Below are 139430 nucleotides of genomic sequence, written 5' to 3'. Positions count from 1 at the left end.
AGCTTCAGGAACACCTGAGGGCATCAGAGCACATCCCATGTAGTGCAGCTGCAAGCTATTCCCCAAATCAGCATTAAGAAGCCAGGATTGGGCCACAATGAAGGACTACAGAGGGCTGTTCTTGCTGCTGCTGAGCAGAGGTTCTCTGGCCATGCTGGTGCACAGGTCCCTGGGGAGGAGGCAGCACTGGTGTTCCTTGCTCAGCTGTTACAGTCCCAGTTAGGTCAGTACCGGTCACGCTGCTCTCGGACACAGGATAACAGCTTAAATCCATCCAGGGGAACAAGGCAATGATTTCTTCTCGGGGCAGCACATCTCCTCCACACAGCGACAGTGGCAAATACAGCAAACAGCTACAAAGCTCACAGAAAGGTAATGATTCCCTCTGATAGCAGCAAAGCACCACCTCCTATAGCCGTGTCCAGGGCAAGGAGCTGAATTCCCCTCCAGCAACAGCTTCCTGATGAAATGGGTGCCCTCAGCGTTGCTCAGCTGTGCTGAGCCCTTCCCAAAGGTGTAGTCAGAGCTTGAAGGACCTGCTGAAGACGTGCCCAAGCGCAGGATGCTCAAAGGGATAACCCCCCTCTGTTACCCCTTACCTTTGGGGACAGCCTTAGCAGAAGACCCAGGACAGAACCGGCATCTCCCTCTCCAAAAGCAAATCACAGACCCGCATCAGGGTCAGCAGTGCCCGGCTCTGCCTAGGAAGCACGGGGCACAGCAGAGGACCAGGACTTGCTCGGAGGGGTTCTGATTTCCTGCTGCTCTGCCAGGTCCCCGCACAGCCCATCACATGTGCGCGCACTGAGGTTTATTAGGGATCCATTAGCACACGCACTGCCCCGCTTCGTTAGGGCGCTGCTGCTCACCAGCACAAAGTCTGTATTTGTTTCCCTGCAGGGGTGGAAATAAAGGGGGTTTTGTATTTTCTTCCTCTTCTCTTTGCAGGCTGCAGTGAGTTTATTTGACACTCCAGCACTCTTTGTGAGCTGAGTGCCCGGGGATAAATGCTACCCTTAAGAGTTACTTGGTGTTAGACAGAGGGACCCTCTTCAGAGGAGAATGGGGGTTTGTTGGGATGGGGTGGGAGGGGGTGTGGGGAGGGGGCCTCTGAAGAGCTCCTATGCAGCCTCATAGAAGGGTCTCTGTCCTGGGCTCACAATAGAGTGAATTCTTAAAGATACCGGGAGCTGAAAGGAAGGAAGGAACTTTCCTCCTTTTAAAAAGGATTTTCGGGAACAATTGAAGAAGCTATAAAAAGGGGATCATTATTTCCCATCCAGTCTGCTGGGCTGGGAAGCCCTCCCTCCCCCTCCCAGTCCGGGGCTGGGAAGGTCTGACACATTCCTATGGGACAAACAGAAGAGGTAGGATGATGGTCAGCAGCAAAGGGAAACCGGGTGAGGGAGGTGCAAGCAGACGTCCTCCCTCCACAGACAGGTACATGAGGCACCTTCTCCCCAGGACCAGGGGCTCTGCTGCCTCCGGGTCCTCCTGCCTCAGAAGCAATGAGCTGCAGAGAAGGGAATCTCCCAGGAGCAATGTTTGACTCAAATGTGCTGGAGCAGTGGAGCAGGATGCCACCATCCTGCCAGCAATACAGGTGTGGACCCCAGAGATGCACTCCTGCACCACAGCCATGCAGACAGGCACTTCCATGGCTAACACATAGCCCGGCCACCGCTCACATGGATGGAGATGGACCAGCTGTGGGTGAGCAGCTCTTCCTCCCCAACAGCATAGTTTTATGCAGACACATCATCTTACACAGCCCAGGAAGAGGAGCTGAAGGCACAGCAGTTTGGCTGGCGAGCTCCAGCTCAGCACCAACGCAGAACCCAACCACTATCCAGAGTGACTGATACCAGCCCTTGCTACCCTCATGTCCCCTGGTAACCAAGCCTCCTTCAAAGCACAACCAAGCAGAACACTCCTGTACCAAGGGCTGCACTGCAGCATTTCTGGCATCTCAAACAGCAGCAACCATCACCCAGATCCTAATTTCCCACCCCAAAACCGAGCCCTGCTCATCCATCACGTTGCCTCCTCAGAGGTGTGCAGGTGTCTCACCAAGGACACCACCAGGCTCCCTCGTTTCCTCTTCACCTCCATCTTGCCAAGGAGATGCTGGGTCGACATGTGCAACATCAAGTCCATAGCAGAGCTCTAGCTGACAACGGAGTCCATGCACAGCCCCACCATAGCAGTCAGTGGGTCCCGTTATCCATGGTTTCAGCAGCATAGAGAAGCTCCTGTCACCTTTAACTCCCAGAGCTGACTTCCAAGCCATTTGCATCAGAGATCAGCATTTGGCCACCAGCTACAGGAGTACTCAGCCAGCCTCTTGGTGTCACTGGCATCCCAGGTGCTAGCAGCAGGTTCCTGCCCCTCCATCAGCAATACAGCCTACCTGGGCACACAGCAGTGTGAGCTCACCTGCTGAGAGCAAAGATGGGCACCTGACACAGGAGCACCCCCCTCATCCAACCTACACATCCTAAAGGATCTGCACCCCCTGACTGCCAGCGCGGAGCCCACACACCACAAAGGAGGTTCCTAACTTAGGAAAAGCTTCCTGAAGTCAGAAGCCACTCCTGAAACACACTGGCCTGGAAGCACAGCTCAAAGGACCACCAGCAGGAGCTAAAGTACACTCAGATGGCAGGAGGGAAGCCCCCATCCATCCCAGACTGGAGAGGATGCGACACTGAGGTCCCCAAGCATCCTGCATCCATCAGGCCCAGCACAGGACACATGCAAGCAGACCATGGCAGGACTTCAAAGCCAGTCTTGAAGCTCCTATACCCACCATGAGAAGACCTTTTTGCCCTTGTGACCAAGTCACGTTGCTGTCTTAGGCTGAGCTTAGAGCAGGGCCACCACTGCTCATTTCCTCCTCCAGACTATGGAAGGTGTTGCTGCAGCCATCCCCAACAGATGCCAGCTCTGACCCCCTCCTAGGGAGAAGGACCAAGACTAACACCCCAAGGAGCAAGCTTCAAAAAGAGCCTGCATAAGTAACACTTGCTCCAGATATGAAACCCATTCTGGGCTTTTCCATTGGGTTTTCTCATTGCAGGAACACTGCCCAACCACCCAGGGATCAAACACATTTGAAGGCTTAGCTTTCAGCTCTCAAACCCCATCTGTGGCTTGGCAGAAAGAGCCAGCCAATGAAAGGGAAAAATGCCACCTTCCTCAAGCATGGGTGCAGCACCACCAAGGCCTTCCCCACCTCAGCTCAGCTTGGGAGGAGAGCCTTAAGGATGAAGCAGAAGCCAGAACCATCCCAGCCACACCTATCCCAGTTTGCCCACAGGAAAGCACTGCCTGGGATTCAGATGCTGCCCACTGTGGGGGAAACCCCCACAATAAGGAAGGGGGAAGCCCTGAAGCTCTGCAACAAGGCTGCAGAGCAGGACACGAACCCGCAGCGCATGGGCTCTGTCTCCAGGGACTAATAAGGCAACGCACTGTAAACCCTAATCCTGTGTTAAGAGCTTTCATCAAAAAGGAACGGTATTTATTAGGGAGTTATAGGAGGTAATGAAAGTGGTTTCAGGCAGTATTTATACTGACATGGGAGGCTTTACGCTAGCATTTGCCCCTTCGTTTTTGTTTCAAATACATCTTTCTGATGAAATAAGCCATCCTGAACAAGGCCACCCTTTGTAAGGCAGTTATAGCTTTCTGGCCAGCCTTGGCAACTGGCAGAGCTCTGTGCTTTCCTTGCCTTCTCTTTTGTTGCTCTGCTCCTCTGCTCAAAGTTCAAACAAACCAGAAACCCCCCAGCAAGCTGCTTTGTGCTCCTGGCATTATCCCCCCATTGTCTGCCAGAGCCACAGGGAGCTGGTGTGCCCCAAACATTTCAGCTCCTAAACTTTAAGGCCCTCTCACCATTTCTTCTACAGAAGAACCCCCAGACAGAGGAGTTTGAGTCCAAAACAGGCAAGATTTGGGCCGGTTGCTACTAAAAACCACCCAGCACTAAGGAGAAGCGATGCCAGTGTATCACATGTGCTTAAAACCAAGCATGGGAGGAATGCACACCAAAATCACACCAAAATCCAGCCCTCAGAAGAGCCCAGGGCGTCCAGGTTTCACAGCCCTGCTTCATTGCAGGCAGAAGCCTTCACTTAGGAAAGAGCCAGGTCCCAACATCCCCCAAGTCCTCTCTGCACCCTACAACACACCCAGCAGGCAAGTGCAGGTGAGATGGCACCCGAGTGTGGTTTAGAGCCTACTGAAACCCTGCAATACATAGTTTAATGGATAGCTGGTCCTCAAACCGCTCACGATGCCCATTGCAAGTGGCTGTGACCAACAACTGTCCCGGTCTGCTTTAGGGCCAAGTCCAAGAGCTGTGGGGTTAAAACCATGTGGGTCATTTCCCCCATGGCACTGATTTACTGCTCCCAGAGCACTGGGCAGGAGAAGCTCCTGCAGCACCAGCATCTCCAGCCACTGTAAGCGAATCTGTTCAACACACAGCACCTGAGCCCTGCAGAGCAACCACCAGCGACCACTGCCACCACAGCCCCCATGTCACCCTGCCAGAGCTTCTGCTCTATGGCTTGGGGACACCGTGAATGGAACACTCCCAGCCCTCAGAGCGAAGTTACCTCCTCCTGCCATTGCAAGGCAAGGGTTGTATTTCTCTTCACATACATTGCCCTTGCAGAGCGCATTCACACTTCACTTAGGGACCCTCTTTGCACCAGAAAACCACTGCCATTCAACAACACCCTATGAAAGGTTATCGCCAACACATCAAAAGAAGCTTGAGGGATGCCACATCTCAGACTACCTTTCGTTTTGAGACACCTGAACAGGGAAAGCAATAAGGAAGCTGCTTTGTAGAATGAGCAAGTCCAAGCAGCTCTGGTTCTTCTCGCAGCAAAGCCTTTGAGAAAGGAGAGCACAGGATTATTGCAACACCCTTCTGCCCCATGAGGTCTCTGTCAGGGGGCTCAAACTCAGCAGACATGTGAGAGCCCAAACCTGGGGGAGGGATTGAGCTGAACCTGGGAACAGTTTTTGCCACCCATCCCTAATTTTACAGGGGAATGAGCAAGCTGATGTCCCAGAAGCATCACCTGCCTGCCAGCAGGGCAAAAAGGCTTCCTTGGGTTCCCTGCCCCAGCTTCCAAGCTGGAGTCTCCCCTTCACAGTGCCAGGCAGACCCAGATGCAGCTTCTTCCCCAGGCCTGAGTCACATCCCAGCCCTCTCCCCCCTCTTCCATCCCACCAGCTGTGCCTGTGATTGTAAAAAGATGTCTCAATTAGCAAGAGCTGAGCAATTCCTCCGGTCTCCAAACCCTTCAGAGGAAACACATTCCAAGCCAGCAAAGAGCAACACTAACAATGTCTGGGCAATAAAAGCTTCTCTTGTTTATATCAAAGTAACCTCAAACATCCTTTCCCCAAACAAGCATCCCTCACCCTCCATAGGGACCAGCAACTCACACACTGGGAGCACTGGTGTTCTCTGGGTCCTTGGGAGCAGACAGCACTCATTTCTGTGTGTGTTGCTGGTTGCAGGTCTAGACTGGTGTGGTCTTTTTGTTGTAGCGAGCAAAATAAGGGAGTCATTCATATTTTTCCAGAATCCACACAAAAGTGCTCTTGTACATCACAGATACTTTGCATCACCAACCCCGATCAAGTATTCCTTGATCCCAAGCTCATGCCAGAGAGCACCTAAGGGTGGGAGACCCTCAGATCCAGTCAGGAAGGGGAAGGGGCTGCAGCTCCCAGGGCCCATCCTCAGCATCACCTCATCTGGGCACCTGCCCCGGGTGCACCAGAGCCACTACGAGCCTTTCCAAGGAGATTTTCCAATGGAAAGAGAAGGAAAAAGTCCTGGTGTGCATGTGCCACCCCCAGTAAAATAAATAAAGTCAAGAATAAGACACCAGAAAACCTCACTTCCACACGGTTTTCTTTAGAGAAAAAGAGGAACCCTTCCTCCTCGCACCAGCCGGGACCGGGCTCTCGCCCTCTGCCCGAACAAGGAGCATCCCGGCGTGGGAGCCCCCAGCCCGGGAGGGAAACATCCAGGACCCGACAGGACACAAAGGCAAAAGGAACCAACACACGGAGCCGACACCGGGGGGACCCGCAGCCCGCTTGGTGCCCCGCCATACCGAGCAGAGAGGAACGGGACCGCGGCAGGACCGAGCGTCCGGCGGGGATGCCCCGAACCGGTCCCTCCTTGGTCCGAGCGGGCACTTACCTCCGGTGGGCAACGGCGCTTCCCCCCGCATCCTCAGGGCTCCGGGAGCGGCCCCATCATCCGCATCCTCCATATCCACCGGCGCGGAGCCGGGTACCAGCGCCGGAGCGGGCGCGCAGGTGGCCGCGGGCCGGGACCGGCGCCTCGGCGGGCAGGGATGCTCCGACTGCGGGGCCGGGCCATTCCCCCCTTATATATCCCCGCGGGAGGGCGGCGCGGCTTCACGGGACTTGTAGTTCCTCCCCCCCGGGCCGGGAGCCGCCTCCCGTCCTCCGCCCGTCCCTCCCTCCGTTGTCGGCCCGCGGGAGGGCAGCGGGCTCCGGGCGGGGATGCTCCTCCCCGCCGTGCTGGGGAAGAGCCGGCGGTTCCGCTTGGAAAAGCCCCGCGGTTCCCGGGATTCCAGGAGCCGGTCCCACGCCGAAGCGCCGGGTCAATGAATAACCCCAGGGAATGCTTAGCACGGAGAGCGATCGCTTCAATTGTCCCCTGTATTGGTTATTGTTTAGTTTAATTATTGTCCCAATTATTAATTTAACTTAATTATTAACCCATCTGTGGAATGAATGAGCAATTAACCGGGCTGTTGACTTAGGGGATAATTTAAGGCTCCTTCTTGCAAGCACGCTCGGTCCTGGCAAAGTCACCCCAATGTCCTCACTGCGCAGGACCTTGTCCCCCTCCTTACCCTGCTGCTCTGCGAACGTTTGACTCCGTCCAAGGGTTTGGAATGGGGAAATGCCCCAAAGGGAACACCAGGAGGCAGGGGGGAATGGCAGGGCCAGCACCACTGTGCCCACTGCTCTCACAGGCAGAACCGGGACAGCCAAATTTGGGGCAGTGTGCTGAAGATGCTCGGCAATGAGGGGTGCACCCCTCAGCCGGCAGGACACGAGGCTCAGCTCCCGGTGGGAAATGTCCCAACCCATCACTTGCACGGGAGCAGGGGGCCGTATCCAGCATCATCCCACCTGCCCTGGGCTGGGATTTATCCTCACACACTCAGGAGAGCGGCTGGAAGGAAACCACGGAGGTTTTCTAGGACAAGCGAGCAAGGGAGGCTGGGGAGAGAGAGGGAGAGCGAAGGGGAAGGGAAAAAGTCCCTCCTGGCAGGAGTTCAGGGCCCAAAGCCGGAGTGGAAACGCTTCCCTTCCCCTAATTGCTCCGGGACCAGATGAATTTCTTGAAGAAACCGCAAGTGCAAGGCTGCACGAATCACATTGTTGTGCTTGTGTTGGCTGCCTTGGGAAGGAGGGAAAAGGTCATCGTTTATGGTATATTAAACAGGGAAAAAAACACCATATTTTAGCGCTGTGGAGGAGGGGGTTGAGCTGCGTTCTCATCCCCATGGCCTGGAAATGAAAACCTGTTTGGCAAGCACCAGAACGCGACTCGCAGCGAAGAGCAGGGATAGGAAAACGTGGTGTTATGGGGCTCTACTGCAGCCCCTTGTGCCCTGAGCTACCCCATCCTGTGCCATCCCAATCCCTTGGCTGGCAGGGCGATGTCCATGTGCAGGAGCAGGGATCCAGGTGCTGCTCCCATGGGATTCACCATCCCATAGCGGCTGCTTGTGCCATCCCGGCTGCACCGCTGCAAGTCTCCGCAGCTTCTGCGCCTGAGAGGTGCATCACTGCCCGCCTGATGGTCCTGTGCTGGTGGGAAGTGGCAGGAAAGTCCTGACTCCCTGCTCTGAGAGCTCCACTGGTTTGGTTCCAGCACAGGATTTGGCTGCTGGGTTTCTCCCTTTTCTCATTGCTCGGTAGAATGATGGAAGCGCAGCCTGAGTGTGGATGGTTGGGCCTTCAGAAGACAAATAATCATGGTTGTAACACCATTAAGAAGCTTTGCTCCCTGTCCCAGTGGCGTTCCCTTCAGAACCACAAGCCCACAGGACACGGTGCTGTCACACATCATCCCCCAAAGTGCTGCAAGGCTCTGCCACAGCTCCACAGGCTTTTGCCAGTCACATCTGCCCAGTGCAAAGGACCATGCAAAGTCCCTGGGTGCTGGTGATGTGCACAGAGGCCCCCAGCCGGCCTCTGAGGGATGAACTGGAAAGGAAAGGTGCGCTCCTCATTCACAGAGGCGCCTGGCACTGATTTATGGGATGCTCTCCCAGCCCCGGTTGTGCAAGAGGATGACGTGATGGTAAAAGGCTGTGGAAGATGCTGAACGCTGCGGTGCCGGTGCCAGGTGAGGCAGCGGGTGAGCAGGCGCAGGGCTGAGCACACCCAGGCATGGCCTTGCGTGACTGCAGCGGGCTGGAAATACAAAGACATTGTTTTTAAGTGATAGCCACCCCCCCTTCCCCTGCTCCTTGCAGAGGACAGCATTCCTGGCTCGCATTCCTCAGCCACTGCTGGGATGGGGAGGGGAGACCTGAGCCAGAGGGAGAAAACACAGTTTTAATGAGGGGAATAGCCCGTGTGCTGGAGTGACGGTGGTGCTGGTGTGGGCAGAGTTGCCCATAAAGCAAGATAAAGTGCATGAGGATCAGGTAATAAGAGAATTATGGTGTAAGAATGTCAACCAGATGTTTCCAAGTCATGGAAAATCAGTGGTTTCCCAGCAGATCCGCTCAGAGCACGCTGGAAGCATCCTTTATCCCAACAGGGATAAAGCACCACGAGGCGAGCAGGGCCCATCTGCTCTAACCTGCAGCAGCATCAGCCTGTTCTGGGAGCGTGGAGCCAGGAAAACTGCTTCTGCTTGTAAAAGCAGTGTTAGTACCAACACCTCCTCGGTAGCCTGCTTGGGTTCACAGCCCGGGGTCCTGTTACTTTTACCACACCACTTTGTGAATGGCACCTCTATAAAGCGAATGGCACCTCTATAAAGCAAATGGCACCTCTATAAAGTTCACTGTGGACTTTGCTGTTGATTCTTACCAAAAAAAAAAGGAAGGGGGGGGGAGAAAAAAAGGTGTTTTGTGATGGGCACCAGCATTGGCAAAAGAAAGCAGGGATTTGGGAAGGGTGAGCTGGGAATGAGTTCCCACAGGACGGCTGTTCCCAGGGCCCGGCCAGCACCGTAACCTCTGGAAGTCCTCTGACCTTCAAATACCCTCCCCAAACCCGTTAAATATACATAAATATATGGAAGTATGGAAACAAAAAAGCTTTTTATTTCATGTGCTGAGAGTGCCAAGTGTCTGCGGGAGCCAATAAAGAACCATTGCTCCCAGGAGCTGCGTTCCAGGTGAAACACAAGCACCCTGAATCTTTACCCAAAACTTGACCCCAAAATTGGGAAGAAAAACCCTGATGTTTTGTAAAAGAGGAGTTAAAACCGTGGTTCAGGTTTCCAGAGTTATCCCAGCACTGGATCGCAGCCTGGACCACGAGCGGGTCCCTGGGAAGGATGGGCTGTGGGAGCGGTGGGAAACGTCCTTGGATGGAGCTGGAGCAAAGCTGTCCCAAAAGCAAACCCATCCCAGTTCAGAGCTAAGGGTCCCAGCAGCTGCAGGCTTAGAGCCCAAACAGGGAAGAGGGAACGGAGGGAATGTCCCCATCAAAACATATGGGGACCACAAAAGTGGGTGTCAGCAGCAGGTCAGTCCCAGAGGAAAGCCAGCACAGGACCATTGCATTTACCACTGGGTAATAGACAGCACAAAGGGCTGGCGAGGGCAAACTGCACCTTCCGCAGCACAGGGATCCCCAGTTCATTCCGCATCCAAGTAGTAATTCCTACGTTGAATCCTCATTCTCCCAGGCCATGCACCCTCACACATCCACAGCTGCTCCTGCAAAGCCCCTTGAGCCCATCTCAGCATCACACCCCACGAGGGGAACAGACATTTCGAGACAACCATACCCTGCTCCCATGACTTTCTGCCTGCCCACAGCATCCCACCTGCCCTTCCTAAGCTCCCCAGCTCAGTAGGAAGGGAAAAGCCATTGCAAGTATGAGAAGAGGCACATCCGTCACCTATTTGCACAGTGACAAAAGCAAAGCAGGGAAGAGAGGTTTAAATGCCATTGCCAAGGTCAGGCAGGAGCTCTGGGGCTCAGGACCTGCTGCTCTCCTCCATGGCACCATCTCCCTCCCAGCCCCTCAGCCAGGCAGTGCGGGGAAGACAAACCAGCCTTCACCCCAATGGGAAATAGCTGATAAACCCCCAAAGACCCCATGTAATGAAAGCAAAGGAAGGGAACAGGTAAAGTTACGAACCATAAAATCAAGATCTGCATTATGCTGGGATTAGGACAAAGAAAACTCACGTTCCTGTGATGCTAACCCCACGCCAGTGTACATATAGGCTGTGTGTTTTATGCTTAAGTTACTTAAAAAGACCTTTAAAGCCAAAACACTGTTAAGCAGTACATTGTGTGCTCCGCTGGGAAGATAAATTCATTATTTAAACTTGAAAAGGTGACTCATCTAGAATCCATTATAGCAAAGGCATAAAAACACACACACACGCAGCGAGATTTTCAAGGAGCCCAGTGATTTAGTGTCTCTTTCTTTCTCTCCCCACACTTCTTGCCTCCTGCACAAGGATCTATTGAGAAGCTGCAGAACAAACGTTCCCTTATGCAGCTCCAAAAAAGTCTCCGTCAGTTTGTCTGAGACAGCTGCCTCCAAGCACACTATGGTTACTCATTAACCGGGGCTCCCAGGGCAGGGGAAGAAGGAGCAAGCTTAATAGACCCTAAACCAGAGGCAAGGGAGGGGGGAAAAGAAGGAAAGCAAATAAATACATCAGGTGTCCTGGAAAACAGAGTGGAAAAACCCAGGTGGCACCATGGGCACCGCCAATGCAGAGGGTCCGGGGAAGGGCAGCTACCGGAGCTTGAGGGGACAATGACATGGGGAGTAAACGTATGGGGACAAAAGAGTGAGATTATTAAAGGGAAAGAGAAGAAAGAGTGGGGACAGAGAGGCACTTGTGTTCTGCAGTGCTTTATATGCTCGGGGTGCCGGGGGAGGATTACTTCATTGCGGACAAGTTGCCCGGCTCTGCTCCGCAATGGAGGGATTCATTCCCTCCCCCTCGCATGTTGTGCATGAGAATGAGGGGCTGCTTTGGCTGGGGAGCACTTTGCAGTGGGTCACTCTGCTCCCGAGGCCTCTGGCTGCCAGCAGAGCCGGTGGCTGCTCCAGTGTCCCACAGCAAAGCATCCCTCCGGCAGGCAATGCGGATGGGGAGGTCCCTCCTGCCACCCCATCACTCAGGTACACCCAGGTTTCCACTTCCACCTTCACAGTGATCCCTTGTTCTCATGCTGGATCTTAGTACATGAGATGCATCCCCCGGCCAAACAGTGGATGGATTCTGCCCCGTCCACGTGAGGCTGGACGCTCCCATGACCATCACTATCGCCTGGGGACAACATAGACCTCACACCGCTGTCCACAGGGCCAGCAAAACACCCACTACGAGCCAGCTCTTCCAGCTGTCCTCCCAGGAGACCCTCACAGCACGTACTGCTTCTGCTGAGGCAGCATCTCCCATCACGGAGATGCCCATTTCCCATAAGCAGGGGCCTCCAGCGGGAAGCAGATATTCCTACCCATAGGCATCCTCCAACAGAGCCATCAGAGGCTGAGCCACTGCAGAAGGGATCAGACAATGACTTTCTGATCCCTTTTGGGCAGCACCGTGACTCCAGGTCACCTTCGCTGTACCAGGTATCCAAGTGCTGTCCCAAGGGCTGGGCTCTGCTGGCTGCAGCCTGTGAAGGGGAAGGCGAGGGCTGGAAGCAGCTCCCCACCATGCAGGTCAGCCGGTGCTCCGTGAAACAGGTACCTTGTGATGAGGGGCTCTGCGAGATGTTAAACATCTGGAGCTCCGGCACAAGGCAGCCTTTGTGCAGCCCTGAATTATCGGCCATAAACCGGCACTTGTTTCGGAGAGCTTCAAGGAAAGGGGGAGGGAAGGGAAAAAGAGGAGAGAGAAGCCACCGGAGGAGGAACCGCAGAGCTCCCGCTGCTCTCGCCAGCGTTCTCCACACTGTGCGGGTCACTCGCTGCAGAACAGCAGCCCAAAGCCCTGCAGACCCCCCTTAAACCTTTGCCAAGGGGAGACAAGAGCCAAGGGGACCCCTTCCACTAGAGCAGGGTGCTCCAAGCCCCTGTGTCCAACCTGGCCTTGAGCACTGCCAGGGATGGGGCAGCCACAGGGGAGAACTTCCTAATGTCTCATCTCAGTCTCCCCTCTGGCAGGTTAAAGCCATTCCCCTGTCCTGTCCCTACAGGCCCTTGTCCAAAGCCCCTCTCCAGGTTCCCTGAGCCCCTTTAGGCACTGGGGCTGCTGTAAGGGGTCCCTGAAGCCTTCTCTCCAGACACCATCCCCTCCTGGCTCCCAGCTGTGATGTTTCCCACTGGTATTTTCAGATTAACTGATCAAACAGTAACAAAAAGAACCTGAAAGGTTGATGTCCTTCAGAAATGAACGTCCAGCCCTTGCTGCACAGGGCTTGGGAAAGCTGGAGCCTGGGGTCTCTGTGCCTGGCGGAGGCTCCCGCTCCCTCCCCAGCATCCTGAGGGAGACTGCAATGCTCCACTTTATCAGCTTGTCATCTTGTGTGAGCCAGACATCAAGAGGCGGCTGAGCTGAGGATAATTTCACGTCTTTCCTCGGCTGAAAGGCAAGGCAGCGCTTCCTTGATTCCCTCTGGGAGCTCTGAGAGGTTCAGGCACACCGCACTGGTGCTTTGGTGGGGAGCTGGACTCTGCTCACCTTCAGCAAAGCAGAGGGGAAGAAGATTTGCACAAGGCAAACAAAGTTCCTTTTACTTCTGGGCCTCTTCTGAGCCTGGGGAAGCAGCAAGAGGAAGGGCAGGGCTCAGAGGCAACAGAACACCTCAGCTAAGGTCCATTTAAGAGATGAGGCTCACTAGGGAGGGATGGGGACCTCTCCATCCACCCTGCGCAGTGGACAGGGTGAGGACAGCCCCTCTCTGGACCCCAACATCCCATCCAGCATCCCAACCCGTGCTCCTGGTGCCAGCGTGGCCGAGGCCCCCAGCAACCCATGAAGCCAAATGGGGCTGGAGCTGCTGAGACCTGAGCAGGAGGGAGGAATAATCCCCCCAAATCCCTTTGTCTCCTTTCCACCCACCAGTGCTGCCTTTACACAGCAATTACAGAGGCCTTGGGGGCTTTCACACCCAGTCACCTGGGCCTCCTAGTTCTAAACAGCTTCATTTAATGACTTGGGAGGCCCCGGGGCCCCCCTTGTTGTCTGGATTTGTTTCCCTGGTCTCCAAAAGGTTTTTCTCCACATGCAGCCACCACCCAGAACGAAGGGGTTCAGTGAAACACGCGCTTAAGACATCTCCACCCAGGTCCCGGGGGTCTCTGACTTCCAGGGACACACCAGCAACTCTGGATTCAGGAGAAAGGACCAGCCTTTGGATGGAACTTGTCCATCCACCAGGACAAGATATAGCCTGGAAAGGAAAGGGCAAACCAAAGCATGGTGTGAGATGCTGCTTCATGCTCTACATCCACCCTCCTGCCTGCCCCTGCTGCCAACCTGGGGTCGAAACACCAGGATGGCAAAACTGGGGTGTTCCCACCCTCACTGTTGTAACCTTGGGAAATAGAAAGGGTTGGGAGCGCTGGTGGTGTTTGACTGTTCTGTGCAAGAGCTGGGGCTGGGGGCCGACACAGATGGGATCCCAGAGGAGATGGGATCCCAGAGGAGATGGGATCCCAGTGGAGATGGGATCCCAGAGGAGATGGGATCCCAGTGGAGATGGGATCCCTGGGAGAAGCCCAGGGCGACGGGGAGTCCCACACCCCATCCGTTACCAGCACCTCCCTCCATTGTTTCCCAACCAGCGTTTTTCCCCATGACCTAATCTTCCCTTGGCTCTCGCTGGCAGTTTTATGGCAGGGAAGTTATGCTGCAGTAAAAGGAAAGCCGAGCCAGGCCATTCTCTTCCCTCCTGTTTTCATTTGGGGTTTCTGTTCGCTGCTCCAGGCACAGCAGAAGGATTGTAGGAGGCGAGATGGGAGCAAGCGTGTGCCGGGTCTGCTTTCCTTGTTCCTGTAAGAACACAAGAAGGCAACAGCGAGAGGGAGGTTTAGGCAGCTCCCCATGCAAACCAGCTCTGGACACGAAAGCCTTTTGGTTATCATCAGCATTTTGTCAGATTACATTAAAATCAACCTTCAGGCTCCGTTTCCTGCTCTCAAGAACCCCCCCAGGATTATAAAGCACAGGAACATTTCCCAGAAACCTCAATCAAGGATGGGTTATTTTCACTCTGTTCTCACACTAGCGGCAGCTCTCCACACTGTAGAAGCCTTAAAACAAGAGAAGAGGTGCTAAGATTGTTGCTGTGCAATATGCAGAGCTCGCAGTGTGAAGTTTTCCCTCTTTTCCCATTAGGAACAGCACCCTGGATGGAGGAATTTGCAGCAGAGTCCTTCCTGGAACAAGGACACATCACCTTGCCCTCACGTTGACCTGTCCCACTCACACAACACATAAGGAATCACATAGAAACCGTCCCTCTGAGCTGGCACAGAGGAACCTTTCTGCAGTCACCACCCTGCCACAGTCAGCTCAAAGGACGTTTAAGTAAAGCAACCAGGAGAAAGGTAACCAGGAGGCCCAGAGAAGCTGTGGCTGCCCCATCCCTGGCACTGCTCAAGGCCAGGTTGGACACAGGGGCTTGGAGCAAGCTGCTCTATGGAAGGGGTCCCTGCCCGTGGCAGGGGTTGGAGCTGGAAGAGCTTTAAGGTCCTTTCCAACACACACTACTTTTTAGGTCTATGAGCATGCGATACTAAACACAGGCACTTAGGGAGCCCAATGTACACCTAAAAAGAGACTGGCATTATATCTCTTCTAGAAACAAAACGACCCCATAACATCTGCCTTAGGAAAAGGGCACCCTGAGCCGAAATTCCCTTTCTTCCCTCCTGTCCCCCATAACCAGGCTTGCTCCTGAGGTTGGAGCATCCCCGGTGGGACTGATGAAGGCAGGGGCCAGCGCGGTGGGTTTGGGGTGCCTGAGCGAGCCCTTGGTAGCAGAGGAGCCGTTCGCTTGCTCGGAGCCTGCTGCCTGCGTGCGCGCACGAGAGCGGCTGGGTTTTAATTGCAGCCCCGTTGCCAAGTACAACAAAGCCCGCGGACAAAGAATAGGAGTCGTTTTGTCTTTGGGTTCGGATTGTTTCTTTCCTAAGGGGAGGGGCGGGAGGTGAAATCCATCCCTTTATAAGCAATGACTCAGGTGCTGCGATCTACCCAGGGCGCGCATCTCGCAAGCCCGAGTGAGGTTTGGAGCCGTGTTTTGTTTGGCGCCGCGGGCCCTGATAATGGGGTGATTGTTCGGTTGCGTGCAAAGCCCTCGCTCGGGCTTTGCCTGTCCCTGCCCAGCCCTTGCAAACCGCAGCCGCCTTCCCCTGCGCCCCGGTGAGCGCCCCGGCACCCGCCGGGACCCACCCGTCCATTCCTGCTCCCTGAGTCACGGCACGACGTGAGCCAGGTCACAGCCGTGCGGGGGCAAAGGAGAGGTTCCCCTGCCGCGGCTGCACAGCCGGAGCCATGGACCCACCGGGAGCGAGCTGAGCTGGGCAGGGAGAAGGAGCAGCAACAAAGGCGGCATCATTTGTGCCATGGTGCCAGCCTGTGTGCCGGCCACGTGCTGCTTGGCACTGCGTGGAGAAAGGTGGGATTTACCTGAAGGAAAGGGAATGGTGCTTTCTCCTTGAACTGCAGGTCCGGGTGGGATGGATCAGCTGCATCCCCAAAGGAAAGCTCAATGCTTTCTCTTACATACTCATAGCCACAAATAACCTCCTCTCCAAAGCCCTAATCCTCCGGCAAACACACGTACGGTGCCACTCACCCAAGCTATCCACAGCCTCTCCATCCACCACTTAGTCGTAAGTACAACCTGATGCTGGTTGAAGAGGAGTTTCCCCATGGACTCCTCCACTGTCTGCTCATCAGCTGCTAACGGGCCAGCTGGGCACTGAGCCCATGGCCATCCACAGGACAGCATCTCGGTGTTCAGCATCTGAAATTAAAACAAAAGCACAAGAAAAGCAGCTTCCAATACCTAAAGGGGCTGCAGGAAACCTGGAGAGGGGCCTGGGACAAGGGCCTGTAGGGACAGGCCAAGGGGAATGGCTTTAACCTGCCAGAGGGGAGACTGAGATGAGCTCTTAGGCAGAAGCTCTTCCCTGGGAGGGTGCTGAGGCGCTGGCACAGGGTGCCCAGAGAAGCTGTGGCTGCCCCATCCCTGGCAGTGCTCAAGGCCAGGTTGGACACAGGGGCTTGGAGCAAGCTGCTCTATGGAAGGGGTCCCTGCCCGTGGCAGGGGCTGGAGCTGGAGGAGCTTTAAGGTCCCTTCCAACACAAACCAGGTTGGGATTCTGTGATAAAATACACCCAGTGCTGCTTTGCTGGGCTTCTTCACAGGGCGATGCTGCAGCTCTCCAAGCACCAGCTCCATGCCCAGGGCACGTGTGCTCACACACACTTCCGAGCTTTACCCATTGCCCAAAGCAGCCACCTCAGGGCTGAGAAGAGTTGGGGGATTTTCCCCTTTCCCAGTGAAACCCTCGGTCACCATCTCCAAACCCCAAACCAGCCCCAGAAGCACCAGCACACAGGCCACAGTGGGGCTTTGGGTTAATTTTAAACCCCATTGCAAGAGCACGTATATGTGCTGTTTAGAAACAGATCTTGCTCTTTACCCTTTGGGGTCTGAGGCTTTTAGATGAAGAGCAGTCACAGTTTAAGTTGTCCTTCACCAGTGTGAGGTTTTTTCCCTTTTAAGATAAACCCCAAGAATCAAAAGCTTTTGAATTTGACTGAAGAAAGAGTAAGGGGAGAGAAATCACCAGCATTGATGCTAACAACTTAATGCTACACTTGCCAGGGGCTCAAAGGACATTTCAACCCATTGCAGTGCCCCTCCAAAGGCCAAGTGCCACCCATCAGAAGGATGGAAAGCCAGAAAACCCCTCCCTGTGTGCTCACCACGAGGGTAAGCCCTTGGGTGCTGCGGGCTGGGGGGTTCTCCCCATTTCACTTAACAGCGATGCGAAGGTGGAGTTTGGATCAAAGGCAACAGGAGCTCCCCCTTCCCATTGACAGCCGGTGTTTCCATGGGTAATTTCAGGCCTGGCCCCCAGCCAGCTTTTCAATCATACCAAGGAGCACATCTATAATTTCATCCACCTCCAGGGTACAAACAGCAACGGAGGATTTTCATACGTGCTTTCTGCATCGCCCTTCCCACTCGCTTCCTAAGGGGCCAATGCACATAATTACCTCGGCTGGCTACATCCAAGCAGGATTAAATGCTTTACATGACATTATCTCGCAGCAATCCCATTAGAAGGCTGCCTTTAAATGTATAATGTGGGGGTTTGGGTACCAACTTACTACCACATGCCAAAAATCCAATGAGAAAATTGCACCAACAGTCTGTGAGCCATTCTGACCCATGGGCACCCCTGAGGTTTCTAAGTCTCAGGTGAAGGCTTTGGGCTGAAAACAGAAGGCTAAAAGCTGTACAAAGATGCTGCTTTCCTGGTTGAGAGGCAGGACCTTTGACAAGGCAGGAATTAAGCTGGAGAAATTAAATGTAGCAGAGCAGACGGAGGAGAAGCAAAGGGAAGGGTTTATGGCCTTAAAATAAATCAGTGCAAACTCTGAATTTCCCATTTATTGAAACCAATCACAGTTAAAAGGTCAAATCCGTTGGCAAACAGTAGTTTTGTATCATCCAGAGTGACACACAAATGAAGTACAAATGAAATCCAACCCAAAACAAAAAGGAGAACCAAAGATGCATGGCTCAAGCTTAGTTTATTCGTGCCTGTTCCCTTTGGCTGCCCTTCCAGCAGCTTCTCCAGCAGGACCAAAGGGTGATCTGTGACCCCCGCCGAGAGCCCCATGGCTGTGGGGGGACTGAGATGCCAGCAGCAGCCAGGTGATCCAGTTATTCCTGCTTCAGGGTTGAATGAACCCGCTTTGACTGGAGATAGAAGCATCCTTTGCAAAGAAGGAGGTTTGGTTTCCAGCATCCTTCTAACTCATGCTCATCCCTCAAGCGTGCTCCAGGCACTGAGCCTGGACGGGACTGATCCTGCCTGGGAATGACCATTCACCAGAAGATGCTTGGAAAGCAGAGGGGGAAGAGGCACTACACACACTGCGTGTTTCTGGCTCTTCAGGGAGGATCATTAATTGCCCCTGATGAATTATTTCATCCTGGTGTTGCTCAGGAAGACGAGAGCTCCCGGCACACTCCTGATTCGGCTCCAAGCTCTTCTGTGGAGTAACAGGCCAGGAAAACGCTGCATTGGCTTTGGGGAACTTATGGACCATTGGAACCAAGAACCACAAACCAGCCATCGCTTGATAAGGCCAGACACAGTCACAGGCCCACATGGAAACGTATCCTGCTGTGCACTGGTCAGGCAGCACTTGGACAACGACAGGGATGACCACACCTTGCCTTTCAAAGAGTACATGCTAGAAAACACAATTCCCCTTTCCCGTTTGGTTTTTTCCCAGAGACACAATTCATTGGCTCAATGCCCCAGACAGGAGAGAAATTGAAGCAAAAATGACATTTCCCTTTCAGAGACATCCCAAGAAAATTCTGATTTATTTGCCTGGACTATTCGCATCCATCAAACCAAATACCCTAAAACATTCCCAAGCACCCGCAGGATACAGGAGACCTCGATCCCACAGAGTGCTCTATGTGCCCTAACGCCTTCACCTGCCTTTCAAATTAAAGGGATTCTAAGGAACGCGCTCCACTCAAATGCCTTGTTCTGACCCACAGACCAGCTTAAACACACGACAGCGAATCTCTTCTCTTCTACAGAACACAGATGATCGAAACCCAGAGCAACCTGACTCGGAGCAGCCGGCCCAGTGTGGAAGGGAAGGACAGGGTGACCTGCAGCCCAGCCAACGTGTCATCCGACAACCTCCCCAAGAGGACAAGAACATCTGGTGGCGAAAGGAAACCAGGATCTGCGAGGAACCAGCCGTACTTGTGCTTTGAAAACCACTGACATGACATTGGAGGGGAGGAAGAGATATAAAATTATAGGAAATCAACACCAAGCCAGATCCAAAAAAATATATACAAAAGAAGTCCAGAGGGAATCGTGTGTCCAGTTCCAAACGCCGCTGCACAAATGGCTCTGAAGTCTTCTCCTGGGGATTGGAGCATTGTCCTATCCAAGCCCAACATCCAAGGACATCATCACCACAAATCCCAGTATCGAGGTCCAGGATGCCAGCTTCCCGTTGCCACTGAAGAGAGAAAAGGGGGAGGTGTGAGCTCCTAGGAGCCGGGAATGACTTTTCGGATGAGGGAATCATAGAATAGTTAGGGTTGGAAAGGACCTTAAGATCATCCAGTTCCAACCCCCCTGCCATGGGCAGGGACACCTCACACTAAAGCATCTCACCCAAGGCTTCTTCCAACCTGGCCTTGAACACTGCCAGGGACAATCATGAAACCATGGAATAGTTTTTGTTGGAAGGGATCTTAAAGCTCACCCAGTTCCAACCCTTGCCATGGGGGTTTAGTCCCAGTCACCAAGGGGGTCTCACCTGGTCTGTGCCTCGGGGATGATATCATCCATCACCACATAGACCATTGCTCCAGCAGCAAAGCCCAAGGCGTAGGGGAGGAGAGGCTCTGCCACCACCACGGCGAAGGCACCGAAGATGCCAGCCAAGGGCTCCACCATCCCACTCAGCTGCCCATACCTGCAAAGGACAGAGACTAAAAAGCAACCAGGGGCAAGATGGCACAGCCCTCCATGGGCTCTGCAGCTCCCTGTCCCCATGGTCTTCCCTAATGCTACCACATCCAGGAGGAGGTCACCACCCAGCCACTCCACGCCAAGCCACATGGACTGCTTTAAACGGGCAATGAAGGTGATTTGACCTAATCTAGATGATTTTTCCAGGAAGGGAATTAAGGTATAATCCAGTTCCTTCCATTGAAAAGCTCTGAGGGATTTGGGGATCCAGCTCACAAGCAGAGATGGGTCAGGGAGGAAACACTTCCAACCAGCATCACTCAGTCCCAGACTGGCCATCTGCCCACAGCCTCAACCAGGATGAAACTGCGCTCTTCCCCCTCAGTTTTCTTTCCCCCTAGGAGTGTTTTAACAACCCGGACCACGGGAACTCCCTTCCCAGCAGCAGCAATCCCGGTGCAAGCCCCAGCATCGGCTGCACTGGAGGTGGGTGGAAGGAAAAGAAAACAAAGCTTTGGTGGGAGCCGTTTCCAAGCCCTCCTCATCCATCACCCGGCCGAGCACACGTGCATGGGCTGAGTGCTTGCAGGGTTCATGCCCTTGGCTTTTCCACCTTGGGAAAAGGGAAAAGGAAAGCCAAAGAGTGGGTTTGAAATCCAGCCCGGAGTGAAGTGAGAGAAAAATGAAACAAAATCATATGAGAAACCCCCAAAAACTCTTTAGGTCAGGATCTGGGAGCTCACCACAGGCACTCTGTGGGCAGATGAAGCGGGATGGGGTGATCACCAATGCATCCCCCAGGAGCTGGGGGCTCAGAGCTGAGCTTAGGCACTGCAGAGGGAGCAGGGTAGCACTCACCATGCCCCTCAAAGCTGGAAACCAGCAGCATTCCCAGCAGCAGCTCTTGCGATGCCAAAGGGGGACCTAGCAGGTCTGGAGCAAGCCCATCCCAAGGGCAGCTTAATGATGGAGCAACGCAGATGGATACGGAAAGAAATCTATAGGCTCATCAGGAGCTGCTGGTGGAGGGCTCTTCATGGGTGAAGAGGAGCTCAGCTTACCAGAATGCTTTCCATGTGGAAAATCCAGCACCACGCAAAGGCAGGCTGACAGCCAGGCCCTCCGGGAAGTTCTGAATCCCAATCCCGATCGCCAAGTTCCTACCCACACACAAAAGCACAAATACACATATACATTAGGTGAAAAGCACAGCCTGGGGTAAGCTGCAGGGAGCTGGATTAAAAAAGACATTATTAGAGATCTGCTTTTGAATGGAAGCACACCTAGCCCTGGGGTAGCCATGCTAATATTTAACATGAACACAGCAAACTTCATCTTCAAATAGCTCCACAGCGTTTCATCAGCTTCAGCACCAGCCCTGGGAGCAACAGAGACCAGATGGAGGAGAAGAGACTTGTCCTGGGAGAATCCATGAGGTATTTCCAGCCTGAGGCTTCCCAGGAGCAGCGGCATCCCTGGACCCGGGTGTGTGGAGCAGCCCCAGGCTCGTGGGTTTGGGGGTCTTCAGTCCCAGAGGTGGCCGGTCCCTCTCCCATCACCTGCCCTGCTCTCACCAGCACCATCCTCAGCCATAGCCTTACAGCCATGGGGAGCCTGAGTCAGGTTAAAGCCATTCCCCCTTCTCGTGTCCTCACAGGCCCTTGTCAAAAGCCCCTCTCCAGAATTCCTATAGACCCCTTTACCTATTGGAAGACTGCTCTAAGGTCTCCTTCCCCTCTGCTCCAGGTCCCTTCCAGCTCAGCTGGAGTTCTGGATTTTTGTTGAAAACCAGGAAATTGGGATATGGAATTTTCTCCTTCACCAAAGGAACAAAACCGTCACAATCACCAAATAGGGTCAGGTTTTATGCCATGTGCCCCTGAGGCTGAGCAGCATCATGAGAGCAAATAAGAACCTGTTCCATAGTTGAAGCATTTCTCCCATCCTACGTCGGTGTGTCTGGGACACTGGGGGTGTCAAAGCTGCAGCCGTGAGGTGCTGGGCTATGACCTGCCCCAGCCCACAGCTCCGACTGGCACCCCAGCACCTCTCTGCAAGGTCAGTTCCTCCTTTGCCAGCAGCTGAAAGCCGCCTTTGCTGCTTCAAACACTTGTTTCCTATTAGTAAAATAAGACCGGTGAGAAAAACCTCTCTTGGGTTGTTTAAACTTCTACCAGGGTTTACAGAGGAGGGGAGGGGAAGGGGGAGAGGCTGCGGCTTTCCCTAACCAGGACAGGCCATTACAATCAAAAACATTATTCAAGGCAAAGCGGGAGAGAGGACGAAGGGGGAAAAGCATCCCTTTGAGAAAACACTGGAGCCGCTGTCTGCGCGCGGGGCTCTGTTCCTCCTTCCCTCGCCTCCGCACAAAGCAGCTATTACTGGCCCCGACCACAACAAATTAATGGGGTGGGAGAGGGAGGTGTGAATGGAGGGTCTGTACAGGGAGGCTGGGAGCCCCTCCTTGCCCCGGTCCCACCGGGAGGAGGGAATCCCACTCTGACCCCTTGCCCTGCAGCAAGCCCCAAGGGACAGGAGGAAGGGGAACGAGAGTGCATAATGGGGATGCTCAGCATCAAACAGGACCCATGGGGCCAGGTCACCCACTTGCCCCAGCTCTCAGCAGGGAGGCAGCGATGTGTGCCCCCTCCACGTCAGGATTTTAACCTGTTTCCCCAAGAAAAAGGTGCTGGCATCATGCTGGCTGGGTGCTGGAGTCAGGCACAAGCACACAAAGCTTCGCATGCGGCATGGCAAGAAGCAAGGGCCACTGGAGACCCAGTGCCTGCCCCATGCAGCGCATCCCATTTTTTCACTCCTCCCTCGGGATATCCATGGGCAGAAAGGCCCTTCCAGGCTCAGCATCATGCTGAGAAGGTCCCCATCTCATCTCCTGGCCTCCAGTCCCCTCCCTGTCCCCACAAAGGTCTTCTGCTCACCCAGACCATGCTCCCCCATCCCTAGGACCACTCAACCCTCCCTCCCACTGCAGCTCTGCCTGAACATTTCTTGGACTTCGGGGCCTTTTGAGCCTTTCCCAGGACACTAATCCCATCAGGATGAGGATAACTCCACGACAACATGCAGGCCAGGAACACATAAGCCTTCCTATTTGCTTTGCCTCGGGTCACTGCACGAAGGGTACCTCCACTTCAACTGCCTAGAGCAGCATCTTGGGAGACATCCAGGAGCTGGAGGCAGGGGAAATTTCCCTGTGATGCCCCAAGCGTGGAACAAAACCATCCCAAGGGCTGTTCCTCTCCCCCTTCACCTCACACCTTGTCCGCAGCTCCCGTGTGGAGCCGACGGCAACGGGGCTGGTGAGAAAGCGACCGAATCAAAGCTGCATTGTGTACGAGGGAAACAAAGGCGGCCTTATTACGGAAATAGGTGGGGATTCTTGGAAGGCTTCCCCCGACTGCAAAGAAACACATTGTAAACCAGATGCACAGAGACAGACTGGAACTGCCCGGCCCAGGGGAGCCGAACCTCCGGGTGACCACGGCGAGATACGGGATACCGAGGAGGTGACAACAGGGAGGGAGGCAGAGGGACAGCCCTCAGGATGAATGTTTAGAGGCATGAGGGTCTCTAAAGGGGGAAGGTGGGGAATAACTGCTAGGGAGGTGTTAGAAGCAGATCCCATGCTGTCTGATGGGCCACCCCAGCTACAAGACATTTTGCAGGTAAGAATGATACCCTATGGCTCATCCCCAACCTATAAACATGAACTGGGCTAAAGAAAGGGCAGTCCAGGAAAAACCACACCAGACTTTGCCTGGGGATGCAGCTCTGCCACCCTGGCCAACACAGGAACGTCATTGGGCATCTCCTCCACTTGGGCATAAGGACTCAAGTGTCCTTGGAAGCATCAAGGAACAAGGAGCCAACACGCATTAGACGTGTTACCTTCCCCAGCTCTCTGCCTCAGCTTCCCCATCTGCAAACCAGCAGTGATAACAGCTGTATCCTCCACAACCTGGGAACAGAAAGGCCCCTAGCACACATACCACCTTCATGTATGCTCTGCAGCGCGCCAGCGATGCTGGGATGGGGCTGCCCTCGCATTGACTGATCCCCGTTGCAGCAGGGCCCAGTGCTGCAGTTTTAAAGAGGAGCAGGTAAAACCCTGTATCCTGGTGGAACCCCACCAGGGACAAACTCCTCCATCTCCCAGGAACACACTGGGGCCGGACCTCCTACCCCCGGCTCTCCTGCCAACCGCTATGGCACCACGCTGCGGGACTCCAAGTTCACTTTCAAACCCAAGTTGGCATCTCTGCATATTTGCAAGGTCAAGGCACAGAAAGCCTTCTATAAGCCTAAACCCTTGTTTTCAAGGGCCTATTCTTTTACAAACTGATTATGAAAGCAGGCTACATATTCTTAACAAGCCCCTTTTCACGACGGCTTTCAATTCCCTCCAGTGTATAATGTGCATGTGTATTCTTGCATGGCAGGCCCTTACATACTGTTTTGATTGTTATCGCCTTGCCATGAAAGGGCCGATTGTTTGGGGTTCCCGAGATTACATCACGGCTCCCACTCGGGCGCCCGCCGAGGTGTTTGATCAGGGCCCGCAGGTGGGAAGCGGTGAGCACGGGGCCCGCAGCCTTTCCCCGTACCTGCCCGACCTGTTCAGCACCGCTCCGAGGGCCCGGAGACTCCCGAGGCTCTCACGCGATGGGAGCTGCAGGGACAAGAGGGCTGGCAGCATCCTCTCCACCGGCCCCGATGCCAATGGACCACGGTCTCGCCCCGAGGAGCAGCCTGGTCCATCCCCGGCTCCTGGCGAGTCGTTGCTTTAGGTATTTTAAAGACTACACCATGGTTTGAGTTGGAAGAGGTCTTAAAGCTCATTCAGTTCCAACCCCCTGCCATAGGCAAGGACACCTTCCACTAGAGCAGATTGCTCCTGCAAAAGCAGGTGGAGGATGCTACTCAAGCAGATTTGCCCTTGGATAACGCAGTAACTTTCATCTCAACCTCTCAAATCCCATAAGGAAAAAAGAAATGGATGTAAACCTACTATGCCTCTTCCTCTGGGGTGCAGCCACCAGCCCCATTGCCCATGAGGACACAGAAACACGTGGAACAATGCGTGTCCCCATCAGTCAGGGGATGCAGCGTGTGCCCCAGCCAGCTCCTGGGAGCGGGGAAGCTCCTGTTGGGTCCCTGCTCGAGCCACATGTGCTAGTCACATCCTAATGTAAGCATCTGCCCTGCAGCTCTGCTCCTCAGTAGCCACTTCCATACCTCTTTCAACCTCTTCCCACTCAACCACTGGGCTCTAAGCGCTCTGCTGCCTGCTCTGTGTCACATCTGCTGGCCTGGCCCCCCGCCAGCCTCAAGCACACACTGCTCTGCATCCGCACAGGGAACACTTACAGTCTCAGGAATTTTTACCTTTAATTTATCCCAAAGGCACACAAACCAAGTTCAAAGTCATAAAACCTGCTCTCCCCTCTGACTGCAGCGACCGGGACGTGAACTTGAGCTGAGGAGCAAGGAACTCTCCAGCATTCCCAACACAAATCCATAGAAGAGGTGCTGCAGAACACCCCACAAGAGCCGCAGCGCATGTGAGGTTTGCCACACTGAGTACCAGGCTTGGATGTCCCATAGGGCTGGAATATCTCCTCCCCATCCCAGCAAAGCCGGGGGGGGGGCTCAGCCAGAAGGACATGAGCTCGGACACCCCCTTGGGCCATGCCCTGATGCCAGTGGCTGCTGCAAGAGCAAGTTCAACCCCTCAACACCAATACATGATGGGAACCACGGGTGGTTGTTCCACGAGGGCAGGCACGTATCCAGCCCCCGATCGCCTGGAGGGTCCCATCATCCAGGGACTATTTATTCCTCTGGGAGTTTAAAATCTTTATTCTTATCTTCTCGGTTATTTATGTAAGGGTTTGATTTATGAGTCAGCCTCACGCACAGGGTAAAAGTTCACATCTCCCCCGATCAGGGAAGCACAAAGACACGTTTCATGAGCTCCACACGCTCCTGCTCTCTTCTCCCTTTCTCCATGCTTCGACCCCACGGTGCAGCAGGAAAGGCTCAGGGAGCCTTGGTGCTGGCTCCTGCTCCCACAGTAAGAATGCCAATGGGACCTGTGAGCACAGGATCTGGCCAAGCCTTCCCCAGCTCAGGCTGGTATCTGCAAAACAAGGAGATATGACCCAGCTCCCAACAAAACCCCCTCTGCAGGAGATGCAATCCAGGAGGAATTGCACTTGTCCTGCTGCTTGCTCTCATAGCACCTAATATAAAGCAGGATCTTAGACTCATAGAGTCACAGACTGGTTTGGGTTGGAAGAGACCTCAAAGCTCATTGAGTTCCAACCCCCTGCTATAGGCAGGGACACCTTCCACTAGAGCAGCTTGCTCCAAGCCCCGTCCAACCACCACCCACAGATGCCATCCAACTCCAACCATCACCAGCAGGTTTTGGTTAAAACCCTCCAAATCAGAAGCACCATTTTTAAACACCTGAAGACAACCCTCATGTGAGACCTCATTAACTTGATTTTAAAGCCCATCGGGCTGCAGATCATTTCAACTTGTACATATTCCTATAGGCACACCCTTAAACAAAGCGGGATTTAACGATGTGGCCGCATTGATCTCGGGTAGAGCTGGAGCTGGAGGGAGATACAGAACCTCATAAAGGTTATTAAAATACATATATATTTAAATATAATCACAACAGAAAGTGGGTGGTCTAAAAGCAGGGCTGGGATTATGGCCCACCTATAAGAATTCCCAATAATACCTGCCAATTACTGTTTACAGCCTCACACAAACCCTCTCCTTTTCTCTATGAACCTTCAAATCACAAGCCCGTTTCCCACAGATGATTTCACATGCCATGGAAATCTCAGTGCAAATAACGTGCTGGGGCAGGGAATGGATTAGGGGGGTATTTCTTAGGGACTTTTTTGCCTTGTCCTTCCGCACACACAACCCCATTACTTACAGGAAACAAAAGCCTTGAGCTTTTAATGGAGGAAGGATGAGTGTAGTTAATAAAGACACTATTCTTCCTCCCTGCTAGGGGCTGAAAAGAACTTGAAGGGAATCAAAGCCCAGCTATAGCTATAGATAAATATATGTCTGTATTTCACTCATCCTCCCCCAGCTCCCTGCAGTGGCATCCTGGTGGAGCTCAGCACCCCATTTGTGCCCATCGAAGGGCTCACAAACAATTCCCTCCTATCCACGTTTGTGTCCTGATGGGGATCATTAGCCAAGAGCAAAATTAAAAGCCCCAAAATAGTTTCTCCCCTTCCCTCTCCTGCAGCATCGCTGTTCAAACACGCTGAGGGAGAGCGTGAAAGCACCGGAGCGGCTCCTTTATGCAGCCTGAAAACCTGGAACTAAACAATTTACTAACAGCTGTAGCTATAAAAGGCCCTATTATTGCTCCGTGTACACTAACAATGTCTTCATTCAAATTGCTTCCCCTCCTCGGAGGGTTTATTTTTAAACCTGCTAAAGAGAGGAACAGGCCACCAGGGCCACAAAGACCAAGCTGGTGTTCAAAGTGAGCTTTGTTTGGCACTATCTTGATGAGATAAACAGGGATAATGGCTTTTTCTGTCTCCGCTCTTTTCTCTTTGCCTTCTTTCTCTTATTTTAAGGTGAACAGGAACTGAACGGGTGCATTTTGCAGATCAAAGCTTGCCAACATAGGGCCACCACAGGGTGCTGGACCACTGCAGCACCCAGCCATAGCTTAGCCAGAAACCATCCAGCTGGCCAACAGCACACCCAGGGAAGGAGGTGGGTCTCCCTCTCAGGCAGGTGAGAAGCCAAAGGGCTCCATGTGGGAGCTGCTCTTGGTGTTCCCCGTCCTTCAGGTTGTACAGACAGATGCAGTGACCACCGTAAAAAGAGAAGGAAGCAACCACTACACAGACTTTCCCCAGAGCCAGATGCTGTTTGGGAGGCTGGCTCTCTCTCCTTAGTAGTATAAATCAAACCCAAAACCCTCCTCGGTCCAGACACTTGAGCAAGGGATAAGGAAGAAGTGGGAGAGAAGAGGAGGGGAAGCTATACAGTGATGTAAATCACTGCAAACAGCCAGTGAGGGATTCACAGCCAGCAGCCCGGCTCCCAGCCAGGCTTTGAAGACCTCCCTGCTGACATGGGAGGTCTTCTCCTCCTCCAGCCTGGGGCAATAAACCCAGGCTGCAGCACCCATCCACCCCCTGGAGCTGGGGTGCAGCAGAGGCCAGGCTGACACGGGCTTTCAACCCATCCATTTTGGACAAGCAATGCTCAAGTTATGAAGTGTTGCCACCAAACTGCCAGCACCAACGTGCTCCAGCAGCATCACCAGCCAAAAGCGGCTACCTCTGGCAGCCTCGGAAAGAGCAGCTGCCCCCAGAAACACAGCCCTGCAATGGAAAACCAGCCCCAACCAGCCAAGCACCCGTTTGTGAGACTCAAAGAGCAAGCAAAGCATCCTCCAAAAAGCATTTTCCCCTCACCAGAGCACAGGGATGGGGGGGGGGGGGGGGAAATGGACCACCCTGACCTCCCCATCCTGGCAGGAGGCAGGACCAGCATCACGAGGCCAAGGTAAACCAATTCAAGACGTGGTTTGCTGCCAAGAGCTACGGCTGGAACCTTGCCTGATCTGAAACGGGTTCCCTTTGCCAGGGGGCTTGGCAGGGCTCCCCCTGCATCTGCTCGATGGTGGGACACAAGCATCCCACCACCCATCCATCACCCAGGGGACCCGCGGTGCTACAGGCAAGCAAGGATCCTTGCTGGGATCCAGAGACCCGATTTACATCAGGGAAGTCTCCCCCACTGATTTAAATTCACCCTGAACCCAGTCTCAGCAACCCAGATTGCTGTGACCAAACCAAGCTACCACGTTTCTTAAGGACCAGGAAAACTGTTGTGCTCTGCCCCTGGAAAACAAGGTCTCTGCTCTCTGCCTGCATCTCCCTGCATCAGGTACCGAGCAGCAAAGCACCATAAAACCCCAGATTAACTCCCCAGCGCCACACCAGGATGGGAAGCAGGTCTGGCTGCAGGACAACAGACTACCCAGGCACTGCAGGAGCACAAATGTTTTCCTAGTGAGGAAAACACGTGGCAGCTTTGAAGGCAGCTCAATAAAAGCACTGCAGGCCACACAGCTTCCTCACCACGCTTTGCTTTGCCCGTCCTGCACACACGGCCATGCAGGATGACGGAGCCATCGGTAGCTGTGAAGCTGCTCTGGGTGAGGATGCGGCCGCTGCTGTGTTTGGTGTCATGCTGAGTTCGTTATTGGAGCAGTAATGAGTTTTGTGGGAGCAGGAGGAAGCGGAGACACCGTGGTCAGTCTGCCTTCTGCCTGTCGGTGGTGTAGGTTTGTTTAGTAGGATAAGGAAGGGAGGTTACACCGCTCCACAGGACACGGCCATCGTCCCTTCAGCCCTGCACCATGTCTGCTGGGTGAGATCTCACCTATGCCACACACCAAGCACAACAAACCAGACCTGCAGCATCAGCTGAGGCTTCAAACAGGCACCGGGGAGCTCCATCCAAGGCGACAGAGATGCTGCAAAGGCCTCGGGAGGGGGATTCGCTGCCTGATATTGCACAGCCCTGCAAACATCTCCATTGGTGACGCACTTCAAGCTCACCTTGCTTCCCAGCTTCCTTCTGATGGCCAAGAAGAGCCCCACCATTCACAAAAGAAAAGCCCTCCAGAAACCTACCCCACTCATCATTAATGTACATCTACCTTCAGGAGAGCTAATTAGAAGCTGTTTAATAAGCACCTTCCAACTGTGTGGTTGTGGGCTTTGTTCTGCACCCGGCCAGGAGCAGCGTTCTCCTGGGATCCCAGGAAACATGGAAATCCCCGAGCAGCCCCACCTTGCCTCCCATCCAGAAGTGCTTTTTCCATTGGGTGTTTCTGTGCACAGCCTTGATGTGATAAAGAACTTGGGATTCAACCCCACGTTTTGATCTCCCTCAGCTCCACTGTGGATCCATTCAGAAGCAAGAGGCAGAGATTGCGGACGAGAGAAACACCCAGCGTGTCTTCTGCTGTCTCTCAGACCACAATGATCTCCATTCATTCGGAGGGAACACAGTATAAAGTTTTTGCCTGGTTTCAATCTCCCTACATTAATCAAGCCTATTTTCCCTTTTCCAGCCTGAGAGACACAGCGTGGGAGGCACAGGCTGTCCCATGAAATAATATTTTCCAAGCCATAGTCAAAGTCTGCCTGTCAACTCGAAGCCTCTTTTCTGTCTGTTTTACCAAAGCTGGACAGGAAACAATCTGTGGGCACAACAGATCAAAACAAGGCCAGCATTCCCAGCAACAGGGCTGATGAATGGGAAGCATTGTGCTGCAGTGGAGGAAACATCACCATCATCATCAGAGCAGGGAGAGGGGGGGGGGATAAAATATATCTGTTTACATCGCTTCCACAAGCACAACCCACTCCCCAGCTGCCCTAAATAGGAGCTTTCATTCAGGAGCTAACCAGGCAGGTGGGATGTGGTAGGAGATGCAATGGTCCATCAGTCCAGAGTCCGTGATGGGGAAGGGCAAGCCTCAGTCAGACACCGTACCCACAAAACCATGCACTCTTCCCCTTCCTTACATCCATGGTGACCAGGGATCAGACCCCGGACAAGGCCTGACCTGCACCTTGCAGAAGGGACTGCTGAAGGGGATCCACATGAACCCCAAGAACAGGGAAAGCTGCCACGAACAAGCCTCCCCAGATGCCCCTGCTTTAAACCAGAGGCAGCAGCTGACACCCAGTGGGCTCTCACTCCTACACGAGCTCAGCTTCATCCTAATTTGCCTACATCCTTTTTAACCTCTCTAAATTATTTGCGTCCATGGTATCCTATGAGAATCCGGTGCCCAGACCACCCATGACTTTTAGTCATATATATATATATAAAATCATAGAATCATAGAAATATATATATATATAATCATAGAATCATAGAGTAGTTAGGGTTGGAAAGGACCTTAAGATCATCCAGTTCCAACCCCCCTGCCATGGGCAGGGACACCTCCTACTAAACCATGGCACCCAAGGCTCTGTCCAACCTGGCCTTGAACACTGCCAGGGATGGAGCATTCACAACCTCCCTGGACAACCCATATATACATATACATATATATATATATGTATGTATGTCATCTGCTCAAAGTACTTCGTGGCATTTAACTCGATATTGGTTTCACTCATTAAACATTCTCTCCCATTGGAATGAGCAGCCCTTTGCCAGGGAAAAAGCCACATTTGGGAGTCCCATCAGCTCCAGGGTCTGTCCTCCAGCGGTGCAAGACCATGCACCAGCCCCATATCCACCGAGAAGAGGCTGATAGGAACATGGATGTTACCACCTAGCGTCAGGCAGGAGAGGAGCAGCAACCTGGAATGAAGAGGATGGGGATGAGGACCTGGCCGAGGATGACTCTTGCTTTGTAAGTGTCGGACTGCAAATCCAGAGCCTGCGGATCATCCCGGACACCTCCGCTTCCCTGGCCAGCAGCATGAACATGAGTTTTCTACCCCTCCAACTGGGATGGGTTTGAGAATAACAATGCACAATACACTTCTGGGGAGGAAGAGTGCCGAAAGAGTCCCTCTGTGCTTTGCTCTGTCTCCAGCCCAAGACTTGCAGATAATTCTTTCCTGCCATTATACATTTAGAATTCAATTTATAAATTAAACGCTCCATCTGTCAAACTGAAAGCACTCTGCTTACCCAGGCCCTGGAAACACAACCACTGTTGAAATGCTGTGCCCCATGGCAGGGAGGAAGCCTGAACTGAACTGCAAAGGGCCGTGAGATGGGTGGGGAGAGCAGAGGAGCAGGAGAGGGGAGAGGAAAGGGCACATGGAAGGGTCTGTTCCTACACCCAGCCCTGGGGAAGCCATGGACAAAGCACACCAGCATTGGCCAGCCCAGCCTGCACGCCCAGAGCAGCACACATTGAGCCTGTCCTGGTCTCAGCAGCCCATCTGGTTCCTGTTAAATCAGCCACACAAGGTGGAGAGGGTTTCCTCCCCCCGCCTTACAGCGTGCAAAGAGGGGGAGGCAAAACAGCTTTTTTAAGGCATGGCTGCCCTTCTCTTTACCTTCCTGCCTGGAAGGCAGCCAGGAGCAGCTCCTGCCTCCCTGCTCACATCTGGAGGGAACCTTCCCCTCGCTGGGCTGACTGCACCAAGCACTGCTCCTCTGTACAGGCGTTGCTCCTGCACCCCGGGCACACGCTCACCCCGGGTCTCACTCCCGTCACCACAACAGCATCGTCCTGAGCCACTATTTCCAGCCTGCGGGGCTTCCCAATGCTTTCATCCTTGCAAGGAACCAAGCAGATGAATCAGGTTTGCAGCAGGCAGGGATGCTCTGGAGCGAGGAGGGATGCTCCTGCCTGAGGATGAGCAGGGGCTCAGCCCTCGTGGGAAACACCCCCAAAGCAGACATTAGGTCATCCTAAACCCCATATAAACCACCATAAACCCCACAGCACCTTCCCAAAAAAGGCTTGAGTGTGCCACCCAGCCAAAGGAGCACGACATCACCTGCACACAAAAGCCAAGAGCCGAGAGCTCAACTTGCTTGGGCACAGGACCGCACTTCACTCGCATCCCCCCACACTGCAAACCCATCCATGAACCAACCCACAAGGCGAGGGGCTGAGTCCCAGGGTGAGCGCTGGCATTGGTGGGGAGGAGAACAGAGGAGCCAGATAGCAGGAACGGAGCCTGCACACCCGGTGGCAGCAAAGAAACACGGACGAGCACAGGCAGGAGACTGGCAGGCAGCACCGAGAGCATCCGGGGAGATGAATGGACGGGGGGAACCCAGAGGGATGGATCCTGCAAGCCAGAGGTAAGGGGCAGGACCTTCCCAAAGGCCAGAGAGTCAGGGGATGGCAGAGGCAATGTCAGCACATGCAAAGCACCGGGTGAGGATCCCACCCTGCTTCCTCATCATCCTGGTTTTGGTTTTTAACCAAACCCCAAAGCACTTCCATGAAAGAGGAGAGATTTGGATTCGACATTAGGAAGAGGGTTTTCCCTGGGAGGGTGCTGAGGCGCTGGCACAGGGTGCCCAGAGAAGCTGTGGCTGCCCCATCCCTGGCAGTGCTCAAGGCCAGGCTGGACACAGGGGCTTGGAGCAAGCTGCTCTATGGAAGGGATCCCTGCCCGTGGCAGGGGTTGGAGCTGGAGGAGCTTTAAGCTCCCTTCCAACACAACCAGGCTGGGATTCTCTGATTCTATAACTCGATGCAAACAGCCCTTCAGGACACATCACGATCACGTCTCACCAAGGCTGCAATGGATTCAGGCTCCTGCCGAGATTTCACCCCTTTGGGAGCAACGGAACCAGGCAGCGGCTCCTTGGGCAAGCCACAAGTCAGTGGTCAGGTCCTCTGATGAGCGTGGCACATCCCAGCCAAGCCTGGGAACATCTCCCCGCCGCTGCAAACATCCCCAGGCATCCTGCTCGCATGCACCAGAGCGCTCACAGCCGCTTCTGCACGATCCAAGGTTGGAAGGAATGAGCCTCCCAGAGCCGGCTCAGCTCGGTGCTAACGCGGTTACTCACACCCAGGGGAGAGCAGGAGCAGGATGGAGGAGGTGAACCGAGGTGAACACAGCTCCTTCATTACAACCCTGGGTCAAAGGAATGGACACAAGGGGGATCACGGCTGTCGTGGCCCCAAAGAGGCTGGCCAAGGAGCGATTTCCCCTTCAGCTGTGTCAGAAGAGGTGGTTCTGTTCCTCACATTGGCGCACAACAAGTATAATCCCACTGGTTTTTAAGCCTCCATAACACAAATCAGCCTCCTAATATTTTACTCTTGGACACTTCCCAAATGGCTTCATGGCAAAGCAGCTACACGGAGTGATTCAGGGGCTGCCCGCAGCTGACAGTGACAGCCAGATTGATGGCAACCAAGTTATTTTGTCTCCTTTTGCAGCTGACTACATTTGCATTGGTATGTTCATGGTGCAGACTCCACCTTTCATCTAACTTGATTAATTCTGTTGTAAATACAGAGAAAGAACCAGCTGCTTCTGGCTTTTTAGCTTCGACCGAGCAGCTGATGAAAACAACTCCTTTTGTTCAAGCATCTCCAGAGCCTCTGCAGACTTTATGAAGAGCCTTTTATTCTAAAAGGTTAGAGAAACTCCGTGTTTGGAGCTGGTGCATCCTGCTGGCCTCCCCACAGAGCTGGATGGTACCTGCTGCAATCAAAGTGCCTGGGGCAGCACACCCGGTGCTGTCCGGTTGGGTCCCCCATCAGCCAGGGATGTAACAGGGCATCAAAGAGAGAAGGCTTTGCTTGTGTCCTTGCAGGGTTCCCATAAGCACGGCTCCTGCCTGGTCAAGGGAGCCTGGAGGGCTCCAAAACCAGCCCAGGGACCCACAGATCCTGTGGCAGGAACAAGGCAGCCAAGATAAAACAGCGTTTCCATCCATAAACCGTAAGGGCTGGGCAGGTTGTTCACTGACCAAACACACTGCACGTCCTCAGCCACACAGACCGCAGCGTGGGGCTGGTAAAGGAAGGGTGAAGAGAACACGGTGTGCTAAGAGGCTGGGGTGTCAAACAGAAAGGAAAGAGTCTGGTAACAGAGCACGGAGGAGCCTGGCCAGGAGATGCCGTTTGTGAACCAGCCACTAAGAGGTGTCAGCAGCTCTCCCGGAGCCCCGGCAGCTCCTCCAGCTCCCACTTCCCACCAGATTCCTCCTTTTCCCCATTTCTTTAGCAATGCCCAGTCCCAGCTCTGCCAGGGGCAGCCACTGACCCCGTACACCCGGGGTTTGCTCCCAGCTGGGGTGAAAATGTACCCAAAGCCCAAACCCTGACCCCAGGCAGTTTGGAGGAGCTGAACTACCCCCGTGTGCTCCCAGCAGTCCTGAGAGAAGCACAAAAGGGTTTGCCTTGTAGCATGGGGACAAGGCTGGCTGGGGCAAGGATGCCAGGAGCAGGGATGCCGGGGAGCAGGGATGCGGGGCAGCAGGGATGCCGGGAGCAGGGATGCGGGGCAGCAGGGATGCCGGGAGCAGGGATGCGGGGCAGCAGGGATGCCGGGAGCAGGGATGCGGGGCAGCAGGGATGCCGGGAGCAGGGATGCGGGGCAGCAGGGATGCGGGGAGCAGGGATGGCGGGGAGCAGGGATGCGGGGCAGCAGGGATGCGGGCAGCAGGGATGCGGGGCAGCAGGGATGCGGGGCAGCAGGGATGCGGGGCAGCAGGGATGCGGGGCAGCAGGGATGCGGGGCAGCAGGGATGCCAGGGAGCAGGGATGCGGGGAGCAGGGATGCCGGGCAGCAGGGATGCCGGGCAGCAGGGATGCCGGGCAGCAGGGATGCCGGGCAGCAGGGATGCAGGGCAGCAGGGATGTTGAGGAGCAGGGATGCAGGGCAGCAGGGATGCAGGGCAGCAGGGATGCAGGGCAGCAGGAATGCCGGGCAGCAGGAATGCAGGGGAGCAGGGATGCCGGGGAGCAGGGATGCCGGGCAGCAGGGATGCCGGGCAGCAGGGATGCCGGGCAGCAGGGATGCCGGGCAGCAGGGATGTTGAGGAGCAGGGATGCGGGGAGCAGGGATGCCGGGGAGCAGGGATGCAGGGCAGCAGGGATGCGGGGCAGCAGGGATGCGGGGCAGCAGGGATGCGGGGCAGCAGGGATGCAGGGATGCCGGGGAGCAGGGATGCCGGGGAGCAGGGATGCAGGGCAGCAGGGATGCCGGGCAGCAGGATCTTACCTGGCACTTTGGAAGGTCGCAGATGCAGATTTTCCAATAGCCCCAAATCCAACTCCCACCGCCAGACCCTCTGAAACAGGAAGGAAGAAATCAGTGAGGTCAAACCCTACCACTGCCCTGAGATCTCCCCTCCTCCTGCGCATCCATGGAGCACAGAGCGGTGTGAGCAGGAACACAGGACCCCAGGCCTGGTCATTGCCATAATCTAAGTGTGTTTAACTGGACCTTAAAGCAGAGCCTGCCCAGGGAGCTTCCCCTCTGTGAACCCAACCAGGAGTTTCATAGGAAGTCAATGCAGAGATTTCTGTATTTGGTGGATTGAGATGAGCTCTTTGCTGTGAAGGTGCTGAGGCACTGGATTCCTCTTTTCTAACATTCCTGTAGGCTGTTATTCAAGGCCAGATTGGACACAGGGGCTTGGAGCAAGCTGCTCCAGTGGAAGGTGCCCCTGCCCGTGGCAGGGGTTGGAGCTGGATGAGCTTTTAGGTTCCTTCAACCCAAACCAGTTTGTGGTTCTATGAGTGCACAGGAGGGGACAAGGTGACAACCCTCGTCAGCTGAAAGGCTTTTAATAAGGAGCAATGCAGTGCAAAACACCAAAGTCTGTTAAATAATACTCAAGGTCATCAAATATCCCTGCATCGCGGCGTCTCTGCAAGGCGCAGATGGGACTGGTGCTGCAGATGGGACTGGTGCCACAGATGGGACTGGTGCCACAGATGGGACTGGTGCCGCAGCTGGAACTGCAGAGGAACCAAACACCAACTTCTCCCATGACGTCCTCAGAAGCACTGCTAAGCCAGGACCAGGCTGCCAGCAGTGCCACCTCCCTGGGCCCAAATCCCAGCACTACACCGAACAGTCTCCGAGGCAGAAGGGAACCCAACCTCCATGAGGGATCTCCCACCGTGAGGATGATTTCAGATTCTAGCTCACCCCAAATCCCACAGAAACCAGCCAAGGAGCATTCCCAGGAGGGCAGCGGGGGCGGGAGACCCACGACCCACCACTGCCTCCTCCATCATGCTTCATCCTTCCCACTCCCCTCTGTCCCTCTCTCGAACTTCCCTTCCCACCACGGGCACAGCTCCCTCAACCCTCCCAGGAATCAGAAATACCTCATTTTTAGCAGGCATCAAACCACTGCTGCTTGGTTTTCCACTCTTCAAAATCCCCCGTTTTGTTTTGGCAGCCTCAGGGGGGGGGATCAGCAAGGAAGGAAAGAACATTTAAAGAACAAAAGCTAAACCTGTTTGTGGAGCTGCCTGAGTTTTACAGCCTTGGAAGGAGGCAATTACCCGCTCCAGCTGCTGGCAGCCACGGGAAGGGACAGTGGGGACTATTGAGATGAGCATTCAAGCAGGTTGGAGATGTCACTGAGGGTGTTTACCTGCGCCCTGGAGGATGAGGTCTGGGAAGAAGAGGACCATGTGTGTGGTTCTGGTCTTCTGAATCTCCCGTTGCCTTGGAAACACACCATAAAAAGCAGCACTAACTCTGCTAATCACAGCATTTGCATCCTTGAGTCCAGGCGGAGCGGGGAGAACTGAAACACTCGGCAGCTCCTCAGAGCCTGGATCCACAGCTTGTGCCAAGGCATGGGATGGAGACAGGGAAAACAACAGCAGCAATCCCTGAGTGCAGGGTTCTGGGGTAAGGAGACTCCCAATTGTCCCTAAAATACCAGATTTGGGGGAACCTGGCCTTGAACACTGCCAGGGATGGAGCAGCCACAGCTTCTCTGGGCACCCTGTGCCAGCGCCTCAGCACCCTCACAGGGAAGAGCTTGCCCAGGAAGCCAGGTTGGATGGGGCTTGGAGTGGAAGGTGTCCTTGTAATTCAGTCTGTGATTCAATGGAAGCAACATTCAAAGGACAGAAGCGCTTGTTTGTGTGAATCACAAAAATAGCTTTGACAGAGGGGAAAAACCACAACGATTTCCCCGCTGCAAAACAAGCCTCATGGAATAAGAACCTCAGCAGCACAATTAATGAGAGTGCAAATCACAGCTACGTGGAAACAAACCATGGGGAATGAAAATCAACAGATGGCGTGTAGAGAACTGCTTGCTTGGAGAGGCAGAAGCAGCCCAGGGTGGAAGCTGCAGCACGGTGGGAGATGCTCCCCAGTGCAGAAGGAAGGTGACACAGCAGCCCCTGGCCGTTGGCTTGGCCAGGTCCCCTCATCCCCCCAGAGGACACAAGAGCTGGGGCAGGATGGAACAAACATGAACTGGCCAATGGGTTGCTAAGCCCGGAGCATCCGATGGGAACTCACCACCAAGTATCTGATGTCACATGTGGTCCAGAAAGCAGGGACCATCCCAGCACACCCCACGGTCACTACCAATGCTCAGGAAGCCTCTAACTCGATGTATCAGATACCGTGTGATGCACTCCAAGTATTTCTGTCAGACAAGACCACAGAACCACCTCACTGCTTCAGCGACACACATTCAGCCTCTTGCAAAGATGTCAAACCTCCAACTGACTCTGCTGTGCAGGTAAGGAAGCAGATACACAAAGCTTCACATGGAAAACAAGCAGAAAGAGCTTGCTGCTGGCTTGCCCATGCTCAAAGCTCAATGCTTGCTCAGCCCTCCGGTTGCAGCTCCTCTCCCATGTATTGTGCACATCACCCTCAAATTATAAATAGCTCGAGTGGCTTCTTCAGGTAGGAAAAGACACAGAAAGAGAAAGGTTAATGTTTCTATGTCAACCACTTACGGATACGCTGCGCTGAAGGCTCTGCAAATGGATGACTAAGACACCAGGTCACCGACAATGGGAACGGGAGAACAGCTCTTACCTGCTGAAGGCTCAGGCATCAGCTTGAAACAAAGAGCCCAGCGTGATTTCTGGTTCTCAGCATCGCTGTGAGCAGAGGAGCACAGTCCTGGGCAGCCCTCATCAACTGAAGGATCTCCCATGGGCCACCCCTCTGCAGAGGACAAGGCAAAAGCCCCACAGCTTGGGATGGAACAGAGGGTGGAAAGAAGCCGTGCATGTCCCATAGGAAACATCTCCATGTCAAGACAGGGGTTTTCCCAGGATCTCAGTTGTCAGCCCCTCCTGCAAGCAGTGATGGAGTGGGAAGAGCCAGAGGCCCCATGCACTCTGGTTAGCTGGAGGGCCCCCACGGTGACAGCACCAGGCTGAGATGCTCATTCAGCATCCTTGTGCTGAGTTGCACAACAAAGGAAGAAGAATATGACCAACCTAAGCCACTGCCAAGGAAATGAGTCTATTTAGCCTAAACAGAGGGATTCTGCCTCTCTTGGGCTTCCTTGGCTTTACCATTCAAGACACTTTATCCTGATAAAGCGTTACCCAGGGATCAGACTAAGCCTATGCTAACTTAAGGATCAGCTCGGTCAGCAGTGCTCATTGCAAAGATGTGCTTCCTCTTCTTCTTTTCTGAGGAAGAGAAAGGAAAAGCTTTGAAACCTCCAACTGAAAAGCAATAACCATGCTGGAGCATCACTACAGAGACTCCTGTTAATAATAGCTAGGGATAGGTTAAGCTGCCTGCCGATCGTGGTGGCGAGGGCAAAAAGCATGATACCCATAAGTGCCCTTACATACTACATCTGAAACACAGACCTGATCTAAAGCAGTGAAAGCAAATCAAGCAAGCTGTGATTTTAAACCCCATTGAGGGCAGTGTAAGCAGCCAGGCAGGGATCCCAGCCCTGCATCTCAACCAGCAGCCAGGAAAACCCAGGGTGTGGGTTTGTGGGGCTCCTCAAGATCCTGCCATTGCCAGCTCTAGTTCCGAGCATGAAATGAGCTTCCCAGCCACTACGGGAAGCCACGTGGGATCCTCAGGAGGCATGTTCACAACAGCAACTGAAAAGAAAAGCCCTTGAAACTCCTCAGAGAGCCAAAGCAGTAAATTGGAAGCATCGCTCACAGGGCCCTGATAAATTAGAGGCGAGCAAATTAACCCCAGTTATGAAGTTACTGTTACACAGCACAAAAAGCAAGAACATAGGCAGTGGATAGAGGACAATACTATAGAATCCCAGACTGGTTTAAGGTTGGAAGAGACCTTAAAGCTCCTCCAGCTCCAACCCCTGCCACGGGCAGGGACCCCTTCCACTAGAGCAGTAGAGCAGCTTGCTCCAAGCCCCTGTGTCCAACCTGGCCTTGAATAACAGCCTACAGGAATGTTAGAAAAGAAGAATCCACTGACCACCCCCCCTTTTCTCCCATATCAGTTTGCCAGCACATAGGCAGGATTTCAGTGACGTTGCAGCATCCCAGAGCCTTTTTCCAGGCAGTAATGCCCTCCGAGTCTCACCTCATGTACAAACGTGGTACCAGGATGCCACAGGCAGAGCTGACCCTGCTCCTGTGGAGCAGCATCAGGCACAGATCTGTTCATTGCCCTTTAGTTTATCCCATGCTTCCTGCTCTCTGCGAGGATGCAGCAGCACAGCCCACCCATGGGGGTCTTTGCCTACAAAATACCCCTGCAGGAAACTGCTGTGGGGATGCCGCACAGCCCAACCGGGCAGGAGGAGAATCCACCAGGACAATGAAACAAGAGTAACTCACACATCCCACAGTGTGAGCAGAGGCAAAATCCTGGCCTTGGAGGGAGGGCAAAGAGCAGGGGAAAAGCAGGTTTGTAAATAGCTTCTACCTAGAGCAGAAATCCCACAGCTCTGCCGGCCAGGCCATGGGATCTGTGGGGCAGACGAGGGGAGCGCGGCTCAGCAGAGGTTTGTGCCTGCAGGGCTTTGAGAGAAATGGAAAGAATTATGGACTGAAGAGCAGTAAATGCCTTTGTGAGCAAAGGAAAGAGCCCTGTCTCACGTGCAACTGCTGAGAACTCCCTTTGCATGAGCTACCGCATCCCTGCCACAACACAGGACCGCGGGTGCCAACATGGACATGGACCAGAGCCACGCTCACGGGGTTCGTGGCAAAAGCATCCCCTGATTAAGCAGAGCAAACACTGCCAGGCTCATCAACCCTCTCCTCTGTAATCCCAAAAGCTGGATGTACCTCAGTGTTTAACACCCCCCGACCCACGGTCAGCAGCAAGGCTGGGAGCCCGCATCCCTCCCCAGCACATCAAGCCTGGCAGCAGCATCCATAGAGCCAGGAGTGACATGATCTCCTTCAGCGAGGAGTTCTGAAGCTAATTCTCCTGGGTCAGCACACGAACACGCTTCCTTTAGGAAGCTACTACGGATGCCAACGTGTCATCAATTATTCATCCTGCTCTTGGAAGAACTGTTAAGCTCCTGGTGGGAAATTAATCTTGCTATAATGAGGTTTGTGTTTCTAGGAGAGCTTAAGCATGTCCCTGTCGCCACTATTCAAACTCGTTTTCCCCCAAGACTGAATTCCAGCTCCCTCCAGGTAACATCATTTTGCCATTACTGCACCAGGAAGTGCAGAGATTATCAGATTTCAGCAATTCCCATGTTTCTGGAGGTTAAAGTCATTTTAGAAAGGCTTTTTTTTTTGCTATTTTAACTAAAACAAGCCTTAAAGCAGTGGAAACACAAAGCCCACCGTGGCTCCAGAGGCAGCCCTGCTTGGCCGTCATCCACACACACACACACACAGCAGTACATCCCACTGGCTCTGGTGCTGGGAAGCAGCTTTCCCCCCCTCTCAGAGGCCCCCAGGCAGCCCTGGCACAAGACCAGAGGTCCTGGCATGGCAGTGTGAGTGCCTTTACTCTTGACCTACCATTCTCCACATCGGGTTTCGCTTCCACATCCATAACCACAGCTCTTCCAAGCAAAAAGCTCTTCCAGATCCTGGCACAACTTGCCCATAAGAAGCTGCTTGGCCAGATTTCCACCTCCCTGTGCAGTGCAGGAGTGCCAGGACACCATTTACCTCCTGCTTCAGCCCAGGAAGCTCCTCTGAATGCCAGCAGCACCGTCCCCGCTTCCTAAGACTTCCAGCAAAAAGCATTAGTGCAAGAGCACGGTGATGCCAACCCCCCCAAAACCCCACATCCCCGGCTCCCCAGTTCCCTCAAAGCAGTAAGAACAAAGGTGCCTTTTACACACCCATCAGCACGTGTAAGGTTTTCCATTCCCAGGCTAGAAACCCCTCCTGGTTCCACGCTGATGGCACCCATCACGGCTGCTGCCTGACTTCATGGAATCAAAGCGTGCCACAGCTGATGGTAACAGACTGCTGCTCGCTGGAGCTTCACTTCAGCTCACCCGGGTGGGATGCAGGCTTGCCCCAGAGCTGGACACAGCACTGCAGAGGGGTCTCACCAGCAGGGAGTAATCCTTGTCCTCTAAAGGGGCATGGGAAGGGGGATCCAGGGAGCAGCAGTGATTTCCACTTGTTTGATGCAGAAGCAGCAGCTAAGGAGGCCAGAGCACTCCTAATCATTACCCTAACCCAAAATCCTTTCACCAGAACACAAAGAGAGAATCTAAATTATTAATTTCCATTGTATAGCAGCATGTCTTATTATTTGTGGTATGAATTATTCACTCATTCCCTCTCCTCCCCTGGGCTCCCGATGAGCAACAGCTTGTGTTTGAGGAGCGTATGTTGGGATGGGGAAGTGGCCGGGTCCCTTCTCCCTGCGGATCCACAGCGCTCACATCCTGACCCTGCCAACAGACAGTGACAGGACAGAGAGCACAAAACCCAAGGCACCAGCTGGATTGATCTGCTCAGACAAAGCAGTCCTGGGCAATCATTATTCTCACCACTACTTGCAGCCACGGGCAGATGCAGGCAGTGAACAGGCAGAGCTGTGAAGCCCCATTGATCCCAACCCTCCGAAATGCTGCTGTGGAATAAGGAATGGGAGAAATGAACCTGTTTTGGTGCTTTCCTACACTGTAACATCCTAGAAGGAGCAAACAAAGGTGTGAGCATGGCTGGACAAATCACACAGAGCTGCGTGCTCCGGCACAGCCGGTCCTGAGGGATGCCCTGTGGTGCCTAACTTGGGTAATCCTATATTTATGGGGGAAATAAAGGTGTGTTGGGAAAATCCAATCAAGGCTTGTGTGGACGGCAGCAGCAGGGAAGCACAGCAAAGCCAGGCAGCTGGAAAACAGTGGGAAATTGCCTTTTTGGGTAGGGAACTACAGTGAAGCCACCCCAGAGCTGCTTCAGCATCGCACATCAGCTCAGTTCCTCTCTCCTGCTGCAGGCAGAGCCCTATAAACCCCTCTGGAACCTACCCATTAGAGGCATTACTTACTAAAGCACCGACTCAGCAGTGGTTGAGGCCCATGACGTGCACACGTGAAGCTGACAGAGGTGAAACACCTCAAAAGCCTCCAGCGTGCCCACACAGCTCAACTGCACCGCTCTGATTCCCAGAGAGAGGGAAGTAACGGTGCAGCGCAGCCCAGGGATTCACAGATGGGTCCCATCAAGGTTGTGCAAGAGCTGATGACAAACAGAGATGATGACAGGGTCCACGTGGCCATCCCCTGCAAAAGCAAACAGCCCAAATGCCCAGCTCACCCATGCTTAACAGCAGGATGGACAAAGCAAAGCAAACCATATTGCTGCGTGTGACGCCATGGACTTAAAATAACATTAAAAGGGGATTTTAAGCCCCCAAATGCCTTATCCTGGGGGGAGTTCCAAGGAATTTCATAGGAGCTTTGACTGAAAGCAGCCTCCAGAACTGGGTGCTTGCACTCAGCAATCAGAGAGCTGAAGGGGTTTGCTTGGGATTGAAACGAGGGCACCAAAGAGCCCACATTGCTCAGAGCAAACCTTTTAGGGTACGTCACAAAGTGACTCTGGGCAACTCACGGCAAGGGATACAGGGAGAAACGAGCCCAAGAGAAGCCTCGCTCAAGGATTTGTGTCCATTAAACAAAGCGGAATTTGGGTAGCACAAGGCAATTCCCCTAACGCCACCTCCTGGTTTAACCTGCAGGAGCCAGACCATCTCCATCCCGTCCTGTTCCGCTTTCCCCCAAAGCACGACGTGGAACGAATCATTGCAACCCATCAAGCTGCAGCGGCCAAAAAGGAGCTGATGGGGCAGCACAGGGCCACTGCTTACACCAGAGGTACCCGGTTTAAAGAATCAGAGTAACTGCCCAGCATCCCAAAGCTGCTCCATCACAGGAACCCTTCTCTGGAAGAAGAAAACTCTCCCAAATTAACCAACCAGAGCAACCCTCAAAGCAGGGACCGACCCATGCTGGAAACAGGCTCTTCCCCACCCCACACAACCCGAACCCATCCCAAGTATTTAATGTTTCATTTCCAGCACAAGATGATTTCTCAGGCCACTGCTCACCAAAGACCTGGGAGATCTGGTGGGGATAAGAAGGACAAGCAGGCTCCACATGCATATTTCAGCAGGCTTTCATTCCAGCTGGTGAAAATACTGTCTTTAATTGGCTTTTGTCACCTCGGCGGCTGTTACCACTTATAAAACAACCCATCCCCAACTCGAAACGATGCCTCAGAGATAAATGAACATTATCAGCTCCCCGCTGGCTTTCACAGGTGTCTGGGCACATATTAGTTTTTGAAATACGAGCTGCTGTCAGTGGGGTATCACAGACCCCGCAGCTTTCATCCCCCTGCCCGTGTTCCCCCCCTCCTTTAACAGTGCCAGTGTAATGGGCTGCAGAGGGAAACTTCCCACCGTGCCCACGTAACACGTGGAATTACACTTACATCAGGCTGTTATTCACACACAGGGCACCCCAAAGATCTGTTCTGCCCAGGAGGAGCAAAGGGAAGATCCAAGGCAGCCGAGCTGGTGGCCATGGAGCCACGAGCAGCCCAGAGCCAGGGCACTTCCCATTGATGTACACCTCCACTCTATGTGCACTGGCATCTTGCACACCAGGTAATGATCCTGCTTTCCAGGCCTTGGATGCACAGAGGACAGGGAAATGGCGATGCACGGCATGCCCAGGCACCCAGGAGAGCCCGGTTGTGACCATGGGAGGATTTCTCTTTACTTTCTACATTCACAGGATGAGGTTTTTGCTGGTGGCATCTCTCCTTGGCTGGCTGAGAGCATCACCTGTGGCTGAGAGCATCACCTGCGGCTGAAGCTGCTGCCTGCATCCTCCTCCTGGCAGCATCACCCTGCTGCCTCCCCACACTTCCCACCCCTCAGCACAAGAGCTTAACAACTTTGAGCAAGTGATTTCAATCCATTGAGGGGCTTAATAGGTGAAAATGTCAAAATACGTGCTGATAAGGCGACAGTTAATGGGAGGTTGAACGAAAGGTTAAAGCCACCTTTCCCCAAGCACATGTGGATCCCACATGAGTCACCGCTGTGTGAAACCCCCCGATGAGCCCCCAGCTCTGCTTTCCATGGCCTGCATCCGAGCTGACCTTTCTCCTCTGCCGCTTCACAGGGCCATCACAGCACGGCACCATCGCAAACAACAGCCACGCGATCCCTGACGCATCCATGCCCAAGGGTCCCTCTGGAAAGCAAACCGGAGATGCGCTGGGCAGCAGCCCCACGAAGCCACGGCCCAGGCTGCATCTTCTCCCCAGAGCAGAAAGTGCTGTGAGAAACTCATGACTGCTCAAACACACGTCTCCGCATCCTCCCGAGCTGTGAGCGCAGGCTGAGCCGGTCCCTCTGCTCCCCTCGACCCTCTGCAGCACTTCAGCTCCATCAAATCACTGCACAACCTACTCAACCTTCATCCACGTCTTCTTTTTCACCCTCGTCTCAAACACAAAGTGCAGCGAAATCTCCTTTCTCTTACTCAAAATAACACCTCCTGGAAACCAAAGGTGCTCCAAGAGTGCCCGAGAGCAGCCATCACAAGCAGAGCAACCCGCAGAAGGGATGGTGGAAGGAGGTCTGCTGTAATTTCAGAGGGAGGCATCACACAGATTAATCAGCGCAGCTAAACAGCTCCTGTTCTCACGCTCTGCTGAGCCCCAGTGGGTGCCAAGCGCTTATTAAAGTCAACAGTGGTGAAATAGTCTCAGTTTCAGCAGATCAATATAAAAAGCCCATCATTCAAAGTGAATGTTACCAGCCTTTAATGGGGCTCTGAGAATATTCATAGAAATAATCACTTTGCTTTATAATTGAGATGCAATATCGCACTCGCAGCCCCAGCTATCTCTCGGGAGGCTGAGTGCATGGGAGCGCCTGGCCCAGGAGAATTAATTCAATCAGGTTTTGCTAATGACAAAGGAACCAGCCTGGAAATCACCCCCTCCCAAGGAACACCCATCTGGCAGCACAGCGTGCAACTGCTGTGCTGCTCCAGCCATCCACAAACCTCTCTCTGCATCCCCTCCTCCTCAACATCCTCAAGCTCACCATCATCTGAGGACCAGCTCCACCATAGAAGACACCAGCTTAGGTTTGGGTCTGATGGACAAGCTCTGTCTGAACTTTGTTTAAGGCTTAAAGAGCTGCATTCTGCAGCATCCCATCTCGCACCCACTGGTGGATCACACCGAACCTGGACCTGGCTTGGGAGATGTCAAACCACCCCACAGTTCAGGTACACACCTTACTGGGAAGCTCCCTTTCTCACTGGTGGGAAGATATCCTTTTGCTTTAGACACAGCTCCACCAGTTGACAACCAAGCAGCACACTGCACGCCTACATCATGCACCCACAGCCCTCAATGCATGGAGCTGGTTTTGACAGGCCAGCCAAAGAGCGACGGATGGGACTAAATCCCTGTCCACCACTGGAGATGTCCACAGCAGGGGACAATGCTGGGATCCCCACAAGCTTTGTCCACCTGGCTGGATCCCCATCAATGGTGTGCAGTGATGGAGCTCAGGGATGCAGCTCCTATTTCCAGCATTAGGTGCCTGCCCAAAAACGCCCATCAGCCGACAACCAGAGCCAAACCTCACCGTCTGGTCCTCTCCCCCAGACAGTCATAAAACTGGAGACACAAGCGGACATTAAAACTGGGCAGAGCTGTAAGAAGCCATAAAGAAAAGCAGCATCCAGGCAGCCCCCATCCCCAGGCAGGCAGAGCCCCCTCCTGGGGCCATCCTCAACCCCAGGGTGCAGAGGGCAGCAGGCAGGTCTCACGCTATCCAGGCTAAGGGCACTCAACTGAACCATTCTCCTTCACAGGCGAAGCTGCAAACAAGCGTGCTTCAAATCAATGTGACATTTACCATCCTTTGGTGCAGACTTCCCTTCTACCCCCGCTTCCTGGGGATGGAACAAAGCAGCAGCAGCAGCACTGGCTGCCAGACTCTGCTCCCTCCTTAGGGATGGAGAAGTGCCGCAGAGCTGCTGCAGGGACGCGCAGGACGTGCTGAAGTCAATCACCAACACGAGGAACTGCTGCTGTAAGGACCTGGTCGTGCCTCGATGATGGGGGACATAAGCAGGGTGGCAGGGCTGTAAACCCTGCACCCTCTCCTTTGCACTGGGCTATACCTTTCCCCCACAGCATTGGCCAGAATGTGACCTACAAGTTTTGGGGCTAAATCTCTTCTAAGAAGAAGGAGGGTCCCCAAAACACTGTAACACACCAAAGCACAGTGCCAGTGTCAAACCTCAGTGCAGCCAGCTGCCTCTTGCTGCCATCTCCAAGCATGGTCCCAAAGGGGATGAATTTAGATGCTGTCACCTAAGGATGCAGGGACTTTCCCCCCGATCCAGGACACGCATTCATCCTCCCCATAGATGTCACCACCTGTAAGTTTCTCCATGTACATTCTTCCCTCCTGCCCACAGCAATATCTCACCATCCCTCCCTCCTCACCAGCACCTTTGCCACCAAGGCTGAATTTGTTCTGTATTTAGCTCACACACACTGTTCTGCTCCTTGCTTTGTTCTTTCTTATTAAAAGAAAATAGACTCCAGCTTGTTTCTGGCCATGGGAACTGAAGATAAAGCCTCAGGTGAAGCCACGTGAGCTTTGGGGGTGAGCAGGGGATGGCAGTGCTCTGTGCATGCTGCAGCACCACTGACATGTCCCATTTACTCCCTCCCAGACACCTCCACTGAATGGTGGCACTTGAGGCAGAAACACTGCAGAAACTGAAGCAGGGACAAACACAGGGTGATAGAACTGAAAACAGACAAGCGAGATTTGCTCCTGCAGGAAGGAAAGGGCTGGAGCAGAGGGGATGGCTCCAGCTCTGTGTACAGCTCCTGGGGATGTTTATGGCATGTGGTATTCCTTGGCAACATCAAGGCTTCCTTGGCAACATCAGGGGGGCTGGAAGCATCACCTTGTGCCTGTGACAATGGGGATGAGCTCCGTTGCCTCCCCAGGAGCAAGAGCAGAAGGGGGTACATCAGTGGGGATGCTCCTCGGGGTGACCAGGGATGCAGCATCGTGCTCCTCAGAGAAGCACAGACCCCACAACACCCCTGTGAGCACCACGATGCCAATAAGAGCCCCAAGGCACAAAGACTGTTGCAGAGCATGGCCTTGGTCCTGTTCTCCATCTCGCCTAGAGCAGCACAAGCACTCAGGGCTCCTGCAGCATCTCCCCACCAGAGGAACCCCCAGTCTCACGCAGCCTGGAGACCACCACGGCTGGGCTCAGAGCAAAGCAGACCCCACCAGAAGCTCCCCATGGAGCCAGGGGCTGCCCCAGGAGCTCCATCCCACCGGGCTCTCCTCCTCCCTTCTCAACAAGCACAAAGAGAAAGGCGGCTCCACTCGCACCTCGCTAATTGTTATTTGTGATACACCAGTAACATTTTAATTAATCTGAAGTCTTCAGCATAACAACCACCCGAGGTACAAAGATAAAGCAGAATCAACAGGGCTTGATTAAATGCATAATTAATGTTTCGCTAAACCCAGCATATATGAATATTAATTACCAGCAATAGTCTGTGGTTTGGCATCTCCTGTCATCATCAATTTATTCCTTCCATTGCCATTCCCGGCCCTGGAACAAATGAACCAACCTCTGGCTTGCCAGCAGAGCCCACTAAATACAACTGAATGCAAGAGGCTTGTCTTTACATGCCACTATGTCACCCGCACATTAACTGCTTTCCAGCATGGTTGCCTGAAGAGAGATGCATTGCCAAGGCTGAAGTGTGCTCATCCCAAAATGGGACTCAATGTAAAGAAAACTGTTGTCTGCTGGCAATAGAAGAAGACCAATCCCCACACCAGTGAGAGAGGAGAACAGGGATGGACCTGGTCCTGTTGAAGGTTTTAGAGTCATAGAATCCCAGCCTGGTTTGGGTTGAAGGGAGCTTAAAGCTTCTCCAGCTCCAACCCCTGCTATGGGCAGGGACCCCTTCCACTAGAGCAGCTTGCTCCAAGCCCCTGTGTCCAACCTGGCCTTGAACACTGCCAGGGATGGGGCAGCCACAGCTTCTCTGGGCACCCTGTGCCAGCGCCTCAGCACCCTCACAGGGAAGAGCTTCTGCCTAAGAGCTCATCTCAGTCTCCCCTTGGGCAGGTTAAAGCCATTCCCCTTGGCCTGTCCCTACAGGCCCTTGTCCAAAGTTTTAACCACCAAAGGGACTTCAGGCAGAGTCTGGGCTCAGATGTGCCACAGCACAGGATCCAGAGGAGCAAAACCACCTCCTGCCCATCACAGCCCCTGGGCAGAGCCCGGATCCAGCGAGGTGAGCGCGGACAGAAGCAGCCACCCATGGGCTGCATCCTCCTTGCTGCGGCAAGCAGAGCATCGCACAGTGGCACGGAGCATCCCTGTGCACCTCCCCAGCACAGGCGCTGCCGCCCCACGCGCTCCCCGAGGTGTCATTACTCTGCAGGAGCCCGCACTAATTACAGTGTCAGCCTCGTGCTGCAGGGCTGCTAATTGAGGTAGAGCATTACAGTGTTTCCAAACCCCGAGCTGCAGGCAGGGGCCGCAGCAGATCCGAGCAGCGCTGCTGGTGCTCTTGGGAAAGCAGAAGGACTTCAGGGAAAGCCTGTCCTGCTGCTCACCGAGAGCTGGACCAGCATCTGCTTCATGCAACACAGACCAGAGCCCCTTAATGAGCAGGGCAGGCTGTGGTTTAATCACAATCTGAATTATTTATTAGGGTGAAATCAGTGCTGGCATCCCATGACCTGCAGGCAGGGCTCTGGGGAACACAACGGCAGATGCAGGCTCAAGTCCCAACTTCTCTGATGTGAAAACATCTGGATGACTTGGGGCAAAGCCCCACTGAAAGGAGGATGTTGGCACAGGGTTTTGCCATCGGTGAGTGGCCCCACAGAGCACAAACAGGCATTGACACCCACAGCATCGCTAAGGACTGCTGGAAGGGCAAGCACCAGGTAGAATAGAGCAGGAGAAGGAATGTGGGACAGGGCTTGGCAGGGTCGGACACCGCCATGGTGAGCCAGAGACCCCACTGAGCTGAGCCAAGCCCCAGGACAGGGGCTGAGCACAGACCTTCTGCAGGCCACGGTCATGCTCCTCTCTTGTTATTAAGCTTTAATATTGTGACCTTTAAGATGCAAGAGAGAATTCCTGAGCCTCTGTAACTGTCCAAGGGAGGCTTTGTGCTCTTGGACAAGCAACGAAAGGTTAGAGCAACGCCTCCGCAGCAGCCAGGGCCGTGTTCCCATTAACCTATTGCTACAGGTGACACTTGGTTCACTCCTCTACAGAACCTCCTCTGTTTCCTTGCTGAATGATGGCAATCCTCAGACAAGAGCCCAAGGCACCGAGGTGCACACAGCACCTGGCTCCCTGACACTGCGTTTGAAGGATGAAATCCAATTACTGCTCCCTTAGTGCAAAACCCTTCCCCTTTTAGCGTGTCCCCACGACAGGCTGGCAACAGCGAGCGAGGCTGCAGATGTTCCAGGTCCCTCCCAGTCCCTCTCTCCGCGAGGGGTTTGGCTGCCAAGACCTGACACGGCTCAGCCGTACCAAGAGAGCAAGACCTGATGCGAGAGAACTCATCACAAGGCACCCAGGCACCCATGTGGGGATCTCGCACCCATCTGCGAGCAGCAAGGGACAGAAGAAGGGAGAGAAGGTGGCAGCAGCCGTGTGTGACCCTCCTGGGATGGCCTCGGGAAGGGGCTGCCCGTGAGCAGGGCCGGAGGGGCAGGACCTACCTGGGATGTTGTGGATGGTGATAGCGAGGATCATGAGCATAATCCGCCTCCAGCTGCTGCTGCTGGCCGCGGGGGCCCCATCCCTGGCCACGGGGAACGCTGGGGGGGGGTCCGGCAGGGTGGCCCCTGCACCCTTCCTCCTCTGGTAGGGCTCCCCGTTCTCACCTTTGTCTGCAGGGACAGAAAGACAGACAGGTGAGAAGAGAGGGGGACAGAGCGGGGCACCTCCCGCCTCCCCTCCCAGAGGGAAAGAGCAGGGAGAAGGACTAACACTGACCAGAGCAGGGCTGAAGGTGCATGTGTTGCTCCCTTCGTTCCAGGGTAGAGGTTTCCCCTCAGGCAAACTGCAGAGTCCATGGGCTAGGGAGTCTCTGAGTCAAAGCACAAGCTCATCTTCTGCCTCCTCTTCCTCCCCTGGGGACCCAAACAGCTCCCCAGCATCACCCACCCCTTCAAAGTCCCAGTGTGGTGGGGACAAGCACTGGGGATGATGGCTGGTGAGGATGATGAGCAGCAGGGACCCATGGTACGTCCATTCCCCCCACCCCCCCAGCCCCAAACTTTGCAGGTCTGCAGTTCCATTGCCATCACCGGTACAGGAAAGCCCATTAACACTCACCCCAGTCACAAAACAAGTGCATTGAGCTGTATTTAGTGACTGTTCTGCCACCAAAAGATTTGCCACTGCCATTTGCTAAGACATCACCAGGTAACTCCAGGCTCTCCCAGACCTCTGCTCCCAGCAGGACCATTACCATCAGCTTCACTGCAATCAGTTATCTAAAACCATGCCACTACAACCTCAGGCCCAATTAGGGCTGTGAACCAGCACCAGGCAGCACCATAATAAAGCCCACGCACACTGAGAGCTCCAGCATGAAAAGGTGAAGGGATGCCAAGACGAGGAGCACAGATTCCTCCACCCCGCACAGCTATGGCTCAGTATTAAAGACTTGACATTTAGACAATATAATTCTCTCCCCTTGGATTTACAGAATTCTCCCTGCTGTCCCTTGAGCCACGCTCTCCCTGGTTTTGTTCACAGACGCAGTGTAAGGAGCCATCCGAAGCTGTTCTGATGGAATTCCAATTGCTTCCCCTGCTATTTGGAGGCAGGATGGTACCCGGCCATCACATCACACACCACACAGCATGTGTTTCAGCACCAATTAAGAACCTTGGGATAAGAGGGCTCATGCAAATTGACACAGGAGGTCACCTTGGGAAAGCAGCAGCACATCTGGCCATCTGCAACACAAACACGGACACCCAAAGGCATCCCAAAACGGTCCTCAGCAATGCAGACGACACACACACCAATTTCATAGCGTTTGGTAGCAAAAGAGCAGCTCAAAGACTAAAACCCCACTTGAGAGCAGTGGGAGCAGGCACCTCCTGCCACCTCCCATGCACAGGAGCATCCCTGGACGGTGTCACCAGGGCTGCAAATCACAACGCTCGTGCTTTCCACCGCACAGCAAGATGCTGCACTGCTAAACAGTGTCATTAGCCATATGGAGCCAGCCACTTTGTCCCCGAATCCCAGCCCAGTCAATAGCACGCAGTCACATTTGATGGCAGAGCTCCCTCCCAGCCCATGGGGCCAAAGATAAATATGGTTTTAAGCAACAGCAAGGGCAATTAGATGCAGCGGAGCAGCTTGTCCAATTCACTGCAGGAACGCTGGCGTGGTTTGGCTGGCAAAGGGGCAGCCAAGGCTAAAGCCACTTACAGATGACATCCCCTCCTTCTGCCAGACCACTGCGGTACTTTAATTGCTTGGCACGCACCCCCCTGGTCCCCCAAACAGAGTTATCCTCAGCTGATGCTGACCCACAGGGCTGCACCCAGTGCTGCCGCAGCCCCATCACCGCAGGGTGATGTGAGGATGCAGAAAGGTGCAGGAATCCCCCTCTGCCATTGAGGGCTTCTCAGGGAGGAGGAAAAACACCATGTAAACCATTTTGAGAAGAGCACTTACATTCAAGTGACAAAACACCAGCGCTTCTCCCTTTATAGAGAGCAACAAGTGTTCCATAGAAGCAGGAGTGATTGCAACGCAAGCGTAAACTCTTGAAGTGGTTTTTGCGAGGCACAAATGCAGGATGGGTGCTGGAAGTGGGGGTTTGGGGGGTCTGGGGAAGCTCTGCACTTTGCAGGCTTCGGGGGAACGCAGGATGTGAGATCAGGGATTTGGTTTTGATTCCATCAGGCCAGAAAAGCTGCTGCTGACAGTGCAGCAGCACCTCCACCTCGCTCTCATCGCTCGCAGCACCAGCTGAGAACAGTGGCACTGACACCAGGCAGGGTGCTCCATCACTGTTTAATTCTCACCAACCCCACAGTGAACAATTTCTTCCTCCTGTCTAATCTGAATTCACTCTGCCAATTTAAAGCCATTCCCCCTTGCCCTGTCACTACGTGCCCTTGTAAAAAGGGAACCCGGCTGTCTCAGTTGTAACCCCACGGTTTAGGCAGAATGAGCCCAAGAACCCAACCCCTCCCAAGCCGCTTTCCGCTTGGCACTGACAGAACTGATCGACCAAATGGCAGCAGCCTTTCCAAAAACCTGACTTTCTGGCTCTGAACAAAACAACTCTGCCTCGACATCTGCTCTGCTCGCAGAGACGTTCACTTGTGCCACCCCCGTGATGCTCCCATCTATCTCCCTTTCGGCTATTGCTCAGGCCCCATTCCCAGGGGATCACAGGGACTGTGGCAGGGAGGGGACCATGTGGTGGCACCATGCTCACGGTCCCCTCGGGACACACACGGAGCCTTCAGGAAGGGGAGAGCTGCTCCAGCTCCAGCTCAACCCAGCCATCCAAACCGCTCACAATACACTCATTGCACGTTAACCCCCAGTGCTTTGAGCTGATGGTTCATTGGGCTTTGCATGCCTCATCCCAGTTGTACTTTCTCCCCATTTCCCTTGTCCCTGGGTTTAAGGGGTTCGCTCTGGGTCTGCACCGTACCCCAGGACTCCTGCAGCAAGGCACAGTGAGGCTTTTGCTGGTGTTTAACCATCAAAGCAAATCCTTCCCAGCTCCCTGCTCCAGGTTTCGATCTCAGCTCCCCCAGCTCCTGCCTGCAGGTGAATTTTGGCTGAGAAAAAGCCTGCTCTATTGAATGCACAGCCACCAGCATGGGAGAAAGCCCCAGAAAGGAGCTGCAACCACCACAGAGGGGCCCAGCTGCACTTTGGGGCCACCCATGCCTGCAGATATCAGATATCTGAGAGCATCAGACAGGTACATCCACACACCCCCCATGCTCATAAGCATCCTCTGTGAAGAAGCACAGCAAGGGATTCAATGGCCAACGCTCGTCTCACGTCTGTAACAGGGGAAGCTTCAGCTTTCCCCATTCTGAAGAAAATTACCCCCCTCTCCCCATCATCAGATTACCAGGAAAGATCCATCTCACGGCTCTCATGAACAAAAGGCAATGCTCAGACCACTTCCATTGCTTAACACGAGCCTGCCACCCACAAAGGTATCACCCAGCCCCAACACACTCCTACCACTTCTATTAGATCCCTTTTTTGTTAATTATTACTATATTTTACCTACAAGTAGTCTGCTTCTTACTCCTGACAAAACTGTTGATGCACATTCGACACTCTACAAGCAGATCTGAAGCACCTTCGAGGACAACGGTGACAAAGGATAGGGAGATGCCACAGCCCTCTGCAAATGTGGGAAATAAAGAGGATAGATGCAGCTTTTACCAGGGAAGTGCTGCGGGTGGTGTGCCTGGGCAATCTGAACACCAAATTGCCTCTCCTACACATTATCAGTGCATTAGCAGAGGATAAAGGCAGCAAGACCAAACGGAGGGAGACAACCCCAGCATCATTTTCCCAGTAGTGCCACATCTAACAGCGAGCCTACAGAGCGCACACGGGTCAAGCAATGGGGTTTACTGCCAATTGGTGCTGGAAACGATTAAAAAACCAGGGGAAAAAAGGGATAATTACAGTGGAGGGGTGATCCCAGCACAGCACCGGACACGGCACGGGAGGGGATGCGTGCGGCTGTCACACAAAGCACAGCACCCAGAGCGCTCCCAGCCTGAAACGCTGCCTCTCACCCAGGCTAAGGGGAACAAAACAATAATTACAGCAAAACACGGATTTGGCTGGAAGTCAGGAAAGCCTCAATAGCAAATTGGAGTGGTGATAAGAGGAGAACAAGGGAGGGGGCTCTTAAAGAATAGCTGACACAATCAGACGAGGGTGCTCGCGAGAAGGCTGCCAAGACAATTATGTGGCAAATAATTATCTGCACCACATACATTATTTTAAGTCTTGTTCACAGAACGTGCTCCATACATTCTACTCCATTTAGCATTATTGGATTTCTTAGCAAAGCTGCAGGGCAAAGATTCTGCCAAAAGTTTAATTACATATGTGCAGCCTGCTGCATTTTTCATATCCTCTGCAGCCAGCCCTGGAAAAAGATAAATGGCTTTGAGTATGGCTTAAACTGCTGGTGAAATATAAAAACCAACTGGCTCCTTATCAGCATGTGAAATGGCTTTTTATTTCTGATTATTTCTTAATGAAAACTGTTTGCATTAGCCGTGAGCTCAGCTTTACTGCGCTCGCAAGCGCTACACAAACAGACGAAGATGCTATTTACCCTGGGCTCAAAGAAACCCTCATGACTGCACTGCTTCAGCTCCCACATTCAAACCAAAGCCTATGGAGCTCTCTAGCTTTTCACATCCGCTTTAGAGCCCTTCTCCTTCTCTCCACTTAGGCCTGGCTTTAGCCCTGCCTCTCCTCCTACAGCTCTCAAATGCTTGAAATTAAATGTGCTCAACCAGGCTGCTGATCAGGGCTGGGGCTCTTCAAATCCCTGTTGGAGAAGTGTGTGAGGAGCCCGTGCAACCCCTTTTAGGTGGCCTAAGAGCCACTTTAGGCTCGATTTGGCTCCAATCCTCCGCCTCCAGCCCAGTCCCATGGCACTGGTGAGCTTCAGTACACTGTAGGAGCCGGTACCCTGTGGTGAGCACACTTTCTCCCGAGCAGCACCCCAGCATCTCCTTCTTTCCCCATTCCAGAGCAAACACACTCATGGCAATTTGGATCCTCCCTTCAGATGCTTGAAAAATCAAGCTCCAAAAACCCTCCTTCATCTTTTCCCCACTGATTTCCCCATCAAATTCGTGCAACAAGACTTTGCCTCACTGAGGAGGGGCATGGAGCTGAAAGCAGCTGAGGGAGGGACCTCCGGGCTCTCAGAGCAACACAAATCCCTTACTACGGGCTCCATCATTCTTTCCTTCAGCTTAAACTGACAAGGGATGAATTAGCACCCTCATCTGTAAACCTTTGTCAGCTCCCGTCTCGAAAGTGTGGGAGAAGGGAGGCAGAGATGGATGCACAAAACACTTGTTAAAATCCATGATGAACTGCTGCTCGCCGGCTATTTGTAATACTGTTTGGTGTTGATGCACACGGGAACAAGGCAAAGGAAGGAAAGCATCAAATACTCTTATTTCTAAAGCCCCCACTCAGCAATGTCTCTATCTCTCACCTGCTCCTATGATATCCATTATAACTGCACCCACAGGGAACAGCGGAGCATCGGGATGGAGCAGGGAAGCAGCAGCCACACACAGAGCCAGCGGCCGGCCCGGCTCCAGCAGAGCTGCTGCCAAGTTCCCTTGGGCTCCTCGGAGCCCCACACCACTCAGCACACTCCTCACTGCCAGCACCTGCTTGCGTGCAGCTGGAAACGTGCTTTATGCGTTATAGCTGCTCAAGAAAAGGCTGAGCAAGCCGGTTGTGAGCCTTTAGCTGGGGATGGGGTAGGGAATGAAGGAAGGATTTGCTAAAGAAAACAATAACTCAAGTCACTGCCATCCTGTCCCGAGGTACAGAACATAATTGCATGTTAAATTGTCCCCCCTCGTGCCTGAGATAAATCAAAGTTACTCAAAATACGTCTAACATTCCCCAAGGCTCAATAGTCAAACCCAGCCCCTGACAGAAAGGCTCTCCTCCACTGCAAGCGTGATGCTACGAACATCTTCACTCTACAAACCCAAGCCCATTCCCTGCTCCGCTCACCTCCATAAACCCTCAATGCTCCATTAGCTCTGAGCAGATGTAACAACCGCTCCGTGGCAGTTGGGCTTCATCCCTATCAGCACACAGGTCCCAGCAGCACTTCTGGTCTGCAAATTCCATCCTGGACTCCACCTCTTGCTGGAACACCACAGGCATCACTGCTCAGTCAGTGCCATCAGCCAGAGCCAGGCAGGGACCTGGGCAGAGGGAGGACCACTCCGGTGATGAGCATCCCTCCTTCATGTGAAGGCTGCAGTAGGGCAGGCAGCACCATTCCCCAGCTCACCCCTTCACACGCCATTCCCTTCTCTCCAGCCTCTCATTTTCCATCATTTTTTGACCATAAGGAAGCCCCAGCAGTAAAACTGCATCAAAATCAACAGCCCTCAGGAAGTGGAGCCAGACACATGCACACTCCTGGCAGCAACCATGCATTGTAATGCAGAACAGCAACAGCTCTGCCTTCTGAGGACACCACCGTTATCTCTCTTCATATTCTCCATTCTTGAAAGGCTCTTTTCAAGGATTACTGGCACCACTGGAGTCTGAAACCACTAATCCCCTGAGTGCCCAACCCATAGTGCAGACAAGCAACCAAAGTTATTCCTTGCACACATAGAGATGGGAGCTTAAAGCTCATCCAGCTCCAACCCCTGCCACGGGCAGGGCCACCTTCCACTAGAGCAGCTTGCTCCAAGCCCCATCCAACCCGGCCTGGCCCTAAACTCCTCCACATCCCTCCTTTTGCCACTGTGGCAGGAATTCCAGAGAGCACAAAAGGGCCTCGATGCTAAAAAGCAGATGGGTGCTAGCGAGCATCTGCTCCCTGCTGCCATGCAGGCACGCTGCTCTTACCCACCACCTCCATAAGAGGTTTAATTACTGTAGGTAATTAAGCACAGCACCTCTGGTGGGATAACTGTTATCCCCTCCACAGACAGGTACGGGGAGAGGCAGCGAGTGCCGCAGGCTCCGAGCTGGGCAAAGGGAAGCAGGCAGGAATCCCGGGTTGCACTCATCAGCTCTGATCAGCTCTGACAGCACAGATCACGTCGGAGCTGGAAATAAAACCACCAAGGGAAAAGGTTCTTTTTTTAAAGGAATGAGTCCCCGAAGTGGGGGGAATACAGCTGCTGGAATGTCTGCACACACACAGAACAAAGCTGCCGAAAAAGGAGCTCCTTGGACTTGCCCAACTATGGTCAAAATAAGGATTTACTTTTAAAAATAGCAATTTATTTACTGCTAGAAGAGCACTGGCGAGGCTCCGGGTGCCCCACACAGCCCAGTGCCACTGATCCCACCCCTGGGTGCTGGTGGCAGGGAGGGAAGCAGGACACCCGTGCCACCCCTTTGCACGCGATGGTGACTGCAGCCCCAGCCTGTTGGCACGAGCTCACCCCACAGCCCCCCGTACGTAACAAATTCGGTTTCCAACGTTTCTGGCAGATACAAGAGGTCCCTGCATCTGCTCAGGCTTTCAGCAAGGAAGATAAATAGAGTGTCATGACTCACTGTCTATTAGGCGCCTTCATTTATCCGAGCGTGCACAGGAGCTTTCATAAAAGGTTGTTTAATTCAGCATGACTGACTACCACTTGCTCTCAGACACGCGATTATTGCTGGGATCTGTCTCAAGTTTGGAGCCAGGAGGACACTGGAGCGCGCCAGCCTGACCCGTGCGTCCCCAAAGAGAGCATCAGCTACCAAGCGAGTGGAGCCTGATGCCCAAAGCCCAGCTCAAACAGCACACCAGTAACAACCTGGCCTGAAAAGAGACCCAGCACGTCTTCAGCACTCCCCCGCTGCTCCCTTGGGACCCTGGGTACCTCCTTGTGACGCCCCCAGCAATTGCCCCAGAGCATCCTTGCTGATCCTGCATCACTTGGCTCCCTTCTCAGCCTCCCCCCACTTTCAAGCATCACCGTTGTCCCTCCAAACCTTGATCCTAATTCACGAACTTCTCCCCTGCTGCTCCAGTGATCCATCGAGTACCACATGAAATCACTGCTCCAGCCCTCCGCATGCCATCGTCTAACCCCAGCAGCCCAAGAAACCAGGTAATTCCTGGGATTCACCAGGAATGTAACAGGACATTTCCCTGGGAAAGCACTCATCATTACAAATTGCTGCTAGCGTGCATTTGGGGGCACTTTTGTATGGGAAAACGAATCCTTAACGCAGCTCTTCATGCAAAGGGAAAGCGCTGGAGGAATGAGATGAAGGAAAGGAACAGCACGCGTTGGCCAGAGTTGGCCCAGACAAACCAACCCTCTGGAAATCTCATCTGGATCCATTAACCCAGCACCCTATTCCTCCAGAGCCACAGGGATTCATCCTCAAACACCCAGCTCCCTGATGGCAGCAACATCAATGCCAGGGCAGCCGCTTCCATGGGGATGAGGAGGACGATGACCGCGACAGAGGTGACGGGACACAAGCCAGGCACATGGTGGGAAGCCGCAGTAACCACAAGGCCAAGGTGCTGCTCCTTGAGCGGCACAGACTGCTTCCTGGCAGCAGGAATGCCAGAACCCTCCCTGCTTCACGTCTGCCATGTTTAAAGATTAATTTCTTGGGCGAGAGCGACAGCGCGATGCTCAGCGTAATTACATGCACCAGGTCCTCTTAAGCACACCAATTCACACCAACTTCCAAGATCTCCTTACAGAGCTCCCAGTAGATGAAGCGCGTTGCTGAATCATTTTCTGCTGGAATCTTACACATCCGAGTTAATTTAATCATTTCATTTCAGAGGGTTGAGCTATGTTCGGCTCTCGGATCCTTGGCAGGCGACAGCTCCTGATCTGAGTGAGAGGAGAGGCAGCGAATCTCGGAAGGAAGAACAAGATCAGAACCACAATCTCATTACAACCTCAGAAAGAGAACGGATTTTGATGAAGAGCTATTAAGGGACCAGGCAGCTCTCCTGCACTGGAAGGATGGGGCCCACAGCCCCAAGGCAGCCCAGTGCAGAGGTCGTGACCACGGGCTCAGCGCTGTCACTGCAAGGTCCCACCAACATCCCAGCGCATCAGGACCACATCTGCAACCAACCAACCCTGCCTCCAGGCCAGGGGTGCTCTGGCATCATCCTCACTTGGCACACACCTGCATATCATAGGATCATGGGATGGTTTGGGTTGAAAGGGACCTTAGAGCTCATCCAGTTCTAATCCCCTTCCACGGACATAGTGAGGAGAAATTCCCAAGCAGCACCTAAACCTGGGGGTGCAGAGCCCAGCTGCAGCCTCTGTAATGGGCCATGCACCAGATCCTGCCCTTCCCACCAGTAACCCGCAGCCGGCGATGCTTCCCCAGCACACACCAGCTCCTCACAAGCCAGTTCCTAGAGAGAGTTTCCCACTCCCAGGCTGAATCTGCTGTTCAGCAGCTTCACATGTGCTCTGGAATAGGGACTCATCTGGGATTCCCATCCTTATCGCCCACAAGACACAGCCCGGAGGGAGGGAAAGGCAGCGATCCCACTGGATCGGTCACTGCCACGCACGGGCAGACCCAACACAAGGGAAAAGGGGCTATTTCCACAGTCTGAAAAGTAAAATGAATAAATAATGGCTTTCAGAGGAAAATAAAAGTGCTCTTTTGTTCTCAACCCTCCAATGTACAAAATCAATCCCAGCTCCCCCCCAAAGGGACAAGCAGATTGGATTCCTGCCTGCTCTCCTGGCAAAGCCACACCATCAGGCTGCTTCCAGGAGCACAATCCATCATCCCACGCTCGCCGTTCCGGCGTGTGATATCCCGATGGTATCGCACACACAAACTACCCCCTCGATCCACAGAAACTAATTCCACCCCTACAGCAGTGCCTGTGCAAACAAAGCAGGTTTCAAACCCGGCTGCTGCAGCAAGGGAAGGAAACGGACAGAAGAGCAGGAGATGCCTTCCCACGTTAAGGAAAGGATCCCAGGCTTTTCCTTCTGTCTGACAGCACTTTGTAGCCTACTACTAAACACTTCAATTCTCCTATTTTGGGTAGTCTTTGGGGTAAAACCAGAAAAGCAAACCCAGGGCTCAACCTGCAGCATTACTTTGCGAAAGGGAGGATTCATCCTCAGCAGCAACAAGGGTCTGGGCTTTTTTCCTTCAACAAATTCCGATTTATGGATCTGGGATGATTGTCTCAGGAATGAAAACTCATGTCTTGAGCAGAAACACGCTGCTCCTCACTGCAGCCGCTGGGGATGCAGCGGAGAGGATGCTCCTGGCCCTCAACATTTAGGAGATCCACAGGAGCCCGTGTGCTGCAGGCTGCCCTTGGCTGGGCAAAGACCTGGATAAGGGGGAAGGCAGCAAATACCTCTCAAGAATCAATGTCAAGGAGCTGGGCTCCTTTTTTCTCCCTTGAACCCGAAGCCAATCGATCTCTCTCAGCCCAGGGTGGGATGACTCAGCCGCAGAACGCGCTAAGCTCTCCTCCCGTGGGAATTCAGCACACACATACATGGAAAAAACACCCATTTCTTACCTTTTCTGCTAGTATTCCAAGAAAGGATTATTTTACACATCCCTTATCCGCCTTTTCAATGGAGAGCCGCAGCACTGAGCCTCCCACAAACTCCTGCTTTCAGCTGAAGGCATTTCCGACCCGCACACAGCGAGACTCCGATGTCTAACACAGAGGCACTGTCCTGGGGCCACTCCTGCTTTCCCCAAGGACCAACCCCAGAACCAAACCAGCAAAACCCTGACCAAATGCAGGAAGTGATGGATGCTCCACAGGGCTCTCGCACCCAGCAATGAGGCTCCTTCCACGGGCAGGGACCCCTTCCACTAGAGCAGGATGCTCCAAGCCCTTGTGTCCAACCTGGCCTTGAACACTGCCAGGGATGGGGCAGCCACAGCTTCTCTGGGCACCCTGTGCCAGCACCTCAGCACCCTCACAGGGAAGAGCTGCTGCCTAAGAGCTCATCTGAATCAGCCATTCTCCAGGCTTTGGGAATGCTGCCGAGCTCCCCTTGGAAAACAACACACAACTTCAAAAACCCCCCTCTACTAACTGCACTCCCTGGGATGGGATACCAGGGCACAGCCCCATCTGCGCACTGGAGAAGGACTCCTGGGTGGAAAAAGCCTAACAAACACTTTACTGCTTATTTTAAAGCTGAACATTGCTTATGGATGCTGTGAAATCCCATCACCTGCTCGCAAGCAAGCACCACGCCATGGCCAGAGCCCCCTCTACAAAGAGGACAGCCACGACCGGTAGGAAAACAAATAAATAAGCAAGCACTGCTTTCATTCTATGTAATTGGGAATTCAGTGCTATTTCATACTGACTTTAAGGCGGTTCGCACCATCTGCTGCCACAGATACATCTCGGGGCTTTGAAGAGAATCAATCTCAGCTTTGCTTCCTCTCTCCAGATGCCCCTGAGGCCAGGGTTCTCATTGAGCAGCATGTACCACGGGAGGCATCACCCGCTCAGCTCGCACCGGGAGGGCAAAAGTAGGGCCTGGGGCAAGCACTCTGCTGCTAGGTAGAGACACACAGATGGCAGTGAATATGCTTGAGCTTTAGGACTTGCAGATAACCCAGTTTAGAAAATAGAGACTTAGTTTAAGCTTATAACAAATACAGATGAGGCAGCGCCAGGTCTTTATAAAGGAAAAACAAAGGCCTTGTTTGTGGAGCGCCCAAGATGCCAAGTACCAAACCTGGCTGCTGCCTCAGCTGCAATGGTTCACACCCAGCAGTGGGTCCTGCCCCGCTGCCTTTGGTCCCCCCCCACCCCAGCCCATCCCAGGCAATGGGGATGCTGGGGGAGCACGTTCCCATCACACCTCCCTCGCAGGCAGCTGCCAGGCTTGGCTCCTGCTCTGGGTGCTGGGGCTGTTCCAGTCCCACCAACCCTCCTGCTTCCACCGCCTACGAGGAAAATAAGGGAGGAAAAGCACAATCTGAGCTCTCTGCTCATACGCTGCAGTTATTCTGCATCCAAAGCCAGATGAAGTAACTCCCTATGCAGCCTCCAAATGGGAGGACAGCACCTCTTCACTGCTTCCCTGGATCCCACTCCAGAGCCAGGAGCAGCCTATTTCTGTGCTGAGTAGCAAGGCAAGGGAAAAACAACCACGAGCCCAACAATAACCCACCCAGCCAGGCTGAACGCTGTTCGCCTCTGGATTGGGATGAAATAAAGCCTCATTGACAACAGCCCACCGAGAGGGACGTTATGTGATGGACAGGATGTCTAAGCAGCTAACCCATTACACGGGCACAGCTTGAAACCAAAAGTCATTTCACTTCAGTGGTGCCTGTGTGAAAGGCAGAAAGATATTCCCTAATTGGGGTTATTTATCCAGCAGCTCTCCCAGCAGCCACACAGACTGGGATCACTGGTGTGTGGACAAGCCCGGGCCTGTGTGAGGGTCTCCCACATCTCCCATGCTCGCATCCCCCTCCCTGCATCCCAGTCACAAAGCACATTTCAACCAAGTCCCCTGGGCATCGCTGGGTGGACTTGGGATGCAGCAGGCAGCAGCAGGCAGATTGGAGGCAGGGGATGCAGCTGCTTCAAAGCTGTTCTCCCGTTCAAGGAGGCAGGCAGATGAAGGGGGGGGTGTTCTGCAGTTCATGTTCCCTTCTCGGGAACAGCACCAGCAGGAGCCCCCTCTCTTTAAATCCTGAAAAGTTCATATTAAATAGAGCCATTGGAAAACTCCAGGCACTGACAAAGCTTCAATCACAGCTTCTGTCTTATTAGGCAGCAGGGACTCGGAGCGAGGCAGGAGCTGCAGGAGCGCAGCCCTCATTACCTCTGCCCCTCGCAGAGCTTTCTCCTTCCAGTATGTAAAATCCCTCTGTTGCCACACAGCATCTCCTGCTCCAACCCTGGGCACCACCTCTGCAGACAGCCTGGCCTGGGGGGCCCCAGCACTGTTCCCCACGCAGCAGCTTGAACCCACAGTCACCAGTGTTGGGAGCGATGGGGCAGATCCCGGTGCCCCTGAGTCACGGATGGGAAGCCCTAATTCCTTCCTGCATCAGACACTCTATGGCTCAACACCACCATCCCACACGGCTGTGGGCAGGATCCATCCTCCTGTATCCCCAGGGATTGGGACAGAGCAGGCACCCACCGGCCCAGTGCCACTTCCAGGTACAGGGACCCCGGGAAGGTGCTGTGGAGCATCACCAGCTGTTTGCCATTTCCCATCGCACTGTATCCCTGCTGCCAAGCTGTCCCCTCAGGAGCCTGTTGGCATGCACTGAAAACACCATGGAAAGTACCATTAGTGCTGGAGCCACCCCGGAGGTGATGCTGTACCACAGCACCTCCCGGTTCCAGGTAACCCGGCCAACAGCAGAGATTCTTTCAAAGCATTACCCATGCCCTTCAGATGACCACTGCTCGGTGTGTTTCTCATCATCTTTGCTCAGGGACCAGCTCCATCCCACGGCATCCCCCCAGCACCCACCACCACACTGGTTTAAGGAGCAACTAGAGTGTAAACCCACCCGCCCCACCGATTTAAAGAGCAATTAGAGTGTAAAGAGGGCTTTTATCTGCACAATCAATATGAGTATCTGGGAAAGCTTCCTGGTGGGAGGTAGAATATAAAACATCGATTTTTAGTGAAAAGGCATATTCCATCATCCTGTGCCATATACCATGTGGAAAAGGATAAAAGAGAGGCCCAGACATGAACGTGTCTCAGGACACAGCAAACTGGAACAAAAATGTGTTGCAATTGAAATCAGATGGGAAAGAAATCAAAAGCACAAATCACATCCGAGCAGCGCTTAGGGAGAGAACCTGCTGCCTTCAGAAGGAAAAAAAGCCTCCTCCAGCAGCAGCGGTGCAGGAAACCTCACCAAGAGCTCCAGCCCCAAACCCACCACCTCCGAATCACACACATGACCAAAGCCTTCATTCACCCAGCTTTCCAGAGCACAGGCTGAGCATCACAAATGCCTTTGAGCACCCGAAGAGCGGGCGCTGCCGAACTTCTGCCACCTCTGAGCAGCTCCGGAACCATTGGTGCAAAGACAGAAAACTCTGCACAAGAGCTTCATGGTTTTAGGGGATAAAATGCAGTTTATGGTGCCCCCCCCCGTGCCCCCCTATGCACGCAGAGAATAGCTGCAGCTTTGCTGAGGAGGTTTGTGCTTGCTCAGAGGTGGCTCAAAGCAGAAGCAGAGTTGGGATGCTCCCAGCACGCCCCAAGCACCACCAGGCACCAGTTAAAAACCCCAAAGCGGCCAGGCTGCTACCTGAATAGATCCCAATCTGTCTCCATAACGTGGTCAAGCTGCTCTGAACAGACACACTGGAGCTGAGGATAACTTCATTGCCCTCCCCAGCTCCATCTGGGGACTCTCCAAGCCCTGGCCCATCCATCACAAACACCTTTCCACTCTTGAAGCCCAAAGACACAGCTGGGCTACAGCTTTTTACACACTTCATTATCCTTAAAACACTTGTTTCAGTTTGAATGTGGGGAATAGCCCTGGTTTTATCTTTTAATGGAGTTTATTCCCTTTCCTTCAAAGCAATGGTGACGGCCTTCCTTCGCTTCATGCTACGTGCCCTGGCATTGCTCCTCACCTAATACTGCTGTCGTAATGCAGAGTGACTGCTAGAGCTCCAGATTTTCATTTCACTCCTCCAAAACATCCTCAGGGTGACTAAAACTGATTCCCATCCCCATTCAACTAAAGAACCATAGCTAGGAAATAAATGAATTACTGTGCTTATTGAATGAGGCCAGAACAACCTCCACCCGAGAGGCAATGATACTGATTGTTAGTTCAGTTTAATAAACCTTGGAATTTAAGGCTTTGCTGAACGCAGCTGCATCAGGGTGGTGTTTCTCCCAAGTTTCACTCGTGCTAACCCCCTTCCAGCCTGGAGCTGGGCTCAGAGAGGATTTCAAGCCTCCAGCCAGTCCCCAAGCCACAGGACAAGCACACCAAGCCATGGGTTTGATGCAACGCAGGTCCCCAGAGATGCTCCGTTAAAGCAGATGTTTTAATGCCCTATTACCTCGCTGTGTCAGGAAAGTTACTTCTAGAGGACTAACTCCCCTTGCACACACGTGTGCACACACTGGCGTGACCCCTGCCCCATGGCACCGAGCCCAGCAGTGCATCCACAGGCTGAGGCTGGAAATGAGCCCCTGAGGAGCCTGTTTTATACAGCTGCAGAATTAAAAAGACTTAACAGCTTGTCAGGTGTAGCCAGGAAATTAAAGCTCCTTGATAATATTGCACCGAGTTAACGAAGCTCAATTGGGGAAATGACTCCCCTGATTAATGGCCCAGGCAGCACCGAAAGCCTCCCGGCAGCTTCCCCGCTTACTGATAGACCTGATTTCAGAGCGTGGGTCCCAACCAGCACGTCACTCAACAGACTTTAATAAGCCTCATCATAGATTAACAAATTACCCTGAAATAAAAGGAGCACAGAGCGGAGCAGCCGGTGCATGTACCAATGATGCTACCTGCATCCCTGCTCCCCAGCATCCATGGGTGATGCTGAGAAGTCCCCCCAAGAGCTGGTCCTCCTGCACCAGCAGGCATGAAGACACTGCTCATCTGCCACCAAGCACTTCAGATGAGGAACCTTACACCCACCCAGCCTTCTTTGCTTGCTAACTTCATCTTTATAGGCAAGAGACCCGAGCAGACCCTACAGCAAACAGCAGAGCAGGAAAACCACATCCTCATGCTGTTAAATCTGTGCCTGTGTGGATTCAGGCAGGATTAAGAGGCTTACAGGAAAAGCCACCTCAAAGACCAAAGCTCTTCCAGCACGAGGCATTGCTGCAGAGCGCATCCTCCACCGCAGTGCCTGCAGGGCACAACTTGATCCTCCAACAACGCCACCACCACTGGTGTACACCAAACCCACAGCAAGCTGCTGGCCTCTTCCACCCACACCAGCTCCCTTGGAAAGCTGAAATGCCACCCACAGGTCCCCCTGAAGGGACATCTTGAAACGACAGTGATGGGAATGAGGCTGTGACTCCTCTGGAGCTCTAACAGCTCAACAGAATTCAAGAGAGAAGCCTGTGGCTAAGCCCTTCTGGTGTTTCATTCAGGAGGACCCGCTGGATGAAGCCCAGGAAAGACAGACCCGTTAATGAGAAGCCATGAAAGAGAACACTTGCAGGAAGCAGACCGAGATGCCAAGAGCACATTTGAGATGTCATCTGCAGAGGGGACATTGTCTCCCTGTCCAAGTGGTCGTGAAAGCAGCAAGTGTGGAGGCAGCTCCTGTCTCTGCAGGCAGATAAAGCAGCAGCTCTCACACTCGTCATAGCACTGTTCAACTGAGAACAAAGCAAAGGATAAAGGAACCAAATGTGCCAGGCTCAGTCCAAGGGGCTCCACCACTGTCATCCTTCCAGCTCAAGGCTTCTCTTTGAAGGGTCTGACAACCCTGCTTTGAAAGTTACTCCCAACTCGAACTCAGGAGCTCTCCTCCTCTTCAAAGGGCAGCTGAACTCTTTGTAGACCCACTGCTAACTCAAGAGAACCTTGAAATCAAACCCAGCCAAGGCACTCGGAAGTTGTTTTGCTGGTGCTGCTGCAGCCCGGTTCTCCTCCTCCTCCTCCCTATTAGCAATCATGTAAGCACCACAACGTGTGAAAAGAGGCTCTGCTCCCCCAGCTAGGTGGAAATGAGCAATGGAAAACAGATGGGACACGCAACACACAGATCCCCATCTCGAGAGCCTTGGGAGATGGAGAAGGTCAGCACTGGCACGGCGTGGGTCACACTAAGGCAGGGCTCTCTCCTCGTGGGTCAGGCTGACATTTCCTGAGGGATCAGGCTGGTCAGAGCATGAAATCTTCATGACTTATACCCATTGGAACCTGCTGAACTGGGTGGGTTATTTACTGCAGGCCGTGTAAGTAAGTGTAGGAGTGCAGCAGAGTCCTGCAAAGATAACCAGGATAACTCTTGGAAAGCAGAAGAAAGAAACATCTACTCCCAGTGACAACCCCAACCAAGAGCAAAGCAGAACAAACCACCGGGCTCCATTGAGCCCTGTAAAGTCAAAATGGCTCCTCCAAGGAGTAAAGCTGTGATCAGAATAAGGGGGGTACAGCCCTACCTGTGAACAAGGGATTTCATCAGCTGATGAGGGATTATGTGCTCCAGTTTTATTATTCCTGAAGCTCTGTGTATATAAATCCCCATTTAGTTGTGACTATAAAACCCAAGCACAGAACCCAGCCTGACAAGATGGTCAATAACCATTTGAAACACTCCAGAAAGGGGCATTAGGATGTTTTAAATCAAGACAGACATTGCCAGAGGTGTTCATCATTGAGGCTGGCTATTAAAACTCAAAATGAATTGGTGTCTTTTGAAAGCAGCAGTTTTCTGGACCAAGCATGTTGTGAACGTGTCAATGTTATAACAAATACAGCTGGAACCATCTGAACCTGATGAACATCCCATTTTGCAGAAGCAGCCTCTTGTTACAGGAGGTGCAATGACTTAATGAACCTTCTGGATGCACACGCAAGGCTCCAGATGAACTACCCTCATGAATCATGATGGGTTTCATGGCTGGAGAGGTTTTATGCATCATCCCTCCTTCACAACATCTGCTTCTGCCCAGGGAAGGAGGGAACAAGGAGAAAATCCATAGGGCAAGCATCAGCAAACCACTCATGCTCTTATGATGGGAGCCGGCCATTCCTATGGAGCTTTTTCTTTGGCACAGTGGGACGGACACGGATCAGGGCAGCCTGAAAAGCTGGGACAAAGCTGGACTTTCTGGAAGCAGCCAATATACCAGCAGTAACAGGGCAAAAGGTGAATTTCCTGGCTGCAGGAACACAACCAGAGACAGAAGCAAACCATACGCAGCATCAGTACCAATCCTACAGCCCAGCTCACAGCCTCTCTTTGTACCAGTCCCTAAGGGGTTTGGCTTCTTATCTCCCCAGCTCCCTTTCTCCCTTTCATCAGGGGTTTACTACAGGACTTGAACTGCCTGGGCGCTGATGAAAGAGATGCTACGTGAGCAGGGTCTGCTTCTCCCTGCGTGCAGTCTGCTCCAGCAGCCCTGGTGCACGATAACTGCCTTGGAAGGGGAACATAAAGCAAAAATGGGGGAAAATATTATGACAGCCTCTGGAAGGAGGGAGAAAAATAGAGCAGAGCCTGGGTGGTGCCGCTGAGATGGGCCCAGCAGGTCCTGGGGAGTGCTGCAGGAGTCCCCAACCCACCACCTCCTGCTCCAGGGCTTACCCAGCCAAAACACTGCCTAAAACCTCTGCAGCCGATTTGATGAAGCAGCTCAAATTGAAGGGAAAAAGTACTAATTGAATACAATGAGCTTTCTCTACAGTGCCCCCAAACCCCAGGGCTCGCTTAACAAAAGAAATGAAATTTCCTTTCTTAAAAGGACACTACTTCAAACGCCTCTTTCCAATTAGTAAATCCATCTGGATTTACTGACAGAACATCCACGCAGGAATGCCAGGGTACCACTTCCTAAATCACAGCCCACCAAAAGTCAATCAAGTCATTAAAGCGAGCCCCGATTCCCTCTAACAAAGTTAGGGAGTTAAGAGCATCGGCAGCACGATGTCAGAAGCTGATCGCATCCCCTCGGCACAGACATCCGTGTGTCTGGCATGGACAACGAGCGAGCAGAGATGCTGCTGGTTAACCAGGTACTTCAATAGACATTTATTTGCTCTTTGGGTCAGCAGCCAGCTCAGATTCTATTGCTTTTAACCCCCCAAGACCAGAACTGTGCTGACCATCGAGGATGCTCCCAGCTGGGTACCAAAATGATACTTGGTACTTTACAGCCACGTTGCTGTGAGCCCCTCTGCCCCGGCACACCTAGAAAGCATCTCCTTGAACACAAGATCTCCCACCTGCAGTAGAGGGGTGAGGATGTTAAAGAGAGTGGAGGAGGCTGCTGGGGAATATCACTGCCCTCCCACTCCGCTCCATGATCTGATTTGGAGCGACGTGAATCACTTGGCACCAGGACACGATAAAGAATCAACATGCCTCGCTGTTCAATACACAGCTCCTGGGAGCGTGAGTCACAGCTCAGGTTTCAAGGTGGGATGTTGAATGTAAATCCTTTCTGAGAACTACCCGAGAACACCACGCACGGAGCTATGATCTAAGGGGTCAAACCTGGCCTCCCAGTCCCGCAGCCTGCGGTGACCCTGACAAAGCCATTTCCCCTGGGTTTAGTGCCTCAGGCTCCAGGAGGATGAGCTGCTCCGAGCCATGGGCTGCAGTGGGGAGGTCTAGGGAGCAGGAGAGCCCGCCAGCTCCCTCCAGAGCATGAGAAAGGGCTTCACCTGCACCCAGAGGGATGAACAAACCCTCCTTAGCTTTATCCCAACCTGCTCCAAGGGAGGCAGAGAAACACAGCTTACATCCCTTTCCTACTCAGACGTACTAGAGACAAGGCTGGATTCTCTTTCGTTTGTAGTAATTAAAGCCTAGTGATTATTCCACTTGTCAAATACCAAGTCTAGACACAGCCTTTTCACTGCAATTCATACCAAATCCACCCATGCTCCAGTTCACATGGATACACGTGCCTTACACGAGGCAGCCAGCTACTACTGCATGTCCCCCATCTCCTTTGCCACAGGTCTAAAAGCAATCTCCTCCCTTGCTTAGCGCGGCTACATGGATCCCACCACACACGTGAACACCTCATCATTTCTGCTCCCAGCCTCTCCTATAGCCACGTTAACCCAGTGTTTGCACCTCAGACACACAGGGCCCTGGAGAGATGCACGCTTTCCCACTCCCAGCCATCTCCATCCCAGCTCCTCGCCACCATCCCCAGACAATGCAAGCCGAGGCAGCGGCGCGCTCTGGGAGGGATCTCTCTTTTCCCAGCTTTAGTGGTTTTAAAACCTCGAGATGCGAGGGAAGGGTCAATGATTCAGCTGTGATTAAGTCTGCAACATTCCACTTCCCACCCGTTAGACTTTGCAAACACCCGTTTTGCTCCCAGAGCACAGCCAAGCAGCCCCAGCGCTGGGGCAAGCTGCTTGCTTGGAAGGCTTTGAGGTGGCTTTGTGAAAGCACCCAGTTCATTTGCAGTGAGCAACAAAACGATAGCAAGAGGCAATAAAAGAATCTCTGTATTGTGGATCCTTAATAGCACTGCCCCAGAGAGAGGGAAAACAACCAAGTCTGATGGAGATTCCCTATTCTCAAAACCATTTGCACTGTTATTGTCTGCACCTAAGAGCAGATGAAAACAGAAAGCCCAGCAGCTGACGTCCCTGACAAGCGCAGGGCTGCCTGCTTCTGAGCTTGATCTTGAAGAACAAAATTGAACTGTACCTGGGACGGAAAGTTTCCACCTTACAAAACCACCACAAACCTTACAACAGCCTTAGAGCCTGCAGGGCTGGAGCAGCCTTTGAGCTTGCACTTGCCCCAGGAGCTCAAAGACTCCAAGGATGCAAAGCCCACTGAGTCCAGCACAAAACTTTCTTCCATCCCATTGGAAAAATCCAAGCTGGTATTTAAAATCCTGAAAAATCCCATGGATTTGGAACACTTCATGAGATGTGCAATTAAGCAACGTGGTTAAATTACAACCTGATTTAAGAGGGCAGCAAAAAGAAGGATCGGTTCTTCATCTTGATCTGCTCCCAGCTGCACTCAAGATACCGTAAACCACTATTTCACTTTCCAACCAAGATAAAGCAATAGGACTAATTCACTCAATTACATTTGTCAGCTGAAAAGCTGCTGTTAAACAAGAGGAAAAGAAAGTTGTGGTGCCTCAGAGGATGTATCCTCACGCAGGCAGGATGGCCACCACCGTCCCACATACACGCCAGGGGCCGGAGGAGCCAGATGAGGTTCCATGACTTTGACTCAGAAGTTCCTTCCTTAAAGGATGGAACGGCTGCCAACGAGACAATTTCTTCCACACTTCAGCAGCTACAATTCCATTAACCTCCAAACCAAGGAGTGACAGCACGAATGCCAGCCCCAGCCTGTAATTAGGGAGGGCCACCAAGGGTCACTGCCATGGGGCACCTTCAACGCGGTGTAATTTGGCGAGGGCAGGCGGCTAGCACTAGCTGCACCCACGCTGGAAATCCACTTCTCTCCAGCTAAGCTGATGAGTTCCTTTCCCCAGTGGATGAGACAGCTAATTATCAATAATTCATGGGCACAGACAGACGTGCAAGTGGTTTTGAGAACTGAAGGAGAAACAGAAGTAATGATTCTTGGAATCGGAGCCAGCAGAGAGATCCAGAGAGGGAAGAGAAGGTGCGCTCTGCATGCACATGTCAGACCCAATCTCATTTCAATCACATACGTGACAGCCTAGGTGCCAGTGTAACCGGGGTGTTTCCCCCGTACGCTCTGCAGCTGGTATATGACAGGATGCTTGCCTGGATGGAGCCCAGCTCTACCTATCCGGATGGACAACTCGCTCTCGTAGGCCGGCTGACGGGCAGGTTCATGCTCATACTTTTCCTTCATCACTCGCTGGTCGAAGCTCATGGCAAACGCTGCGTGTGGAGGCCCGCTGAAACCCTGCAAGGCAAGAGAGAAGGTCAAGGGTTTCCCCACGTATCCCCATCAACCTTTTCCCAGCACCATCCTCAGGAACTGCTCTGGCATCCGTGTACTGGGAAGCCAATCAGGGCACGTGGCACAGCTGCACGGAGAGGGGGCTTTGGGGTCCCCTCTTTCTATCCAAATTGTTAGCTCAATGTTCATTTCCAGCAGAAGCATCAAGAACAGGGTTAGGAGGAGCCAAGAAGTACAGGGCTAAAGAGAGAAAGCCAAAATTCACGTGCATTAACAACAAGAAATGCAATTCCATGAACGCAACTCCAAAGTCAACACGAAGGAGACCAGCAGGCAAGGAGAGACATTCACGAGCAGCTCGGAGGGTTGAGCTGCTGGGCTGACCTCTGCCAAAGTTGAGTTTGCAGCAGGGTACCTGTTACTTCAGCTTGGATGGAGTTCTCCAGGGAAAAGGTTTGTTCAAAACTGAACCCATCTGAGCATCAGCTGAGACACCACGTTCATAACCACCCAGTGTGAGTGCAGTGGGACTCATCCAGACGGCCTGATGAAACTTCAGGCTCGCTTGGAACCTATTTCTACACCATTTATAGGCTCCAGAAAGCAGAGAAGGACAGCCAAAACCAACAGCGTCCTGCTCTGCATGAAGTCTGCAGGGAATTCAAGCAGACACCCTGTGGCAAACAGACCGCATTGTACCCATGAGTGATTCCTGCCAACCTGGATGTGGCTCGTGAAAACCAGTCACAACACAAGGATGTGCCAGAGACTTTATCTGCATCAGCCAAAGAAAGCCTGGCAGATACCATGGCCTTTTCCCCATGGTGCTGGACACGCAGAGGAAGGTCGAATGTCCTTGCGGACACCCCAAGGCTGCTCCATCCCACCCAGAGAGAGCTATAAAACTGGTAGGAAATAGAGACATAACCACACAGCTAAGAGAAGGAAGTGTGTCCATGGAGGTGGCTGTACAACCTGGCCAAAACACAGGGAGCAGGTCCTCAAGTCCCTGTGTCCTCATAGGACTGGGACCCATCCCTTGTGAGCATCCCCAGGGAAGGATGTCCAGGCTGCACAGGAACACAGGCTTAGCTGGTGGACTGATGGCAGCAGAATAAATGAACATACATGGAACAGGCAGAGACAGTAATGAGAGACTTGATGGGTAAGGTCACATTAAACAAAAGTAAAGGTTAAAGATGAATAACTAAATCTTCTACTCTCCCCTCATTTGCATAATATAGGCTGACCGGTACTATTAATACTCATCACATATTTGCTATCTGCTCTCTATTGCAGTTTAATCAGGTGCTTTCACCTCCCTTCACCCAGCAATTACAAGGTGCACGGGTGAGGTGCTCGGTTCAAACCCCTCTGGGAGGGGGGAGACCCACACGGCCCCACTGTGCCAGCTCATAGCAGACACCAGCAGCTCCGCACCTTCCATCCCCAGCAGCAGCTGGAGGAGCAGGCAGTTTTCCAGCAAAAGCTGGATGACACAGAGAGCAAAGAGGGGAACTTCAGCATCGTGACCTGACTTTAATAAAGCAGGAAGAGACTGAGAATGGAAACTGATTTGCAAGCATTGCATGGGGCTCTCCAGCCCTGCTCTCGCAGCTGGCTGCCTCCTGCTTGCCATCGCTCTCACCTCAGAGATGGGAAACACCAGGTTTCATGGAGCAGAAGGCTCCTTCCCCATGGCCCTTGTTAAAGGAGCTACAATCACTGCAACAGCAGCTTTGCAGGCTTTATCACCACCAGACCTACAGCTTTTCCCCAGCCCAAAGACTCAAATGGGTCTTGTCAGGCAGAGAAGCAAGCCCAGAGCACAGCCAGAGCCCGCAGGACTCTGGAAGTTACAATAACTCAACCAAAGGGGAAAGAAATCCCTTGTACAAGCAGGAGCAGGCAGGTAACTTTCCATTCAGCATCCAATCTCCATTGCCATCTCCATAGATGCAAACAAGCAAGGTCCCTAAAGAGGTCAAGGCCACTTCCCTTGAGGTCTGCAGCCCTGATGAGGAGCCTCCCGTGGCTGTTTGCTGTGCCACCATTCCCAGCACATCCAGTACCTATGGATGCGGTACCCACAAATCTGCTTGCAGTGAAACGGAGGCAAACTTGAAGACATTTCAGATGCTTAATGTAAGGTCAGGTCACCTCCTGTTGCAGGCAGGGATATACACCACCAGGAATATGGGGAAATATTGGTGACCTTCAGTAAAGCACACGCTTCAATCCAACTGTGATTGCTCTGACTCATTCCAGCCCAGCCGCTGCATGAGGCCCCTAATTGGAATGTGGCAGTGGGTTAAAGAAGCATTAGGAAGAGAAGAGGAAAGTCAACCCACGTTAATTAGTTCATGCCAGTAATTAGCATTAACTGAAATAACCACAAGGGCTTCAAAAAGCGAGCTGCAATGAGAGGCTCGGACGGGAAGATCTGGGAGGAAACCCATTCTGGGATGCGGGAGTCCCCACTGCACTCGCCTCCGCTCGCGGAGCTACAAGGGAAAGGTCATTAGATTGTCACAGCCCCGTGTGTGAAAACAGACAAGGAAACAGAGGAAATCTCTGCAGAGAGCCTGATCCTGCTTTTGTTACCCAAAAGCTGCAGCAGTCCCGAGCTAATCCGTGTGGAAACACGTCCCTCTCCAAGCAATGTGGCCATCACCCTGGTATCGACAGTAGCACCCTGGTATTGCAGGGCAAAGGGGTCAGACAGCTGCTTGGTTTCAGATTAAGCAAGGATTTGGGGTTGCATCCTGCCCCTCGCACAAGTTGCTAAGAAAGAAATGAAGAGTGAGTGAGGCCTTTGAGAAACAATCTGTTCTTCCCCACCTGACCAGGGATGGGGAATAATTTAATTAATAGAGGTGACAAAAGTTGCTGGTCTGATTTTGGGTAGATCACTTGGTACCAAATCTGGAGGTGCTGCTTGTCTGGGATGGTTGGTGATGCTGCTCTACCCATGCAATATCATACTGGCTCTAACCCAGCAATCAGGCTCCACATAGCCCAAGGAAACAAAGACCATAATGCATCAATTAACGGCAGAAAGCACCTCGACAGGGAAGAGAAATGGAATAAATCCAACTACCTTATTAAAAAAGAAATAGCAAATGTTCCTAACTTGTCCAGGAGCTAACACGGAGACAATAACAGGCAATAACAAGTTGTGCTCGGATGGTGCCCAGCGGCTCCCATTTCACACTTCCTGAAGGAGACACAGTGATAACAGATCAGACACCAGAAAGCAGTGAGACAAAGAGCAGGGTGCGGAGGGCAGGGAGGGGAAGGGGAGATGCTACAGGTCCCCAGCCCACAGGGATGGACCCAGCAGGTCTCTGCAGCCCCCTATACCCTGGGGAGCTGTGCATCAGCTCCACTGCTTCTGCACATCTACAGAGCCCAGGGTCTCTGGGGATGGAGGCAAAGGCTGGGCAGCAACAAAGCAGCGAGTCCCTGGCTCTTCTGAAGCAGAAAACCAGGTTTATGTTCCAAATGTGACATAGGAAGGGAGCTCCCTTAGAAAGCACTGTTATCAGAGAGCCCACTTGCATGTAAAGCAGCAGGCTGGTATTTGGTTATGTGAAGCAATATATCAAAGGCTGGATGCTCCCAAGCGAAGCTCCGTGCTGGTTCCATATCCCCGTGCCTGCAGCACTTGTTTGTAACCCCCTGAGAGCTGAGGAAGGAGCAAGCGATGGTGAGGCACCCCATGCTCCCTCGGTACCCCTTGGTGTCATCTCTTGAGACCTCAGCTCCCAAAGTCCCTGGAGCACAGAGCTGGGCAGGTGAGGATGTGACCGGGATGGGGTTTAAAGGCCACAGTGAGGGGTGCTGCAAGAATCCAGGATGCCACAGAGCATCCCACCATGCTCCCAGCACAGCATCCCTGAGAACTGCCCCATCCCTGGCAGTGTCAGCTTGGAGCAAGCTGCTCTAGTGGAAGGTGTCCCTGCCCATGGCAGGGGTTGGAGCTGGAGGAGCTTTAAGGTCCCTTCCAACCCAACCCAAACCAGGTTGGGATTCTAAACCAATGCATCTCCCAGGCTCTTCTGGGATAAAACCAGCACGACTTTGGTCAATATTGACCTGGCACATATTGATGGGTTAAGGGAAGGATTCAGCAGGACTTGAATGGCAGCTCCTCTCAAAGCCATGATCACGGACATCCCCCCACTCAAAACACTAAGATCAACAGCTCAAGTGCAACCTTAAATACTCCACACAATAAAAATGAGCTCTTCTCACCACTGAAGTGGGTGCAGTCATATTTATGATGAGTTGCATCTGATGCACAGCTCTGGGACACAGCAAATCTCCCTTGTTTTAGCCCCAAGCCCAGTCTACAACTGGGTCTCACCAGCAGCACCCAGACCCCTTTGATCCAACAAAAGGCATCCCTATAAATTGGGAATAAAGCTGGGGACACCCAGCACAGCCTGGACCACAACAGCTCCAGCTGCCAGAGTAACCCCAACCCCACAAACGGAAAAGATGAGCACGGTACTGCTGGTGGACATCAGCAGCTCCTGGGGTCTGTGAGCCTAAACCAAGCCCCCATCCCAACAGCCAGATCCCAAATACATCCTTGTCCCACCACGACATCAACAGCTCCAGAGGTGTCAGGTTGGGATTGAAGTGAGGGGGCTGGATAGGAATTGCTCCTCGACTGGAATTCCAGCAGCACCAGCTTGCTCAGCCCCAGGCAGGAGCAGAACAACCCTAAGCAGAGGCAAATGATTGATGCAGCAGACACTTAATGCAACAGCATCCTCATGGAACTCAGTTTCCCAAGGAGGAACACACTCCAAAGGCTTGATCCTGCATCACACCAGCACCACAGCCCTCCCCGCCTGCACTGGGAACACCAACATCTTCCAAGAGCTACAGGGGGGAAGCCCGAGGGCTTCCTGCTTCCCACATTGAGCATCTTCCATCTGGCTGCTCCAGCCCCACATCCTCCCCCCTGCCCCACACGCAGCCCTGCCTGCAGCAGGCAGGATGCTCATAGCTATGGCAGCGCTGCCGCGGGAATGGGGAAGGAAAGGTTCATGCAGAGACCCCAAACTGCAGCGTTTTCATGGCAAACCTGCTCCGGCAGCATCCTGTGCGCAGAGCACATCAGGCTGGGAGGCCCTTCTCATCCCGTGGCACCAGAGCCTGCCCCGATAACTGCACAGGGAAGCTTCAGTGAGTATTAAGGCAGGCTGGTATCGCTTTATCTGTAACTAATGTAATATTGCTGCGAGTACATTTTATTCACTGCTAATTACCAGCCACTTTGATAACTCACAATTCCTGACAACTGCAAACAGCAGCTTTAATCACCAGCCTCTGCAGACAGGCTGCGAGGGCACGAGGAGCAAGTCACCCCCCTTCGTACCACCAGGGGCATGGGGACAGAATGGGTGTCCCATGGGGTGACCCTGGAGCAAGCCCAGCACCAGAGGCTCCCATGGGAGCTGCCTCATCTGACAGCAGCGGATGGGAGACACTTGGTAGTGCCACAAGCAGCAGCACCAAAGCACATCCAGAACCACCACCCAAGGGAGGGAAATTTATCAAACCCCACCTCAAATCCCCACATAAACCAGATTTGGCCCCCCAATGGCAACAAGAGGAAAGCATCCCGCAGCCCTTCTCATCCAGGGATGCGGCGGTACCCACTCAAAGCTGGAACACAGCAGGGCCAAGACCCCACGAGCATCACTGCCAGGGAGCTGACCCATACTACCAATACCCCACCAAGAGGAGCTCCAGGGGGAGATGGGCAACGGCCAATCCAGCTTTTTGGCCAAAGCAACATTCCTATTAAAAACAAGCATACGGATTTCTCTCCTTGGCACACTTGGGGCTTCGGCCTTTCCAGGAGGGAGGGAAAACACAGCAGGAATGTCGCTGGCATCGGCTCTGGGAAGGCAGCAGCTCCGATAGCACGGGGCTGGGGGAGCACTGCCCGGGAGGAGGGAATGCACGAGTGATCCCCAGGGAATCAGAGGGTTCGTTACCAAAGGGGGTGTTTCGCAAGCGCGCTGGTTTCCACGGCGCAGAGCAGGCTGCTGTCCTAACCTTTGCCACGGCACAAACAAGGGCGCAGGAATGCGCTTGCTGCTTTTGCCACAGGACATAGCAAAAAAACCAAGCTGTTAGATGAGCAGAACCCACCTCTGCACCAGCAGGACATGGGCTTCATGGCACCAGCCTCCTGCCTGCAGGTGCCGGTCATCGGGAAGCTCAGACAAAGCTCGAAACACAGCCACTAAATCTGTTTGTGAATGGACCACCGAAAGCAGTCAGGATGTGCATCCACTTCCAGCTCTTTGCTGGGAGGAAACTTGGCTGTTACAGCCACAGCCAGATCCTATAGGGTGTATAAGGGATATCCTAAGGGTGCTGAGGCGCCTGCACAGGGTGCCCAGAGAAGCTGTGGCTGTCCCATCCCTGGCAGTGTTCAAGGCCAGGCTGGATGGGGCTTGGAGCACCCTGCTCTAGTGGAAGGTGTCCCTGCCCGTGGCAGGGGGTTGAATCCCAATAAGCTTTAAGGTCCCTTCCAACCCAAACCATTCCTTGACTCCATTATTTCCCCAAGGGATATCTCCCTCAGGACACATATCACCACCACCCAGATGCCAGCAGCTTGCTCAGCAGGACACTGCAGAGAGGTTTGTGGCATCAAGTCAGCACTACAATATGAGAGTTTAATTGTGAGCAATAAACCTCTAAGCCTCGGATGGGATTAACAAGAGCTTTTTCTCCACATGCTTATTAAAGTCTAATGGAGACCAGCTTTGCCTCTTTTCTCTCTCCCTGCCCCCTTCCCACCTTGTATATTTGTAGCGTGGCAACATGTATTTTTACAGCCCTTTTATTATGCAAGGCTTTTTGCAAGGGTAAGAGAAAAAGCAAACAAAACTTCAATTAACAGCTCATTTTTACACAATATACCCCTCAGTAATGATTTGCTATCAGTGCAGACTGAATTTATGGCAAAAGGGAGAGCAAAGCGGGTGGCTGCTGCGGCAGGGTGGGATGTTGGGAGCCCCCGGAGGGCTGGTGGGATGCAGAAGGCCCAGCTAGTGATCCATCACCCCTCAAATGAAGAGCCACGCCACGCCAGTGCTGCCTAATGACATTATGGGAACACACAACTTCCTTCAGACCCACAATTAGCAATGTGGACGTGCACAAGCCCCAGGCAAAGGGATGGAGAAGCAGCGGTGCTGGGGTGCAGCCCCTTCTCCCTGCATCCCCCTAGCATCACAGCCAGGTATCCAGCCACAGCCAGCTCATTCCCAAGGACACTTCCTTGCTTTCTGCTCCTTTTCCCCACATCTTGCACATCCCATAATGACCAAAACAGCACCAAGAGAGGCACTGACTCCTCTGCTTGTCTGCAGGAGCCGTGGCAGAGGCAAGGGAGCATCAACCACCTTCCTGAAGCTCAGCCCAATAAACGCACAGGAGGAGCCATTGATTCTCTTCAGCTACTGCAAATAATTTGTTAATTCCTTACTGAAGAGAGGAGCAATAAGGGACAAGGCACTTCCTCATCACCACTAACAAGAACCTCGGGACTGTCCCATGGGCACTGCTGAATTTTGGGCTGGTTCCCCCCCAAGCAGGGCTCGTCCTTGCCTGTCACAGGCAACTCCTTTGGGCACTGAACTCCAACCGAGACAACCTAAAACCCAGGAAACGAGCTCCAAAATCAACCCTCATAGCACTCATTTCTATGTGTACCTTGGTTTTAAGGTCTTGAGAGGCCTAAAACCAACACATGCAAGGTGTAAGCCAAGAGCAAGCTGCCTTCCCAAGCCTGCAAACACCCTGAAACAGAGAGGAGACTCACCCAGCCACTTGATCAGTTCACATTAGCTCCAAAGCCTGCAGACAGCAGATTACAGTCACATCACTTCCAGCACCTCACTGACAATTGGAGCATGATGGGGGGAGACAGGAAAACACCATGGGTTTGGAGCGAGGCCAGGGGAGGCTATGGGGATGCTGCGAGGGCTGGAGCAGCTCTGCTCTGGAGCCAGGCTGGGTCAGCCTGGAGAAGAGAAGGCTCCTTAAGGGGGGACCTCAGAGCAGCTCCAGTGCCTAAAGGGGCTCCAGGAAACCTGGAGAGGGGCTTGGGACAAGGGGAACGGCTTTACCCTGCCGGAGGACACAGACAAACCACTCCACAGCGTCGAGTGGGTGCCAACAGAGACACCCACTGGGTCCAAACCCCAGCAGAGGAGCCTCATCCAGGCTGAGCAGCAAGGACCAAACCAGCCTGGTTTTCCCCCAGTCCTGTGCTCCTTTCCTGTAGGTTGTCAGAGGCAGTGTTCCACTGGATTAAGATCAATGGTCTGCTTGACACCATCCACAGCTGTTTGCATGGAAAGGCGACCACTGAGCATCACAAGGAGCGACCTACCCATCCTCCTGCAACCACTGGTGCCAAGGGGGCTTGCGGGTGCCCTCTCTGGGGACAGGCACACACAAGAGGCACAGACCCGACTCTTTACAGCACATCCTCTCAGCAGACAGCAGTGTCAAGTCAGTCTGGGTGAGTCAGAGTTTACCCTGAGAGCAAGCTGGCTTTGTGCTGCAGTTACAGAGCTCTGCGTTTGTATCTTCCCATGATCTCCATGCAAGCAGCCTTCCTCTTCCAACTGCCACTTCACTCGCTGCTTCTCTGTCACTTTAATGGCAGGTTTACCTTCCACAGCGGAGGCATTAATTTGGGGTTATGCTGTGAGAGAATTCAAAGGCAGGTTTTGAGATCGGAGCACACGCACCGAACCAGCCCTGGCACTCGGTGATGCACAGCTATGAGCAGTGGGTCAGCAGCACCCACACCCTGCTCTCCCCTGGGAGCATGCTCTTTAGGCCTGCTTATTCCAGGACTAAAGCTTAACCTAACAGAAAGGGTGCTCAGCAAAAGGCTCAGACACTGTCCAGGACCCAGCAGAACCCCTCAAAACACTGCATCCCTCCCCGTGGTGACAGCCAGGCTCTTTCAGCAGGTACAGGGAGCTCTGGCATTCCAGCAGGTTCTTCCTTTCGGGAAATTCATCTTTAACAATTCTGAGCCAAGCCTCAGAGTAATTGAAATTCCATCAGCAAAGGCTGAGCCACGGAGGTAAGAGCAGCCCCATGTTACATTACCAGCCTCATCAGCCCATAATACCCACTCGAGGTGAGCAGGAAGGAGCAAGGTCCTTTATGGTGGGCACAGGTATGTAACAGAGAAGGGAACGGTGGAGAAACACTTATCCAATGCAGGAGCTCCCTGAATGAGGAATTCAGCCACGTTTTATCTGTCCCTGCTGCTTTACAAAGGGAGTTTTCCACCTCCTTGTTCCCAGTGCAACCCCGCAGAGCCACAAACCACCCCGGGTCTCATTTGCTGTTGGTGACTGTCCCCATACACCTAAACAAGGGTGGGAAGGGAGTTCAACCCCTACCTGGATTCAGCGCATCTCTGCTCTTCAGCTCTGGCTTTGGGGCTTCAAATGCTTTTTGAAATGCTTAATGCATAATGAGAGCAAATGATAATGAAGAGCAGCTGACAAATTACACTCTGGAAGTAAATAATCCTTTACCTCCATTAATACAACAAAATGCTGCTCTCCAAATTAGTGTAATTACAACTTTGTGCCTTGGTTTTTGCAAATCATTTCACCCTGTGTAGCAACAACTGGATTTCAGTCACTGGAACCACTGCATGGGGCAGGGAAGGGAAGGGGTTTGGGCAAACAGATCATCATGAAACCTTTAGGGGTTCCTGGGTGCTGACCTGGAGAAGCAGGACTCTAACAAGAGACTTCCAGAGGATCCCATGGGTGGGTTTTGTGGCCAGCACCAGGGATCGTGTTGGAAAACCCGCCCTGGGACAGGACAGAGGGGAGCCGGTCTCAGGCATCAGTCCTGCATGGATCCAGAGCTGGGTTGGCTCTACCTGATAAATGAACAAACCCATGCCCAGGTACTCCTACTCCTGTAGAGCTGGAAGGGAAGGACCTTTCCCAATAGCAGGCTTTGCTACGTTCCCTTATGAGGCTCCCACAAATGCTTCCCTTCCCCAGTCAAGCCGGATCCTTCCTTCCTTCCAGAGCCAGTGGGAAAGGGCCAGAATGCCACAAAAGAAAACAAACAGAAGGGTTATTTTCCCCCTAAGGAAAGGAAATCCGAGCAAACCAGGCATGCATGAGTCGAGCTGCAGCTCACGCAAGCCCGGAGCAACCAAATCCCTCTGGTCCATCCAGCCTCATCCCCCCCCACGAGGCAAAGGCACAGAAACAGGCAGAGTCACTTTGCATGCCCCAAACCACCAAACCCACCTCCTTTACTTGGTCATTTCACCAAGATGATGTAGCCCAAGACCCAGCTGGTCCCTGGGCTGCTCTGGACACTGCTTCAGTCCCACTCACAAACGCATTACACCAGGAACTGCACCAGCCCCACACACGGGCAGGACCCTTGGTTAACACTGGAACCCCCAAAGCCTCCATGTAGGATGGCAACGAGGATGTGCAGCTAATTAACTTCCTAGGAGTCACAGATGAACAGGAAGAAGCACATTAAGAATGGGAACTTGTGACGGGCACGTCCCGGAGGGATTAGCAAATTGCATAAGAGGAACCTTTATTCCGATTATAAATTAACACCAGCGACAAGCCCCTGCACATTTTTACTGCCTCGTGAAATAATTAACCCGTCACATCCAGCTCCATGCAAATCAGGAGGGAGGGAAGTATTAAAAGCTCTCCATCTTCCCCGGCTGGAAGCACAGAGCGGGAGCATCACCAGCATCCTCAAACTGCACCCACGGCACTGGCGACTGCCCTGACTCATTACACCAGTGCACCCAGAACACGCCAGGAACCACTGCCTAGCGAACCCCGCACTAAAAGGATGCTTCCCATGATCTAACCCAGCTGTGGTTGAGCCCTGAGAATGAAACTGCAGCTTTAAATCTGCATCCAGACCCGCAGCGGGTGCGATGGTCCCTGCGCCCCCTCGTGCAGCATCCCCCTCCCAGCACCAGCCTCAGCTTTCGCCCAGTAAGTGACCTGCATGGATTTAGAAAGCAAAATAGGCATCCTGGAGGCACATGGTGAACCAAACACCAGGAACCCTTGGATGTCAGTTTATCGAGTTCCCAAAGTCTTCCCGAGGGGACCTGCCAAAAATAGCTTCAAATTTGCTGGACCAAGTGCCCTGTCCCAGAGGATATTCCAAAAACCTCACATAGCAAAAATAGGAAAGGGAAGGAGCACAACACAGTCACATTTAGAGGGGGTTAATGGGATCCAGCCTCCTACTATGAGCATCCACACCCACCCCACGGGAAGATCTGCAGCCTGCTCCCGAAAACCATTAAACAGCTACAAACAGCCCCAAAGGGTCTCAAAACGGGTACGAAACACAAGCCCCAGACCCCAGGCAGGGGTTTTGGCCATGCTGGTCCTGCCTGCAGCACAAGGGGCCCCACAGAGCACACACCAACCCAGGCAAAAGGCTTTTAAAGGGCACTTTAGTTGCTGTTTGTTTTTAATCTCAGGGATGGCTCACCCATCACATGCAGCTTTATTGATTTACCTTGTACTCAGGGGGGAAAAAACAACAGACCCTGTGTCTAAGTGACAAGGGAAAAACCACATCCAATTGAGATGGTATTTCCAGGGCGGAATTACAGCCCTGCCTCCCCATCCTTCCATCCCCAACCACCTTTTCCACATCCCTGACCATCTTTTACACGAGAAGTATTGGCAGGCTCCTCGTTAGAGCTGAGTAATGGCCCATGGGCTCTCTCCCCGGATTATACATTAACTCCCGGTGCTCCTGCAGCATCCTCCCTCCTCTCCCTTCCCCTCGACCACCCAGCAGCTCTTCAAGGGAGACCCCGAGCCCCAGAGCATCCAGCCAGGTCCTGGATCGAGCTTGGCTCTGGCTGCAGACCTGCACCCACCACACTGGGAGTGACAGAGCTGCTGTCAGTGCACGGACAGATGTTTCCGAGCAAAATGAAGCCTGGAGGTAGAGGAGATGGAGCTGATTAAACCTCATTATCCTATTTAGTGTAATGATCAGAGCTGAGGGGACGTCATGCAGCTGGGAGTGGAAGGAATAACACGCTTAATAAGTGCCTATGTTATGGCAGGTAGAGCCGAGCTGATGTGCAGCCCACAAGGGGTTCATCACCTCGCACCACGGCCAGCTTGTTTTCTCCTCTCCCTTGCCTATGCCTCATCTCCAATCCACCCGCATCACGTCTGTGAATTCCCACTTGCCCAGAGGAGAACTTAAGGGCACTGATGTGGAAAAGGCAGCTTCAACACAAGCAACCCCCTGGGCCCAGACCCAGCATCCCACCCCAGGCTCCACTGGAATACCCATGGGAGCTCCAGCAGCAGCACCGCTGGGATCCAACAGCTTAAAGACAAAAGCAACACAGACCCATGGGGAAACCGAGGAGGAAAAGCAGCCAGGGACTGCCTGAAAGCCAGAGTCAGGGCTGGATGCATCCTCTGGACTCCTGTGGGATTCCTCTGGGAAGAAGGAGAACAGAGCAGGAAACCCATCCTGGAAGCCCAATAAAACCTGAGACTGAGCAAACCCCAGCCAAGTCAGCAGAGCTGCAAGACAGATTTGAAGGATGAGAATAATAATACTTAATCTCAGCATTCTTATGCGTTCCAGTAGACCCAAAATAGCTACTCAGTGAGCAGGGACCTCCTGTGCTGAGCAGTACTGTCAAGTAAACCCTCCCTCCGAGGCTTTGGGTCTTGGCATCAGAGACCCTCAGCCCCAACCCTTTTTAGTAAAGGCAATAGCATCTCCTTCACCCTCCCCATCACCTGCCCCTCTCCATGCAGGAACTGCCTCAATACCAGTCAGAAGCCAAGCTCTTGTTTAAAGCATAGCAGTAAGGTTAAATGAGAGCAAAGGAAGAGAGAAACCTGCTGGGGCCTCACCAGGGCCAGGCTGGGAAGAGGCAAATGGACTGTTCCTCAGTGGTTTAAGATATGCCAGAAACTCCACCATCCTGCTGCAGAACCAGCTCTGCTGCCACGTCCCCAGCACTGAACCCGGTCCTGCTGGTGAGCACATGCTTTGGCTCAACACACACATACAGACTGTTGCCAAAATAAGGGTGAGCCTCTTATTTAGAGCCCTTGAGGTCTGTTCCTGCAATGGTCTCACCCTCCAAGCCCTCCCATTGTAGTTTGTTGTCCTCCACCACCAGCATCTCCTCCTCCATAAGCTCAGCTAAAGGAGAACACATTCAAGGCTTCACAGAGGGAAACGGCAAAGGATAAAGATGCAATAGATTGGATTTGACTTTCCTAAGGAATTCCATGACTACAGTTGTTGGGCATCATTAAACCAGTTTCTCTCAGAGGTTTAACCCTCCTGCTGGCCCCAGCTCTGCCATTGAGCCCACACTTGGGTACCACCAGAGCTCCTGGTGGGGCTGCAGCAGGAGCAAAACCTTTCTTCCTCCCCAGGGAGCAGGGCTGCAGTGATAAGGACTCATTAAAAGCTTTTACTACCTGCTGTTATCCAGCAAACTGATTCTGGAGGAGTGCCAGGTACAGCGAGAGCTCTCTGCATAAAGAGCAACAGGCTAAAAAGGGATCCCTCGTCCTGCCCTGCAGGGACAGTGAGCCCCATGCTCTCACCAGCATCCCTTCCCTGCCTGACTTAAAGCGCAGGGAAAAAAACACCCACACCAGCCAACTCAGATTTTAACTGGTTTAGAAAGAAGTGACACTTGTTGGAAGTGAAGTGCAATGGTTTAACCTTTGTCTGAACAGCTCCCGAGAGAGATGTCTGGGCTCCAAGTGAAGGGAGATGCACCTTGAGCCAAATTCCCCTGCCAGCACAGCCCCAAGGATGGCTCCAGACTGACCAGACACTGATTCTTCATTTCAACACATTCAGCTTTAACCTCTACCTGTGCTCCTTCCACATCATCCCTCATAATTTCACCAAGTCTCTGGGTACCCTAAAGCATCCCCGGTCCCATCCCCTGCCCGCTGCAGAGCATCTGACCAGCCCAGGAGCTGTCACCGCTGCCTCTGGGCAGGGAGTGCAGGAGGCCTGAGCTACCCGAGGGGCATTTTGCATTTGCACAAGCTCTGACAAGGTGGGTCCTGCCCATAGCCCCGCACAGGGACACCCCCTTTTCCATTCCACCCTTGCCACCAGCCCATCCTGCTCTGGGCAGTGCAAGAATCTTCCCCTTCCACAAGCTCTCATTTTCAAACACAGCAGAGAAGAACAGCAGCCACCAGGAAGAAGTGGGGTTTGTGGTACAACTGTTTACCCTGTTGGGAAACAGCAGCTTCAGGCAGCTGATCAAATACATCTTGAGCCCCATTCAGCTCCTTCTGACAAGGGCAATCACTGCAATGGCCAATGCAGGCAAGAGACAGGCAACCGAGAGCAATAGGAAAAAGCAGGGTTTGATGGCAATCAGCTTCCAAGCGCTCTGGCAGCCAGAGAGCAGCTCCTGGCCCCTCACTGCATCCTGCAAAGGGTTCAGGACCTGTTCCAAGAGGCTCAAAAAGCGAGGGAGCAGGGAAAGCTGATGCCACAGGCTCTTCTGGATACCGGCTAAGCGGGAAGCCTCACGTTCCTTACTCAGAGCCACAAATAATCTCCCCTTCCACTCAAATAAATAGAGTTTAAAAAGCTCTTTGGAAGTTGTTGGAAACACCCTGACGAAGCCACGCTTGTGTTTCCAGCTGTAAAAGCCCAACAGCTCCGGATTTATTTGGTTTTGCAATAACACTCTTCAGCACCAGGATGGCTCATTCCATTCGGAAGTGCTTAAAGGGTTGGCAGCTCTGCAAATTAAACCCCTGGGCTGAAGCAGAAGGTCACACCTGAGCTGTTTGCAAAGCGCTGCCGGTGAAAAGAACAAAAGCAGTGGCATGAAGGGGAGAAAAACCAAGAGTGCAGAGAGCCTGAAGCTGCAGCAGCATCGGCAGAGCCGCCCAGCACACACGGGTTTATTAAAGCTGAAGGAGGAGCCCAGGAGCATCCTCGCTGTGAGGATGCTGAGGCGCTGGCACAGGGTGCCCAGAGAAGCTGTGGCTGCCCCATCCCTGGCAGTGTTCAAGGACACAGGGGCTTGGAGCAAGCTGCTCTATGGAAGGGGTCCCTGCCCGTGGCAGGGGTTGGTGCTGGAGGAGCTTTAAGGTCCCTTCCATCCCAACCCAGGCTGGGGTTCCGTGACCCCACTTACCAGAGCCGGGATGAGCAGGTCGGCCAAGTACACGAAAGCTGCTCCCAGAGCAAAGCCCAGGGCCACCGGGAAGAAGGCGAAGGCTCCGAAGCTGCCGGACTCCTCGGCCATGTCGATAGCTGGGGCCAGGAGGGACCAGTAGGAAGCAGCCAGCATGACCTGGGAGACAAGGGGACCATTGAGAACCATGGAGACCCCAGTGCCACAAGGGTCTGACCCCAGATGCCCACCCTCCAGCCAGGGAAACCCCTGCGCTTCACACCTACCCACCCATTGCAGAGCCATCAGAACCTGCTTCCCAATGGAACAACCACCACAGGATGGAGAAGTGTTTCCCCATGAGTGCTTCCCTTGGCTCGGAAGTGCAAGGCAGCAAATAACTGACACGAGCTCTTTAGGGTGACTTCCTATGGAACTGGCACAGCCACAGCAGCCCTTCATCATGAGCCCACCTCTGCAGGCAGCAACCCCAAAGTCCCGCTTGCAGGATGCTCAGGAGAGATGCTGCTCCACCTGCTCCCACAGCACGAGTGCTCACCCACAGGAGTACGTAAGAAACCATTACATTTTAACTCGCTTCTAATGAAGGAGCGAGATGCCTATTGCTGGAGACACCAGTCCCTGAGGGACTGTGCAGATCTCAGCTCTCTGTGAGTAAGAAGAAAGCAGGCTGTCATGTCAGCCCTAACCACGGCTGTCAAACTTGATTTCAAATGCCACCTCCTTTAAAAAACAACCACACACCCCAACATGGAAACACAAGCAACAGGGAAAGGCTTTGCAGAATTATGTTGTCATCTTCCTTAAGATATCAGTTCCCTATGGAACACAGAGGCATGACACGGCTCAGCCTCCAGATCCCATCACCCCCGAAGGCAGGAGCAGAGCTCCCACCAGCTCTGCTGTGCACAGGCCCTGGGGGAAGGTGATGACAGTGCCTGAAGTCACCCCAACCTCAGCAGCTGAGGGAAGGAGCTGTGGGGCTTCACAACCACCTTCAACTGCTTGGGGGGGGGGGAAAGACACTGATTCCTACAGCCTTTCCTGCAGAGTTTGGCAGTTTTAGAGAGTCCATGAGATCCCCCTCTGGCTCAGCAGCATCCCTTATATCAGGAGATGCTCCTGAACTAAACAGGGTGAGGATTTCTGCCTGATTTAAGTAACAAAGAAATCACCATCTATTTCAAACCTGTATAAAGTCCCCAGCCAGGGAGAGAGGAACCCAAATGCCACCGACCTCCCTGAGCAAACTGGTGACCAAGGCAGGAATCAAAGGGGAAAATCCTGCCTGGGATGGCTCAGATCAATGAAACACTTCCTGCACAAAGCCTCCCCCTCACACCAGCCCCTCTAAGACAGGGAGCAGGGGACCCACATCCCACCAGCTCCGGGACACGCAGCTCCTGCCACTGTGGATTTGGGCATTTCTAGAAGGAGACTTCATGCTCCCCAGCCAAGATGCAACAATGCCATAAACCCACCTGCCCCTGACAAAGCTGTGGCTGAGAGGGGAGGAGGAAGCACGCAGAAGGCAGCCATGGATCTACAGCATCCCCAGGCTGTGCGGAGCCCAGAACCTTCCCTGGGATATATCAGCACAAGCAGAGGCTCAAACCCCAACTGCCTCAAGCCCCACAGCTTCAGAGCTGCACAGGTTTGTCCCTGCAAACACAGGAGAAAGAGGGCAATGATCCTCATCTGCAACCGCTGGTCCTGCTGGACCCAAGGGCAAAGGGAGGGGGCCTGCACTGATCCAAGCCTGCCATCACACCACTGAATTAAAGCCCTCATCTGCTGCAGGCAGCCACATCTCATCACACTCCTGCGTGGCCACCCAGATGAGAGCAGTGGCTCCAAGGGAAGCAGCCACATTAACAGGCAGACAACCCCAGGTGCTTACAAGGGAAAGGCTTTCCCTGGGCAGGAGGGGAAGGAAAATGGGAAGGTGAGAGCCCGGCAGGACGTTTTCCCTGCCAAGCTTTTTAGCCTGACTTCATTACAGTTGGATTCAATGACCTTAAAGGTCTGCTCTAACCTAAATGATTGTAAGGCTCCGAGAACAGGGAGCAGCCTCAGCAGACCTGTGTAAATTACTGATGCTGTTTAAAGCAGCACTGAAAGGGAATATTCAATAGGAGACGTGCCTGGTGCGGTTTAAAGAGCACGTCCTCACCATTTGCTGCTTCACGTGGGACAGGAGAAATCAAGCTAAGAGACAGGAATAGGCAGGAGAGGCTGCAGGGAGGGAGCACTGCAAGCGTTTATGATGTCTGAGAGCACAGCACCGCCGGGATAACACCGAGATAACGGAGAGCATCTACAACATAAAGGTCTTAGTTAAGAATATCAAGATTTAAGAGAAAAGCCAGGATTTCACATCAGATGCCCAAGCAAGCAAAGCCTTGTCTCTATGGAAACACATCACCTCGGAGGCTTTCACATACAAAGGCCTCTATTATCCCTGATTTCCAGAGGGGGAACTGAGGCAGAGAGGAGCTAAATGCTCAGAGACCCAAGCACTGGTACTGGGCTGGAGGAAGCCGAGCTCCTCCATCACACAGTGACCAGCCACACTGGTTCCCTTTGACACATCAGACACAACAGGACACATATGACACATCAGACAACAGCAAAGAGGAGTGTTTCATCAGTGATCCTGGGCCTGGAGAGGATGCCCATGTCCCCTGGAGCCCAGAGGAGCATCAGGGATCCTGAGCTAAGCACCAAACAGCAAAGGCAGCAGCAATACCTGCTCTGAACGCACAGCCCTGCGGGTTTGCCACCTCTGACAGAGAGCAAGGGAAGTTCAATTAAACCCAGCAGCCCAGGCTGGAGAACAGAGATAAAGAGGAAGCTCAGTGCTTCCTGTCTCTGCCCCAGTGCCCTGAGAAACAGCCCATCTGTATCTGCAAGAGATCTGCATCAAAGCCACCGTGTCTCAAACACAAATCCCTTACAGCAAGAGCAGCAGCCCATGAGCAGAGCAGCGCTGCTGCCTGAAGAGATGCTCTTAAAGAGGAGGAAGAAAACCACACAAACAGGTTTCGAACCTGGCTGCCCCACATCCTGCTTTTTGTCCTTCATGGAGCCAGCAGAGAGCCCCCAACACTGCGTCTGCAGCACCAGCCTGGATGAGGCTGGAACAGCCCCTTTATGCCAGCCAGGCAGGACTCCACAGCCTGCCTGGGTTCCCTCTCCAGGCACAGCCAGCCACAGACACACAACCAGCTTCATTCCAGCATCACATCCCACCTAAACCTAAGAGTCAGCTACAGTCCTTCCTGCCAAAGGGCTGGGTCAGGACGTGGTTCCTCTTCCAGCTTCTCCATGGACCCCGTACAACTGCCAAACGCACACATGGAATGGTTTGGGTTGGAAGGGACCTTAAAGCCCATCCAGCTCCAACCCTACCACGGGCAGGGACCCCTTCCACTAGAGCAGCTTGCTCCAAGCCCCTGTATCCAACCTGGCCTTGAACACTGTGGATCTCTGATATCTTCCTCCAGAAAAGCTGGTCCTGGCTGGGCTGCAGTGACCCTGTGTGGCACAAACACCTCGCCCCATCCAGCACCAGCTGCAGCAGCTCAGGCCCATAACCACGACGTGGAAACCTTCACAAACTGCAGCTCGTGGGTGGCAGCACCTTCTTCAACAGGACCTGCCAGCGCTGACGCCCCCCTCCAGACCCCACAGCATCCCTGGACAACAATTCCCCTCTCCCGCTCCCAGCCCAGCACATCGGAAGGAGCTGAGGGAAAAGGGAATGTTTGCAGGAGTTCTGCTTCCCCGGCTGAGCCACACCTCTGCCACGCAGCACTGACAGCTCCTGGCAGGGTGACACAGCAGCCACGACAAGGCCAGCATCACGCTGTGCCCTGCCAGCACCGAGCCAGCCCCACGCTGTGCCCTGCCAGCACCGAGCCAGCCCCACGCTGTCCCCAGCACCACAAAGTGGCTCCAAGTTGGCTTGGCAGGGACAAGGTTGTGCCTTCCATAGAAAAACAGCTCCGGAAACGACCACAGAGGAAAGCTCCAGAGCCAGAGATTCATCTATAAATGATGGCCCCAGCGTTACAACAGATGAGTTCAATTATTCACACCAGCAGCAGGCGCAGGCACATAGCAGGGAAGCTCGGCAGGGAGCAAACTGAGCTTCATGGTGTTTCCTGTCACCCACCGTGGCACTTCAGACCGCCAAGACAATGAGAGGAGTTTAAGTCCAGAGCCCCAAATCCAGGGTGGGCAGCTCAGCATCCTCACGCCCCTCCTCGTGCCACCCCCCTGCTCACAAAGGAGGCACTGAGACATGAGGCAACCACAGCTGCACCACGCTCCTCCTGCCCCACCTGCACCTCAGGCCATTATCCAGGAGACACTAACATGAGCAGGCAACCAAACGGAGCACGGCCGGGCTGTGGAGGTGTCCTCAGGAGAACAGAGACAAGCAGCAGCAGGATGCTGTACTTACCCCCGCGGCGAAGCCTAAGCTCCCATCCAGGATCCGCCTCTGGAAACCAAGCACAAAACACACCACTGACTCCCAGCAGAAGCAGTGGGATAACGTCCTTCTCCCCATTCCTGCAACCCAAGCAATGCCCGTGCTTTGGGGCAAAAACCATGCCACTCATGCAAAGGAGCCCACTGTGCTAGGGCGACGGAACCCCACTAGCACCAAGAGCCCACAGCGCATCCCAGCTCCCTCGGCCCATCCCATAATCATTCTAAAGCTAAACCAGGCACTCCCCCATTGCATTCCCCCACCTTGAAGACTTTGAGGCCTCTAAGAAGAGGCTGCTATAAACAAAGCCATTCCTCTCCCAGCAACCCAGCACCTATCCTGCCCGCTCCGCTCCCAGGGCAGTCTTCCCTCTTTAGCCCATGCCCTCCCCTAGGAAGGAAACCAACGTGTGCCTGCAAAGGGAGCCTCACTGCGCACAGGCTCCTGAATAAATCATCACAAGAGAAGGGCATAAATAATAAATCCATGCGGGCAACTTTGAAGACAGGAGCAAGAGGGGCCTCTAATTTTGGAACACAACACGAGTTAAAGATCAGCGCTTTGCTTGTTCTGACCCGAATCCCGGGCTGGGGATGCGGCAGCAAAAAGCAGATTCCAGAAGGGAAACCTGCTACTCCAAACACGGAGCCCTGCCTGCGGTTCTGCCCTGTCTCCCCAGCGCTGGGAGCCGTGGTACTGCACATACCACTGCCTGGGGTCAGGAATTTGATTGCCTTCTCTTCTGTGTGGATAAACAGGATGGAAACGAGCTGGATTCTTCTGCTCCTGCCCCCCAGGCCCAATGCTGAGCAGCTCACGCTTGGGACGGGGCAGCCCTCACCTGGACCCCACGGATGTGCCCAGCACCCACCTGCCCACTGGAGAACACGAACACCAGCGCGGAGCCGGCCGCCGTCAGCCCCCACGTGAGGAACGTGCCCAGCACCGCCTGCAGCACCGGCCCGTGCCCCGGGATCATGCTGACCTGGGGGGAACAACACGGTCAGGAGAAGCACTTGGTGTGTAAAGAGAGAATAATCCCCATACCCACCCTGGTTAATGTGGGAGCCCCAAACCCCTCCTCAGCAAAGGGGGCAGAGTGAGCTTAACCATCCCAATGCCTCTCCAAGCTTCTCTTTTCCCCTTAAGGCTTAATCTGAGCTCAGAGGAGCAGGAGGGCCCAAGGAGGGATGGCTGGGATGCATCACATCCCATCTGGTGCAGAACCCCAGGCTGATTTTGGGCTCAGCTCCCTGAGCAGCATCAGAGCGCAAAGAAAAGCACAAACAGTGCTCAAACCTCACAGAGCAAGGGGAGGCTGCATCCTGAATCCCACATCCCCAGGCCATTCACCCCGCTGCTGGAGGGCACTTATTTGTGCCCAAAACCAGGTTTCCTGGCACTGAAGGCAAATACCCCTGTGAGACCCAGCTCCCAACACTGCTGAGCCCCAGGACCAAGGAAACGTGGGAACGATACCTCAAAAACCCAGCTCGGGGGGGGTCATTGGGCACATTGTGCTCTGGGAACAGGCCGGGAGCTGCGCTGCTGCGGAACCACACGCGTGTGCAGGAACAGGCACAAATACCTAAACCCACACGGATTCAGATTCACGCGCCAGCGAACCAAAACACCCCGCACTCATACACCTATAGGGGTACATAAGGAACACACGCACCGGTGCTTCCTTCCTCCTCCTCCTCCTCAGGCCCTCCCCAGCCGCGGCCTAAACCCTTTGGGGAGGGTGCCTGGGTCAGGACCCCCCCAGCAACCCGGGTCAGACCCCGAGCCCACAAAGCCCCGCACAGCCCGCGGCCCCCCCCCGGGCTCCGGGACCCCAGCACCCGACCGGGCCCTGCCGCGGGGCTCCCAGTGCCGGCACCGGCACCCCAAGGACCCTCCGGCTGCCAAGGCCGAGGCCGGGCCCGGGACCCACCCGGAGCCCCCGGCCCCGCTCACCGGCCGCCGCCGCCGCCGCTTCCTGGTGCCGCACACGTGTCGCCGCCGTCGCCCCGCCCACCACCGCGGCCTCGGCCAATGGGAGCGCGGCAAAGGAGGGCCGCCCGCGGATCTTGTGTTTCGGGAGGGAGAGGCCGCGGGAAAATGAGGCGGGCGGGCGGCGCGGGCGGGCGCGGCACGGAGCTGTCGTTGTCACTGCTATCACTGTTATCATCACTGTTTCATCACTGTTGTCACTGTCACCGCCGGTCACGGCTCGGCTCCCCCCGCTGCACGGTGACCCCAGGGCTGGGCTGCTCAAATCCCGGTCTCTGGACTGGGGTAGGCTGGCACCTCCGTGGAGTTTGTTAGCGCTATCCCGCGGGGGGCTGTGCCCGCTCAGCGCAATTAGCAGCGCTCATTAGAGACCGGCCGCTGCACATTAATGAGCAGCCTGCAACACCCAGCAGGAGCAAACACCTCCCATACCCATCAGTGCCGGCAGCCAGCCCCGTCAGCCTTTGGAGGGTGCATGCAGCACCCCCGTCCTCTCCCACTCATTGAGGTCCCCCAAAGCATCATCACAAGGGACACGGTGGCCAAGCCCCTGCACCACATGGAGCTGGAGAAGCTCCAGCACTGACTCCTTCCCCATTAGCTGAGCCTGAGCAGCAGGAGCCAGGCCGGGCTCGCTGGTGCCTCCAGCTTGTGCCACAGCAGAAGGCTCAGGGGGTGGCAGAAGGACACATCCAGCTCTTTTGCAACATAACCCGTCTTTATTAGAGTGTTTATCTTCTAACAGCCTTTGATCAGCCTCCCCTGCCACAGCTGGGAAAGGTCAAGGCCATTTGAAACCTCCGTGATTTAGGATTTAATCAATCTCCCCCTGTAATTGCCTCATCCTTCATTAGCTCCCACAAGGAGCAGATGCAGCGTGAGGTACCAGCTGGGAGGGATGCAGGGACAGAGCAAACAGAGCTCTGGGGTTCCCTGGGTAGCTGTGATGGAGCACGGGGACACTGCTGAAACAGGAGCCTGCCATGGTCTGGGGGAGGCTGATGGGGATGTTCCTGCCTAGGGATGTGTGGGCAGCTCCAGGCAATGGGGCCAATGCGGCAGCACATGGCTCTGTGCAGCTGCAGCAGCAGAATCAACTCACGTTCCCCTTCCCCAGCGTCATCCCTGTGTGCAGGGACACCTCTGGGTCACCTCCCCAATGATAACAGACCTGCAAGGTCCTGCCTGGCCTCTGCACCCCAGCCCCATCCCCACGCTGTGCAGTTTCCCATCCCTCTGCATCCCAGGGCACACAGGCAAAGGCAGTACCAGGGAGGGCTGGCAGCTCCTGCAGGACCCCTGCCCAGAGCAGCACCAGGAAGGATGAGTCCCACAGTAGCAACCATGCATTACCTGGAGTCCTGAAATGCATTTTAAACCACAAAAGGGGCACAAGTTCTTGTGCAATCTCATGTATGTGGGATGCTGCAAGGGGCAGCACCGTAGCCACGGGCAGCCAGGACGCAAATCCCTTTGGATTTTTGCAGTAAAAACTCCTTAGTGATGTCTGGGGAAGCCGTGGCAGAGGCACAACCCAGCACCAGGGCACCGCAGGCTGAGATGCATTTGGACATGCCCCAGACGTGCTTCTCACCAGGCATTGCGAATGGGGTATCTCTGCATCCCCTTTGCCCAGGCTGGGCTCATGGCCAGGCTCTTTCCCAACCCAAACCCATCCGTGCCAGGCCAGAGCAGTGGATGGAGCCAGCCTGGACGTGCACCAAGGCGGCTGCAGTGCACAGGGAACGCGGGCATCCAGACACGTGCCAGAGGACAGGGTGCGGGAGCAGCTCCATGCCAGGCTAATGTCACCTCTTAGTCACAGCCCAGTGGCAGCTTCGGGCTCCCCAAGGGGGACAGGATGGAGCCGGTGCAGGGCTGGGGGAGGGCAGAGTCCTGCCAGCACCGGGCTGCTTCCAACAGGAGGGCACAGGGACACGATCACAGGCGATTGGCGTGCGCTGGCACTGACCCTGACAGGCCAAGCTGGTGCAGAGCCCGGCTGCCAAGAGCAGGGTGCTGCTGAGTCCCCATTGAAGGCTCGGGACCCTCCAACAAGCTGGACACAGCGGGGAGAGGACCGGCAGGAGCAGAGATTACAGCCCATGGTTGCCAAAGGCTCATTAGCACCAGGGCTTCAGTGATGTGATCCATGGGGAATGTGCAGCTCCCATCACAGCCCAGTCCTGGTGCCCTCAGAGAGATCAGTGACTGATTACAGAGGGAAATAGGGCAGGGAATGGATGTGAGAGGCAGGAATAGGAGGAAGCAGCATCTGCTGGGAGGTCTGGTGGGAGCAGGAGGCAGCCCTCAGCAAGGGGCTGTATGTGGATGGTGCGATGCTCCTCTGGGAATGCCTCCAACCCACTGGTGCTGCATCCCACGGGGGCTGGATGCTGTGGGGCATGCGGGATGCCGCCGGTCACCCTCACCTCTCCCTCCCCATCCATCATCCTCTCCCTCCTCATCAATCACTGCTGCAGACGCTGCCAGATTAGATCTGGCAGCAACCAGCTTGGTTGTGCCCTGCCTGGGGGCACGAGGAGCTGGTCCAAGCTTGTTTGTCTGGATAATCAGCAGAAAGCAAAGCAAAGCAAAGCCTCCCGAATCCCAGGCAGCCCTGACACGGAGCCAGGGCATCAGCAGAGCCACCAGCCCTGCTCCTGGCTGCTGGGCTGGAGATGGGCAGGGAAAGGACAGGGAAAGGACAAGGGAAAGGACAGGGAAAGGACAAGGGAAAGGACAGGGAAAGGACAAAGGAAAGGACAGGGAAAGGGCAATGCCACCTAAAACACACCCGGGAAACACCGTGGTCATCTCTGCCTGTACTGGCATCCACTTGGAACCTGTAAGTGCTTCCCAGCTCCCCTTCAGCAGACCCACTAATCCAACAGAGCCTTATTCCTGCACTATTCCAGAGCTCTCGTTGCCTCCCATGCACGTATCAGGGAGAAAGGCCGGCTCACCCTACCCCTCTGTTGGCAACCAAAGCCCCGGCTCCTTACAACACATTTCCAGGACAGGGGTCGAAAGCGCTCTTTTCCATAGGGAATCTTGCAGAACAGCTGGGAATGGATGGCAGCAAACTTGGAAGGGCTTCAAAAAGGGCTCTGTGGTCACGTAATCCCCATGCCCCTCTCCCATGGGCTCTGTCGGCCCCCGAAGCCGTGTGGGAAGAGGCTGTGCGCTTCTCCTCTACCCAGCCCTGCCAGTAAATGGCTTTTCAGCACTGGATGCTTCCCAGGCTAAAGGACAAAGAGGGGTTTATCTGCCAGCACCAAACCAGCTGCTGGGGTACAATGTCTCTGCGAAGCAGGGACCACCCAGAGGTAGGGATCAGGCTTGAATTCAACCCCAAATCGAAGCAGAATGAAAGGAAAAGCTTCCAAAGGCTCAGGCTCTCCCATTCCGCAGCAGGGCTGCGCTCCTCGCTGGGTGGATATCAGCGAGGATCAGCCCTCAGCACATCGGCTCGCCAGGTGTGCGGGTTTATAATGAAGATTAGATCTGCGTTTAGCCAAGGAGCTAAAGCCCACACAGCTCCCAGCCCCTGCATCCAACACTGGCTTCCTATGGAGGTGAAGGGCAGAGGGTGGCTGAAGATGTGATGCTCAGCACCACACTGGGAGAAACCAGTATGAACTGGGGCTGCTCAAGGTGCCGGGGTGAGGAGGACCGCAGCATCCTGACCCACAGGGACTCAAGGGGGGGATGTGGCAGCATCATCTGTTCAGGGGAGAAATTCAAGGAGGCAGCACTGGAAATGGGCACAAGGAGGATTTGCACTCCCCTTCCCACTGCCAATGTGGCTTTGAGGGCAGGGCACCCTTAGGACATCCCTGCTGGGCACAGGAAGCACGGGGAGAGGATAAAACAACAGGGAAGAAGCTCAGAGGGGCTGCAAGCACGCTGCACTCCCTCCTCCCAAACCACCTCCTTCCCCATCCTCCCTCCTCACACACCTTTACTGGGATATTAACTACCAGAAGCAGCTTTCTGCAGCCTCCTGGCTATTTATGGGGCTCACAATGATCCTCCCGCATGCTCCAGGAGCTGGTGCCTTCAGGTCCACCTTGGGAAATGGATGGCCAAGTGCAAGCGAGAACCTCCCAGCCCCTCTTACCACAATCGGTCCCCTCGCTCTGGGCTCTTTGTTCCAAGTCACTTAATTTCCTGCTCTCTATTGTCTCTTTGATAAGTGATGGAAAGGGGAGGAGAGGAACAGCTATTATTTAATTGCTTTCAAGCTCTCAAACAAACCAGGGTTATCTCCCCCACACCTCTGGGGTTTGGCCTTCCTCCTCCAGTCATCGTCACTGGCTAACTGCAGAGGCTGGGGCAGAAGCCACCCTTATTGTGCAAGTCCCCAGAGACCCCAAAGCTGTAGCAATCACAGCATCACCTTCCCACCTCTCCAAGGGCTGTGCCAAGCCAGCAAGGACCTGCTCTGCCTTGATTTGGTGGCAAGGTGCAAAATCCCCTGGCCAAGGAGCTCCCAGCTTCCTGGGAGACATTGGGACTCTCAGACACCTCTTGGGGCTCTCCGGCTCCATGGTCACAGCGTGGCCATCACGCTGCCATCACCCTGCCCCGTCCCTCCCTCGTGGTGGCCCTGGGGACATCAGGAGAAGCTGAGCCCTTTGCACCATCCCCGGGACCAAGATGTTGCTTCTGCAGCCGGAGCCAGGTGACAAAGCCAAGGTCGTGGGAGAAGGAGGAGAGAGCTGAGGGATGCGTTTTCTGCTGGAAGCCCCATGGAACCGGGCAGGTCCTGCCACGCTCTGGGGGGATCAGGATCCCTACACCCAGAGTGGGCAGAAAAGGGCAGAGCAGGGCGGGCAGCGCATGGAGGGCAGAGGAGGGTGGGCAGCAGAGGCAGGGCAAGCAGGGCTGGCAGTGCGGGCAGCACAGGCAGTGCGGGCAGGGCTGTCCCCGCCCCGGCCCCGCAGAGCCGCCCCGTGCGGGGCGGAGCGCAGCAGCCGGTGCTGGGTCCAGCGGCGGAGCCGAACGGAGCGGCTCGGAGCGGAGCTGCGGGCGCTGCCGGTGCCGGTCCCCGCCGGCGGGCGCAGGTGAGCGGCGGGGGCAGCACCGCGCCGGTGCCCCTCGGGGAGCAGAGGGATGGGGCGGGGGGGAGAGCGGAGCCGCCCGGGGAGCCCCGTCGGGGCCGGCGCCCCGCTGAAGGGCGAGGCACGGGGCGAGGTTTCCCCCAGCACCCGGTGCTGCGGGCATCGGTAGCACCCGGCGGGGACTCAGGGTTGGATGCGGAGAGTCCCGGTGCCACCGGAGCCAGGAGGAGCTGCGGCGTGTCCAGGGCAGAGCGCGGCGGTCCCGAGCTCGGGAGAGGCGGTGCGGGGGGAGCCCCTGCAGGGAGCAGCTCTGCCACCACCGGGCTCGCTGCAGGACGGGCAAATCCCCCCCCGAATCCCTTCATTTCGCTTTATTCTCCCATTTCTAGAATCTTCTCATCTGTCCCCAGAGCGAGGGACGATGACATCCCGGCTCCTCTGAACGGGCAGCACCCAGGGACCAGCAGAGCCATGGAGCTGGAATACGAGCTGCCCAATGCCACCGCCTTCTGGTTCTCCCCATCTTCCCCCTTTGACAACTTCTCGGTGGAGGCGCCCACCAACACGTCGCAGAACGCCACAGGGCACCACTTCGACCTGACCAGCAACGCCATCCTTACCTTCATCTACTTCGTGGTCTGCATCATCGGGCTGTGCGGCAACACGCTGGTGATATACGTCATCCTTCGTTATGCCAAGATGAAGACCATCACCAACATCTACATCCTCAACCTGGCCATCGCGGACGAGCTCTTCATGCTCGGGCTGCCCTTCCTGGCCATGCAGGTGGCCCTGGTGCACTGGCCCTTTGGCAAAGCCCTCTGCAGAATTGTCATGACAGTGGATGGGATCAACCAGTTCACCAGTATCTTCTGCTTGACGGTTATGAGCATTGACCGGTACCTGGCTGTCGTCCATCCCATTAAATCTGCCAAGTGGAGGCGGCCCAGGACAGCCAAAATGATCAACATGGCCGTTTGGGGCATCTCCCTCTTGGTGATCATGCCCATCATGATTTATGCTGGCGTGCAGCACAACCACGGCAGGAGTAGCTGCACCATCATCTGGCCAGGAGAGTCGGGTGCCTGGTACACAGGCTTCATCATCTACGCCTTCATCCTGGGCTTCCTGGTGCCTCTCACCATTATCTGCCTTTGCTACTTGTTCATCATTATCAAAGTCAAGTCCTCGGGCATCAGAGTGGGCTCGTCCAAGAGGAAAAAGTCCGAGAAGAAGGTGACCAGGATGGTGTCCATCGTGGTCGCTGTCTTCATCTTCTGCTGGCTCCCCTTCTACATCTTCAACGTCTCCTCCGTCTCCGTGCTGATCGTGCCCACGCCTGTCCTCAAGGGCATGTTTGACTTCGTGGTGGTCCTCAGTTACGCCAACAGCTGCGCCAACCCCATCCTTTACGCCTTCTTGTCCGACAACTTCAAGAAGAGCTTCCAGAACGTCCTCTGCCTGGTGAAGGTCAGCGGCATGGACGAGGCGGACCGCAGCGACAGCAAGCAGGACAAATCCAGGCTCAACGAGACCACGGAAACCCAGAGGACCCTGCTCAACGGTGACCTGCAGACAAGCATCTGAGGGGGCAGCGGCGTGGTCCTTCCTTCGCTCCGCTCTCGCCCGCTGCAGCAGGGTGGCGGCACGTACGGAGTCAGGGCAGCAGCGCCGGCTTAGGGATGGCAGCACGCACCGATGGCCGTCGGGGCTCCCCACTGGGGCTCCTCCTGAGCTGCTGCTGGTTGGGGAAGGAAACGGTTCGAGAGGAGCTGCCTCACCAGGGAAACAAAGACCCCTTGTAGCGCTGCAGCGTTTCAACACCAAAGTGCCACCATGGGGCTCCGCTGGCTCCCCCGGTGGTACCCCCGGGGCCGGTTGGCTCTGGGTGCTCTGCCCCAGAATGGGTGCTCACGTGTGGACGCACACACACGCAGCGGGGTGACCTCAGGAGCAGCCGAGGCCACGGGTGCGTGCCGACAGCGTCTTATAGCAAAGACCTGATGGGAGCTCCCCGGAGAGCCACCCTCCTCCGGGAGACAAGGATATTTGGGGTTGTGTTTTACCCGGCTTCTAAGTTCCTCCATGGCCTCCCCTGCAGGTCCCTGCTGCTGTTTGACTGCGTCGTCTGCAACAGCCGCCCTGCCCGGCGGTGACAGACCAGGACAGAGGGGGCTGCCCTATGAGAAGCAGCTCTGCCACCCCGGCAGCCCCCCTGGTCCCACCATGCTCCTACCCCGCATCCTCCATCCCTGCTGCAGGAGAATCCCTTCCCTCTCCTGCCCTGACGTCACCTGCCCGCAGGTTTTCTCTTCGGATGGAGGAATTCCCCCTTCTCCCTCCGCGGCAGCATCAGCCCCACACCGGCAGCCGAGCTCCGCTCTTCCCACTGGATGAGCACGCTGGCACCATCACCTGCACCGGTCCCTGCTGGGGAATCCTTGGAAGCGGCGCACCACGGGTTTGGAGCACCCTGACAAGGGCTGTGGGTGAGATCTGGGCTTGTCCTGCCCCAGCCACGGCTCTGAGGATCCCTGGGGCTGCCGGACACTTGGAATGTGGTGAGCGGCTGCCCTGCTCCTGCCAGGCAAGTCACGCTGGAGGAAGGGGAGATGGAGAGGATGGGGACAGGAGGTTGGGGGGTGCTGGGGACTTGGTCCTGACCCTTGTCTGAGCAGGAGGGATAGGGCAGGGAAGAGGACAGAGCTTCCAGCACTGAGGCATGACATGGAGCAGCATGTGTCCAGACCCCATCCCTCTCCTGTATCACAGTGTGGGAAAAGGGGGGGACACAGGGTGCAGCACACAGCATGAGGGGAAAGGGGTCTGGCTGAGCTCCCACTGCATTCAGCTTCTCGAGACCATCCTGGAGCACTCGGCTCTGTCCCTGCCCTCCCGTCCAGCTCAGTGCAAAGCCGCCCTCCTTGTCCAGCGCAGCAGGAGCAGAGGGAAAGCCCAGGGGAGCAGGACAAGAGCTGGATCCTGTGCCAGAGGCCAGGCTCTGTTCACAGGCTCCTGCTCCAGAGCCGAGCCATGGGAACACAGGGTTTAGGTGAGGGAATCAGCCTGGTCTCACTCACCCCCCCTTTTCCCATCCCTCCCTGGAGCCCCCACAGCAGCCCCAGAGCCTTCACCCCACACTACAAGGATGAGCATTGCCCATGAGGTGCTGCCCACTTTGGGGTGCCACCTTGCACCACCCCCAGGTGATGCTCTGAGGGCATCAGCTCTGGGAGATGATTTTCCATGGCTCTACCTGGCTCCTGCAGCAAGTTCCAGCCCAGGGCATCACTCATCCTGCTGTGCCCCCCAAAAGAGCTCAGTGCCAGGCCCAGTGCCTGCTCCCCGGCACAAGGGACACCAGGGACACGGCTCAGGGACTTTCTGCAGGGCAAAGCAGAGCATTGTCAGCACTGATTTGCTTTTAACTCCTTAGTGCTCCTCTGAGGAACAGGGTGTCTGCATCCGAGCACCCAGAGGCACTGCTTGGGCTCAGCCCTGGGCGGGCACCTGCTGTTGCTCGCTGCCTGTGCTAAGGGAGGGAAAGCCAAAGCCGAGCTCTGAGGCAGCAGGAGCTGCCCTGCTGGTGCTGCAGGATTAAACCACGAGCAGCACGTTGCACTACAGTGAGGCACTGGATGGTGATGGACAGGCCTGGTGCAGCCAGAGCCCTCTGCTAGGAGGTTTCCGTGTTGGAGCTGCAGCAATGCGTCAGCCGGGCTGTGGGTATTTCATGTTTGGTGGGTGGGGAAGGAGGGATCTGTGTGGAAAACAGGGAGGTGATGGGAAGGGATCACCGAGTCCCCTGCCCCTCATGGGGGCTGATGTTCACACCCCCAGCACTCACCTGCAATGGCCAGCTTTGCCCTATGCAAGCTCTGTCACCACCGCCCCAACTGATGGCAGAGGGAGTCTCCAGCAGGAGCATCTCCTCTCTGTGCTGCTTTAATGAGGGGAATACGGAAAGCCTGGCTTCCCAGCCCTGGGAAGGACCCTGCCCAGCACAGCGTGTGCCTGGATCAGCTCTGTCCTGGCAGAACCCCCAGACAATGACATTTCTGGCAGCTCAGAGCTCTGCAAGGGGACTGAGATCAGAAATACCCCATTCCCCCCCTTCGCACCCAGGGGATCTCTTGTGCTGGGGATAAAGGAGTGCAGGTGAGGAGCGAGGAGCACAGGGGCTGCCACCGACATCCCACAGGCCACCGAGGTGGGATGCTGCAGGGAACGAGCACGAGGTGGCTTTGGGGGGGGGGGGGGGGCTGCCAGAGCCCCCCCCGGCCACCCTGCCCCAGCTCACCCCAGGGGAAGGACAGGAGAAGGAGCGAGCAGCGGGAGCGCAGCGCTCGCAGCAAACCAAGGCGAATGAGCCCCGCTGCTGGCTCCTTGCTGACTAATAAAGAGCAGCCCCGCTGCCGCTGCGGGCGAGTGACAGAGTTTGCCTTCGCAGCCGCTTGATTTCAGTGGGAACTTGACCTCAGCTTGGCTCCGCTCCTCGGGGCGCTCGCAGTGACCGCGCTGAGCCGGCGGGCGCTGGAGCGGCTCCGCTGCCGCCCCGCACACACGCACGCACCGGCTCCGGGCAGCCCAGGCTCGTTCCAGCGCCCGGAGCACGGCTCGGAGCGCGCAGGGAGCACGGACCCGGGGCCGCCGCTTTGCTGTGGGTGCGATGGGGCTGTCACCGGGCGGGGGTTGCTGTGGGTCTGCCACCGGGCGGGGGTTGCTGTGGGTCTGCCAGAGCCGGCACCTGCCTGGTCCCCCCATAGCTCATGAGGAGCTAATTCCCCTTCCTAGCCCCAACACGGGACAGGCAAAGAGCCCCAAAGAGCAAAGCCAAGGGGCTCTACAAGCCCCCCTGGATTGCCCTGCATGGAGCCATCCTCGCTGTCTCCTCTTCCTCAGCCCTCAGAGATGTGAAGCCTGGTGCTGTGGCTGGGCTGAGCATAACCTCAGGCAAAGCTTCCAAGCGTGCCCGCCTTCCCGCTGCTCAATAACCAAACCCCGCTCTGCTGGGCAGGGTTTGGACTCGGAGCCTCCCTGTTGCATCTCTCAGCTCCTCACATCAGCACTAAAGCCACGCTGGAGTTCTTTACACCAATGACCTCCTAATGAACCGTGCTGCCGTTCTCTGGAGGGGTTCCCAAGCCTTTGTCCTGACGGGAAGAGCCTTCTCTTTGATGGAGACTCCATGGGGAGGTTCCTTCCCTCCCAGACCTGCACTGACTGCACTGAACAGGCAGCGGTGCAGCCCCTGCCAGCTCCATCCCCTGCAACGAGAGCTCTGGATCCGTGACGCTGCTTTAGAGCAGGGACTGACTTCTCCCATTTCGGGGGGGTTCTTTCAGCCCTTGCTGTGAACAAGCTGACCCCAAACTGCTCAGGGAGCCTCCATCCGCTGTGCTGGAGCTGCTCACCTTGCCCAGGGCTGCTCAAAGCAGGAATCAGTCACCACCAAGGCACAAACAAAGGGCACAGATCCACAAACCAACCTTCCTGCTTCCCAGTCTGAAACCAGAGCTGCCGCTTCCCAACGCAAGGATACCTCTGCCTTCCCCTGCCAGCTTCTGCCTCCCCCCAGCCTCACTCCCATGTATCCTGCTGGAGTTCAGCCCTCTCCTGCTCGCTCCATGCAAAAAAAAAAAAGCCAGGACAGGAGGGCTGAGATTTGGAACCTGCTTCAAGCCACATCCTGACCAGGAGACAAGGAGGGATGCGAAGCGTGGGCACTGCAGCCACCCCACCCCGCCCGGCCAGGAGGAGCGGAGGGGGGGCTCTTGTACATACCTGTATATACCGGCCGTGCCAGCACACGGCTTTGTTACCCTGACGTTGTACAGACACTCGGCTGCCCCTGCTCCTCTGGTCTTTCACCTCAACAGGCGGCTTGTGCAAGGCAAGGGAAGGTGAGGTTTACCCTGTCCTAAGCACAGGAGCCCTTCCCTGCCGAGCCAGCTCAGCCGCAGCTCCGTGCTGCACCCCCTGTACATAGCCCCCCCTCTCCGTGCCTGTCGCTGTGCTCCGTGTTGTGTGTGTGGGTCTGCTGTACACACCGGGGGGTCTCTGCTTCCCGTCTTGCTTCCCTCCGCAGCGGCTGTGTCCCGGTGTGGAACCGAGCCGCGGTTTGTGCCACAGGGAGGGAGCTGGGGACGGGCTGCGAGGGAAATAAACCGGTTTTCCTACAGCTTCTGGCTCTGTGTGTGTGTGTGTGGGAGGGCCGGGGGGAGCAGTGGGGTAAGAACCCAGGCTTGGGCACTGCCCTGGGGGAGGAAGAGGCACCAGACCTGGAGCCGCACTAAAGGACAACAAGGGAGGACCACTTCTTCCCCACATCCATCACCCCATGGGGTGGTCTCTGCTTTGTGGGCTCCATGCAGCAAGAGAGCTGTGATTACCCCCAAAGCCCCACAGGATCATTCCCTGGGCAGCATAAACTCAGGGCACCGAGCTACAGGCACATCTGTGCCAGCATCACCCCTATCCTGGATGGGCACAGCTGAAGCACGACCACAAGCAGCTCTCTGAGGTAAGGGGCTGCAGCAGCTCTGAACAACCGGGTGGGAGAAGGAAGCTTCTCCTGCCCTTGGGGCTGGTTGTGATGAGATCAAGGGCAGGTAAAGCGCTGCAGGTTGAATGTGGTGGTGAAATCAGCAGCGGGAGGGACGCGCACACACGGGGGTGCTTGCAGGAGGGGAACACTGATGGGGAGAACTGAAGCTTGGCTCCGACAGGCTTTGCCATCAACAGCTTCCACGCCACAACCCCCTCATTCCAAAACATCTTCCTGTTCCCCCCCTAAATTTACAACGCAGTCAACAGGGGTTTATGGGATGTGAATACAACCCCTGCCAACCTGGTTCCACCGCATCCCGCAGGGAGCAGGATGCTGCCCGGCAGCTCTGCCCCCCACATCCGCCTCGTTGGGGCAGCGGAGGTAGCGGGGCAGGAGCTTCCTGCAGGACCAAGGCAGGGAAACAGCGCACTGGATGCTGTGCTGTGCTGCAGCTGAGGCAGCACGAGGTGCTGAGCCGGTGCCTGCGCTGCGGGGAGCTCTCCTGGCTGGGTCTGTATCGCTGTATGGGACCACAGCAGGACCTGCACATGGAGGGGCTCTGGTTTCTGCCAGGAAACATCAACGCTGATGGGAGGAAGGCAGCAACTGCGCGGGGGAGATTCAGCAAAGAAAACCCAGAGCGCTGTGATTTCCCTCTGCCTCCACAGCCTGAAACACGCGAGGTGATGCGGGGGGGCTCCGAGAGACCTCGGAGCGTAAAGGGGCTGCAGGAAACCTGGAGAGGGGCTTGGGACAAGGGGCCAGGGCAAGGGGAATGGCTTTAACCTGCCCGAGGGGAGACTGAGATGAGCTCTTAGGCAGAAGCTCTTCCCTGTGAGGGTGCTGAGGCGCTGGCACAGGGTGCCCAGAGAAGCTGTGGCTGCCCCATCCCTGGCAGTGTTCAAGGCCAGGTTGGACACAGGGGCTTGGAGCAAGCTGCTCTATGGAAGGGGTCCCTGTTGTGGCAGGGGTTGGAGCTGGAGATGCTTTAAGCTCCCTCCAACCCAAGCCGCCTGCGGCTCTGTCAGGCACAGACCCCGGCGAGGTCCCGCCGGGCGGGGGCGCGATGCTCGGTCCAGCCCCGCTGCCTCCCTCTAGCGCTGCCCGCCCGCTGCGGGCGCAGAGGCCCCGGCGGGAGGCTCCGGGACCGGCCCGTTCCCGGTAACCGGGCTCTAGGGCGGGATCCGCGCCATGAATCCCGATGGAATCCGCGCTTCCCCCGGCCCCGGGTCGCCACGGCAACGGCGCGGCTCTGCCCTGCCCTGCCCTGCTCAAAGATGGCGGCGCCCCGCCCCTTTCCCGTCCCCAAGATGGCGCCGCCCACGTCAGCCCGGTTCCGGGCGGCGCGGCCATGGCGGCTCGGGGCGCGGAGGCCGAGGCGCTGTTCGAGGCGCACACGGCGGCCGAGCTGCGGGCGGTGGAGCGGCGGCTCCGCGCCGACATCGAGCAGAAGCGGGAGGAGCTGCGGCAGATGGTGGGCGAGCGGTACCGAGACCTCATCGAGGCGGCCGACACCATCGCCGAGATGCGCCTCAGCGCCGAGCGCCTCCTGGGCGCCGTGCGGGGCCTGCAGCGAGGCGGCGGCGGCGGCGAGGCCCGGCCCGGCCCCGCGGCTCCGGTGAGGGGATGGCGGCGAGGGGCGCGGTGGGGCGGGCTCGGAGCTTCCCCCTTTGACCTCTCGTCCCTCCTGCAGGCCCGGCCGCCGGCGCAGGAGAGCTTCTACCGGGCGGCGGCGCAGCTGAAGCTGCTGCTGGACGTGCCCGAGAAGGTGTGGGGGGCGGTGGAGGGCGGCCGGTACCTGCCCGCGGCCCGGCTCCATCTGCTCGGAGCCCACCTCCGCCGCCAGCTCCAGCTCGATGCGCCCCGGGCCCGCAGCAGCCCGGTCCTTGCTCGCTTCCCCATCCTGCTGCGGCAGGTGGCTGCCGCCAGCCACCTCAGGTGGGCTCCGGGGGGATGCTGGAGGGATCGCCCAAGGGGTGCCCGATCCCTGGCAGTGCTCAAGGCCACTTGGAGCAAGCTGCTCTATGGAAGGGGTCCCTGCCCGTGGCAGGGCTTGGAGCTGAATGCACTCCCTTCCAACCCAAACCATGCCATGACCCCAGAACGTGGGGCTCTCAGACCTCTCCCAGCCCCATAACCGCACTCGAACCTCTGGCTCCAGCCCCTGAGCGTTCACTGTGCACCTCTTTCCCTTCCAGATCCACCATCCTGCAGGAGAGCAAGGCCCTGCTGAAGAGCCGCACCGTGTCGGACCAGGCGGTGGCCGAAGCCCTGTGTGCCATCATGCTGCTGGAGGACAGCTCGCCGCGCCAGGCCCTCGCTGACTTCCTCCTGGCCAGGAAGCTGGCCATCCAGCAGCTCCTCAACCAGCCCCACCACGGTCAGTACCCCTTCGCCTCCTCTCTTTCCCCAGCAGTAGCAGGTGGGTTAGCCCTGTGAAGCTCACTACGGTAGCCATGGCATGGCACTGTGGTGATGGGGCTGACAGCGGTCCAGCACCAAATGCCAACCAAATTAACAGTGCTGAGGGCCTCAAGCTAAGCTCATCTCTAAAGAAATGAGTCTTTTGCCCTCCAGCCCTTCCCTGAAGGTCTCACAGTAAGCACAGGGCTCTGTGGAGGGGCTGCCTCAACTGAAAGGCATTGCTCTGCAGGCGCAGGTATAAAAGCTCAGGTGTGCTCGCTGATGGAGCTGTTAACCACGACCCTGTACCAGGCCCATGCTCTCTTCTACACCGTGCCCGAAGGGATGCTGCCGGATCCAGCCCTGCCCTGTGGTTTGCTCTTCTCCACCCTGGAGAGCGCCACAGGCCAGCAACCAGCAGGTGAGGGCACAGGCAGCTCTGTTTGCAGGCAGGAGGTTACCCCCGTGCTGGGCTGATGCCCTCCCTGTCTGCTTGCAGGAAAAGGAGGGGTTCTGGAGGAGGAGCTGAAGCTGAGCAGCTGGTTCCGGTACCTCCCGGAGTCCGTGGTGGAATTCCAGCCGGCCCTGCGGACCCTGGCCCATCCCATCAGCCAGGAGCACCTCAGAGAGACGCTGCAGAAGTGGATCACCATGTGAGTGCAACAACACCCACCTTGCAGGGCTCTCCCAGGCACCACACAGCACAGCACAAAGCAAACCCAAGCTCATTTACATCCTCCTTCATTCCAGGCAGGCTGCTTGCCCAGCTTTCCTTTTTCCCTGCAGTTTAACAGCCAGAGGCAGCACAGCCCCATCCTAACAGCCAGGCTGTAGCACCAACATAACAAACCACCTGGGCCTCACAAAGAGATGTGTCTAGAGCTGCTTTACTTCTGCTATAGCCACCAGCAAGCAAGCACAGAGTAAATGAGAAGGAAATCTCTTACCTGGCTCACTTGGCCCTTGATCCAGCACCTCCTTTCTCCTCACTGCCTTTCCCTAGACTGGAGGAGGGAACCAGCCACCCTTTATAGGGCTGCCAGCTCCACCCCAGCATGCCTTGCCCTCCACCTACAGCCCTGCCTGCCCCTTACAGCCTCATTAGCAGCCTCGTTAGTCCTGTGTCATTATCTGATGGAGCCAGCTGGTCCCTGCTCCAGCTGCAGCCCCCCTCCCCATGTGTTTGCTGGCCATGGGATGTGTCCCCTGCAATGCTTCCCAGAGCCCCACCAGCCCTCCCTGCTGCCAGGGTTCCTGGGGCACCATGCTCCCAGTTTGTGTGTTCCTGGGATCTGGGGTGCAGCTGCCTCCCCTGGAGGCACCCTGAGCCCCATAAGTGATTCTACAGGCAAAGCCTTTTCAGGTTAAGGAGCCCATGTTCCCTCCTGCCTTCCCCGGGGCGGTGCCAGAGCAAGTCAGTGAAGCCAAACGTGTCCTTCAGGTGCAGTGAGGACATCAGGGCGGGGGTCAGCAACCTGCTGGTGTACGTGAAGAGCATGAAAGGCCTCGCAGGGATTCGCGATGCCGTGTGGGAGCTGCTCACGAGCGAGCCCGTGAGCCACAACTGGGATGCGCTCTGCCATCGCCTCCTGGACAAGCCTGCTTCCCTCTGGGAGGATCTGCTGCAGCAGCTCTTCCTGGACAGGCTGGAGGTGGGTGGCAGTTCAGGGGAGCCTTGCTCTGTGCTCCCCCTTGTTCACCGCTCGTGTTAGCGTGTGGTTTAAGTGCTATAAGCGGCAGGAGGCACATTGTAAAAGTGCTTTTGGGTTTCTGTTCCAGGCACTGACCAAAGAAGCGTTTGACTCCATCTCTAGCAGCTCCGGACAGCTTCTCACCGTCGCCTTGCAGGAACTTGAAGTCCACCCCAGCACCTCTGCCCCGAGCAAGCACGTCCAGTTTGAACACAACGTGGCCCTGTTCCTGTGGTCAGAGAGCTCCAGCGACCTGCCCTGCGACGCCGCCTGGGTCAGCGTGGCAAACCGCGGCCCCTTCGCCAAGAGCGGCTTGGCCATGAAGGCGCAGGCGCTGACGCCGTGCGTGCAGAGCTTCTGCTCGGCTCTGGACTCCAAGCTGAAGGCCAGGCTGGATGATCTCCTCTCCTACCTCCCCGTGGACCCCTCGGCCAAGGAGGCTGCTCCCGCCGTGCAGCCGCGCTCTGCCTTTGACCGCTACTCTGATGCCGGCACAGTGGAGGGGCTGCTCCGTGACCGCTGCGTCGCCTGCATCCACCATGTACTGGGCTGTGTGCGTGAAGAGCTCCAGAGCACGCAGAGCCTGCTGGGGGGGCAGGCGGATGCTCCCAGTGATGCCAGACTCAACGCTGTCCTCTTCATGGCCAGGCTCTGCCAGTCCCTGAGCGAGCTCTGCCCTCACCTGAAGCAGTGTGTCCTGGGCCGGTCGGGCAGCTCGGAGATGGTGCTGAAGGAAACCCGGTCCACCAAGAAGCTGGGGAAGGGGAAAGCGCAGGAAGTGAGCCCCGTGCAGACCAAGTGGCAGGGGGTGAAGGCAGAGCTCCTGCAGCAGAGCCTCTTTGCTTACCGGATCTGGAGCTCGGCTGTCACCAAAGTAAGGAGCTGTTTCTCCCCTCACCACTGCTTCCTGCATGGGTTGTACTCACTCAGCTCCCTGCGGTCAGCGTTGCTGCTCCTTAGCTGGCTGCTGAGAGCTCACTGTGCTGCTTCCATGCTGCACCTGGGGAGAGGAGGTGGCATCTAGTGGGATGGTCTCTGTACAACTGACTTTGGGAGGCAAGGGGGGCTGTGGGAGATCAACCTCTCTGCAGGCAGGAACAGGCTGCCTGTCCTCTGACTGCGTGCTTTGTTTTTTGTGCTGTTAGGGGCTGGTCGAGTGCTTTACCCGCACGTTGCTGCTGGACACGGCTGGCTCTGTCCTGGCCACAGCCACCAGCTGGGATGAAACTGAAATTCAGGAGGAGACCGAGTCTGGAACCACCGTAACGTCCAAGATCCGCCTGCCCATGCAGGTACGAGGTGCATCCCCGTGGTAAACACACAGAAACAGCCTGCTGGGAGGAGAAGCCTCCAGAGCCAGCACTTTGGCCTGCTGTGGAGTTTGCTTGGTATTATGAGCACAGCAAAATGCTCCCCAGTGCTTTTACTTGCTCTTTGAGATACCTCCTAAGGATGAAGAACATTGGCTCAGATGCTGTAAAGCTGAACTGAAGGACTTAGGCCTGGTTTATACACAGAAGTAGGAAGCTGCTAAAGTTAATGTAGCTTACAGACCATGTTAAACTAACAGGGTTTTCCTCCACAGCCCTCCTGGTGTGTGCAGTGCCTCCTCTTCAGCCTGTGCCAAGAGGTGAACCGGGTCGGTGGCCACACTCTTCCCAAAGTCACCTTGCAGGAGCTGCTGAGGGGTTGCATGGCACAAGTGCTTGCTGCCTATGAAAAGCTTATGGAGGAGAAGCAGGAGAAGGTACGTGAGCAGGATGATCCCTCAGCATGGAAAGTGTCTGCCTGTGAGCGTTGGAAAGGGTGAGAACAGTCTTCCCCTGCCTGCCCCAGAAATGAGGCAGTAAGGGATCAGACACCAGACTGTTCAGAACGGTTGTTAGGTTGGATGGTGCTCGATGCTGGTGTTTCTAAGCATTTCTCTGAAGCAGTCCTTTGACACCTTCTGCGTGAGTGAAGAACCTTGTTCCCTGTTTGCAGAAAGCAGGCACCTTCCCCATGACCCAGAACAGAGCTCTGCAGCTACTCTATGACCTGCGGTACCTGAGCATCATCTTGACAGCGAAGAGTGAGGAAACAAAACCCAGCAGGATCAAGCACGACTCCAGGTGCGATGCAGTTGTGGGGTTCAGATACCAGCAGGAGCTTCTGGGGTCCTAAAATGGTTTAAACCAGCAGCTTTATCAGTCCCAGGAGGACGCTCATCCTCAAAATATAGGAGGTGGGGGGGAATTCTGGAGCCGAGCGCTCGGAGATGGTGGCCTGCCATATACAGCGTGTCTATAGAGTTAAAACTTTGTGTATGTTCCAGTCTTGACAACTGAGGCATCTCTCTCTGGGATGTACCACAGGGAGGAGGTTCCTCTGAGCAGCAGACGTTGTAGGTTGTGGAATAGCTGGAAACTTCAGCTGTTCTGCTGAGTAATTCCCGTTTTTGCTGTCACCTCATTGTGAAACCGCTCTGTTGGCCTTGGCAACCGGTGCTGGGATGTAACCCCTGATAGGGCTCCTCTGCTCTGCTCCTAGGATGGAGAAGGTGATAGACTTCCTGGAGGGACACATAGATCCGTTTGACTTGGATGTTTTCACTCCACACTTGAACAGCAACCTGAATCGCCTGGTTCAGCGAACCTCCGTGAGTTCAAGGCACAGGGAGGGAGCAGGAAGCAAAACGTGTTCTGAAGGGCAGCTTCATAAACTGCTTAATGCCTAAAGATAACTGCAGGCACTTAGGCAGAAACGGGAAGAGTATTTAATGCCAGCTGAAGATAAGAGGAGTTGGCTGAACTTTACCTAATGGGCTTCACTGGAGCCTGTGCAGCTCTAATCGGGTTAAGTAGTGCTGAAACAGGCCTAAAACTAACCTACCGTGATAAAAAGCAGTGCCAATTAAAAGCAAGAGTTAGAGGGGGAAGGGAGACACTGTGTTCAAACTTAAACCCCATCCAAGCAGCGTGCTCACCAGTGTACGGTGCACTCAGCTGCTCCCAAATGCAGACAGCCCCTTCGTGCCTCCTAGGTTCTCTTCGGCTTGCTGACCGGGACGGAGAACCAGTACACGAGCAGGAGCGGCACGCTCAGCTCCCAGGAGCAACACAACATCTTGCCGTTAGCATCCAGCCAGATCAGGTGAGGCATTCCTGTGTTCTCTGGGGAAGCACAATGCCTGGAATCGCTGCCTCCCTCTGACTGGCCACATTTTTGTCTTCCATCTCTTGCAAGATTTGGACTTCTGCCGCTGAGTATGTCGAGCTCGCGGAAGACCAAGTCTGCTTCTAGGAGCACAGACAGAGTTCAGGTCAGTGAATGGGGCTGTACTGACTTCCTGGCAGTACTCATTCTGCCGCCAACACTAGGGCTTGTAGGGAAAGAACAAAGCAGCCAAGCAGTTCATGTTTAACCTCATCTTTATTTTCGGTAAAACCAGAGAACCATTGCAGCAACACAGCACAGGATGGGTTTCCCCTTGACCCTCAACAAACCAACTGATGGCCCCTGGATTTTGGGGGCTCTCTGCTCTGTGGTAAAACATAAGCAATAACCACCATAAAAACGCAGGGATGAGGCATTCTGAGGTCATTGCATAGAAGACAATTCATTTAAAGATGGCTGCAAGAACTCTTGAAGGATACAAGCTAATTATCTGAACTCCTTTCCAGTGGGATGCGGACCTCTAACTCCTGACGAAGCCTGGCTTGGGTATTGAAGCCTGTGTGAGCAGAGTGGTTTGCTTCTCTTGCAAAGGCTTTGTGTTGTCCTGTTTCTGAGTTTTAGAAGTAGACAACTTACGTTGCTACATTTAAAACATCCACTTAGATGGAGTTCTCTGTGCTGAGGCTTGAGAGCCAAGGAATACCTCACTGCTACAGGAAGCAGTAATTAGTAATCTCTTTCCTTTAGCTATTATTAACACAATAATCCATCTGTGGTTATGTCCCTTCAATGGGGACAGAAAAGGTCTGAGTGTTACCTGAGATGCTGATGCAGTTTACTCTGCAACTCTTGTTCTCCATTACTCGTGGTCTGAGGCCAGACCAGACGTAGTATGAGGGCTGTTTGAAAGCCCAAAGCTTCACACTAAGGGTATTGTTTACCTCTTACACCTCAGCTGGAGTAGAAGTGTGCAGTGGTGTGTGGCTCGCTCCTACCACTCCCCTCGCCTGCTGTGGTGGCACATGTGTGTTCAGTGCTAGCCACACTTCTGTCAACACCTGACAGATGCTTGCTCCTTCTTTTATGCTCAAATGGTTCTGGAGAGGTTAAAGTCTGCTTTGAATGACATCAAAAGAGTCACCTGCTGCTAACAACAGCCAGATGCTGTGCTGCTGCTGCTCAGAACAGTCTGTCACTCACCGCCTGGAGTGGCGCTGCTTCGGTTGTGGTTCAAGCTCCCGTTGCCTGGGAAGAGCTGTTCTGTAGCCTACGCCTCCTTGCAGTGGCTGTAGTTGAGGGCAGGGAGAATTCAGAGGTATGCTCGAATAGTTACAGATGGTTTTGTTATATGAACTAACAGGTTCCACCTCCTGTACTCACAAGAGCAGAAGACGAGGCGTCGCGCCCTGGCTCTTTGTTCAGGCAGCTTGTAACCGAGGAGGAAGACACAGCAGCACCTTCTCTCTTCAAGCTGGGCTGGCTTTCTGGCATGACCAAGTGACCCAGTAAAAACTGAAACATCTGGCTGTGTGTCTGTCTTCACTGAGGTCGTTCTCCCCCCTCGGCAGGGACCGGGTCACCTCTGCTGGTGCGGTCGGAAGAGGAGTGTTGTCTGTCCTTAGCCAGGTCACAGTGCGCCACGTGAACCAGGCGCGGGTCAGGGATGTCCGTGCCCTCTGGCTGCAGCTACTTTTTCCCCTCTTGTTCCTTAGAAGTTGCTAGCCTTAAAATCAAATTAAAGAAAAAAAAACCAAAACAACCTACACACTAACAGAAAATATTTCACAGCTAGAAACGGGCACTGGAGCAACATCAGACTCCTCTTGCCATCAGGTACCACCAGTCTGCTCCAGTATGAACCCAGCGGGCGCCTGGCACTGCAGCTCCAGCTGCCTGAACCTTCCTGCTTCTAGTTTCACATTTCAGTACTGCAGCAGTAAAGCTCCATCCAGATAAAGCTCACCCTGCACTGAGCTAGGTGGGAAGTTTGCCACTGGAGCAGTCCTAAGGGATTCCAGTGGTAGCACCTATTCTCCCTGTCTCAGTGACTCTCAATGCTCAAAGGAATTATGTTGCCAAATAAATTTTTTACTATTTTATTGAAATTAAAAAAGACTTATAAAACTGAAGATGAACGCTGGAAAGAACTTTACAGAAAGCAATAAACTGCTAACAAACAGATTAGGCGGTCAATTGGAATTGGACATTTTGCAATCCTATAACACAAATGTGGATTCCTCAAGTCTCCTCCTGACAAGTACTTTAAAACCACCCCAAAAATGAATCCTATAAAAATTGCTTAAAAGCCCCTTTTGCATTGCAATAGTGCAGCAAACCACAAGTAAACAATTCCCTGTTAACCTGTTATTTCAAATATAGACTGAAAAGGCAACAGGCATTTTGTGCAATTCCATGTTTAACAAACTTTTGAGTTGAAATATCAAATCTACACAGTGCTGTCCCTTCACAGAAGGCAGGGAGCTGCTGGTTCATCATGTGGGAAGGCGTCCCCGGCTCTGTAGGCTGTGAAAGTGTGCCTCCTTCAGGATCTGGTTGATGTGGAAGTAAGGACCTTGGCTTAGTGCAGACTGCTCATGGAAGGACTGAGAGGAGACAGGGCTGGATCCCGCAATGACGGGGTTTAGGCTGGTTTCTGCACTGCACGCTCTGTCAGGGCTGTTGATGCTACTGCTACTACAGCTGCTGCTGCTGCTGCCGCTATCACTGCTGGAAGACTGAGACAAAGAGAAGGTTAATGGCAAAATCACACTGTTTTCTCTCCTGTCTGTAGCAGGAGACACCTTAGATAAGCAAATCATCTTTACAGTAAGTCCCTCCCTTTCATATTTCAGGCTCACATTCAGCCTGATGGAGTGACATAAATCCACCAAGTGCTTTCTTGGCATTCATCGCTTCCGATACCGCCAACCCCTGGAAAGCTCTGCAGAGCTGAAGGGATGAGCAAACTTTCACCTGGAGGTTTGCTGACCTCTGGTGCATTGGGTTTCATCTTTCAGTGTTAAACCCACCAGCTCTGCCCCCACGACCCATGTTAGCACTAGTGAAGTTTGCTGAGTTCATCCGAGAACTGGGAAATAAAGCACATTCCTGCTGAGCTGCAGGTGGCAGTGAAGGCAGACAGGGCAAGGGAGAGCTGTGCTCTTCTCTTCTAGCAGACACTTTAGGTAAGCACCATGCAAAGCAGTTTCCTACAAGTCAATCTTTCTAAAATGAGATCTGAAGCATCCAAAGCAAGAGGTTGTTAAAAGCAGCACAATTCCCATTTTAAGTCTTTGAACACCTTGACATACACACAGCTTTTCCCAGTTAAGCACTGGGACAGCAGTGTAGTCCCAGTAGTCTTCCATAATGATTTACTTGATAGGACAGCAGAAGAGCATCAAAAACTTCCACATGCAGAAAAGTCATGATTTAGCTCACAGAGAGGACAGGGCTCATTTGCCAGCATTACACTTCATGGTAATGACTGGAAGAGCCCTAACCATCATTTTCAGCGTTTCAAAGACATAAAACTCTTTGGCTTACACTGTTTTAAGGGCTGCTAATGAAAGGTTCCATTAGTTACAGCTGAAATGTTTCATTACTGTGCGACAGGTTGTTCAAGACAACACTGGAAATATTTAGGTGCTTAAGAAGGAGAGAATGGCTACACCACCATCCCAGGAGAAGTAAATTCATAAAAGCAGCCAGCAGAAGTGACAGCAGCTAAATAACACACACCCCCCCCCATATTTTAAGTATTAAACTAAAACCACAGAAGTCAAAGCTCGGTGGCCACAGCAGAAGACCAATTTGAAGAAGTCTAGTCATTTAAGAGTCAGCACCACATCCAGGAGGCCTCACTGCGAATGTATCTGAAGGACGGTGCAAACAGTCCTTCAATGAGCAGTGATAACTGCCTAGGAAGGCAGTGAATGAGGATTTGGGGTGGACCACACCTCAGTGCCACTGGAAACCCCAGGGCACTGATTCCACATGACAATCCAACCTTCTAAATGTCCTTGTTTTGTTAAGCACCAAAAATGCTTCAGTTCTGTGGCAGTGCAGCAAGCAAGACAACGGCACCCAGGCTTGCTTCAGCAAGGAGATGACAGCAACACATGGGTGAAGTCATCCCTGAGGAAGCAGCAGCTCCTCTTCCTAACCCTGCTAACACTAGAGAGGGAGAGAACCCCAGGAGGACAGAGAGGAGGCAGGACATGGTGCTGGCTACACCATCCCGTTTTGCATAGAAGCACAGGTACTGAATGCAATGCTGTTACGCTGGACAAGCCACAGCAGCCTTGGAGAGAAACCCACCGCACAGGACACTTTGTTGCCTTTTAGTCTCTGTTCCTTACTGTTTTTCGTTACAGCCACCTTCTGCAAATCAAGGTAAAAATCGAAATGAGAACCTGGTATTACTGACTGCTGAAGTTTCACATCTCAACAAACATTTTAGAGCAGTTAGCGATGATTATTTTATGCATCTCTCATCTTTTTAAAGCCGAAATTGTGTCCTGGGACGTGCTTCCTGCACCTAAGGCTGTTGACAGATCTGCTTTGTCAGACCCTCTTTATTTCCATTTCTCTAATGCAAAAGTTCACTAGCACAGTGAAGCCCATTTATTGCCCAAACCATGTCAGGGACCTACCATTTCCCCAGGCTGTGGTGCACATTCTGTAACGCATTTGGACTACAATTAGACAAAAAAAGAATCCTTATAGTCATCATGTCAGCAATGACAGGCATCTACACAATGAAACAAAGCAAAAGGGCAAAGGAAAGGAGCCCAATGAAGGTTTATAAGTACTTCAAGTATCAAAAGGCATCTTTGAGGTTTACCTGACTCATGAGCACCTCTTAACATCACACTGAGGAGCTAGGGGAGTTTTAAATCACTTCCAAACAAAAGTCCTGTTAAATCTATTAACGTGATCTGTGACGAAGCATCTCACTGTGACAGGAACTTTAACAGTCATTGAGACCCTGCTGCTCTCCAGATCGTTCAAGATGAGTTTAACAGAGGTGTTATCTGGCTTCAGTTTGAATTCAAGACCTCAACCGTGTCACACCGTGGAGCGGCGGAGACAAATCCTGTGACGTGGGAGCAGCGGCGCTGCTGTGCGTCAGCGACCTCCACCCGTAACACAGCGGTGGTGCTGAGCACTGGGGAATCCTGTCATGGGTCAGCACAACAAAGAGGAACCACAAGAAATCAGGTTTTACAGCAGTTATGCAGGAAGGGAGACTCCCTTCCTTCCCAGGGAAAATCAGAGCAAAGGGCTTTGCAGTGGTGATTCCCTGGGTTCTCCCGTGGCAGCCCCTCAGAGGATCCACTACAACTGCCTGACCTGACTTACACCCAGCAAGGAAGAAGTGCTTTTGTTGCATATATACCCAAGCAGCAGGGACCACAGCAGAGCTGACCTCCTGGTAAAAGGGACAGGCTGAGCAGGAAGCAAAATGCGGTGGCAAAGGCTCTGCCTCGCTAATGTTTAACGTCTGCTTGAGTTCTAGTGCAGTGTTTCATCATGTGCCAGCTGCAGAGCAGAGGTCTGCTATTATCCTCGGGGTGGCTGTCACTCAGGGGTGGTTTGTTGCGGGAGATGCACTTCATTACCGCAATGGGCCAAGAGCAGTATTGATTGAGATGGAAGAGAACCTCAATCTCCCTCCTGTAAAAGGCAGAGTGAAGGATCCCATCTCCCCTGGGTGAGAGCCTAGTGGGACAAACCAGCCATGTCCTTTTGCATTGAACCCAGCTCATGTGAGACCCAGGGCTCAAAGGGAGGGACTGAGGGATAACACCACACAACAGCCCGTTTGAACTGCCATGAAGAAAAATACCTCCCTTCATCCTATACATACTGCTGTCAGTAAAAATAAAATGGGAAGAGGTCCTGACAAAATCCAAGTGCAGTTCCAGTACCACATTGCCTCCTTTCATACTGAGCTTTATGTTCTCAGTAAACCACACTGTAGAACAGTGAATTTCCAACCCAAGGGAGGCAAAAGGAATCGGTACTTCAGCTCATGTTTCGCAATAGCGGGTGTGGGTATGCCCTCAGATGAAAAGCACTTATCTGCTCTTCCCTTTGAAGTTACACACACGTTCCCTCCTAGCTCAATATCCCAAAGCCTGTGATGATTTTTAATCACAAAGAGCTGTCTTTCCTAATGGCAAACTATCAGGCAACTGAATGAAAGTATTACAAATGGCCTAGAATTCCAAAGTGCCATCAATCGGAAGCACTTGTGCGCTGTAAGCACATGAATGCTTCTATTTGGCACAGGAAGTCCTTTAAGAGACATTCAACTAAACCTGATTTAATCTCCTGGCTTGAATGTCTGGGCATGCTCAGTGTGCTGATCCTACGGTGCAAAACAAGCCGAAATAAAACAAGCTCTATTCATCAGCAGCAACACTGTGAGTTTTGCTCCCTGGAGAGAGGGCACACTGAAACCTGCGTTCAATGTCAATAGAGCTTCTCCTTGCCTGCACATGGGGGTTTAATGTGTTAAAAACAGACTTCCACAAGGCAAGTGCATGCAGGAAGCAGGAGCCTGGTGTTAGCCTGGGCACTGACCTTGGGGTGGTGGGGCAGACGGGCCATGCCCATGCTGTTTGCTGCAGACACCCAAACAAAGCAGCCGTTCAGGACACAGTTAAGGTCACCCATTCCTGCGGGGCTACTACAAGGCTATTTATTGACAGTTCTGCATTTCAATGGCTTTGCCCAGTCAAACGCCAAGTGTTTACATGACAAGCAAAGGTGCTTCTGCCACTCACCATGAAAGGCTTTTCCTGATTGTCTTAATTTCATTACTCCTACTCCAATCCCTTGTTCCACACTAAATTCTTCCTCCTCCCGCCACAAAGCCATTAACTACTCTACACACGGAGGGGTGTTTAACCTGTTGGACAAGTGAGTCAGTGTCAGATGGCAAAGCAGCTATGGATGGTTCTACCCGTTATACCCGAGAAGCAAAAACGACCTCATCCCAGCAAGTTCTACCGCTGCCTAAACAACAATACAGGAACCAGGAACAGTTTTCAGCACAACAAATTCCTTCCTGATGAATATCTCAGCTCTTGGAGCATTTTCCATACAGTGCCAGGGACTGTCCCATCAACTGCTTGTAAAGGTGTATGGGTTAAGTCTCCCTCAAAAAAAAGCAACGGTGGGCTACAGAGCTCTTGTCATTTTAAATGTGAATATACATTTGAAACCATTTTTCTATGATAAAAGATATGTTGCTCAAAGGCATATAGCTATTTCCATTATACATACACTATTTTGTGCATAGTATAGTTAATAGTTCAATGTAAGTGCAACAGTTCATGATGACTCGTTACAGGCAATCTGCAGTGAAAAGGCTGTACAAAAATCTACAAGAATGTTTCAAAAGCCTTGCAAGAAATCAATTCTGTTAACACAAAGCAGGAGGGAGCCTCTGCCCCACACTCTCCTTCATAAGCATTTTGCAACAGAACCACGTTGCTAATGAGAAATGCACACAGTGAAGTTTCGGATGATTAATACAGACACCAACTCAGGGAATCTGGCAGCAGTTTGGAAATCAGCATTTTATATAAAAAGAAATCTCATAAATAGCAAATGCACCATCCCAGAACACCTGACATGAGAGCAGCGAGAGAAAAAGAGACAATTTATCCCACCTCCAGCAAAGGATCACAGCAAACACAAGCAGAAACCCAACAGTTTGAATGGTTTAGCTGTGAACAATCAAGTCCTGCTTGAACTGCTGAGCTCCAGCAGAGCATTTTTTAACCATCAGATAAGAATTACTGCAACCAGCACGACTTGGATGCTTTTTGACCTTGTACCACAAATAATCACGTTACTGTGTGTAACTGCATAGCTGTAAGAGTAGATGGCCAGGCCAAGTAACCACACACAGTCATCCACCCCAGCCACTTCCTTGGTGCTGGAGACATCACACCTCATTTCAGAGAGCAAAACCAGAAGTGGCAGCAAATGCTTTTCTTGTATCTTCACTTGGGTGCTATGAATCAGTGTCTGAAACACAGTAACAGTGATATTCAGGCCCCAGGTAACCAGATTCCCTAGAAAACGCTGATTTCCAAACCACGCTTCACAGATTTCAGCCTCTGAAGTCAGTAACAGAGTTGAGCCTCATGAGCTGACATACACAAAGCTCACATTCTCCATGAATACAATTTCACAGACTATTCCACCTGTTATTTAACTTCAGCATCAAAGGGAACTGACTGTGCCCGAGAAGGCTCTCACCTCAGTGTCCCAAGAGTCCTGAAGGACAGTACTCCTGGTACTACGCTTTGTCTGGGGAATGTGACCATCATCTTCACTGCCATTCCGCCTCCTCTTCCTGAAGAATGTGCAGGGGGAAAGGAGAAAAGAAAAAAAAAGCATTAGCAGCTTATTTATAAACCTTCTGCTTTGTTCTCTAAAGGCAACTCAAAACTAAGGGTAAAACCTGATAAATTGATGCTGTATCTAAACCTCTGACGTGCTGTGGACACAGTCTCTTCTTAGCTGCTGTCTCCAGAACAGAGAAGAAATGATCATGCTTCTCTCAAAGCAGCCAGGCTGATGTTTCTATCAGGACTCACACCTGCCACTAAACCCAGTGCTGAGCAGCTTCCTAAATAAACCCATTTGACAACCCTCAGCCTTGCAACTGCTCTCAATACTCAGTCACATCTAAAAATAAGCCTGAGACTCTGAATGACATCTGACAGGCTGAGAACAGCACCTGGAAGAGCAGCAGTGACCACGCTGTCCATGAACACCCAATTACATTCACCTTGCTTGCATGAGCCTGCAGTTAGTGCCTGGGGTGAGTTAAGTCTCTCTGTTCTAACAGCATCTGAAGTCAAGTTGCAACAGTTTTCCATGTGGAAAGGAAGCTTTGTCAGAAAACACCTCAGAGAAGACAAATCCTTCCTCACACCCCATGGATTTGCCATCCTCCCATAACATCCTTGCTGCTTCACGGCAGCTGATTCAAAACAGTGACCCAGAATCCTGCAAAGCAACGTCCCTCAGTGCCCACAGTATTTCAGTACTAATATCAGATGATGCTTCCCACTCTACAAACATCACGTCAACCAGGACCTCGGCACGCTGGGCACTAACCAAAATATAAGATAGAGCAGTTTCAGTGCCCAAAATGGAATACACACTCAAATGAATCAAAACAGCCTCAAGTGAGGTATTTATAACCACATCTTCTCTTACAGACAAGCTCCCGCAGCAGACTCAGCTGTCAGTGTTTGCTCCACGCCTACAGAGCAGGAGCTGCCTCCTCACTCCCCAGCCCTGGGTGCCCACAGCCCCCTCAGCCGCTGCCCACCCATCGGTCTCTCCCTCTCCTAGGAAGAGACCTTCCCCCCTTGCATCGCCTCCAGATCCCTCCTTCTCTTCACACCTCCATCCCCCTCGGCCAGCACTGCCACAGGGGGCCCAGTTCCTACGTGCTCCACAGTCCCTCCTGCTTCTCCCCCCCCCCTCCCCTTCCCCACCAACACACACCTCGAGGGCCCCCCCATACCCTCCGCATTCTCTCTGACCTCCCAGGCGCATCCAACCCCGACCCGCGGCTTCCCCCTTCAGCATTCACCACCACATCCCAGCTCCCGTTCAGCCCCTGCTGCAGCGCAGGAGGCCGCTCCCCTCCTCTCCCCCCATCCCCTTCGCAGCTCCCCCCTTGCTCAATGCACCGCAGCGGCAGCACGGGCCACAGCCCCCCGCAGGCCGCGCTCCCCCGCCTCACCTCTGCCGCGCTCCCCGCTCGCTCGGCTGCCGGCAGCTCATGGCGGGCCGGGCCGGGCTGTGCTGGGCTGTGCGAGGAGGGACGCGACGGGACGGGAATGTCGGGGCGCGGCTCGGTCCCCGCTCGGTGCGGCCTGGCTCCGGCCTGGCCCCTGCCCGCCGCCCACCGCTGAGGCGAGGCGTCCCCCGCCCGGCTCCAACCGCCGCTTCCGGCGTCCGCCGCCTCCTGCGCATGCGCAGCGCCCTCCCCGGGCCGTGGCCACGCCCCCATCCCGGTAGCGTCACAGCTTGCGCGCGGAGCGCGGACCAGGCCCCCGCGGGGGTGGCGGCGGCGGCGCCTGAACGGGGCCGGGACCCCCGGTAACGGGGCTGGGGGGGGGGGAGGGCACCGCCGCCATGTCCGCGGCCCCGCCGGGGCAGGAGTGCTGCCCGCACTGCCGCAAGCCCTTCAAGCGGCTCCGCTCACACCTCCCGCACTGCAAGGCCGCGCCGAACGGGACCACGGACCGAGCCGCTAAGAGCGGCAAGAGCCCGCCGAGCCCCGGTGAAGGGAAGGGGCTGCCCGGCAAGGGGAAGAAGAAGGCGGCGGCGGCGGCAGAGCGTTGCGGAGGGCCCGTCCCCGGCGCGGTGCGGGAGGTGGCCAGGGCGCTGGATTTGCCCCCCGAGGAGGTGAAGGACGTGCCCCGAGCGCTGAGGAACGGCGCGGAAATCGTGATCGAGAAGCACCGCGCCCGCCTGGTGCGGGGCAAGAGCGGGGCCGGCGGCAGGGGAGCCCCCTGCGGCCCGCGGGAGGCAGTGACCGGTGCCCGGGGGACGGAGACGGAGGGGCCTGGAGCTGCGGGGAAGGAGCCTGCGAGCTCAGAGCGGGGAAAGGGCCGCTTAAAGGCAACGGAACCGCCCGTACTTGGAGCTGCCCCCGGGGCCAGCGGCAGCAGCGGCGCCGGTGACCTTGTGCTGCAGGCGGGAACGGGCAAAAGCGGGGTGGAAGAGAAGCGGGGGCACCCGGAGGCTGCTGTGGGGCACAAAGCCCCTGTTCCTGCTCTGCACAGCAAGAACCTCCATCTGTCCGTGACGGAAGCTCCCGGAGGTCAGAGCGAAGGGACATCCAAAACTTACCTAAGCAGCACACAGGAGCTTAGTGAGAGCGCGCAGCAGATGGTGTCTGAGCCCATCCTGAGCGCAAGGAGGGATGCTGAGCTGGCCCTGCACCAGCCCGTGCTCCGCGCTTCCCAAAGCCATCCCATCTGCTTGCCCCGGGCTCCTGGCAGGAGCACGCAGGCAGGGGCCCTGGGCTTGGAGTGGTTTCCAGACTTACATCCTAATTATGATGGGCTGAGGATTTTTCCAGGGAAGCCTTTCCATGGGGATGTGGGGATCGCAATGAAGACACCAATGGGCAGTTTCTCCGAGGGGCAGCAAGGTAATGTAGGAAACACAAGCTGATTCCCTGCACTGCCAGGCTCAACTGGCTGATGTGACTGGGAGAGGAGGGGTGGGAAACACTGGGCTTATCTGGAAAGGGATCCAGGAATGGTCTGTGGAGGTTCAGGTGTCCAGCCCTGCAGCCTGCAAACCCAAAGGGTTCCACTTGTATTCAGTTTGAGTCAGGCTTTTGCGTGCTTGTACTGGTGAAGCCAGCTCCCTTTGTGGGAGAGACGATTCCTTCTCCCTTCCCGAGTCCCTCATTCCCTGCCTCTGACCACTCTCCTTGCACAGGTCCGCTCCTGGAAGGGCGGCTGATGGACGTGAGGCTGGGGGAGCTGCCCCTGTGGGTGACGACCAGAGACTTCTCCCCTCGGGCGCTGCTTGGAGGAGCACAGAGAGGTGAGGCTGAATTCCTGCCCCTGGGGCAGAGCTATCCCATTTACCCACTACAGCCTGGTCCAAGTGAGCAGAGCCTGGATGGATCTTTATAGAAGTAAATAACCAAACCCAACCATTTGGCTTTGGGAAGTGATGGGGAAACCAGTGTACTCATAAGACCTGCACGTGATCTGACCCTCACATTTCTGTTCCAACAGCCTGGAACAGCTACTACAACAAATACATCAATGTGAAGAAGGGTGGACCAGCCGGAGTCTCCATGCTGCTGGCTGGGTACTGCCTCCTCAGCTATGCCTGGAACTATCAGCACATCAGTAAGATTCCTTTCTTGGTACCAGTCTTGTTTCAGGACTTCTCACTTTTGCAGCAGCAGAAAAGTATTTGCCATTCATGTTAATTCAGGCTCTGAAATAATTACTTCACAGTTAAGATTAATATCAGAGCTCAGAGAGCAATATCCTGACCTGGCTTAGGTGGGCAGAGGAATTAGCTAATAAAGGTGGTGAAACCAGTTCCTGATTCACAGCTTCTCCCTGGACAGCTCCAGGAACCATCAGGAGCACTTTTAAACCCTGCACATAGCAGAAGGGGTGCTCCAACACTTCAACACCCATTCCCTGGTTTTACTCATAACTGAGGAGGGATTCACTGGGCTGTGTTCATAGTTTCCCCTACAGGACTTGCACTCCTGCAGTCCCAGAGCACTGTGCTGACGCTGTCCTCTCGTGTTCTCCCTTTCTTGTGTTTCCAGAGCGTTATCGCTGGCGTAAATACCACTGAAGCAGCTGGAACAGCACCCAAGGAACGGTCAGGAATCTCTGCTGGGAGCCAGCAGAAGAGCTCAGAACCAGTGTGCCAGCAGGGACTCAAATCAGCAGAGGTCAGAGTTGGGTTCTTCCATTGCAGAGGGGCTGCTTTGCAGTTACCTCCTTGTAGGCAGAGGGAGGACGCTGACAGCCTGCAGTCACTGCTCTGAGGCTCAGGCAGCTTTTAGTACTGAAAGAAGAAAGCAGCAGAGCCACCCTGGGCAGTCAGGGTGCAGCAGAGCTCCTGTAGTCTGCAAAAGCCTAAATCTTGCTTTGGGACACCAGGCACAGGACAATTCCTGCACTGCTGCTATAGATTAATGGACCTGTACGTTGTAGTCGGGGTGATGTAAGGTTTGTGATGGGCTATGGCCAGAGTAACCGTTCCCTTTAAGTCAGAGCCCATCTTTTACTTACCTTGATGGGGTTTAACAGGAGAAAGGGGGTTCTTTCCTTCCACAAAGACCCCCCAGCCCTCTTCACTGTCAGCACAGCACTGGTGCAACTGCCAGGCTCCGAGGTGAAGCCATGAGAGCAGCAGCACTCGGACCACAGCGCCCTATTTCTGGAGGAAGGGAAGGAAAAAATTCCATTGGATGAGCTGTTGTGCCCAAAGGGCAAACCCGTGTCTGCATCAGACTGATGAGCACAGTTAGCACAGTGCTGGTTGTAGCCTGCTGTTGCCAAACATGTCTGGGAAAGGGTTGCTCATGCTACAGGCATGAAGGGCTTAAAACAGAAGCCAAGTGAGAAAGATCCAACCTCTTTATTCAGAGTGGGGCAGTTGTGTCAGCTGTGTCAGGGGGGTTCACCACTAACTCCCTCCCTCTCAGCAGCAGTAAAAGCTTGTGTGGCTTTGCCTTGCCTGCTTGGTCCTGTGTGTTCTCAAACGTGGTGCTTTTGCCCCCTTCCCAGGGGTTGGCATCCCCACACCCCCATCTGCCAGGGCCCCACTCCCATCAAACCTGTGGCTGCCTGTGCAGGAGGGCATGGGGCAGCTGTGAAGAGCCCAGGTTTAGTTGCATTAAGGAAGCTGTGATTTCTCTGCTGCTTGTGGGAGCTGGTGCTGGGCAAAACCAAGCCCAACTGGCTTTTCTAGTCCAGCAGCTGCCTCGCTGGCTCCATCCTGCTCTGCTGTATCCTTCCATGTCCGTGCTGAAGCACTCGAGTCACTTCCCCAGCAGGATTTCCAGCTGTGTCTTCCCACAGTTACTGGAGCTGTGACCTTTCTGCCTGCACTGGGATGACAGGGAGAGGCAGGCACCAGGTTTGTGCTGGATCAGTCCAGTGCCCCGTTACATGTGTATATTCTCACATCCTTTCCCTTCACCCTTCCTCCAAGGTGAACCATTGCTCCCAGTCCCAACACCACTCGCCTTTAAGCCAGTGCCTTGTTCGGGCAGGGTCTGTGTGCCCGGGGAGCAGCTCTTGGTGTCCCATGGCTGGGTGCTGGGTAGCTCCAGTGCCTGGTAGAGGGGGTTCCATGGGCAGCTCATCCTTGTGTCCAGTCTCCTTGGTGGCAGCCAGGTCCAGCTGTACCAGCCCCCAAGGACAGCCAGCTCCCTGGAGGGAATGGGGCAGTTGTAGGAGCTTGTGGGGCAGAGGCAGCTCTGCATCGCCCTGATGGGCAGAGGTACGGGAGAAAAGGACATCTCTGCATCACCTTGGATGGGTCTGTGCTTCTCATCATCAGCCCGGCCTTGAGGCTGCAGAGGGATAGAGCAGGCAGTTACTCCTTGGGACATAGTAAGTGGTACCCCCACATTCCTCTGTGGCTTCCCATAGGGACTGGGGTATCCCCTGCCCACCCGCTGCAAACCATGCAGTCACCAGCTCAGGATGGACACGGGGAGAGACCAGAGGGGCTCCGTTAGTTCAGATAAAGACCCAAAACACCACTGTCCTTGACCCAGACACTGCAGGGACCACGGCCACCTCTGCAGCCCCACACGGGTGGGTTTTTCCCCCCAGCCTGCCCAGTACTTACTGCATGAATGTGCAGTTGGGTCCTTCTGGGCAGAAGCCCAGGGACCTGCCATGCAAAGGAGAGGTTCCTATTTAGGTAAGTAGGGGACATAGGCAGCCCCCAGCACCCATCCTAGCAGCTCACCCTGCCTGCAGAAGCCAGGGTCATACCAGGGGCAATCAGCATGCAGGAAGGGGCAGTCCTTGTTGCTGCACTCACCTGCAGGAGCAAAGAGCAGGACAACCCTCAACCGAATGCAATGGAAATCACTCTGGGATGGGGAGGAACCGGGATGCCCCAGGAGCACCCAGGCTTTGGGGCATTTCTCCCAGCAGACAGGAGGTGGCATCAAGCGCTTGCTGGAGGCCAGGCCTGCGGGACTCGGGTGCTGGAGGTGGGAGAGGCTCCTGCACCTACTGAACGTGGGGCAGAAACAGCACTCGGGCATCCTGCTCTGGTCGCACTCAGGCAGGAAGCAGCAGCCGCTGCCCTTGGTGCAGAGCCCTCACACCAGGGTCCTCACCCCACCGGCGGGCTGGAAGGGGCAGCACACACCAGGCCACCCCATGCACCCGCTGTCACACCTCCCTGTGCCCCACAGCACCCATTGCGGCCATCCTGCCTGCACCCCGGATCCCCCATCCTGCGCCTCCCAGCTTGGGGCATCCCAGGAGGAGCTTTCCCATGGGGAGGGGATGTGCAGCACCCACTGGGTGCACAGGGCTTGGTCCACAAGGAACTGACAAGGTCTGGTTGCCCTGGAGGGGCTCGAGCCCTCCCCAGTGCCAAAGGGGTGGGAGCACCCATCCCAAGGGCTGGGAGGGTGATGGGCTCTGAGCAGTGCTAGCATTTGGGGCAAACACTGCCAACGCACTGGTTGTAAGGCCATGGAGAAACCTGCCATGGGCATGGGCTGGAGGGAAAAGGGGCCCATCCTGGTGTCCCCAGGGTCTTGCAGGGTGATGCTGGTCCCATCCCTCCCCAGCACTCACCCTTGGTGCACAGCCCTTGGTGGAAGAAGGTGCAGATGGCTGCCCCCAGCTCTGTAGGGAAAGCAGAGCAGGGAGAGCTTCACCCACCAGCCTCAGTGCTGGTGCCATCGAGGGCAGGAGCATCTCAGCCCCCTCAGCACTGTGCTGGATGCATCCCTAAGGAAGCAATGCCCAGAGCGAGCCTGGCCTCGGCAGGAGCCCAAGCAGGACAAGCAGCAAGGAGGAGAACCCCAACACCCCCCAAGGATGCTGCAGGGCCCTGGCCCAGACTTACTGTCCATACCCAGGAAGGGCAGGGGCTGAGCTCCTCGCTGCTGCTCCACACCAGCCTCCAAGTCAACCCACACCAGCCACCAGCTCCTGCATCACCCCTGCTCTGGCAAGGGGCACCCCCAGGCCTGCAGAGGGGCTGGTACTGAGGCTACCCAAAGAAAGGATCGATATCCCAGGGCTATCACCACACTCTGCAAGTCACTGCAGCCAGCCGGGGCCCCAGCAGCACTGAGAACCCCTCCTCCTCCCCAAGCCAGAGCAAACCCAACCCCTGCCGCAGCCCCGGGCGCTGCTTTAGAGGGAGAAGCTGCCCACATCTGATGTCAATTTGCACCGGGATTGGTGGTGCAGGGAGCTCAGCCCCGGCCCCAGCGCATCCCTGTAATTGCCTCCGCACCGACATCTGCTTCTCCTCCAGCCCCAGCGCCGGGGCAGAGCAGCTGCTCCGCATCTCCCCAGGAGCACCAGGGGCTGCGTTAACCCCCTCCCACCGGGAATGCTGCTCGGCATCCAGCAGAGCCAGACACGGCCCCAGTGCTGGAACCGAATGCACCGTGAAAGATGGATCCTGTGTCTGAGCATCGCTGGGTGCACAGCAGCACTGTCCCCAGGGCCACTCTCCAGTGCCTGCAGAGCAGCCCCACATCACCATCTGTACCCTAGGGACAAACAGGTCACCTTCGGTCCCCATTGCCAGGCTGCAGCAGCACCTGCTGGGCATGACCATGGTGCTGCACCGCTTCTTGGTGCCAGCCAGAAAGGACCCCGCAGCCCCCAGGTTTAACCTAATGCTCCGTCCCTTCTCCATCCCGCAGCCATGAGCATCCCGACACACGCCCGGAGTGCCATGGCCTGACACATCGGGGATGGAGACCTGCTCCCATTCTGTCAGTAGCTATAAATGCACTGGAGCAGCGCTGCCGGGGGGCCTGTGCACCGACCCGCACCGAGCAGCCACGGCTCACGCACGCCCCGGGTCCCGTGCTGAGGTGTCCACCCTGTGCTGTAGGATGGAGGGGCTGCGGGTGCTGCTGGCACTGTAACCAGGACCCAGGACCCATGGCATTGTCCCCATTGAGTGCAGCTGTGGCATAGAATCAGAGTGGTTTGGGATGGAAGGGACCTTAAAGCTCCTCCAGCTCCAACCACGGGCAGGGACCCCTTCCATAGAGCAGCTTGCTCCAAGCCCCTGTGTCCAACCCGGCCTTGAACACTGCCAGGGATGGGGCAGCCACAGCTTCTCTGGGCACCCTGTGCCAGCGCCTCAGCACCCTCACAGGAAGGAGCCCATTCCTGGGGTAACCTCAATCCCACAGAGGGCTCTTTCTGCCCCGTCGGCTCGCGGCAGCGCGGTGCTGCCGAGCGGGAGGCTGGAGCTGACAGTTGTCACAGAGATCACCATTGCCAAGTGACAGTCGCAGGCGGCCGGTGCTGGGTCACCCGAGGGCCTCTCCCCTCCCTGCACCAGCAGGGAGCACGGGGTTCAAACCCCAGTGACCTACCCTGCCCCATTGCTTTGCATGAGAGCATCAGTAAAGGACCAGAGCCAGGTGTCCCCCCGCCAGCAGCCTGGTGGCCTCGCAGATGCAGGGACCAGCACCATCAGCTCAGGGCAGGGGATGCTGGCACAGGACACTGGGGCTGTGCTGCAGTGGCCGGGGTAGAGGCAGCCCGGTGAGCTCAGAGCAGCTGCTGTTGTTCTCCCATCCCAGACAATAGCCCAATGTCCCACACCACGGGGCATTGCATCGGCCCTGGCACACGCACAGGACCCTATTGTGTCCCCACTGCGGCACAGCACTCACCCGCTCCCACCGGCCTCACCAGGGGAGAGCCCACCGGGAGCACTGGGGCATCCAGGGCAGGATCCATCCTCCCCACCCGCCTCTAGTGAGGGAATCCTGTTTGCCGCAGGGGCAGAGCCATGGGATGGGAGCAGCCGGGACAGCCGGTCCTGCTCAGCCATCGCTCCCTGGCTGGCAGGGAATGGGGCTGCAGGAGCAGAGCAGCATCTTGGCAGAGCCATCCCTTGGCAGGATCCAGCCTGGCCGGAGGGTCCCAGCCCAGAGCCAGATCCGGTCAGTGGGAGCTCACCCGCTTCCTCCCACCACAGGGCAGATAAAGCACAGCCTCTGTAGGGGCCACAGCACTGGCCAGGGGCAATCTGCCAGGCAGGATCCAGGCAGGGATGGTGGGAGCAGCAGGACAGGGGCTGGGGACGGTGACAGCACAAAGCCAGGTCCCTGCATGCAGCAGGGTCCAACATATCCCCCCCCACCACCACCACCCAGGAACTCAGGGCACTGCAGTCACTACCGGTTCCTTTTATTCTTTGCATTTGTACATACATGGTATAAAACCTGCTCTTGAAGCACCTGCACCAGGCCCGTGTCAGCACAGCCCAGGCAGAGCAATGCCACAACAGGGGCTGCCCAGCAGGGACACCTCAGGGCTCAGCCTGGCTCACAGGGGACAGACCCACACTCCCATCAGCATCCCTGGGAGCAGTCGGCGGCAGGGATGGCCAGGAGCATCCCCCATTTGTAGTGTCAAGCATCCGGGATGGATCCATCCTTCCATCCTTCCATCCATCCATCCATCGGAGGGATGTGGAGTGAGCCCCCATCACAGCACAGGGCTGGAGGCTCTTGGTCTGTTGAAAGTCCCCCGGAAGCCCAGGGAGTCGGAGCCTCATCCGAGCTCCCGAGCCAAGTCCTTCCTCATGGGAAACCTCCCCTCCATTAAAACCAAAACCGAGAGTAAGGAAAAGTACAAATCAGAGAGCAGTAAAAACGGTACGGTGGAAAAAAATATATTACTAAAGGGGCTAAAACTCGGAAGCCTCGCCTTGGCCGGCCCTATATTGCTTTACATGGGCAAGAGGGGGCAGAAGAAAAGCTAATATCCAAAGTCCAACAGAAAGAACTGAAACAGAGTCTGCTTTCCCCTCCCGGGACGTGCCGCAGCTCCCCAGGGGTGTCGGTGTCCCCATTCCCAGGAGCTGAGCACTGTCCTGCTGGGATGGGGAGAGGGAAGGAGGCATGAGTCAAGTCCCCCCAGTGCCACCCGGGGACACTCAGCCCCGTGTCCAACCACCGCGGATGAGAACCAAAGCCCTCAGCGCCCGCCTCTTATACTCTGATCTCATCATCATCTTCATCAGCGAATGAGAACTCCTTGTCGGGGCGTTTTGGGGGCCCCCCCCGCTGGCTCAGGGGCACAGGGACGGGGCTGCGCTCCTCTGGCCCTGAACTGCTGTCCCTGGGGGGGCAGCGAACACCGCGGGACGGGCTCTGGCTCATTGGGAATGCTGCCGGGGAGCCAGGCAGGGTGGCGGCATCCTCCTCCTCCTCCTCGCGGCTCTCCTCCGCCTCAGGGTCTTCATCCTGCTCCCACTGCTCCTTATCCATGATGCTCAGGACGTCGCCGAGCATGGAGGGCCCCAGGTCGATGTGGAAGGACATGATGGACTCGGCGTGCTTCATGCCCGCCCCGCTCTTGGCCACCACCACGGGCAGCTCCGTGATGTCCCCGAAGTCGCGCTCGTCCAAGCCGGGGCTCAGCGGCCCCGCGGCCGCCCCGTTCGGACGCTGCTGCTCTTCGGGACTCCCCTCCTCGGGCAGCTTCTTGACGGGGCTGGAGGAGAGGCTCTTGGGGAGCTGCCCCGCGCTCGGGTCCACGTCCTTCTCGTTGAGCTGGGGCAGGGACACCGCGTTCTTGACGAAGAGCGCCGAGTCCCGCAGCGAGCCCAGCATGTCCCGGCGGTCCCCTCGCGTCACCGACTGCGAGCGCTTGCTGCTGCGGAAGCGGCGGGACAGGAGGCTGGGCTTGGAGGCTCCCGGCTCCTCGCCCATCTCCATCCCCGGCTCCCCGGCCTTGCTGGTGAGGAAGGAGGTGTCCCCAAAGGCGTCCCCTGCCCTCCCCACGTGCATGGTGTGGCGGAAGTCGCCCAGCGGCGCGCTGATCATCTCGGCCGTCAGGTCCGCCCGGGAGCGCCGCTTGGAGTGGGCAGAGTTGGACACGAGTTGCTTGAGGATCGGCATCGCCGCGGTGGGACGGGGGCTGCGCCGGGGCGGCCGAGACGGAGCCGGGCGGTGCTCACAGGGATGCGCTGCGCTTGGGATCCCGCCGGCCTCACAAGGGGTCACTCCTAAGGGACAGCAGAGAGGGGCATGGTCAGGCTTGGAGGACATGAATGGGTACAGCCCTGACGGCACCAGTCCCATGACCCCGTGCATGACATCCGCTCTGCTCCCTTGGGAATAGCATCCATATGTGGAATCGTTCACGGGGACGTGTCCTCAGACACCCCCAGCTCCCCACACCCTCTGATCGAGTGGGTCCCAAACCCGATCAGTGGAGCAGACAGGAAGGGTCACAAGAGAAAGACCTGGGCGCAGGGATGTTGCAGGATGATCCCCAACCCTCTGCCCCGCATGAATGGGCACCAAAAGGGATGTGGGGCACCGCAGGCACCCACCATCCCCTCCCGCACAGCCCCAGCTCACCGGAGCCTCCGGGAGCCGCGCGCTGAGAAGATGCCTGGGATATTTTTTCCCCCCTTTTTTAATTGGAAGCAAGCAGGGAGGAGCAAACGCCAGGAGGAATTGGAAACAGACGGCAGGAAGTGTGTGAGGAGGGCGTAGAGCCCCTGGGAGGCACCGCCAGGCAAGCAGCGTGCTGGGGGGGCCAGGATGGGGACGGGCAGGCACCCCACGGGTACCATTCACACCGGGCAGGATGGGGATATGGGGACACAGCCTTTGAGCACCCCAAACCCCTCCATGCTGTGGCCGTAGCCCGGCCACCTCACCGTCCCCGCTGTGACTCAGGGGTGGCAGCAGAGATGACGGTGGCTGAGCAGGATGTGGGAAGAGCCTTGTTTCTCCTTCCCACGGCCACCTCAGTGTCACCAGTGGTCCTGCCCGCACAGAAGGGGACAGGGACTACGTCACCGCATCCCTGGCGCCGGGCAGCCCCAGGTGGTGCCGGGGGAGGCTGATGGGGAGGAAGGGCTCAGCCACACGCTTCCTCCCTTCGGGCACAGCCGGCGACACCGCGGCCCCGTGACACGCACCGGGAAGGGGCTGATGTCAATGCTCGGTGTGAGCCTTGGGGGGGACCCCATCCCCAGCATTGCCCATCCAGCCCCACGGTGCAGCTGAGTGGCTTTGCAGGGCAGCGATCACAGCACCACCCGCTCCTGGACCTGCTCACTGGACACTGCAGGGGACCACAGCATCAGCCCCGAGCTCCTGGCACAGCCAGGGGAGGGTTTCTGCCCCACATCCCACCCCAAACCTGCCCTGTGGCATCCGTCTGCCCCCCCCCCTAAAGCAGCAGGAGCTCATGCAGGCTGCAGAAGGAGGGACTCTGACCCCATACGTGGGGGCAAAGTCCCAGTGCCTAGCCTTTCCATGCAGCACTTCCGCACAGAGCCAGCCAGGGTGGGCCTGCGGAACGTGGGGAGCATCCAGTTCATCCTTAGCAGTTGTGGGAACAAACACAACCACTCTGCCTTCTCCACACCCTCAAAGCAAGAGCCAGGATCTCACCCGTGTGCACGGCACAGCCGCTCTCCCCTTGCCGATCTGCTTCCAGGCCGGCATTCCTGCAGCCTTTGGTTTTACATAAAACAAACACTCCCGGCGAGCTCCCCGGCTGGGCCAGGCAACCGTGCTGCTGATTTAGGCCATCTGGGGACTGTCCTGCCCTCCTATTTGGATTTCGAGGCCAACTCCAGCATTTGCGAGATACTTCGCAAGCCTTGGCTTGGGGGCCAGCAGGAGGTTGGAGCATCCCCAGCGCGCTGCAGCAGCCTCCCCGGCCAGCAGCTCTCCATCACCCTCACAGCTCCAAACCAGCTGCCAAGGCCCCCCTTGATGCTCCTGCCCACGAAGCCTTTTTGTAGTGGGTAAAGTCTCCCCCATCCCTCAACTCTCTGCTCCCCATTCACCCCAAGAGGTGATGGTGGAGCAATGGGATGCTGCTGCCTGGCTGCCAGCCCCGTCCTGCCCAGGGGAGCTGGACACAGAGCTCTGTTCTCCTCCTCTTCCTCAGGGAGAGCGGATCCTGTGACATTCCCACTGTGGTGCTTTCACAAAGGAAACCAGGCCAGGCCAGCCTCGCTGCTGCTGCCTCTCAAGCTACCTACCAGGGAAAGCAGCTCTGTAACCCGAGAGACTGCGCAGGCAGGCAGGCTGGCAGCGCTGCCATCCTGGAGGGAGCCCAGAGCACAGCCAAGTCCCTGCAGGACTTCGGGAAAGGGGAGGAATGAGACCTGCAAGTCTGGCTTGAGGACAAGAGGGATGAAGTGTATTGACAGAACATGCGCTTCTTCCCACATTTCAGCCCTTTGGAACCACAGGCTTCAAGGAGCGAGAGCTTCAGGTCCCCATGGGCATGATTTCACCCTGCTTGCAGGACAGCGGACCCTGCAGCCAGTGTGGAGGGCGGGACAGCGAGCCCTGATGGTTCAGGCTTCCCACAAGACCCCTACATCCTCCCCCTCTCACCCTGCTCAGCACCAGGCACCCACTGAGGCACAAGCAGCTTAAAGGACCCCCGTGAATGAGTGCACACAAGGGGGGATATGTGGGTCCAGCCGCGCTCCCACACATCCTGCCCCCGGCTCATCCCGCTCACAGGCTGGGAGAGGGAAAGCATCCCAGCCAGCCCGGCCGGCTCCAAACGAGCTCTGCCGTGCACAGCACCCCAGGCAGCACCCTCCAGCCCAGAGATCAGAGGATGCTCTCCCCACCCTGCTGGGCGCTGGGGCAGGGGCTGCGCTGGACCGGTCGGGGATCCGGATCTGGCTCATGTGGCCCTTTGATGTTGCTGCCTGGCAGACAGGGCACGGATCACACCCTGCCACCGCCGGCTCCGGGAGGGGACCAGCCCCTTGTCACACCCTCACACGGAGCTCCCCAGCGACTCTTCCCAGGACCCGGGGGCAGGCGGTGCTGTTGGTGCGGGCAGCCCGGGCGCCCCGGTGACAGCCTCCTCCCGGCGCGGTGACAGGTCTGGTCCTGTCCCTGGCATTGGGGCGCTGCTGAAGTTCAGCCCTGGGATGCACGGAAGTGGAAAGTGAGCCGGCGGCGAGCCTCAAAGCCAAGGCCAGCAGACGGCTCACCAGGGTGGGAGGAGAAGCTCGGCTCTGGCCAGGGCTGCCGGCACACCGCTCGCCGCCAAGCTGGGAACTCAGCACCCCAGCACCGGCGCACCGGTGCCAGAAGGAGAGCAGCGCTCCCCAAGGAGCTGCCAACACAGAGGAGCTAGCCAGAGTTCAGCACAGAACTCTTGGCAGGACACGCCAGAACACGCACAGGACCATAAATCCTCCTGCTACGGGGCCACGAACCAGCCGGCGGCTCTGCAGGACGAGGAGGGGACCCTTGCCGAGGGGAAAGGTTATCTCCTCGCTGGCCCTGGCTCCATCTCTCACAACAACAGGGGCTGGCCGGGCTCCGGCAGGATACAGGGGCTAAACAGAACCTCCCGACCTCCGCGGGCTCCAGATTCCTGCGGTTTTCGCTGCGATGGACGGGAAGTAAACAGGCGCATGTCCCACAGCCCGGCCACGCACCCGACCTGCGGGCAGGGCCCGGCACCCCGCAGCGCCCAGCTCGGGGCGAGGAGGGGGGGGCACAACCACGGCGTCTGTGCTGCGCTCACCACAAAACCAGGAAACAAAGGGAGAGACCGCCGCGGTCAGCACAACGGGGCCGGCAGCAGCGCGGGTCTGCCCGGTGGGGATGGAGCCCCACGGCTGGGTTAGCCCATGGGATGGCGTTGGGTGGCCGGGGATGGGGATTGAGGCCAGCGTTGCTCTTCCAGCCCCCTGGAGCCAAACCCACTGAAGCTCCCCGGTGTTAAGTCTCAGCTGGATTCTCTCCATGGTATCCGGGGGAGCTGTGTGCTAAACAGACTTGTTTACTGGGTGCCCAGCTAGGCAGCAAGCCCTGTCCCGAGGCGCAGAGGCTCGTGTTCCCTTCGCTCCATGCCTCAATTTCTCCCGCAGACCATTAACGACCCCAGCTCCCTTCCCAATCCATAGATTCGGCACTCGGAAACATCTATACTGAACGCAGCCACCGCCGGGGTCAACCCAGGGCGAGTCCCGAGCCCCACCGGTTCCCGCAGCACCGGGGTGGGTTTGGGAGCCAGCGTCTGCTGTGGGAGCAGCCATGGGAACAGCAGGGATGGAGCGCAGGGCGGGGAGCCCGGCGGGAAGCCCCGCTCCCGGGCAGCGGGATGATGAACCGGGGAGGGGATTTCGGGCGGCCCTGACTCAGCACCCGCGGTGCCCAGCCCCGGGGTGCCCCTGGACCCGCTCCAGCGCGGGGCGGATCAACCTTTCCGAGAAGGGCCGCGGGCAGCCACCGCCCCGGCCGCGGCCACGGCCGGCTCCGGACACCGCAACCCGCCGGTGGGACCGGACGGAACGAGGCGCGATCGCTGCCGCCGGGGCGGGGTGAGCCGCCCGGTGCCCCACGCTGGGCAAACACGGAGCCGCATCCGGTTAACTCCTTCTCCCGACGGACCGGCCCCACGGACGGGCGGGGAAGGGGGTAACGGGAGCACCGCCGCCCGCAGAACGGTACCGGAGTGGGGTTTGGGGCAGCCCCGGGGACCCCGCCCGCCGCTGGACAATAGCCGAGCCGGGGCCCGGCTGCCTCCTCCCGTACCGAGCCGAGCCGTACCGTATTGTATTGTATCGCATCGTACGGTATCGCACCGACCCGCACCGGGCTGACCCTCATCCCCCCCATACCTGCGCGACCGGGGCCCGCTGCCGGTCCATGGCCGAGCCGAGCCGGAACGAAACTGCCCCCCCCAAACCGCGGCGGCGGGCATGATGTCATCGCCCCGCCCGGGCCAATGGCGCGGCGCCACGTCACTGGGCAGTCCCATACCCTCCATTCAAACCCGAGTGGGGCGGTGGGGGGGTGTTTCTTGTCCCAGCCCGTGTCATGAATGGAGACCCCGAGAGGGGTCTGCAGCCCCTCCTGGGCCAGGGATGGGGGGTCCCGGGTCCATTCCCTTTGGGGGGGTCCTGAGTGGGGTCCCCGAGGGCAGAGCAAGGGGCTGGCAGCACCCCAGGGAGAAGGGAGGATGGGCAGAAGCAGGGGGTGTCCGGTTCTATTTAATTAAGGGGAATTAAGAGCCGACCTGATCTGCGGGAGGTGGCGGGTGCAGCCCCAGGGCAGCACCGATGTCCCTGTCGCAGCCGTGATCGTGACCCCACACTCCTCAGCCCCCCAGCTCTGTCCCCACCCAGCCCCGCTGCTCCAACCCCGTCGAGGGGCCAGGGGCTCCCCCATGCCGAGGCTCCATTGGGTGATGTGTGGCCAGGAGGTGATGCTGGGGCTCCCTGTGCTCCCCCCTGTCCCCTGCGATGCGCTGAAAGGGAGAGTGCAGGGCTTCAGAGCTGCTCTCGGGGATTAAATGGAGACCTTTGTGGGAGAAAAGGGGCGGGAGAGACAAGATTATCCCGAATCTGCCTAATGCGGCGTTTCTCGTGTATTCCGGAGCGTCTGCCAGCTCTTCGAGGGAGCCGGGCTGGGGCAGGGGGGTGGCGAATGGGGCCCTGGGGTCCCCGGGCCGTGCCACCCTGGGGGTTCGGAGGCTGGGACACAGTGCTGCAGGGCCCGAAGATGTCTCCTGCCAGTGGTGCAAGGAGCTCCATTCCCCAGCACCAGCTCAGGGGCCTTGGTTTTAGCAGCAGCTGGATGCTTCGATGGCTCATCCAGAGCAGACGCTTCCCTCCATGGGAAGGGCAGGAGGCTGCTCACGGCATAACCATGGAGCTGCTGCTCCTGGCACTGTGGAGGAGCTGTTGTTGGCACCGTGGCCGAGCCACCCAGGGCACAACTGCAGCCCGGTGTCCAGCACCACCACACCAGTGCCTGCAGTCGCCTTTCCAGGCCGTGCTGCTTCCTTGTCTCACACCAGTTCCATTTCCATAGCCGGTTTGTTTGGCAAATTTGATCTTCCTTGTTTTCCATATGGGCATACCGAGGCAAGAGGCAGAGCCCCGTGCTCACAGCTGAGGAGGGGCCCCTGGGAGCCACCGCTGGGTGCAACAGGGGTTTGTTGGTAGGTGAGGAGGAGGAGGGTCTGCCTGAGCCCCCAGCAGCAGCTCTGCTCACCCGTTAATCACAGCGCTGCTCGCCTCACCTGACGCTGTCATGGGAGCACGGAGCTGGCTGAGACAGCCCGGTCAGGAGGGATTAACATCAGCGGGAGGTGGGGGAAGGCTCCCATGGGCTGCCCTGACTCCGGCTGGGAAGAGCAGCACCCACTCAGCTTGAGAAACTGCCTCAGAGGGACAGGGCCCCTTCCCTCTCCTCTCCTCTGCAGCCCCTCAGGCCGTGCAGAGCCCCAGGGCTGGAGCCAGCAGCAGGGTTTGGGTGCTGGGGGGCTCAGGAGTGGGTGCTTGCATCCCTGCTCCCCTCCCTGAACCCGTCACCGGTTCCTTTTACTGCTTCTCAGCGGCTTTTGAAAGCAGAGAAGAAAGAACAGCCTTGAAAAGCGCTTTGAGAGGCAGAGCAGGGAGAAGCGCCCGAGTTTCCCGGCAGCCCCATCCCCTCCTCCTGCCTCAGAGCTGCCAGCTTTGTCTGCCAACACCGCCTTGGAGATGCTGCAGAGAGAGCTTGATGCTTCCCCAGAGCCCCCTTTCCGTGCTGTTCTCCCAGGGAGGAGCGGTTACCCGGCTTACTGAGGGGCATCACCTGCTCAGCACCCATGGGTGCCAGGATGAGCCGTGCACAGGTTGGAGCCTGCTGTGGGCAGGCTTGTGGTGCAGATGGCTGCAATTCCCAGCAGGCACGCTCCCCTGGCCAGGGAACAGGC

The 139430-nt window shown here is 55.2% G+C and overlaps 6 protein-coding genes across 13 annotated transcripts; 3 read left to right on the top strand and 3 right to left on the bottom strand.

Moving 5' to 3' along the window:
• Positions 1-17859: 17859 nt before the first annotated feature.
• SLC39A11 (solute carrier family 39 member 11) lies at positions 17860-94108 on the bottom strand. Of its 2 annotated transcripts, none has more exons than XM_062616908.1 (10): positions 94031-94108; positions 92943-93056; positions 92042-92080; positions 87574-87732; positions 72176-72320; positions 50704-50874; positions 35710-35779; positions 21004-21102; positions 19788-19946; positions 17860-19484 (listed from the first exon to the last, which is right to left on the bottom strand). In XM_062616908.1, the coding sequence occupies exons 2-10, from the start codon at positions 93048-93050 to the stop codon at positions 19406-19408; spliced, it is 1029 nt and encodes a 342-aa protein (XP_062472892.1). In that variant the 5' UTR covers positions 93051-93056; positions 94031-94108; the 3' UTR covers positions 17860-19405. The 2 variants fall into 2 exon arrangements, with proteins under 2 accessions (XP_062472892.1, XP_062472893.1); XM_062616909.1 differs by having other exon boundaries at positions 72197-72320.
• Positions 94109-99068: 4960 nt separating this feature from the next.
• Positions 99069-102043, top strand: SSTR2 (somatostatin receptor 2). The gene is made up of 2 exons (XM_062616901.1): positions 99069-99135; positions 99522-102043. The coding sequence occupies exon 2, from the start codon at positions 99604-99606 to the stop codon at positions 100717-100719; it is 1116 nt and encodes a 371-aa protein (XP_062472885.1). The 5' UTR covers positions 99069-99135; positions 99522-99603; the 3' UTR covers positions 100720-102043.
• Positions 102044-107011: 4968 nt separating this feature from the next.
• On the top strand, positions 107012-114454 carry COG1 (component of oligomeric golgi complex 1). Of its 4 annotated transcripts, none has more exons than XM_062616906.1 (15): positions 107012-107300; positions 107376-107620; positions 107881-108062; positions 108336-108506; positions 108585-108738; positions 109527-109737; positions 109865-110650; positions 110922-111068; positions 111362-111523; positions 111760-111887; positions 112306-112414; positions 112799-112908; positions 113002-113077; positions 113439-113478; positions 114293-114454. In XM_062616906.1, exons 1-14 carry the CDS (start codon positions 107034-107036, stop codon positions 113454-113456), a joined length of 2766 nt encoding a protein of 921 aa, XP_062472890.1. In that variant the 5' UTR covers positions 107012-107033; the 3' UTR covers positions 113457-113478; positions 114293-114454. The 4 variants fall into 4 exon arrangements, with proteins under 4 accessions (XP_062472890.1, XP_062472891.1, XP_062472888.1 ...); XM_062616907.1 differs by having other exon boundaries at positions 113439-113492; XM_062616904.1 differs by lacking the exon at positions 113439-113478.
• Positions 114455-115012: 558 nt separating this feature from the next.
• Positions 115013-122818, bottom strand: VCF1 (VCP nuclear cofactor family member 1). 4 transcript variants are annotated; one of them, XM_062616911.1, is made up of 4 exons: positions 122717-122818; positions 121213-121309; positions 117588-117629; positions 115013-115667 (listed from the first exon to the last, which is right to left on the bottom strand). In XM_062616911.1, exons 1-4 carry the CDS (start codon positions 122755-122757, stop codon positions 115425-115427), a joined length of 423 nt encoding a protein of 140 aa, XP_062472895.1. In that variant the 5' UTR covers positions 122758-122818; the 3' UTR covers positions 115013-115424. The 4 variants fall into 4 exon arrangements, with proteins under 4 accessions (XP_062472895.1, XP_062472894.1, XP_062472896.1 ...); XM_062616910.1 differs by lacking the exon at positions 117588-117629 and adding an exon at positions 117253-117315; XM_062616912.1 differs by lacking the exons at positions 117588-117629; positions 122717-122818 and adding exons at positions 117253-117315; positions 121748-122230.
• Positions 122819-123111: 293 nt separating this feature from the next.
• On the top strand, positions 123112-126208 carry MTNAP1 (mitochondrial nucleoid associated protein 1). The gene is made up of 4 exons (XM_062616927.1): positions 123112-124135; positions 124432-124539; positions 124737-124853; positions 125291-126208. Exons 1-4 carry the CDS (start codon positions 123112-123114, stop codon positions 125317-125319), a joined length of 1278 nt encoding a protein of 425 aa, XP_062472911.1. The 3' UTR covers positions 125320-126208.
• Positions 126209-130885: 4677 nt separating this feature from the next.
• CDC42EP4 (CDC42 effector protein 4) lies at positions 130886-137480 on the bottom strand. The gene is made up of 2 exons (XM_062616899.1): positions 137350-137480; positions 130886-132726 (listed from the first exon to the last, which is right to left on the bottom strand). Exons 1-2 carry the CDS (start codon positions 137438-137440, stop codon positions 131708-131710), a joined length of 1110 nt encoding a protein of 369 aa, XP_062472883.1. The 5' UTR covers positions 137441-137480; the 3' UTR covers positions 130886-131707.
• Between the last annotated feature and the right edge of the window lie 1950 nt (positions 137481-139430).

This window comes from Pezoporus occidentalis, unplaced genomic scaffold (assembly GCF_034315485.1).
Source record: "Pezoporus occidentalis ecotype Australia unplaced genomic scaffold, CSIRO_AGI_Poc_V1 ctg190, whole genome shotgun sequence".
NCBI classification, from domain to species: Eukaryota; Metazoa; Chordata; class Aves; order Psittaciformes; family Psittacidae; genus Pezoporus; species Pezoporus occidentalis.
Note: the sequence above shows the minus strand (reverse complement) of the source record. Positions and strands in the feature narration are given on the sequence as shown.

Coding starts and splice junctions, on each gene's coding strand:
- MTNAP1 (XM_062616927.1), top strand. CDS start 123,112: ATGTCCGCGGCCCCGCCGGGGCAGGAGTGCTGCCCGCACTGCCGCAAG. Junction 124,136..124,431: donor TTTCTCCGAGGGGCAGCAAG/GTAATGTAGGAA, acceptor CTCCTTGCACAG/GTCCGCTCCTGGAAGGGCGG. Junction 124,854..125,290: donor CTGGAACTATCAGCACATCA/GTAAGATTCCTT, acceptor TTGTGTTTCCAG/AGCGTTATCGCTGGCGTAAA.
- SSTR2 (XM_062616901.1), top strand. CDS start 99,604: ATGGAGCTGGAATACGAGCTGCCCAATGCCACCGCCTTCTGGTTCTCC.
- COG1 (XM_062616904.1), top strand. CDS start 107,034: ATGGCGGCTCGGGGCGCGGAGGCCGAGGCGCTGTTCGAGGCGCACACG. Junction 107,621..107,880: donor GCTGCCGCCAGCCACCTCAG/GTGGGCTCCGGG, acceptor TTTCCCTTCCAG/ATCCACCATCCTGCAGGAGA. Junction 108,063..108,335: donor CCTCAACCAGCCCCACCACG/GTCAGTACCCCT, acceptor ATTGCTCTGCAG/GCGCAGGTATAAAAGCTCAG.
- CDC42EP4 (XM_062616899.1), bottom strand. CDS start 137,440: ATGACATCATGCCCGCCGCCGCGGTTTGGGGGGGGCAGTTTCGTTCCG. Junction 132,727..137,349: donor AGCGGGCCCCGGTCGCGCAG/GTATGGGGGGGA, acceptor GCTGTCCCTTAG/GAGTGACCCCTTGTGAGGCC.
- SLC39A11 (XM_062616908.1), bottom strand. CDS start 93,050: ATGATCCCGGGGCACGGGCCGGTGCTGCAGGCGGTGCTGGGCACGTTC. Junction 87,733..92,041: donor GCTTAGGCTTCGCCGCGGGG/GTAAGTACAGCA, acceptor CTTGTCTCCCAG/GTCATGCTGGCTGCTTCCTA. Junction 21,103..35,709: donor GCGACCTTCCAAAGTGCCAG/GTAAGATCCTGC, acceptor GTGTGTGGGTAG/GAACTTGGCGATCGGGATTG.
- VCF1 (XM_062616910.1), bottom strand. CDS start 122,757: ATGAGCTGCCGGCAGCCGAGCGAGCGGGGAGCGCGGCAGAG. Junction 121,310..122,716: donor GAGCGGGGAGCGCGGCAGAG/GTGAGGCGGGGG, acceptor CACATTCTTCAG/GAAGAGGAGGCGGAATGGCA. Junction 115,668..117,252: donor GCAACAAAGTGTCCTGTGCG/GTGGGTTTCTCT, acceptor TCTTTGTCTCAG/TCTTCCAGCAGTGATAGCGG.